Source organism: Ascaphus truei, chromosome 20, assembly GCF_040206685.1.
Source record: "Ascaphus truei isolate aAscTru1 chromosome 20, aAscTru1.hap1, whole genome shotgun sequence".
NCBI classification, from domain to species: domain Eukaryota; kingdom Metazoa; phylum Chordata; class Amphibia; order Anura; family Ascaphidae; genus Ascaphus; species Ascaphus truei.
Genome location: NC_134502.1, coordinates 13,003,336 through 13,146,028, shown reverse-complemented (window position 1 = coordinate 13,146,028; position 142,693 = coordinate 13,003,336). Strand labels below are relative to the sequence as shown.

General features: G+C 45.5%; 2 protein-coding genes and 1 pseudogene across 6 annotated transcripts; 1 reads left to right on the top strand and 2 right to left on the bottom strand.

Annotated features, from left to right (window-relative positions):
- Positions 1-970: 970 nt before the first annotated feature.
- Positions 971-6,259, top strand: LOC142470677 (A-kinase anchor protein 8-like). The gene is made up of 9 exons (XM_075577292.1): positions 971-1,114; positions 1,477-1,526; positions 2,527-2,566; positions 3,051-3,132; positions 3,371-3,569; positions 3,664-3,751; positions 3,853-3,983; positions 4,360-4,455; positions 4,658-6,259. Exons 1-9 carry the CDS (start codon positions 1,081-1,083, stop codon positions 4,961-4,963), a joined length of 1,026 nt encoding a protein of 341 aa, XP_075433407.1. The 5' UTR covers positions 971-1,080; the 3' UTR covers positions 4,964-6,259.
- Positions 6,260-30,952: 24,693 nt separating this feature from the next.
- LOC142471351 (reticulocalbin-2 pseudogene) lies at positions 30,953-32,000 on the bottom strand (annotated as a pseudogene).
- Positions 32,001-47,602: 15,602 nt separating this feature from the next.
- Positions 47,603-118,791, bottom strand: BRD4 (bromodomain containing 4). 5 transcript variants are annotated; one of them, XM_075577285.1, is made up of 21 exons: positions 118,658-118,791; positions 98,227-98,544; positions 95,988-96,125; positions 94,877-95,012; positions 94,493-94,573; positions 89,430-89,650; positions 86,599-87,003; positions 86,128-86,256; positions 64,799-65,023; positions 64,484-64,677; positions 56,053-56,375; positions 55,687-55,797; positions 55,081-55,133; positions 54,442-54,730; positions 53,535-54,200; positions 53,229-53,338; positions 51,869-52,025; positions 51,187-51,314; positions 50,653-50,852; positions 49,966-50,191; positions 47,603-49,732 (listed from the first exon to the last, which is right to left on the bottom strand). In XM_075577285.1, the coding sequence occupies exons 2-21, from the start codon at positions 98,509-98,511 to the stop codon at positions 49,661-49,663; spliced, it is 4,149 nt and encodes a 1,382-aa protein (XP_075433400.1). In that variant the 5' UTR covers positions 98,512-98,544; positions 118,658-118,791; the 3' UTR covers positions 47,603-49,660. The 5 variants fall into 5 exon arrangements, with proteins under 5 accessions (XP_075433400.1, XP_075433399.1, XP_075433402.1 ...); XM_075577284.1 differs by having other exon boundaries at positions 118,529-118,661; XM_075577287.1 differs by having other exon boundaries at positions 64,811-65,023; positions 118,529-118,661.
- Between the last annotated feature and the right edge of the window lie 23,902 nt (positions 118,792-142,693).

Here is a 142,693-nt window from a genome sequence, read left to right as displayed (position 1 = left end):
AGAAATGGATAGAAGGGGCAATTGGAAATGGGAGTGCGATAAGAGGACAATTGAGAGAGAGGATAGAGAAGACAGAGCGTGGAAGGAAAGGTTACAAAGTATGTGTATCTATAGAAGAAACAACAAAATCATGCTTCATGTGATCATATTTCGGCAATTATGCTAACTTTTCTGGACATTTTATTTTTTATAATATACTAATTGTATATAATTTTTATTTGTCTATTGGCTTAACAGTGGATTTATATTGATTCATGTATTGTTTCGTTAATATTAGCTACCCATAGTACTGGTACAAAGCTAAATATACCTCACATAGGGTTATCAGACCTACAATATAGTCATTAGTTACAAATAAAAGATTTAATAACTTAATGTTGGTACTGAGATTGATCTGATCCAAGCGCAGTCCCACTTTTTTTCATATATATATATATATATCTATCTCTATCCATCCAAAAGTGTACGCAGCGCTTCACAAAGAATACAGTACAGGGAATTATAATAATACAATAAGTGCAGCAAAATCAGACAATTGGAAAGGAAATTCCAGCCCCGTAAGTGGTATGATGGGAAACTTAGAGACAGCAGGTGAGGGAATAAGTGCAGTAGATGGCAGTGCTTGGCCACAATGGTTGGTTGGAGCGACTGTGGGAGTGGGCCAGTAGCCATGAGTGCAGGCTATTGGGATGTTTGATTTGTGAGGCGAGTTTTAAGGTTAGTCCGTATTAAATCAGATGGGTTAACACCATTAGCAGGGGAAGAGGTGGCATGGATGTGTGGGTCAGAGCAGGGGTGTACATGGCTGGGTCCAGGATTAGAAGAGGAGAGATCCCCAAATTAAAGTGGGAGAGATGAGACTTTGGTCCTGTCTTTTGGGATAAGAGAGCGTCACACGCAGGATGACTATCAGACAGGAAGAGGAGACACTGCAGACCTTGTTTAGTTTCATGCGTGGGGGGTGACGTTGATTTTGCGCGGTCGTTTCTCTTGCAGGGGGGTAACAACAACCCCTTTGCGGGACAGCAGAAGAGCAAGAAGAAGAAGAAGCTGCCCCCGGCTCCCAAAGCGCCAGAGAAGATGCCCCAGGGGGGAGCCGAAAAGACAGGCAACGGTACAAACAGCCACACGGGGTTATTTAGGCAGAAGGCTATATCTCTCTCCTCTTCCCCCCCCCCCTCCCCTTAATCACACAGATTTCCTCCCCGTGCAATATGTGTAAATGGGAAATTCTGAAGGGCACCTTGGCGGAAGGGGTGGGGTGGAACAGAGGGACCGAATGTGGGGGAGGTAAGGGAGTCCGAGAGGAGCCGACTGGCGCGATATGGAGGACGCAGAAGTTTCTCGTGTCTATATATCTTCTATCTATCATCATTCCTCACCCGTTCCCCTTCCCACCTCTTCCCTCCTTATCCATCTTTAATCCTTCCCTGTTTCTCTCTCTCTCTCTCCACTCTCTCTCTCTCTGTCCTGCAGGTGTTGCACATGTCCCAGTCCAACCCACAGTAGAGGTAAAGAAGGAAGCAGTAAGTGTTATTTAATGGAGAAAGCTCTATCACTAGTGTGTCTGCTCTTCAAACAAATCGCATCTAATAGTGTGTGTGTTATGTCTATATCTAGTAGAGTATTTTATATACAGTTACGCCCCTATGTGCATTTCCTCCTATTTATCTGGCGCAGCTAGCAACCCTCAAGGTTGGGGGGTGCGGCGGTTACAGAGGTCCCGCACTCTTCCCCAAAGCATTTAACTTAAATGGCAGGGGGCCGCAAAAGGCCTCTAACTCGCTTACCTTAATTCAGACGGCTTCCGGAGACGCGTTGCCATGGCAATCCAGCGTCAAATGCCGCTGCGGGAGGGGGCCACGTGAAATGCCCCGCGGCGTCATTTGACACCACATTGCCATGGTGATGTGGTGCCAAATGAAGCCGCAGGTCACGTGACATCACATGACTCCGCTGCGTCATTTGACGCTTTGTACAAGATAAGGGGGTGAGCAGGCAGGGGGGGGGGAACGCATGGCAAAAAGGATGCCCACCCCTGCCTAAGGCTAGGTCCCCGGTCTTGATGGCCGTGTGTGCGCCGCACTCCAATCACTCACCTGAGTAGTGGCAGGCCCCAGTGTCTTCGTGCGTGCTGGCTCACGCAGTGCGGTGGCGCGTCGACTAGCAGGGGATACAACACGATTGGGTTCCTGTGCAGTCACGTGGTGCTCTGGGAGCCAATACGAGGGCAGACACGGGGAGCCAATGGGAGCGCAACTACTGATGACCAATGGCTGAGCCCCCCCAAGCCGTCGCGTCGAGCTTACTATAAGCGCACGCGGCGGCAATGCCTTTGTTTTGATGTCGCTGTCACTATAAGCGCAGCCTAAGGGAAGCTACAGAGGCCTCTCTTTGAGGGAGAGCGTGGCACCTCTGTAACCGCTGCGTTCCTCCCCTGGAAAATATCACCCCCTCTCCAGTTCGTACACCCCTATATTAGAATGCTGACATCCTCTTTTTGTTTTTCCTCTCTTTCCTGTGCAGGAGAAAAAGACAGAAGGGCAAAGTGTAGACGCTAAGAAAGGTCAGTCACTTCTGTTTGTCACTCTGTGGTGGGAGGGACAGACTCCATGTCCCATAGCTCCCTTCTGTCTGTCACTGTGTCACCCTACGGGGGGTGGGACATGGCTCCCTTTTGTCTGTCACTGTATGAAGGGTAGACTCCATGGGTCCTTCCCGTAATAGGGAGAAAGAATGACTCTCTGTGAGTAAAGACACTAACTCTGTAAACCAATACACTTGAGTTTGCATCAGGGGAGCCCAGTTCAAATCCTGGTGTCTGCTCCTTGTGACCTTGGACGAGTCGCTTTATCTCACTGTGCCTTCGGCCCCAAAAACCATAGATTGTAAGCTCCACGGGGCAGAGACTGTGTCTGTAATAAGTCTATCCATCTATGTGCTGCGTACAGCGCATTGTACTGTAATTGTGAAGCGCTTGGAGTCCCATTGGGTGAAAGACGCTATATGAAATTGTTTATTAATGATAAGGATTCTTGTTCCAACTTCAGATGACACCGTTGAAAAGCTGTCAAAGCAGGAGAAGAAGAGACGGAAGAGAAATAGGGCACAGGAGAACACTGCTATGGACCAGTAAGATCCCCTTACACTCCCCTCTAAATCCTATATACTTTAATTTCTTATAAACCACGAAGTTAGATCCCCTCTTACCACATAAGAGATCTGAATCACATTACTTTATAAATCAGTACGTGAGGCACCTCGTATCCCATAAGAGATTAATCCCCTGACCCGATGTTCTTCTGAATCAATGAGGCCCCTCTTCTCCTATAAGAGCTTCTCTCTCCCTAACGCTTTTTCAATTTTACAGAGCTGTGACCAAGCCAGCGCTTGTAAATACAGTGGCTCCCCCCAATGACGCCACTAAGACAATGTTCTCGTGCAACTTGTGCTGCTTCCGCAGTGAAGATGAGCGAGAAATTCAGAAGCATTTTAAGAGCACCCAGCACAGAGAGATCATGAGACATCTGTACGGCTTCCTACCCAAACTCAGCGTGAACTTCCTAGAGGTGAGATGGTGACACAGATGGAAGGGAACTAGGTCCCATTGAGTCTGTCCCCTCCTGCGGGATGACCGTGACCAACTGTCTGTCTCTGTTGTAGGAATACCTGCTCGATACGAACAAGAATGTGTTTCGTGAACGAGAGAAGAGGCTGGAGATCGAGAAACCCAAGAGCGACAATTTCAGAGGTGCAAGGGGGCTTTGTTACAGAGATCTGTCTCCCATTGTCTCTGGCTCAGGCTGTCTCTGTGTCTGTCACTCTGGTTCAGGCTCTTTGTCTGTCTCTCAGGTATAGGACAGGAGCACTTCCTGCATCGTGTTGAAGCTGCACACTGTCTCGCTTGTGACATCCTTATCCCGGATATTCCTAATTTCCTAATGGACCACATTAAATCTGCACTCCACGGACAGAACCGCAGGGTGAGAAATGCCCCTAACTACCCTACCCTGACTGTAACCACTCCCTCTAACTAACCCATCCTGACCTTAACTACCACCTCACATGATATTTATCCCCCTCTCACAGAACTGCAGGATGAAACCTGTCCTTAATTACCCCTAGTCTGCCCCATACTACCTTCTTGTATAGTAAACCCACAGCCACAAAACCTGCAAGTGCCCCCACCACCTTATACAGTTCTGTCCCTAACTACCTTGCACGAAATTAAGACCACCCCATCCATCTGAGCTCAGGGACCCTCATGACACAGACTCTTCCCCATGAGGCTCAGGATGTCCCGGGTAGACTGCTGTCCTATTGGAGATGGTTCTCACTGTCATCAAATGTCACCAACAGGCAGCAAACAAGGAGATAAAGAAGAACGCCTTCAACGCGGCGACGACCATCTTATCCAACAAGGCAGTCGCCAAACTGCTGGAAAGGTACAACAAGGTGAGATTGTCCTCAGAGGGTGACACAGACAGAAGCGACCTTTATTCTATGGAGTATATCCCTCTCAATGGGTGCCACAGTGACACAGACAGTAAGGGACGCATGTGATGGTGACACAGACCAGTGTGACCTAGGGTTCTGCCCTTCCCAACTCAGGGTGACAGACATAAGGAACCTTCATAACGTCCCCTCTTATCCTCAGGGGGACAGTCCCTTCCCAGACTCAAACACAAAGGATGACCGAGCAGAGGCAGCAACTGCAGAGGTGATCACAGGAGCTCTGGAAGACCTGGTGGCCGAGGATGACGACGATGAGGATTCTGAAAACGTCACTTTGGCGTCCTCTGGCGGTGACACAGACGTGCCGAAAGGAATGACATTTTCGGATGACGACAATAAAATCCTATCGCAGCTACAGAGCGTGACAGGCAGATGGGAGCTACGTCCAATGAAGTCTCACGATGGCATTGAGGCGACGTCTGATGAGGAGGCCGCAGAGGCCATTTGAACCACAGACCCTGGGCTGCAACATATGAGCTAACGGGACTCTTTGCCCTGTCGCTGTCCTCGTTAAACATGGGCCTTGTTTAATTAATTAATGGTGGAAAACTTGTAAGTGCTGATATCAAGGATAAAGGAGATGTGAGCAAGAGCGTGGTTGCCATCTTTGAATTGATGATGTCACTGATGGAGACGAAGAGGGCAGCAATATTGAAGCCTCTAATACGGGGGAGGGGAGTTGCAACTAAATTACTAATTGGATCTGTATTAACTAGTGACGAATATTGAGATTGTGTTGGGTCAGCGATCTTGCTGCTGTTGAGGTCATTGTGGCACAGAACGAGGCCGTGAAAAGGTATTTTTGACGCAGCAAGCCGCTTTCAAAATGTTCGTTATCTTTGCAGACATGTCACAGTTAAAATGTCTGAGTACCTCACAGCTACACTCTGCAGAGATGATAGCCTTCAAAATGGGTTCCTACCTCGGCCTTGTCCTGTGTAACAATGCCATCAACCGCTTTAACATGGCTTTTTTTCCCTCCCTTTTTTTTTAGTTTGTGTTTGGCCATCATTGGTGACCATTTTTAAAGCCTCTCTCTCTCACTGTTCTGCAATGATGTCTTCAGTAGCTTCAAAATGGCCCTGCTGTAGTTTCAAGATAGTCCAGACGCCTTATCTTGAAACTCGGGACTACATCCTCTGCAGCAACAATGAATGATTAAAGTCGGACCTCTTGCAACTCCTGCAAAATATCAGCCTTCCTGCTCAGCAGCGACGGTGTCGGCACCTTTAAAAATGGCTCTCCTTCCCTAATCCCCTCCCCCTACTTCCTGCAGCAGGTCCTAGATGACTGCCCTCACTTTTACTTTCTGTTGAGCCACAATAGCATCAAAATAGCTGCCTTCCTCACTGCTCCTTCCTGCTCAGTGGCTTCAAAATGGCTTCCCTCCTGCAAAAACAAAACAAAATCCGGCCAACTATTGACCGACTATTGATTTAGTAGGAGCCAGCGCCCAAATAAAAATGTCAGACCTGCCCCCAAAGGGGAATCAGGAGAGACATTGTGGGCGCGGGCTCCCTTAATGAAAAATACATTGATGATCTTAAGATGAGAGTTCTTCCAGCTCTTCATTAGTCCTACAGTCTATATATCACAGCTTCTGACGCCTGAAGTTCCCCTATTAGTACAGTTTTAGTTTAGTGGGTGACACAATGAAATATATATAATTGTGCCAGTGTTTTTCTGTTCTCCGTTGTCTTTGATTTTAAGTGAAATAAACGTAAATAATGCTGGACTAATTAAAGAGGAGTGTCGCGGGGAGTTTTACCTGGACTGCAACTGTCTGATTTCGTTCCTGCACATGGGGAGTAAGACCATGGGACGCTCTCATTCAGTAGAAAGCAGTCTTATCATTTCAAGGGTATCGTTCACTGGGGAGCAGTTTCATTTAATGGGTGCGCAGTGCTGTCGAGAATCCTCCCACTTTGAAGTTTAAGGGGGGGCCGCGCATGTATGGAAATTGTGTGAACCCGCTCCTAACCCTCGGAGCAGGGGATCCAGTTTCTACAGGGGGCGGGATATGAAGTGGGTGTGACGTCCAGCTGCCCTTTCTCTTCAGTTTGTACCAGGGTGTTTCCCTGTGCATTTGTAAGTACAACCTGTGAAAGTAGTGCTATTGCTCTGCTCCAGTCTCCTGATGCGAAGGGTTGACTCTGGACTTGTGTACAAGCAAAAAATCAGAATAACAGCAGCTCCTTAAAGAGGCGGAACTCACCAGCCAAAAAGTAGGTTTGAAAAAACTTTTTCGTTAAACTACATTAAAAAGATACACCCACGAACAAAAGGAGTTCTTTTGTTCGTGGATGTTGTATCTATTTTTTATGTAGTTTTAAATAAAAGTTTGGGGGTTTTTTTACCTACGTTTTGGCTGGTGAGTTCTGCCTCTTTAAGGAGCTGCTGTTCTGATCTTTTGCTTGAACTGGAATCTGGGTGGATCGCAGAGACGCTGTGGAGGGACGCAGAACTCTTTGAGTGCATCGCGTGGCCATGAGGAAAGGGGAACGGTGAATTCTTGTGAGTATATGTGAATACTCGACACCGGACATATCAATTGGACACGGGTTATCAGTGGGAGCTGCAGCTGACTTGCCATGGAGATTACACCTCCCATCTTCGGCTCTTAGGTCAGATATTTGTGGATCTACACCCGGTCTCTTAACCTCCATATTACCATATATATATATATATATATATATATATATTGCCTTTATACCTATGCTCTGTTTTTGCTGTATTACATTGAAATTGATTATACACCTATATTCGGTTGATTCCTAGAGCTAGTCGGTTTTTCTATTTTTGTTGACTCTGGATTTGCTCTGCAAAAGAGCTTTAATTACTGTGGATTGTATGCCTGGGGCGGGGGGGGGGGGGGGGAGCCCTTGTATGGCCATGTAACAATGTGGTTCCGTTGGGTTTTGTGTACCTGAACACTAATTGTTTTTGGCCCATTGTGGGGAACCTGGGGGAGGTCGGAAGCCTGCTCGGAGCAGCCACAGAGTCAAGCTGGAGCTTTGTTCTGCCCAGGCATCATGTTGACGATCGCAGCTGGGTTCATGGAGCCCTGAACCGGTTAGATTGCCTCCACTGACGTCATTACGCCCACCTTCCTCCCATGATTTTGAATGGGAGTGGGGAGACTACTGCCAAGCCTATCAGGAGTTCTAGAGATTCAGTTGGATTCTTAACTGCGGATTGTGCAGGGATCTGGGGCATCTGGCGGAGTTGTGTGTGTGTGTGTGTGTGTGTGTATATATACAGATAGATAGATATCTCGGCCGAAGCCGTTTTGAATGCTGGATCGTGGGGGAAGGGGGTGTCAGCGGAGAGAGACCCCCAGGGACCATTCCAGCGTGACAGAAAGCATCAGCGACCTCTTCAGGAGGAGAGCTGCCTGGAGAGCCAAGCTTCAGCGACCCTCAGAGATATGTTTTTGGGCATACAGCTGTGGCAGCTTGCGGTCTCCACCACACAGGGTTGGGTAGCTAGGAGGCTACTAGCCACGTCTCCCGTTGTGTTCTTGGGAGAGATCCATGTTTTTGAGGTATCCACAGTCTGTGGATAATGATCTCACTATATCAGGCAAGGATTTGGCTATGTAGCAAGGAGGCTACTTGCCACTTTTCCCTGTCTTGTTTCCTGGACTTCTGGGAAGTAACTGGAGGACTGTTGCCACCTCCTTGACTGTTTTTCTAAGGCTCAACTTAAGCCACTCACCAATACTAATAAGAGCCCAGGATAGCTTAGGGTAGGCGGCATCCTGGATGACTATGATCAAGCTCTTTTTGTGCATATTTTTCCCCTTTCTTGTATTTGTCCTGGGTGTTTGAAGTTAATTATCTCCCAATTCTGGCTAGTTGTGACCTGTGTCTCAGGGATGTTCTACGGGCAGCGGAAACCTTAAAGTGTACATCATGCTGCATGGGGCAATGAGACAGAGCCCTAATGCGCGAGACATATAAATTGCCTAAGTTTTGACTGGGCTTGTATCTCCATTCAATGCCACGGGACTAAGTGGTGTGGCCCATCCATTCTTCCCACTCTTTTGGGTGATGTGTTACTAAAGAACTGCCACTCAAATTGATGCAGCTATAGCCACTTCCCTTTTTCGTTTACTTAGCAGTGGGGCCTCCACCGAAATCGCACCCTTCACTTTGACTCTACCCACTCAGAATGTTATCCTCTTCCCCTACAGAGCTTGATCTGGACTCGGTGCTCCATTTTTGTGAGCGCCAGGAGAGGATGGGGCAGGGTGGTAGAATAGCTAGCTATCCCAGTGTGTGGGGGGTATCAAACGTTATTAACCTCTATAAAAGAGTTGTGATAATACCCGGAGCCAAGTCAGGGGCAATAAGGTCCACAGGAACGTTTGCCAGGTCACTGCCTAAATTTTCGTGTGTGTTCAAATTGAACTCCACCTATAGGTGGGCCACCTGTGATGTCCAATCCTTTATATACGTGCATTGGCCATGCTAAAGGCTTCTGAGTTCTACAGCATTTTCTCAAAAGTTATCATTTGTTACCTCCTCTGCAGTAACAATTCCTTCTGTCTACTATACGTTTCAAACTTGAACAAAACGGTTTTCTCTTTAATGATGTGTTCTACTTGTGGAATGACCATGGGGACCAGGTTCACCCCCAGCTACGCCAACCTCTTCATGGGTCTCTGGGAGGTTACGCATGTATGGAACAATCAGGAGATGGGGGCAGGTCTGGTATACTATGGCTGGTATAGTGACGTTATTGTCTTTATCTGGGATAGCGGAGAGGAGGAACTTGCACATACTCTTATGGGATTTAATAATAACAACTGTGGACTCCAATTGACATACTCCATCAATCTTGTGACAGTATTTCTCAACCTTATATTTTCAGTAGATACAGATTGGGTTATACACTCTGTTCATTTTAAAGAGGTGTCTGTAAATAGTTCCCTTCAGACAGTAGCTATAAAAATATGCCTTAAGAATATTCCCCTGAGTCGATTTCAATAGACTCGGAAGGAAGTGTTCATCATATCAAAGCTTTGAGAGAGAGTCTCAACGATTGATGGATACTTTTAGAAAGATACGATAAAGCTTTGATGAGTTATGGCTACTGATAGCTTACAGCTGCTAACTGTCTAATACTAAAATTAATTTTGTGTAACAAAATAGTTAAGTCCCATGGCACAGCTGATGGTTCTCAACAAGGACCATCCACGTTTGTTACTAAATATAACTGCTTTGCAGATAATACAAACATTCTAAACAAATATTGGGAAATATTATTATGCAAACCACATTTGGGTGATACTCACCAAGGCTGTGCCTATAGTATTTAGGGCCTCTAATATTAAGAATCTACTAGCTCCAAGTAAATTAAAGGATATAAAGGGATCTAATTTGATCCACAATAGGGGTATACCTGGAACCATAAGTGCAGTAGGATTTGTCGTCTTATGTGCAAGCATATTATTTCTCATAATTTGTTTTTCTAGGAGGTAATCAATACCCAGTTAGAAGCTTTGACTGTTTATCTACACATGTAGTGTGTTTGCTTTCTTATTCATGTGGCTTTCAATACCTTGGATGCACGCAATGTCCTCTCTGTGTTAGGTTCCTTGAACACAAACTGAGAATCATTAATGGCAATCTTAAACATTGTGTTAGAATGCATTTCAATTCATGTCATGGTCGTTAGAGTTATGGGAGTTATAGAGCATGTCCTTGCCACAAAACTATGGGAAGACAGGTTCTCTTTGCATTAGACTTGCAGGGGTGCGCAAACTTTTCCCTGTGCGCACCCCTGTCTGCTCTCCTCGACCCCCCCCCCCTCTTGATCACGCCATCAAATGACGCAGCGGGGTCATGTGATGTCACATTGCCATGGTAATGTGACGTCACCCCACTACGTCATTTGACGCCGGCTTACCTTGACAACTCATCACGGGAAGGTGTGTTATAGAGGCCTCGCGCGGTCCCCCGACATTTAATTTAAATGCCTAGGGGGAGAGCGTGTGACCTATAACTGTTGCTCCCCCCCCCCCCCTCCAGAAAATCTAGCGCCCCCCAGTTTGTGCACCCTGGCATTAGAGAATCCTTTTGGATTTATTATGTGGGCACCCTTTCACTGCTTGGGTCTGAATTAATGTATTCTGGTCTAGATTATCTGGGTTTTTTAGTATTCTGTGTCCATCATCCTTATGTTTATGGTTCTGTCTTTTGTATCAAAACTGTTACTATATACATTATTTTTCTATTTTTAACAATGTATGTTTTATACACATATTGTGTCTGTGATATATATGATCGGTATTTAGGATTTGTATTAAGGATTGGTCCAGCAATGTTTAATTACATTAAGTGATTTGATTAATTGCTCTGTTTAATGTTGCTAAGCAACAAGAAGTATTTAAACTCATGCTAGAGTTCTATTGATCAGTCCCTGAAGAAGTCACGTGTTCGTGCGTAGCTCAAGGCATTTAGTCACACTGGCACATGACAGGACTCAACCAGGCTACAAGAACAAGCAGTTGGAACTTCATTGCTGCCTCATCGGTTCCTGCCCGTTCCGTGAGTTGGGCATCCTGTCTCTTCAAGAGTTCTTACTGTGGCGAAAATGGGGGTAATCAGCGCATTAATAAAGGCAGTGTGCTCAGCTGGTTACCCCTATTAAGTATTGGGGATGAAGGGGTTAATTTTATATGCTGTTCCCATGTACCATTCTCCCCTCTCGGCATTGTTGTCCCCTTTTTGCAGGCTTGTCCCTACCTGCAGTGCTGAATGACGGGGCGTTCCATTAAGACTGCTAATTTATGAACGGAGTGAGCCAGCACCCTGATTTTTGGTGTGCAGCCTCAGTGTAACCCCCAAGCACACACATATTAAAAATATAACTTTGTCATAAGGGAAACATATTTTTGATGAAGTGCCTTTCTATTGCAGTTTTAAAATGTACAGGCAGGATGCTATTGTTTCTGCCTGCCTTTGTAATGCATTAAGGAACAAATGTTATGCATACAAGAACCAAATGTTTTGACACCTATGAGCTGGGTCACCCACCTATGCAAGCTTCAAAGCTAGCCTGCTTGGCCCACGCCTGTAAGTCTCTCTGAACGTTGCATATCAAAAGACCCAGAGTAAGGGGGATGTGAATTGGCCAGATGGATGCTAAATAGGAAGTCCTGGTGACCATGTGGGCTAACTCACACCCTGAGTTTCCCCCTTCCAGCCTGAGAGGGGCCAGGTAGAGAGGGGAGTGCACCTATGCTAAGTAGCAAGATGGCGTTGTCGCACATGCTCTGTGTGAACAGGAAATTCCTAGTGCCCACTCCAAACTGTGGGCAAGTAGGTGATTGGGGAATGATTACTTTCCCACGAGGGGGATTGGGTGGGTATGTTGGCGATAGGCTTCCAAATCCTATATGCATCCCACCCAGGCTATTCCCCATTGTCTTTCGTCTTTCATTCTACCATGTGAGCGGAGAAGAGCAATTGCACATTCCTGGAACGCAAAGAGTCTTATTACATTGGAACCAAGGACAAAAATCTGTGTTAGGACACTGTGATTGCTGGGGGTTATTTGATTAACCCCAATGGACCATAAAAGACTGCACATTCACAGAAGGATTGGGGCTGGCAATTTGTGCCCTTGCAAAAGGACTACATTTTAAAAGACAATCTTCTGGTGCTTTGCACCTTTCTGGTCATTATCCACCTGTTCCTATACCCGTAAGTGTAATTATTAAGTGTATTCTGCAGTTGTCGTGTGTTTGCCTATCAAGGGAATAAATCTCAGTTTATTTTGCTCAACTTGTTCTGCTCAATCGGGATCCACGAAATATAAATGTGCTATTAAGTGCGTCTCCCGTGACAGTTACTCTTACATGCTCATTATTTTCCTCCCCTTGTGAGCGGATGTCCTTGCAACTTTATTATTTTATTAATTTGATCCTATACAGTATTATGTTATGGAGCGCACGCTTCTATATCGATCTCGATCCACTTTTAGTTAATTCCTTCTTCTGTTTATGTATCCAGTTGCCTAAAAACTTTCAGAAGTGGAAATGTCTGCAGGTGACATCACGGGTACCCACTTGTATCTTTTCCGACAGCGGGTCTCAGCCTAGTAACCTGTCTGGTGGTTATGTCACAAGCGTACGAGCATCCTGTAATTCCGCCAGGTTTCACACCTTTTTTTGGTACTCCGGTATAGCGGCTCATTTAAACACTGCCTACAGAGCTTGAAATAAGGGCCATGGGCCCCAATATGTTACTCATGTAAAGTTGTACCAGTTTTGCAAGTGGTGTCCAGAGCACTCATTAAGCTGGTTAAAATCTTAATTTTTCTATCATTTGACAATTGTTTCTAGGCCGCGATCGACTGCTCTACACTGGCTGCCTGCCCCAATTGCCAAGAATTTGGCCCTGCTGCCTGAGCCTCAGAGTGCCACAACCCTCTATCCTCCCAGCAACATTGCACTGAGCTAAATAAATAAATAACTACTCAGCTGCTCCAGTCCCCACACCTTCCCCGAAGCAGCCGCAATGCTGCCAAAGAACAAGCGGACCCAAAACATGGTCACTAAGTTCTTTGCACCTGCGCAACGCCAGATGGAGCCGGCCGCAGAGATCCAAGATGGCGTCGCAGACCCCGACCACGCCGGGACAGGTGCGGAGCAGATCCAATTTGAACTGCCTGAACACGGACTGCACAAAGATTTCTTTGAGGCCCTATTTAATAAAATCAGAAGGTGGTTCCAGGAAGATTTGGCTTCAGCCATAGAAGGCTTCAGATCCGACGTAGATAGCCTCACCGCACGCGCTGACACACTAGAAGCAAAGGTAGAGGAGGTCTGCCACACTCAATCGACAACAGAGGACGAGGTGAACAGGCTTGGTAACCTCGTGAACGAGCTAAGGGACGCCCTCGACGACCAGGAAAATAGACAGAGGAGACAAAACATCCGCATCAGAAATGTGCCAGAAACAATCCTGCCGGACACCACACAAGCTTACCTGAACAAGATTTTCCTGAAGCTTGTCCCGGACCTGCAGGAGCATGAGCTACTGATGGACCGTGCCCATCGTGCCCTGGGTCCCAAATCCCCAGACCCCAACCGCCGAAGAGACATCATAGTCAAAATGCATACTTACACCGCAAAGGAGCGAATCATGGCGGCTAGCAGAGGAGTAGGTGACATCCAAATAGGAGAAGACACCCTGCAGATCTTTGCTGACCTGTCCGCCTTCACAATCAACAAACGCAAAGACATGAAACCCTTAACTACTATACTGAGGGCTCAAGCCATCCGCTATAGATGGGGATTCCCCTTCAAACTGGTGGTCCCCAGAAATGGACGCTTTCTAACCATTGTGGACCCAGAGGATATCCAGGACTTCCTTAAGGCTCTCGGAATACCCTCTCCACAAACCCAACAATCTCCCCCCAGAGCGGCCAACAAACCTACCTCCTCTGAGACCCCCGTGCTTCGGAACGGCTGGCGAGCCAGAAGCAACACCAGAGCCAACTATCCTCATCTCCCGCTATGGGCCGGAAGCGCCAGCTCCCCACCGAAACCTGCCTACAGCCCAAACTGCCGCGACAGACCCGACGAGGACTTGAGGGAGGAAGGCTGCCAGAGGACTCCCCCCCCGAAGAGAGGCCAAGTCCACCCACCTACCTGATGTTCCTGCTACCTCCAACCTCGGCAACTGGCGCCGCAGCATCGCATCCCCAGCGGAGAAACACAGAGACAATCAGCGACAGATCCCCCAGCGTACTGGCATCTAGAACTCAGCCAAGACCCCCCTCCACTAACCCTCATTCCCCCCTCACCACAACCCTTTCCTCCCCTCTTTCCCCCCCTCCCTTCTAACACCCCCCTCCCCCCAACTCTTTCCCCCTCCACCCCTCTACCCACCCCCCTCCTTAATCCCCCCGCTCCTCCCCTACCTGCCCCTCCCACCCCCCCCCTTTCCTCCCACCACTTACCAGAGCCGGGGGAGCCGGAGTCGGAGGGTGATGACCCCAACCTGGGGCCTCCAACCCCGGCGATCGTGGTAAAGCCCCCCCGAGAGAAAACCCTGGCTACTAAAGAGGACTATGCAGACTATATCTCTAACCCAAGGGGGTTCAGCAACAATCAGGTTGGATCCATCTTTTTCCCCCTGACCTCGACATGCCACTAATCTACTCCTAATCTACCTGGTTCTCTCTCCCATTCCAGGCTTGGTGTCCTGGAAGGATCTCCAGGGGTGTTTGACCCTGCCACCTTTCTCACTGTCGTGAGAAAGGTTACTCTTGTTGGGCCCGACAAAGGCCCGTATGTTCTTTTCTTCCCCTATGTGTCCACCCTTCCCCCCCCTCCAATCCGATGCCCAGAGATGCCCTATCCCTTCCCATCCACACCGACAAGGGACATTCGTCCTATGCCTGAAGAACGAGCTCTTGTCATGGGAAATCCAAGAGCATCTGGAGTCTGGAACTCTGGGAATACCCCTCATGGGACAATGTCTTCCATTAAATTAATTTCACTTAACGTCAAAGGACAGTAACAAAGAGGAAGCTAGTCCTTCAGGACCTAAAGAAATCAAAGGGAGACATTGTCCTCATCCAAGAGACTCACTTCAATTCCCCAACCCCACCCAACACATTCAAAAATGTATTTCCCCAGGCATATTTCGCATCCTCGCCAAGCAAAAAAAGAGGAGTAGCCATCCTTATACGGAATGGCGTCCCTTTTGTACTATCCAAGTCACTCCCAGACCCCGATGGTCAGTTCCTGATACTACAAGGCGCCCTGTCGGCACCCCAATCACACTTGTAAACGTCTACGCCCCCAATGACAACCAACTCCCTTTCCTAAGAACCCTCCTCCAATTCCCTAGAACAGCAATCTTTCTCATCTCTGATTATCGGAGGTGACTTTAACATGGTGGCCTCTCACGCACTAGACAAATCGAACCCCGCCCCCATCCTCTCTCACTGCATATACCATCCAATCCCAAAAGAAAGCTAAGAAATTTAGTGACATCATTGAGGAATACTCACTAGTGGATATATGGAGAGCTCAGCACCAGGGTCAGAGGGACTATACCTTCTTCTCCACCCCTCATCAGTCCTACTCGAGGATCGATTATTTTCTAGGTACTAGCAACATCCTCCAGGTGTCCTCCCAGTCAAACATAGGCCCAATCACCTGGTCCGACCATGCACCAATTGAACTTACCCTATCCATACCCTTTGTTAAAAACACCCAATACAAATGGAAATTAAATGATTCCATGTTAAACTGCCCTGACACAGAAATGGTACTCCGCCAAAAGCTATCAATGTTCTTTCAAATTAATGCAGGATCAGTCAAAGCCCCAGCCATGCTCTGGAGGCCCATAAAGCCTCCATCAGAAGAGACTGGATTTCAATCGCATCACACAAAAAGAAAATTAAACTAAAGCTCCAAAAAGAGATCTTAGACAGGATCACCAAGCTAGAACAGCAGCATAAAACTACGGCATCTAAAAAAACGCTTAAACAACTAAATCTAGCTAGATCTGCCCTCAAACAGACCCAACTCGAGGAAGTAGAGAAGGCACTAAGGTGGTCGAAGCAAAAATTCTTCGATAAAGGCAATAAAGCTGACAGGCTTCTAGCCACAAAACTCAGGGGCACGAGAGTCAAATCTCAGATAGCCCGCATACAGACACGAAACGGACAGACCACATACATAGAAAAGAGATAGCACAGGAATTTGCAGACTTTTACTCTGACCTTTACAACCTTCACCCACCAACCCAGGACCCGGTTAGCCTTAATACTATCTCACAATATCTAGAGCAATGTAACTGGCCCACCCTATCCCAGGAAGAGGTGGAGAAGTTAAATAAAAATGTCTCCCAAGAGGAACTATCTGAAGCCATTAAATCACTCAAATTAACCAAAACCCCGGGCCCAGACAGTTTCTCAAACTCTTATTATAAAATGTTCATGCCAATCCTCTCCCCATACCTATTAGATATGTACAATTCCTTCCTCCAAGGGGAACCAATGCAAATCTGGCTATAATCCACAAGGAGGGTAGAGACCCGCTCCTCTGCGGTAACTATAGGCCCATCTTCCTGTTAAATACCGATCTCAAAATCTACAGTAAGATCTTGGCAAACAGGCTAAATCCAATTCTACCTAGACTCATACACATAGATCAAGTAGGTTTTGTGTCAGGAAGACAGGCCTCCGACAACACCCGCAAAATTGTGGACATAATAGACCATGTGCATCTCATCGGATCCAAAGCAATGATTCTGAGCCTCGACGCTGAAAAAGCGTTCGACAGAATCAAATGGTCTTTTTTAAACCAAACAATGCTGAGGTTCGGCTTCAGTGGCTCTTTCCTAGAGGGAGTGAGAGCCCTCTATCAAAACCCAACAGCGTATGTCAAACTATCAGGCGGCTTCTCGGATCCAATAAAAATCAGGAACCTGACCAGACAGGGCTGCCCACTTTCCCCCTTGTTATTTGCCCTAACCATTGAACCTTTAGCGGCCAAAATTAGAGCCGAAAAAGTATCAAGGGGATCCAAATTGCGGACCGAGAGTACAAAATTTCCCTATTCGCGGACGATGTGATTCTGACCCTCGATGACCCCCTTTCCTCCCTCCCTAGCCTTCAAAGGCATCTGACTCAATTTGGGCAGGTCTCTGACTATAAGGTCAACATAGACAAATCGGAAGCCCTAAATATCTCCCTCCCACCCCAGACGGGGCAACTTATCCAAGCCCACTACAAATACAAGTGGAGCTCCACCTATATAAAATATCTGGGGGTCAAAATTTCAAACTCATATAACTCCCTTTATCAACACAATTAACCCCCCCTCCCCCCCTATTTGACCAGATTAAAAAAGAAGACTTGGAAACGTGGAAAAAACACCAAATTTCTTGGTTCGGAAGAATAGTGCCCGTAAAAATGAACGTCCTCCCACGGTTACTATATTACTTTCAAACCCTCCCCATCATAGTACCATGCCCAGCTCTAAAGAACATCCAGTCACTAATACTCCAATTCATTTGGAAAGATAAGAGACCTAGGGTCCCAAGGTCAGTGATGCTCTCCTCAAGAGCAAGAGGAGGCATGGGGGTCCCCGACTTAGTCAGATATTACCTCGCAGCACAATTGAAGCAGGCTGTAGTTTGGAATTGCGACCCAGCTTCGGCCTGTTGGCTCGCAATAGAGTCCCATTACACACAGCCCCACTCCATCCAGGTGGCACTCTGGACCACAGGAGGGAGAGGGAGTGGGCCACAGAGGTTTGGCCTCGGAGCAATGAGATGCACGTGGGACGCATGGCTCAAAAGCAAATGGAAGTATGGTCTGCTAGCTTCTCACTCCCAGCTCACCCCACTCTTTGGGAACCCTAACTTCCTGCCAGGGTGTTCCACAAGACAATTTGACCAATTCCAGGGTCACAATATTAGGATGGTTGCCGATCTACTGCAGAAGTGAGAGATCCTAACTTTTCAGGCATTAAAGAACAAATTCCAGACCCAAGACCTTCATCTATTTAAATATCTTCAACTTAGGCACTTCCTACACTCACTGTCTCCAACCTCCAAATTCCCCCCACTGACCCGGTTTGAAATCCTATGTCTCAAAGACATATAGCAGAGAGGCCTGATATCACAGATATACAAAAGCACGGAACCGACATCAGACCCCCCGAAACACCGCTATATGCAAAAATGGTCGGACGAACTAGGTCTCCCAATAGACCTGGAAGACTGGGAGGATATTTGGGAGCAAGCCCCTAAAACCTCAATTTGTTCGACAATAAAAGAAAACATCTATAAAATTATATTCCAGTGGTACCTGACCCCGGCTAGGCTGAGCCTGGTCTACCCCAGCACACTGGACCTGTGCTGGAGGGGATGTGGTCAAAAGGGAGACATGGCCCACATTTGGTGGTCATGTCCGGAGATCCAGAAGTTCTGGACCAAGATCCAGACACTTATCTATGAGATCACTGGAATCCCCCTCCCCCTGGACCCTCTGACCATGGTGCTGAGCAAACCCATTGACGAACTCCCCCCACCAATGTCCCGGCTGATCAGGGCCATGCTGACAGCGGCCAGATGCTCTATAGCGGCAGCCTGGAAACAGATTAAGGCCCCCTCGAGAACCACAGTAGTGAGAAGGGTTAATGAGGTCATGACTATGGAGAAGCTTACGGCCAAGCTCCAAAAGAAAATGCCCCAGTTCTGGAACACATGGGACCCTTGGATCGAGAGATAAACCCCCAAAAATTCAAAGCACCTAAGTCTAGCAGCCACCCCCAAACAATTGGGATCTGCACGGGGACACCTCTGGGCAAGCCCACATACCCCCCTCCCATGTTTGTCTCCTCCCTCCCCCTCCCCCCTCCTCTTCCCCTTACTTTTTTTCCTACTGAAAACGGAAAACTGTTATTAGTCCTTCTCTGAAAGTAATGAGCTGAAATGTTGTGGGCCCATGACACTACTATATGTAAAATTATCTATGACTGTGACCAATAAAAAAATTGTTACAAAAAAAAAAGCAAGGGATGGCAGACTTAGACGAACCTGATATTGAAGCCTTAAGTGATTTGACATCTCTCTTTCAAGAATCTTCTAGGGTACCAGGAGAGGGTCCTTTTACGGACCTTAGACCTCAATCTAAGTTTATGCTACCACAAGACATGCGCGCAAACGTCGAAGTCTTCACAAAACTTATAAACAGAGACCTAGAGAACTTTCATTATTATAAAGACAGTGGGAACCTGAGTACTAAAGAAAGAGAGTCCCTCAGGGACTTGAGAGATAACAATAACATTGTGATAAAGCCTTTATACAAGGGGGTTAATACAGTTATCCTCAACAGATTAGATCAAGGAGAACCTACAGTACATTTACTTTCATAGTTACATAATAGATGAGGTTGGGAAAAAAAAGACATACGTCCATCAAGTTCAAGCTATGTTAAATTTAGACAACAGATACTTTAGGCAAACAAAAAACCCCAGTGAAATATAATCAAATGATATCTCATAAGGGGAAAAATAAATTCCTTCCTGACTCCAAGAAATGGATTTCTCCCTGGATCAACATCCTTCCCATGTTTACTTATTTGGTATATACCTGTATACCTTTACTTTCTAAAAAGACGTACAACCTTTTTTTGAACATATCTATTGTATCTGCCATCACACAGTCTCCATGGGTAATGGTTCCACATTTTAACTGAACTTACTGTAAAGAACCCTTTCCTTTGTTGCTGGTGAAATCTCTTTTCCTCCAACCATAAGGGATAGCCCCGAGTCCTTTGTACTGACCTAGGGATGAATAATTATTTTGAAAGCTCCTTAAAAGCACCTTGTACTGTCCCCGAATATATTTGTATATCGTTATCTTATCCCCTCTTAGACGCCTCTTTTCTAATGTAAATAAATCTAATTTCGCTAGCCTCCTCATAAATCAGATTCCCCATCCCCTTTATTCATTTTGTGGCTCTTCTCTGCACTCTCTAGTTCCATAATGTATTTTCTAAGGAGTGGTGGCCAAAATTGTACTCCATTTTCAAGGTGTGGTCTTACTAATGCTTTATAAAAGGGCATAATTGTGTTTACTTCCCTTCCATCCATTACCCATTTCAGCAGCGCGCAAACTCCCTGCATCGTGCCCCCCCCCCCTAGCTTCTCTCCTCCTCGGTTGTGCCCCCCCTCGCTTCTAATGTTGCGTCAAATGATGCTGCGGGGTCATGCAATTTACAAATATTTCTCTTCTGGATGAGGGGTCGGCCAAGGGGCTACTATTGGGTATTGGGAATCCCTTGTTAAAACGTCAGATGGCTTAAAATTTGAACAGGTACATAGTTACATATAGCAACAATGAGGTTGAAAAAAGACATACGTCCTTCAATTTCAACCTATGCTAAATTTAGAAGACAGATCCTATATCCCTACTTACATTATATTGATCCAGAGTAAGGCAAACAAAAAACCCCAGTGAAATATCATCCAATGATATCTCATAAGGGGAAAAATAAATTTCTTCCTGACTCCAAATATAGGCAATCCGATTTCTCCCTGGATCAACATCCTTCCCATGTTTACTTATTTGGTATATCCCTGTATACCTTTCCTTTCTAAAAAGGTATCCAACCTTTTTTTTTTATTCAAGATTTACTATGGTGTGGTGTGTCGTCGTGTGTTCCAGAGTTAGGCTTTGGGCCATAAACTTCAATTGCAATGAATAGGGCATCCTTCACACCTCTAGCGCAATTTGTGACATGGCAGGTAGATCCAGCTGAAGCTTTAGGCCGAGGCGATTTGTGGCCTAGGGGGAGGTGTGGTGGATGTGTGACGGAGGCGTGCCGTTACGTCACATGAGTGGTTCGTCGTCATTGCCCGGACCTCGCACGTGACCAGGCCGTCGCGCGTCAAAATCAAAAGATTTTGTCTGCTCGGCAATCGCGCGCAGGGTCACGCTCCCGATGGCCGTCCTCAGAGGCATGGCCTTTTGGTCGCGCTAAACGTGGACGCGGCCTTACATTCCAGGCTCATGTCAGTGCTCTCACCTGGGAAGGAGAAACTAATAAACAGGACCAGAGAAGCAGAGGATTTTGGGAGAATAGCAAGCAGTCTCCCTGATACAGTGACCAATCGTTAAAGCAGCAAACCATGAAATCCTATGTTTAAAAATAAATAATAAGTTCTGCAGTATTAAATAATAGTGACTGATTTTTATTTATATTTTTATTCAACTCAATGCCAATTTATGCGTTTTAAAGCATCCTTTGATTTCTATAGCAAGTTTTAAACCACATCCCAAGCAGTGCAAGATATTTGCAACACTTTTCTGTTTGTGATAATGTATTGCCAATGTTCCCAGTAGTTTGAGTTGCAAAGTGTAACAATAGATAATGTTACCATGGTAATATAAGGATACAATAGCTGCTGAGTTACGTTGACTGAACGGTTGATTTAAAATCGGAAAGGCAGACATATATTTTTTAAATTATCCTTAAAAAAAAAAATTATTATTTTTCTTTTACACGGGAACACACACAACACTTTATTTATTTATAAAAAATGTTTTACCAGGAAATAATACATTGAGAGTTTTTAAATGTGTCCTCCGCACAAAGTTATGATGGTAATTTATGATTACATGAAAAGAACAGAGGTTATACGTTATATTTACAGACATTTCATGGACAGTTGTAGATAATATGTTATGTTCCTATGTAAGAGTTACAGACAAGATTAAAATGTGAGAGCTGAAGTCTTGAAAGAACTTAAAGTGGAGGCTGATTTGAGAGTCTCTGGTAGATTGTTCCAGTCGTGTGGTGCACGGTAACAAAAGTAGGCCCGACCGGATTCTTTCTTGCATCTTGAGACAGTGAGCAATCTTTTGGGGTCAGATCTCAGGTGATAAGAGCAAGTGTGGTAGGTGGGAGGAGTTTGTACAGACAGGCGTGTAGCATGCCCAAAAAGTATTTGACGGCAAGACGTGAAAAATGTACTTTGTATCTGAACTCAAGTGATGGCCAATCTAGTTCTTGGAGCATTTCGCAGATACAGTATGTGTTGTAGTTACATTTTAGGACAAAAAGCGGCATATTGATTTGTAGAGGGTGTCTACTGTAGTTTGGAAAGGGGAATTTGGGGTGCTGTACCATATACTATGACCCCAGAGTGTATAATTGGCATTGGCATCTATTGTGCGATGCACTTTTTAACCAGCTTACTTAAAGAGAATTTGTTCCTATAAAGGCATAGGTTTTGGATGTCATAGTATCCAATATGCAACCTAAATGTTACATGGAAGTCAAGCCATATTTAAAACTAGTGATGGGCTAGAATGGTTTTCGAGTTGGCTCTTATCTGTGGCTCTGTCATTGGCAGCTTTAGAAATGTAGCCTGAGTCCCAAATATTATAGTTACAGTTTTGTCAGTGTTTAAAAACAGTTTGGTTTGGGAAATAAGATTGGAGTACGTGTCCAAGGTCAGACAGGCAAGGTGTCACGAGGGAGACTCCAGGAGCAGGTAGGATCTCGGTGGCCGGAACAGCGGGAGCAGGCAAGATCATTGGGTTCACAGGCTGAGGTTGGTGGCAAGCAGCAAGTCGGATCGTCGTGGGCAAGCAGGGGTCGGTGGCAAGCAGCATCGTCGTGGCAACATGCAGAGGTTTAGCAACAGGACGGTAGCTGCAGGACAGGGGAGCAGGAACTGAGACTACGGAGCAGGGACAGGTCTGGGACTTACTAGCAGGAAACAGACTGGGGCAATCTAGTTAAATAGCAAGGGCCTTTAATATGAACAGGACTCCAATACAGAACAAGACTGGTACAGGAACTGATACAGGAACAAGCTGTGGCATAGGCAATGGCATGGAGTCTGACATTAAGCAAAGGCAAGGAACCAAACAGGAAGCAGGCACTATAAGCACAGAGAACATGAGTAACAAGAGGAGACAGACAGACAGACAGACAGACAGACAAACTCCAGAGAAGACAGAAAGCAGCAGCACACCCGCTGGACAAGGAAAGGAACTATGGCTAGCAGCAGGATGTCTAGGAGACCCTGACACAAGGGCTGTGCGATGGTCATCCGCATACATGTGCTTTGAAGGTAGATCATTAATGAAGACTGAACAGAGTAGGGGGCCCATAACAGAGCCTTGCGGACCCCACAGGTGACAGCCAAAGAGATAGACTCACATTGGGATCTACTCGATAAGTAGGAGTGAAAGACAAACATAAAAATTCCTGTGCTCTACTTAAAGTCCTACTAGAAGAATTAATATATGTAATATATCAAGATACTTTGAGAAAAGGTCACAGTGCTTAGTCTCTTAAGGCCAGGTTCCTCGGCTGTTCAAGATCCTGCCAGGGGACCTCCAACAACATGCAACGACAGAAAAAGAGACATGCACAACCTTGTTTCAGATAAAGTGCAATACATTTTGGGCCACAATCACCAGTTCTCACTTACATATAATGTAACGGGAGTGCAGCACCAGATGGTACAAAGGATAGGAGTTCTTGTAGTCACCGCCGTGATGTCAGTGTGTTGGGGTGTCCCGTGGTGTATGGTGCCTATGGAGCGCTGCAGCAGCCGACAACAGTTACCTTCATTATAAACTTTGCCAAACGGGAGGTGATGACTCACTGTGACTCCCCAATCCTGGGTGCTGGTGTACTTCTGGCAGTGGGCGAGGGTAGGCAGTCTGGGAGGATGCTTTCCTCCTGTCGTGGACTTATCGGAGTTGTCATCTCGTCCTCAAGGCATACTGGTACAGACGATCTGCTGATGGATGGGGTGAGTGTGGAGGGCTTGGTGATGGAAGCGTGAAGGTCACATCATGCAGGTCACCCTCCTGCTCCTGCGTCGGACATACAGGGACAGGGACAGGAACTCGCAGGAAAGAATACATCCCCACAATCTTCCTTTCCATCTTCTCCATGTTCCTTTCCATCTTCTCCATGTTACTTTCCATTTTCTCCATGCGCAAATCCATACTCAACATGGTCTCCAAAAGAAGATGTATGCAGGAGAAAAGTAGGAGGTAAGTGCCGTGAGGTTAGGTCTGTGTAGGCCCGGACCCATCCGCATCCCCACTCAGCAGAATATTGTTAGGGTAACATAAAAACAGGTAGAACACAACTATGCTAAATTAGCACCGCATAGTCCCCTATATCAGCGCTGATCATTAGTATATCAGCGCTGATACGCTCGAGTGCATGCCTAACTATATAGTGGGCTAGTGAACAGCCCCTAAGGGCAAAGCGATCCTGTGATAAGGATTATAACTTGCAGGATCAAAGTAACAATCACACTGAGGTCGCTTAATGGTGTAGTATGTATGATTACCCTATTGAAGGTCTACATCACTTATTTACTGTGCATACTACTTATCTACTGTGGCTAAACGGTTCAAGGGGCAGTAGTCTAGTCACTGTTTCCATTCTGGGGTTACCCTTCTACATTGACATTTTTGCCTAGCAGCATGACTGAGGTTTCCTTCCAGCCTAATACTTAACTATACCATACAGGTAGTCACACACTTAAGTTCCACCTCCACATATCATGCCTGGATGTATTAACATACATACCATATAAAGTTTACAATCACAGCGTGTCTAAATACACGCCCTGATACATATATATTGAGACTAAACTTCTTCTATATAGTGGTCCTACTACAGCCCCTTTCCTATATCTATAGGCAGCTATAAGTATAGCATTAGGTCCCGAATATCTATTAGGGATCTCCTTATGTACTATCAACCTAACTACCCATAGTTACGTTACAAATGACACAGTCACGTGCTGTTTGATATATATTTATTTTTAACACCCTATTTTTTATTCATTGTTCATCAATAAAGTATTTTAATTAAATAACTATACATTCAGTTGTGATAGAGTGCTTATAAACTAGGTTTCCTTTTCTCCTGCATACATTCATGTCCTTACCTAGTTAGCACCTCACTGTGGTTTACTATTTAAGCTGTGCGGGTGTTCTCTTTATGTGTACAGTAGCTACTCTCCAAAAGATCAACCTTTTGCTCTGTGCTGTAGACATCTGCATAGGTGGGTGGTGGAGGTGGTAGCCAGGAGAACAGCGTCGAGGATGGTTGGTGGAGCTGGTGACCAGGGGTTGGGAGGAGAACAGCCTCAATGATGGGTTGTGGAGCAGGTTGGCAGGGGGTTGACAGGAGAGCAGCATCAATGATGGGTTGTGGAGCAGGTCAGCAAGGGGTTGACAGGAGAGCAGCAGCGTCGAGGATGGGTTGTGGAGCAGGTCGGCAGGGGGTTGACAGGGGAGCAGCAGCATCGAGGATGGATTGTGGAGTAGGTGAGTGGGGGGGGTGCAAGGAGAGGATCGGGACTCCACTTGACTTGCACTGTCTAAGGGCGCCGAATTTCTTCTTCACAAAATAAGGACCAGGGGTCTTAACCTTTGGAGCCTTCGGAACATTTTCTTTATTCTGCTTTGGTTTCCGCCTTTCACTTGGCCAGCACGGCAGAAGCAAGCTGGTTCCTGCGTCTGTAGAATCGGGGGCGATCCATGGAAACAGAAGGACGAATGCACAATGCAGTATCTGGACAAGAGCAAGTTCAGATAGAGATCAGTATGTGAGAGTCTATGCAATTTGTCACCTTTTATTTGAAATTTTTCGCAGGCATGGACATGAGGTGTTAAAAGTGGGCGTACTGTATACTAATCCTGTCGAGTGACGTTGAGGCACATTAAATTAAAGTATAAATACACCATCCATTTTGTGTATTCAATGCACATTCAATACACATATAATTGCTCTGTGTGCTCGCATTTTTTTTTCTAACAGCAGCGATGATAAAGAAAAGGATTTCAAAAGATCTCAGCTTGAGAATAAAGGATATTGACACAATGGATACCAACTTTATCAACACATTTATATTTCTGGGTACTTCATTGAACAGAACAAGTTGCAAAATAAATTGTGATTTATTTCCTTAATGGACAAACACACGACATCTGCAGAATACACTTAAAACAATACTTACTGGGATAAGGGAACGAAAGAAATTGTCCTTTGCTTGCAAGCACCAGAAATGTAACCTTGGTTTAAAAGTCCTGTGGTTATGTTGTTATTAACCCCTTCACTCCTGGACTGGTTGCTGGTGTGCTGGAACAAAGTCTTGCATCTTTACATCATGGATCAAAATTCAGGAATCACCTGGGGATACCTGGGGAGCCACAGTTATAGACTGGACAAAGCTTTCTTTAACATGTGGATCCAATCCCCTCGTGAGAACAAAAAAAAACACGAATAGCCAAGTTACCCACAGTTCATAAGACCGGTAAAAAGGGCTGTCTGGTGGGCAGGGTGCATGGGTCAGGTTGACGCCCATGCCACTTAGCATACCTGGGCTACACCCATACCTTTGCACCACTGAGTCTGATTTTTGGCCCAGATTTGTGTCACTAGCCTGACATCTGTTGTGCATCAGTATGTCAGTTTTGTATACATTATGGATCTTCTGGGTCTTTTCATAACTGGCACTCTTTTAAACAGGGAGATGCTAATCAGCTACATCCCTTTGAGGCTCCATCATAAAAATACTGCAGCTCATTCACCCATCTCACAGCTGTATGTCCATGGAATTCCTGCTTGGACTTACAAAAAATACCTCCTGCCTTAAATGTAAGATCTGCAGTTTTTACACACTTTATTAAAACAACATGTTACGTTTGTGTTATAACTGTAAAAATTATATGTATGTGCATGTCTTGTCTTACTGTACTTGCACCTCAAAAATCAGGTTTCTGGGTGCTTTCGTTCTAGAATTAGTATTTCTCATTGAAATGCCAGCTACTAGACTGCCATCATGTGTCGGTTAGAGGGTATGGCAAGCAATGCATCTTGTCTTCTAACCTCGCAGGCAGGGAATGGCCTGCAAATGGGGTATAAAAATGGCTGGGACAGGGCAAACACAGTAATGCATAGCAAATAAGTTTAACCCCTTCCTTCCACGTCACAGATATGTACCAGAATGGACACCGCATTTTACAGATCCAACGCTGGATACTTGCTTCGGGCTTCGTTTTAGCAAAAAGAACTGTTAGTTATCATGCGCATGGGAAGGCCAAAAACGTCAAAAGAAATCCGACCGTCACTACTGAGTAAGTACAGTACTACTACAGTACAGTAGTACTTATTGTCCTCCATACTGTAACTCTAACAACGTCTTGTACTGTTCTGTATGCCTGTGTTTAACTGTGGTAATTAATAATCCTGCATTTACTGTATACACACACCCACAAAGTATCAACAGTTCAGTACTGTATGTCACCAGATTTTATGCCAGTGATTGGGTGGTACAGTAGGAGTGACTGAGTGTTTGACAGTGCAGTCTATTGGGATGCTTTATTTGAGGGAGCGGCATATTTTTTAATATACTGTATTCATTTACTGTACAGTAGCGCTATAATCAGACAATAGGAAATCAGTGCGCTATTGGGATGCTTAATTTGCCTACTGTAACAAATTGTTCTGTTTTTCTTTACACTGTAGGGCGACAACACTTCTGGTGGACCAAATAAGTGAACAGAATGATGAGACGTGTGCCACAAGGGTAAAGAATGCACTAGAGGCAATTCACAAAATAAAAACATCTGTGACCAGCATCAGGCAGATGAGACGGAAATTGGGATGGAAATATGGGCGTGTTAAGTAAGTAGTGTACAGTACTGTATACCCCCCACCTCCCTCCCTCTCCAGACTTGTGATTTCTTGTTTAGCCCTCTATTTTCATGTTAGGCTCCCTCCTAGCCTACTGTACAATAGGGTTGGCCAACTGTACTGTATGTAATACTGTCCATACTGTATACTGTATTGTTTCAATACATTAATGTTAGTTTTCTATACAGTAGATGTCTTTGACTTATTTTTTTATTTTTTGCGTGCTGGGAACCATCATACTGTATCTCCAGTATTTAGTACCTCTAACATTATTCCTTGTCATTACAGAGCATATCCTATGATAAGGGAAGCCAACAAAATAAAAAGAGTGGACCAGGCACGGGCATGGATCGAAAGTGGCGAGACTTTCCAGGATGTCATCTTTACTGACGAGACAACTGTAGCGCTTGAGAGATTAGCCCTTTTTGCATTCTACAAAAAAGGACGGTAATCTCTGAAGCCAAGTCCCAAACACCCAGTGAAGATGCATGTGTGGGGTGCCATCTCTAGACAAGGACCAGGATGCATCATTATCTTTGAGGGTAAAATAATGCACAAATACACATGCTGTGCCTGTGGCCTTATGCACTGGACAGCTGTACTGTACAGTATTTTGTACCCTAATGTTACTGTACATTTTTATTTTCTTGTTTCCAGGAATCATGAATAAAGCGTTCTTCCAAGATCACATAATTACACATGTTGTTCAATACATTAGGAATGATTTCCCATCTTGTCACCGGTTCTTCCAGGACAATGATCCGAAACACACCGCGTCAACAGCTCACATTCTTGCCAGCGGTATCAACTGGGTTAAGATGCCAGCGGAGTAAGTTGGGTAACCATTTCTCATTGTTTTACACAGTTTATATCTCCTTACAGTAAGTAATTCACCCTTTTTCTCCCCTCCTACTGTATTCCAGATCACCAGATTTTAATCCCATCGAAATGGTATGGCATGAGTTGAAGGATTATATCAGAAAAGTGTGGAAACCGTCAAAAAAGGATGAATTGGAGAAAGGGATACTGAATTTCTGGAACAACATACTCACCATAGCCAGATGTAATAAATATATCGATCATATTGCGACTGTGTTGCCTATTGTTATACAACGTAATGGCCAGGCCTCGGGAAAGTAAAAAGGCACAGATAAGTATGATACAGGTAAGTATGGCCCTAAAAATAACCATGTCTGCATTTATTGTTTCTTTTAATTTTCAGAACTGCCGCAATGAAAAAAGGAAGTGGGGGGGGGGGGGGGGGGGAATGTGTAAGATAATAGTATGGTGTTCATGTACAAACCAGCCTGTATCTTACACAAACCCCCCTCTCCCACCCTCTCTCAGTAGTTACTGTATAGAAATTCGTTTAAAAAAAAATCTTTTGAAATAGTGTATTTTCAGAGCTGCAGTCCCCGCTCTCCCCCCATCTCGCAATGCCATAACGAAGAGAAAGACAAGAGCTACGGTAATGTATTTTTGTACTGTATTATGCATTAAAAAATAAAATCTATTTTTTAAACCGACCCCCTATTGCAGACCTGAAATTCTTATGAACAGTTCAACAAACAAAGCATTGCACTTCACATTAGTTTGGGAAAAAATATATATAAAAACAAAAAATGTTTTATAAAAATTATTATATTTTTATTGTTTAATCAATCATTTCTGTTAATATTGCAATAAGATTCTATAGAAAAATACTATTTTCGTGCATTAAGGATAATCCAACATGTCTTCTGCCCAGCTCATGATAATCATGCAACAGTACATTTACGTGAATGGCTCTATTGGAGGGCTCTGTTGTTGTGTTGTTGATAAGCTTTGAACTTCAGGTTGACTTGTTTTGTTACAGTACAATAGCAGTTTTAGAAGGGATTGCTTAGCTCAGCCTGTATTTCACACAACATGCTAATCTTATTACTAGTTGGGGGGAGTGTTGTGTTGAAGAAAAGGCAAGTTAGAAGGGCTTAGCTTATCGCACTTGCGCATGCGTGGCATGGTTTGTGAGAGGTGTTGATAAGAAGTTGAAATCCTTGAGCCTTGTGTGTGTGCAGGGTGTGGGGGGAGGGGGAGCGAGCTATATGAAGGATTACCTGTACTGTAGTTCAAAGACATATTCTCAACAGGTCATCATAATGTTTTGATCCCCACACCCCCAAATAAAAATCACTGTACTACAGTATGCCACCCACCTCAAAGAACGTACATGACTGGTGTGGAATTAAAAAGCAACAGTACTGTTTGATTCTCATAATATCCATAATTGCTATGCAAGCCATGGCGATAACCAAAAAAAAATGTTATACAGTACAGTATATATTTTTAAAACTTGAACTAACTTCTAAGTGAATGGGACGTTATACACGCATGCGCATTAATAATCAACAAGGTCCCAGGTCCCAACCAAAGAGAATTACACGCAGGTGCAGAACTGTGATAGCAGGCTCGGGAAGATTAAAGAAAGCCACAAAGCCAACCATTTCAAAATGAATGGTTTGTCAGAGGTGTTGATAAGAAGTTGAAATCCTTGAGCCTTGTGTGTGCGGGGACGGACGGACGAGCTGTATGAAGGATTACCTGTACTGTAGTTCAAAGACATAACAGTATTCTCAATAGGTCATCATAATGTTTTGATCCCCACACCCCCAAATAAAAATTACAGTACTACAGTATGCCACCCACCTCAGAAAGAACGTATATGACTAGTGTGGAATTAAAAAGCAACAGTGCTGTTTGATTCTCACAATATCCATAATTGCTATGGAAGCACATGGCGATAACCCCCCAAAATATATACTGCATTTGTAAAACTTGATTCTCATAATATCCATAATTGCTATGCAAGCCCATGTCGAGAAAAAAAAAATATACTGTAATAAAAAAACAAACTTTTTTTTCAGACTTGAACATCTACTGGGAAGTCATATACGCATGCGTAGGAATGTACTATAAGGCCACGCTCGGGAAGATTCACACGCTGCTCTGTGTATAATACAGATATTGAATTGCTATTGGATTTTTATTACAACTCGCGATCGCCCGTTTGAGTTTCTCGACGGTATTGCAGACAACGCTAAAATGCCCTTTTCTGATCAGAACAAAACGATAAACAAGCCGCGTGTTTAAGTCGACACGATTCAAATAAATTGCCCGCCATCGCATGGGTATTCAGATCTACACACCGCGTTAAATGTTCGAATAACGGCCGCCCCATCAGTATATATTCAACCAAGTTAGTTGAGGTTTGTATCATGTACTATAAATAAAAATTAATCAGTTCAGTTGTAGAATGAAAGGAAAATTCATTCTGGTGGGACTAAAGTTCCTTGTGGTAGAAGTGCTCATCTTGAAGCTGCCTGCCATAGTCAGTGGCTTCACTGGTAAGAAATAAGTCCAGTTTTTCTAGAATTTCAGCTTCACTCAGCCTATTGTCCCCATTCTGGACAATTTCTTCAATTAGATGAATCACCTGCTCCTGTGCTATTCCTTGGATGTTGGGTACAATCCAAGAAAGCAGCTCCTGTGGGCCGAGTTTGTCATCATCGTCCTTGTCATAATCATTCCTAAACCTGTCCTTCACAACAACTAACCATTCTGGATCTTCATTTGCACCTGGATCTTTTGTATATAGTCGCCAACGTATTCTTCTTAACTACCAAATCCATCCTTATCATGCTCTTCTAAAGCTTCCTCAATGACATAATCCGACATATAATCAGCTTCTTCTGGGTGCTCAGAGTTCAGAATTCAGTCAAGTTCAGCCCAAGTACTCCATCTCTGTCAGCACAGTCAAAGCATTTCTTGTCCTTCAAATCAATCAGCCTAAAAGATTCTTGTTCCTCTTCTTCAAGAATAGTATTCTCATTGTACTCAATGACACGGTCATACATATGAATATTATATTCGTCCCAGCTAACACTCCCATTTCCATCTTTGTCATATTCAACAAACTGTTTTGTTTCTTCTAAAGTGTAATGCTTCAATGACTACTGAATCCATGAACTCAGCTCCTCTTCTGTGAGATAGCACTCTGAGTTTGTATCAATTTTATTAATAATAGACTTTAGTCTTTTCATCTGTTCATCTGGACTTAGATTAGTGAAATCCTCCGCTCCTTCCTCTCTTCCAAGAAATGCCTCTCTGTCATAGTCCTCATTCTCATAGTGATCTCCACTGTCAAGTTGGTGAGAATGATGATTGTGGGCAGAACAAAACATCAAGCACTGAGAGAAGAAACTACAACAGTATGCATCTTCATTACTGATGGAATCGCGTATAGCTAGCTGCCTTGCTGCAGAAGGCTGGGCTGAGCTCAGGGACCGAGAGGGACTAGGAGAGGACGTCTCAACCACTCATGTCGATATTGGATCTTCTTTAATAATACTCCAATGTTTATTGAGGGCTTTTTGTATTTTATAATGCATTAGGTTACATTTAGTTATAAGTGGATTTGTATCAGTTTGATAGTTAGTGTTATGTTTTTTCCTATCTTGTTTCTTTAATAGTGTGTCTCAATCTATTTTGCATGTTCTTTTTAATGCCGTTATTTCAGACAATTCAGGAGGAGCATATAAGGGAAACAAAGAAACAAAGAGTGCAAAATTTAAGTGCAGACGTTTTGATAAAGAGATTAATGATGTGATGAAATCTTGGCTCTACTGGTGTATCTACTCACAAGATGTTTGTGGTACAAATGCGATTAGCAGATAGGGCTGCTACCCAATAGGATAAGATGGTGTGTGGGGTTCCCTCCAGGCACGTCTCGTCAATAAGGAGATGGTATATATAGAGGAGAAAAACAGCACTACATAGCGCAATCTGATATAAAATACTTTATGTAAAAGATAAGTATATACAATGTGCTAAATTAAAATACGCATTGGTCACAATAAATGTGAATTAAGTGGGTACTCCGCAGCTCTCACCGCCTCCCCTTGTTGCTCCAGAGCTCCTTCGCCTGCACTTCGGGTTTCCAACTCCTCTCTATGTGTCCTCCGGTGCGTGTGACGTCACGGCTCTGTAGATGGTGAAGCTACGGGTCCCTCACTGATCCAAAACACCACTCAATGCGTTTCGCCCAGCCCTTGAGAGCTGTGTATGGCATCATGTGTGGATTGGGGGGTTAATAAATGTCTATATATACCCTATCCTATCCAATTATACAATTAATTCAAAGAATTATCATAGCGCTATGGTCAGTGATACTATACATCATCAGAGCTACATTACAATTAGATAACAACATGACAGTACATTAACATAGTTAACTTCATATGAAATATCATTCTTGGAGATTTAGTTTCACTATGATTATATGAAAATACCTGAATGGTATATAAGTAAAAATGTATGAGAGAAACATACTTTTAGACAGATTTACCTAAATGGGATTAATTGATTAAGGTTAGTAGAAGGGGGGTAATGCTGCAAGTATCAGTATTACAAATTTAACTTGCAGCTGTCACCAGCAAACATAAATTGAGGAGAAAGGTACTAGTTAATTCGCATAGACTTCTGTGAATGGGATTTACAATATATGCAGCAATTAGTTACAGCTGCAACACGTGTAAACATATAGTAAGGGCAGATACTTCAATAATTTTAACATTAATTAGTATGGTTGAGAGATACTTATAAATGCTGCTGTAAGTTATAGCTGCATCATAAGTTACCTGCCCCTGCAATTCATCGGGCGAGACTTTAAATAAAAATAATTTCGTGTAAAAGATATGTACTCTATAATCTATGTGTGTATTTATAACTATAATTAATAGTGCTAAAAATTAATAGTGCTAAAAATGAATTATTAAATAGAGAATGACATTTCATTTACATCACATATATATACAGTAAATTTATACAATTTATGATTCCACATCTGACAAAGTGTGCAAAGTGCATAAGGATCACAGATGCCGCTAGGCTCCATATTACAAGATGACTACGCAATCAAATACATATTTGTAGGACTACTATAAAGAACTGATACTAAAGTGTGAAAGGGTATATAAGGGTATTCAGGTTACATCCGATGTACATGGCGTGACATTGAAGGCTGAAACGACATAGATAAGGCAGGTAGAGCAAAAAAGAGCATCATTAGATATACATTCATATAAGGAAGGGTGCCAGATCAATTTCGGCGTTTAAACCTTTTGGCGTAAGGGTTTTTAAACGGTGGATCCAGAATGCTTCCCTCCTAAGCAATTCCGATCCCCTATCACCTCCCCTCCAGTGTGGCAATACATGCTCTATTGCTTTGAATTGCAAGCTTGTTGGTTCACCCGCATGGCATTCTAAGAAATGTTTTGGTATGCTATGATTCTGAAGCTTTCTATTTATGCCTAATGCCTAAATGCCTAAAGAGGATCTTTTTAATGTCACCTGCCTACCTATTGTATCCAGTGAGAAATGCAAATTCAAAATCTCTATTCTCTCTACTCCTTCTTTTTTTTCATTTTTAACAAGTCATTTCTGTTCAAAACAGAAAGTGAATCCCTGCGCTTCTCCCATAGGGATAGCAATCAATATGCATTTAGCGTAGGGACCTGCTAAAGAGACTTACCTTGACGTGGTTAGCAGGCTTGGCATTATTTGATCAAAGGATGTATACCAAAAGTCTCCTTTTTTCTTATAGGTATTTACACCATACATATATATATATATTCCCCATTGATTGCTATCCCTATGGGAGAAGCGCAGGGATTCACTTTCTGTTTTGCACATTTGTATGGCCATTTCCTTCACTAGCTGCATGCTCTTTACATGGAGAAGCGCAGTGATTATATTTGTTTTACATCATTTCTGTTCATATTCTCAACTTAAAAAACTTTTGGATGGGGGAAGGGAGACCGGCGTACTAGAGGAGAAAGAGTACAAATTCCTCTATCAGGATAAAGCTAGGATGCCGGTCTTCTACTTCCTCCCTAAGGTCCATAAAAGTGTGGTCAATCCCCTAGGCCGACCAATAGTCTCGGGGATTGACTCACTAACAGCTAACCTCTCTATGTATATTGATACCTTTTTGCAAAAATACATAGTTCAACAAAAATCTTATCTGAGAGATACATTAGACCTGTTAAATTTGTTAAAAGATGTGACATGGGAAGATCATTACATCCTGGCAACATGTGATGTTGCATCACTATATACAGTGATACAGCACACACAGGGATGTGCAGCAACAAAACGATTTTTACAGGAGGACAAGACTTTACTTTCACCACAAATTGATTTTATTATTGATAGTATTAATTTTATTCTACATCACAATTATTTTTGGTTTGGGGACACCTTTTATCTGCAACAGTGTGGGACGGCGATGGGGACGAGATTCGCGCCAAGCTATGCCAATCTGTTTGTAGCAGATTGGGAGAAAGATAACATCTCGAGTGACAGTGAGCTTGGCGCGGACATCGTCCTCTATCGCCGTTACATTGATGATGTGTTTATTATTTGGAGTGGTGGAGAAGAAAATTTAGTCACATTTTTGGATAATATGAACACCAACACTTATAACCTTACCTTCACAAACGAATGGAGCCATTCTGCAGTAAATTATTTAGATTTGAATATTTATGTTGACAACCATGTGCTAAAGACAAGGACTCACTTTAAGGACACAGACAAAAATAATTTTATTAGGAGAGACAGCTGACATCTACCAAGATGGATGGATAATATGCCAGTTAGCCAACTGATTCGCATTAAAAGAAACTGTACAGATGTGGACCAATGCGACACACAGTCAGAAAGGGTTCAGAATAAGTTTCTGGAGAAGAATTATGATAATGCACGGGAAAAAGTTGAAAATATGAACAGAAATGACTTGTTAAAAATGAAAAAAAGAAGGAGTAGAGAGAATAGAGATTTTGAATTTGCCTTTCTCACTGGATACAATAGGGAGGCAGGTGACATTAGAAAGATCCTCTTTAGGCATTGGGACATCCTGAAAAACGATCCCATTTTGGGCCCAGTTATACCAGATAGACCTAACATCATTTTAAAAAAAGCTAACAGCTTAAAAAATAAACTTGCGCCAAGCGCAATAAGAAATAAAAAATGTATGGATAATAGTTGGCTTAACATGAAAGGATTTTTCGGGTGCAAGAAATGCACAGCTTGTCGGTATAAATCATCTGAACAAACCCGCTTCTTCTCAAATATAGCAGGCGAATGTTTTAACATAGAAAGTTTTATGACCTGCAGGATGGACCATGTAGTTTATCTTCTGGAATGTTCCTGCAGGTTACAGTACGTAGGAAAAACTATCAGGCCTGTGCGGACAAGGATAATAGAACATCTGAGCGGAATAAATAGAAAGCTTCAGAATCATAGCATACCAAAACATTTCTTAGAATGCCATGCGGGTGAACCAACAAGCTTGCAATTCAAAGCAATAGAGCATGTATTGCCACACTGGAGGGGAGGTGATAGGGGATCGGAATTGCTTAGGAGGGAAGCATTCTGGATCCACCGTTTAAAAACCTTTTACGCCAAAAGGTTTAAACGCCGAAATTGATCTGGCACCCTTCCTTATATGAATGTATATCTAATGATGCTCTTTTTTGCTCTACCTGCCTTATCTATGTCGTTTCAGCCTTCAATGTCACGCCATGTACATCGGATGTAACCTGAATACCCTTATATACCCTTTCACACTTTAGTATCAGTTCTTTATAATAGTCCTACAAATATGTATTTGATTGCGTAGTCATCTTGTAATATGGAGCCTAACGGCATCTGTGATCCTTATGCACTTTGCACACTTTGTCAGATGTGGAATCATAAATTGTATAAATTTACTGTATATATATGTGATGTAAATGAAATGTCATTCTCTATTTAATAATTAATTTTTAGCACTATTAATTATAGTTATAAATACACACATAGATTATAGAGTACATATCTTTTACACGAAATTATTTTTATTTAAAGTCTCGCCCGATGAATTGCAGGGGCAGGTAACTTATGATGCAGCTATAACTTACAGCAGCATTTATAAGTATCTCTCAACCATACTAATTAATGTGAAAATTATTGAAGTATCTGCCCTTACTATATGTTTACACGTGTTGCAGCTGTAACTAATTGCTGCATATATTGTAAATCCCATTCACAGAAGTCTATGCGAATTAACTAGTACCTTTCTCCTCAATTTATGTTTGCTGGTGACAGCTGCATGTTAAATTTGTAATACTGATACTTGCAGCATTACCCCCCTTCTACTAACCTTAATCAATTAATCCCATTTAGGTAAATCTGTCTAAAAGTATGTTTCTCTCATACATTTTTACTTATATACCATTCAGGTATTTTCATATAATCATAGTGAAACTAAATCTCCAAGAATGATATTTCATATGAAGTTACCTATGTTAATGTACTATCATGTTGTTATCTAATTGTAATGTAGCTCTGATGATGTATAATATCACTGACCATAGCGCTATGATAATTGTTTGAATTAATTGTATAATTGGATAGGATAGGGTATATATAGACATTTATTAACCCCCCAATCCACACACTCCTGCCGAAGCCATACACAGCTCTCAAGGGCTGGGCGAAACGCGTTGAGTGGTGTTTTGGATCAGTGAGGGACCCGTAGCTTCACCATCTACAGAGCTGTGACGTCACACGCACCGGAGGACACACAGAGAGGAGTTGGAATCCCGAAGTGCAGGCGAAGGAGCTCTGGAGCAACGAGGGGAGGCGGTGAGAGCTGCGGAGTACCCACTTAATTCACATTTATTGTGACCAATGTGTGTTTTAATTTTTGTGTTTAATTTTATATACTTTTTTTTGTGTTTAATTTTATATACTTATCTTTTACATAAAGTATTTTATATCAGATTGCGCTATGTAGTGCTATTTTTCTCCTCTATATATACCATCGCCTTATTGACGAGACGTGCCTGGAGGGAACCCCACACACCATCTTATCCTATTGGGTAGCAGCCCTATCTGCTAATCGCATTTGTACCACAAACATCTTGTGAGTAGATACACCAGTAGAGCCAAGATTTCATCACAACATTAATCTCTTTATCAAAATGTCTGCACTTAAATTTTGCACTCTTTGTTTCTTTGTTTCCCTTATATGCTCCTCCTGGATTGTCTGAAATATATCTTTCTTCCTGGAACCCGAGAAACAGGTTCCACCAGAGGGTTTGAGCAGGGTTATGTAATAATTGTTTTCAATTTGGTCGAATATTGAGCACACATTGTTAATTGCACTTGTTATTTGCACTCATTGTCTTATAATTATATTTTAAGGAGTTAGCGCCTTTCTATCACTTTAATTCACTATACACTTTTTAATGCCGTTTCCATCAACCTATGGACATAGCCTCTGTTTGAGAATTTGGTCCTGATATCCTCTGCTTGTTGAACGAAATTATGGTCTTGAGAATCATTCAGTTTTAATCTTAAGAATTGCCCATGTGGGATATTGTTAATCCATCTGACATGATGGCTGTTCTTGGGGCAGATAAGTATGCCATCTACCTCTTTATAAAACGTGCGGGTGTGTAATTACCCATTTTCATTGAAGATTTAGAAATCTAAAAGTTAATAGATTTGTTATTCACCGTGTGAGTAAATTAATATTTAATTCATTGTTGTTTAGACAACTCAAAAAGTGATTGAGTCAATTGACGTCTCCCTCCCAGATTAATATAACGTCAGCTATACAGCTGCGCCATAATTAACATTTATGCGTCGCTATATTGTTGTGTCAAATACTATTGTGCTCCCTCAGGTAGGAGTGAAACCAGTTTAAAGCGTGTTCCCTTATTCCACAGCACTGGAGCTCCGTTAACAAGATAACGTGATCAACAGTAGCAACACATTTTGCAACCTCTAGATATACTGCACCAGTAAATTGTTTTAGTTCCATTCCACACTGGATCTCATTGCAACATTTTAGAAGGGTAGTTACTGTGGAGTGGTTTGGGTGAAAGCCAGATTGGAGTTGGTTAAAAAAAAAATGTATGTTACCAGCTCCGGAGCAGCCCCGCACTGCAAAGGAAGATCGTGTCTTGGAAAAAAATCAATAAAAACCTAAAATATGCCGCGAGTCCCAGCACAGCCCACAGAGTACTATGAGCAGCAAACCGGCCATAGTGGTGAAACAGCAGCAGAGCCGAGAAAGGATAAAAAAATAAATATATATATATATATAATTCAAAATTATAAAGATAATTAACAATATATAATATTTATGGGCCAAATTAATATGACCAAAATTTGGTACAAGCTCTGACCGACACAATACTTACTGGAAAGGATAGCACATTAATAGTATGAGGGGACTTTAATTGGGTAATGGATCCATTTATGGATAAATGACATCAGACTCCGGAGATATCTAGGCGAAAACCGGCTCAAAAAGGTGCACAGGTGTTGAAGGATACTTTGGGACTCGAAGATTGTTGGCAAATGTTGAATGCCTTGGTAAGAGAATACTTTTTTTTCCCCCCACACCCACACAGCTCATTCTCCAGAATAGATTATATTTTTACCAGTAGTCAGATAATGGGGAAGGTCACCACTACCAAAATAGAAGATAGTCATCTCTGATCATGCCCCAGTATGCGTGGAGGTTAATATGGGGCAAAGAGCGCATGGGGATAGAATATGGAGATTACCTGCTTATTTGTACAGTAATGAAGAATTTAAAGCATATCTTCGAATTACTGGCTTTATTTTAAAGGAAACTAAGGTTTGGTCCCCGCAGGCTACTGAGGTGACAAGAGTTGTCCCTCAATGGGGCCGGGCCCGCTGTGGGGAGCGTTTTTCCAGGAAACTGGAAAATTGCGATGAGACCTAGCGACGGAGCGCTAGGCCACACCGCCGGCGGTTCAGCTAATGAGGGTAAACCTGTCGGGTGACGTCACGCCCACGCCCCCGTTACCCCCCCCCCCCCCTGCAGACCGGGGAACCCGGCTGCACGCGCCACCAGCCTGGCAGACAAGCATGCAGCGCAGCCATGGCCTAACGCAGTTCATTGCAATGAGGGAAGGTTATTTTGGGAGACTGGGAAGGCAGTTTTAAGGGGGAAAATAACAGCATGTAGGACTAAGAGAAGGAAGGTGATTGATATGGAATTCTCTAAGGCAAGCAAAGAGTTAAACAATAAATTCTGCGCATGTAAGCTAAATCACACTGCAGAGAGTAGAGAGCCAAGGATATATGTGATGTTTGGATACATACAGTAGAAAAGAACAAAGGAAAATGCAGTTGAGAGATCTTAACTTTTGCAACTTAAGGCCCGGGCCATGGTGCGTTCTCCCATGCGGAGGCGCACAGAGGCTGTGGGAAAGCGAGTGCTTTCCCTGGCCATGGTGGACAGGCTGTGAGGGGGGGAGTTCCTGGGGGCGTTCCAGAGCTGGTTAGCCCTCATTGCGCGAATCACTCATGTGACCTGTCTGTCGAGCTGAGAAATCAGTTGATCTCACACGCAACGCGCAACCCCTCCTGCTTCCGCACGGATGCATCTGCACGCCGCCTGGACGCAAACGCTGCCTTAAGGCAGTATGTTCACTCAGCGTGCAGACGCTTCCGCACGGTCTGCAGTACCATGGCCCCAGCCGTAGAAATAAAGCAGGAAGATTGTTGGGTAATCTGGAGTGGAAACCTATGAACTCCAATCATATTCTGAGAATATTGAAAAGCTTGGGGGATATCACCACTAATCTTGAGGAGATAAATAGGGTTTTTCAAAATTTCTACCAAAATGTATATAGTAAAAGTAATGTAGACGAAAAAGGGTAACAATGTTTTTGGGGGGAAAACGTAAAATCCCAAAGTTAGATAAGGAAGAGCAAGAGCTCCCGAATTCTCATAACGATTGAAGAGATAGACAATTTGATTAAAACTCTTAGAAATGGGAAAGCACCAGGCCCAGATGGATCCACCGGGGTGTTCTATAAAATTCTTATCGCCGAGATTGGGGTCCCTCTAAGAGAAGTGTTCAAAGAAATACATGCAAAGAATATATGGAGACGGGTAAACCTGCCTTTGTGCGAATAATTCCTAAAGAAGGGAGAGACCATTTGATCCCAGAAACTTACAGACCAATTTCCCTATTGAACCAAGACGCAAAAATATTGACCAATAGACTTACTATAGTCCCACCTAAATTAATGCATGCAGATCAGACAGGGTTTGTAAAGAGCAGAGCATCTGTATAAAAAATAAATAATTTATATATATATATATATATATATATATATATATATATATGTATATATTGCTTTTATTATATGTATTTTTATAGCACATATTGACATATTGACTCCTACACATATGGTCAACTATTTAAATTTATTACAATTCATGAGTAACTAGGGGACCGAAAGGCGCCACTATCACTTGTTTTTTTTGTGTATATATATCTATAGATATATATATATATTATTAAGGTCATAACAGCTATGTATACACTGGACAAAAACGAATCTCCATGGTAATAAAAACAATATAATAATATTAGTGGATACCAAAAAGGCTTATGATAATGTAGGGTGGGAATACCTGATGTATGTTCTGGAAAAAATGGGTATTACAGGAAATTTCCTGGGTGCGGTAAGAGCAATGTATAAAGACCCCAGTGCAAAAATAATGGCAGCAGGTTATTTATCGCAGGAGATAGAGCTATTCAGGGGAAGAAGGCAGGGATGCCCTTTATCCCCCTTGTTGTTTAATATTGCAATTGAACCACTGGCTGAATATTTTAGGAATATGACGGACTTTAAGGGGATTAAAATAGGAGAAAAGTAAACTAAAATAGCCTTGTTCGTGGATGATTTATTGATGCTTGTGTCAAATCCGGAGCAGGCTGTTGAAAAAATACACCAGACATTGGAGGAGTTTGGAAAATGTTCGGGTTTTAAGGTTAATGCAGCCAAAATTGGAATACTAATCCTAACTTGCAAAAACAATATGAAATGGGAGGAAAAGTGCCCATTTATGGTAACTAGGAAACCACTTAAATACCCTGGAATTTATATTGATATGAAAGGTAAACACCTGTATAAAAATAATTTTGAGACAATTATTCCTAAAATAATCACAGAATTAGAGGGATGGCAAAATGTTCCGCTTAATTTGTTGGGCAGATGCCAGATGGTTCAAATGATTAGTTTCACAAGATTGATTTACCCTCTACAGATGTTTCCTATATTATTGAAACACTCTGAAATTAAATTACTAAATAAGGCAATCTCTAGATGTATCTGGGTAAAAAGGGAGACATAGAATTGCCATTAACAAATTGTTTAAAAATAAATAAATAAAAAATAAAATGATGGGGAGGGCTTAATCTGCCAAATATTAGAAAATATAATCTGGCCTGTGTAGCAAGACATGTAGGAGATTGGATAACCAGAAATAGTTACTACTCATGTTTAGAATTTGAGCAGGCGGTGTCCCCAGGGAGCCTTTCTGAGATTATGCATGTAAAATGGGGAGAAGTACCAATGGAAGCCAAAGGAAACCCGCTAATAAAGGATACATGGGCTGGATAATATTGAGAAAACAATTCGGGACATCGTATACTTGATCAAACTTCCTAACTATACAAGATAATTTAAAGTTTCCCTTGGGAGTGATGCAGGCCTCTTTTTCTTATAATTTGTGCCACTGTGTAGAATTTTGAGATTAACAGTATGTTGTGTAAAAAGTTTATTCTCTGTATGTCAAAGTCATTCTTTGTATTGTTACTATGTTGTTCAATATAATGTTTGGAAACCCAATAAAAAAAAACAAAAAGGAAAATGTATCTTGGTTTAGTAATTGCTTATTTAGGAGTGGACACATTTTTCCATGACATTGGATATTATTGGGAGAAGAGATTTGTCTGTAGTTGGAGACAATGTTTTTGTCACCACTTTTGAAGACAGACAACGGTCAGTTTTCCTGGATTGTAGGCAAACTAAGAGTTCATTAAGGAGGCAAGCAGTATTGCAATGTTGGGCACACTCAGAAACTTCAATTCCACTAGGTCAGGTCCACATTAGCCATTTAGTTTTAATGTTAAGAGCGCCTGTGTAATTAATCTCTTCAGATACTTGGAGAAATCAACAATTGGAAGCACTGTTAGGAAGGAGTGGAGCTATAGGGGTACTTACAGGTTGGGATCCATGAATGTTGTTAGGGTTGTGCTTTGATAGTAGGGAAGTCGCACACCCCAGAAAGTATTAATTGAATGCGTTTGCTATGTCAGTGGGATCGCTCAAAGTAGTATCATTCTTTTTTTTTATATTAGATGGTTGTTGATGGCTAGGCTGGAATATATTACTGATGAGCTCCCAGACATTTGCTAGATTTGATGCATTTTGGTAAAGATTGTCAGAGAAATATTGGGCCTTTATTAGTCTTGTTTGACTTGTAACATCGCAGGTATCTGTAGTTATTAAGATCCTTGGTAGTGCCAGTTACTTTGTATTTTGTTCCACAAGGCATCTCTGAAATGGCTAAGCGCAATAAGGTCAGTTGCAACCCATGGAAGGTGGGTCCCCCATACTCTTACTCAGCTGAGTGGAGCATGGGTATCACAAAGTTTTAAGAACTCTGGAAATAAAGTGCAAAATTAGGGTCAGGTATCAAGATGATTCTGTACCAAGGGCAGTTGGTAAGCCAGCATTTGTTGTGGGTTAAACGCTCTAAATGTTCTAGTGATTAGAACTTTTGGGCTTGATTGGGGTGGTTTGATTTTCCTTTCACAGTACCCTTTTGCATGGTCAGTGAAAAGGTCAGGTAGCCAGAGTAATGGATTCTGTTGGGACACAGTAAAATATACACATTTTTAGAGTAAAAATTCTATTTATTTCTTAAATTCACAGACAGTCTTTAATAAGAACATGGTAATACAGGCCCGTGATACATTTGTGGTTTGATATAAATTTTTTTTTTTTTTTTTTTTTTACATTTCCTTTAATCAGTTTGTGATGCTCTGCAGGTCGTCTCCGTCTACGAAGGGTTAAAGACAAGTTTGAAATTCCCAGTCCTACTTTTCAAATTGCTCTATATATGATGCAAACACCTTCGCATTTGTAACGCTTGTTTCATAGTTTGAGATACTTTCAAAAGAGTGTAGGCCTAGCAGCCCAACTCCAAAAACCTCAGCGTGAAATCCCTCACGATTATACAAAATATACTGCTTTTGTTAAAGGTCAGTTAAGGGATCAGACCTAAATGAGGTACATACGCTACAGCTTTTGCAAGACCGCTGTGAAATGTAAGGCAGAATTCACCACGGCAGTCATATTTAAGTGGTCAAATTATTTGAACGTTGATAATTCTCCAGGACCAGAAACACGCTTACAGATTTGAAATCAGAGTGCAGAATTAATAAGGGATTTTAGAAAAAAGATATTTTTCCCTCCTGTGGGGGTAAAAAAAAAAACACAACAAAGTTTTAAAATAATTGGGTTTGTTAAAAAAAAAAAAAGAAGTAACTGAAATTAAACTTGACCATATATATATAAATAAAAATGACTTTCCCAACTGTGAATACAGTTAACGAGTTTTATCCGAACGCATATATATATTTTTTGGCTTCTTTAACACGACGGATAATACAGATCGGCAGAAAATCAAGGTCAGTCTCGATGCAGTAGACACGTCCCATTACAGATTTGACTTAAAGGTCCCTCGAATTTTACACAGTGAAAAACTTCCAGCTCCAATCAAGCTATTGTGATCCTGAACAGCCAAATCACGCTCCTGTGATGTCATCAGAAAGGAATAACAAATACAGATTGGACAGTGCAGTTGTGAGCTGGGGGGCAGGGGGGGGGTGGAGGGAGGGGGAGATGGACATCGTTACTTCGAACCTTTCACATTTGGCAGCGACGATTACGCCCTGGTTGTTAAGGGCTGCTTATAATGCCACCAGAAATGATCAAGGTCAGAGACACAGACATACAGTAATACAGATTTGGAGGCGCTGAAATTAACACAGTCCCTCCAATTTTTTATCAGGGGAAAATGGTTTCAGACATGACCCACCTCCCAGAGATTCAAAAGCTCAGTCATGGTCTTGTAATGTCCTCCGAAACAGACACCACCAAGTAAACTCTGGTCCTCCTATTTTTTTTTAAATGTATTATTGCGTAGGTGGCTAAGTGAATATATTTCCAACAGGAAATTGACAAAGGCAGATTATCGTTATCATAATTAACTATAACTATTAACTTTATTATTAAATACTTTGTTCGCCACTACGCCCCGACCCTCACTTTATCTCTTCCTGTGATGCCAAGAAAATATGCATACCCCCTTCTTACTCTGTGCCCCGAATACCTCCACCACTTCCAACTTCTCCTTTACAGACGGCAAGTTCGTGGCAATCATATTAAATGCTCCAACACCAGAAATGAGGCTAGACCCGTTAAGACATATAGGCTTTTAAGAATAAACATTTTAAATGAATTAATTTGCACTGATTCTTTTTCAGCTAAAAATGCAATGTATGCATTTTTTCCCCCTTCAAATCTAACGACACTTTCAGAATCTGTAGTTTTAACAGTTTTATCAATAAATCTGATTTATTAATGCGGGTTATTAATGAATGCCATTAAATAGAATAGATTATTTAAAACCCTGCCTGATGTGCATTTTCACTCAGTTATGAAAATGATAGCGTTCTATTTTTTGTATAAAATCGGTGCATTGATTTATTTAAATTGGAAGCTATTGCATTTTCAAAACAGATTTTTAAAGGAATAATCAGTAATTTGGCTTATAAACAATGCCAAAAATGAAGTGTAATTAATATTTAAACTAGTGTGATTGACATTTAAAATGAACATAGCCAATTCATAAAGAAATGAGTGGAAATATAATAGTGGTTTTAGAATTTGTTTTCATAAATTGGTTTGTAAAGAACTGAACTGCATAAAAATGCAGAAATGGAGTTCATTCTTATGGCTTTTTGGGCAGCATTCTAGAGGTTAAATCTACCGTGTTTTTCAAAAACGAAATTATACGAAAACAGGTTTATTCTTGATGACTTTAAACAATAAACAAAAATGCCTAATTTTACAGCAGTTTGTCAACATTTGAATCATGCAATTTAGACTAATTACAGTGGACAATTTGAAATACAGGACCCTGGAAAAATTCAATATCTTTTTTTTTTTTTTTTAAACTAGAAATCAAAGATGTACATTTTTACGTTAAGGATAATTAAATATTTCTAGTAAGTGAACTACATTGAAAGTTCCTTGAATTTTTTTTAAAAATATTATAAAAATGTTTAACAATTGAGCAAAACATACATTTATTTCCATGCCATAAATGTGGCTTTAATATTGGAAACTTCTGCAATATCACTCAAAATGCTGAACAAAAATATATTTTAAGTAAGGAACGGATGGAAATGTCAATTGTCAGTTTGCACAATTAAAATAAACTTCTACAATTCAACTACAAATTAAATTTTTAGTTACTATTATTAAAGCAGCAAACGTGAGATCTTGTGTTTTTTTGTTAAATAAATCAGTTCTTTAGTATTAGATAGTGACTTATTTTTTTTAATTCAATGCCAGTTTTAATGATTTTTAAATAGGCAATCCAAACATCTTAAAAAAAAAATATATATATATTTTTTTTTGTTTTAATATATGCAGTTTTTGATTACATTGATTGAAAACTAATTACCTAAGCTGCCGATCGATTCGTTCTCCCTTGATTGATCAGCAAAATCCTGCTTCCCAGGGTTAACTAAATGGCTGCCTTTCAGTTTCAAATCAATCCTTGAGTGAGTGTAACTCAGTAGCTATAATGTATTCTTAGATTACTAAGGTAACATTATCTATTGTTACAGTTTGCAGCTCAAACTGCTGGGAACATTGGCAACAAATCATCACAAACAGGAAACTGATCAATAAAAATCTATTATTTAAACGGCCAATTAAAATGTTGCATATTTGTTTTAATACTACTATATAAAAACAAATTCTCAATTTTAATACACACATTTTGCTGACCATAATGAAATGTTATCATTTTAAATGATAATTGTTTTTCAACTTATTTTAGTGTAGGGGGTTTTGAAAAAGCGTTTCCATTTTAATCACTCCTAGTAGTGCGCTAAACGTTATTTATTCCTAGAACTGTTTAATTGGTTATATTGTTTTCCAAAACTCGTTATAGAACGCATTGATTTTTAACGAGCGGTTGTAATATATTGAGTTAATTCTTAATAACCTTTAAGTACTAACAGGTCGAATTGGGAGTAAAGGTTAAAAAATGTTGCCTCTCAAGGAGCCTTGGCTGCAGCTACTGCAGATAAGAGAGCAATAAGGCAATCTGGGATTCTAATGGGGGTAATAACAAGCTCTGGGTACATTGGAAGATGTGCAAAGAGCATTTGGGTTTTCATTGGGTAAATCAGAAGGGAACACTGTTTGAAGGCTGGGGGGGTTCTCCAAGAACCCTAAAGAGCATTTCTTCGCTAACCCCTGCTAGAGTGTCACTTAACCTCGCCTGGGCCCTTCCAGAGTGGCACCACCTCACCAGGGCCTTGCCACAGAGGCACCACCACACCAGGGCCTTGCCAGAGCGGCACTTAATCCCTCCCATGCCTTCCAAATACTGCACAATTGGCTGTCCCAACTACCCAACCTCTCTCTGCACAAACCTTCCCGTAGAGCAGCACTCCTCCGTTGCAAAGTGTCACCCCCACATACCACAGCAATAGAGGTCACCCTCCTCCAGGGGAGGACAAAGGACGGTGTTCAAAAGGGGAAAAGGGGAAGGGCAGAGGGGTGAGGTCGAAACCAACTTAAAAATTAAAATTAAAAAAACGCAACGGAAGGAAAAATAAATGGGACTAAAATGATAATATAATTAAAAAAAAGACTTTTATTGCATAAAATCAGTTACAACACAGACTTCTGCGTCTGTTACTCGAAGGGGAGGGTGCACTAGCTAAAAAGGGGGGCGGGGAGAGGAGGGGGAATCAGGAGAGGAAGTTTATGGCACATAAAGTATTTGTGTATTAGGGTTTTTCTTTGTTTTTTTTGTTTTTGTTTTTTTTTTAAAACAGTTCAAATTATATATATATTTATATTTAAAAAAAAAAAAAATACGAAAAAAAAACAAACGAAACAAAATTAAACGGAAGGGAGGAAGGTCAAAAAATTACAGAGGGAGGGAGGAGAGAGGTTAAGAGGGAAGTGGAGTTTGGATCAAATTAGTGGGGTTTTTGCCCCAGAAATGCTGCAAGGTAAGAAAATCATACTAAGGAGCCATGCTCCTCTTTACTGCTGCGCTGCTGAGAGGGGGGGGGGGGGGGTATAGAAGTCTGCAGAGCATTGTAGATGTGCGTGAATGCAGAGCATTTGTATGGAAGGAGTATGCAATTGCAGAGCATTGTGCGTAGTGTGTATATGGAATTGAAGAGCAACAGAAGTCGTTTGTCGGGTGCGTACACTGAGCAGGATGGGGCGTGTATGTGCATTGTAGTACTGCAGAGCAATGTGTAGGAGTATGCAGAGCAAGCGGTGCCTAGCTGTGAAAAGAAAGGCGCTTCTTGGTATGCAGAACAATGCATGTATGCATGTGTGTGCTGTATGTGTGTCTAAGCAAGCATAGTGTGTGGGTAACAATGCAGAGCGGTGTGCCCATGATTGGCTTTGCAGAGCAGTATGTATAGGTACACAGAGCAGTGTATGTATAACAATGTAGTGAAAATAAATACATGTATGTAGATTAACTTAGATGTGACACGATCTGTGCATGTATATGTCCGTGTATACATGTATACACACAGCAATATATCTGTATACCTGCAGTCTTACAAACTCCATTTTAAGTGTGTATGTAAAGGAATATGCGTCTGCTGAGCAATGTGTGTGTATTAGTGTATATGTACACAGTCTGTAAATGCAGACCGATTTCTGCATCTATTTAGGGATGTATTAGTATCCAAGTGTGTGTGTGTGTGTGTGTGTGTGTGTGTGTGTGTGTGTGTGTGGTGTGTGTGTGTGTGTGTGTGTGTGTGTGTGTGTGTGTGTGTGTGTGTGTGTGTGTGTGTGTGGTGTGTGTATGTATATATATATATATATATATATATATATGTGTGTGTGTGTGTGTGTATAGATAGAGACACACACAAAGGGTACTTGTGCAGAGAAAATGTGTGTGACTATACATAAAAAAAATGAGACATGGGTTGAGTGCAGAGCATAAAATGCATGTGTATGCGCAGAACAACGTGAGTGTAAAATGCATGTGTATGCGCAGAACAACGCGAGTGTAAAATGCATGTGTATGCGCAGAACAACGCGAGTGTAAAATGCATGTGTATGCGCAGAACAACGCGAGTGTAAAATGCATGTGTATGCGCAGAACAATGCATGTATAAAATGAATGTCTGAGTGCAGAGCAATGTTTGTATTATAGGTGCGGAGCAGTTTGAGTACACACATCAGCAGAGCAATCTCTGCACACACAAATCTCAACATATCACCAATGTTTGCGCACATACGCCTAGAGCAATGCTCTGCAGCCAGAGCTGCGTTCAACACCACAACACTCTGCCCCGCCCCCTCACAGGCTTTTCCATCGCCCCTCGCGTCATAGCTGGGGGTAAGAGGGTGTTCCACTGTCCTCCGTTATTGCCCCTTTCAGAGTCTCTTTTACGTGTCGCTCCATGTTGGGGGTGTGGGGGACAGGGGGGTTACTGCACAACGTTCTGGGGGGGGAGGGGGGAGCCTTACCTAATTTTCTTCTCCCCCATCACCACTTTGGGGTCTCCTTGCCCCAATATGTCGGGGGTGGGGTTAAAAATACAGACAGAGCGTGAGAACTCGGCGTCCCAGTCCCCCACGTAAAAAACAAGTGGAAGTTGTGGGGGTTTGTAGGGAGAAGAGTGGTGGTGGGCGAAGTCCGTGAAGTCTTACGAGAACAGGTTCTGTTCAAATATCTCCATCAGGTCACTCTGGAAATTCATGTCTATTGAGGGCGTCATCTGTGGGACAGAGGGCACAGGGTTAGTGACGCAGTAACACTGCCCAAAATGGGACCTTTGTCACACAGAGGGTTGTCCCATCCCCGGTTGCATGTCACCTTGTAGTGGGAAGGACATGTCCCATAGGTCCCTAGGGGAGCCTGTACTTCCCACTACGAGGTGGTAGAGAGACAGGACGTATGTCCCATGGAGTATGTCTGTTGGTCCCTCCAGAAAATGACAGGAACACATACCGCCTGCCGTCGCCTCCTCTCCTGCTCTCGCTTCCTAGCCATCTCCCTCTGATCCATGATAGGCTGGGAGCTCTGCGCAGGGGGCGGAGCAGCAGGGAGAGCGCTCTGCACATGCTGCTGCTGCTGTTGTTGTTGCTGCTGCTGCTGCTGTTGTTGCTCTTGCCGCCTGCGAGCGTCATCGTGAACTTTCCGCGCCTGCTCCTGTGCGTCATCCTCCTCCCGGCTCCTGGGGGAGGGGCATAGCTATGTTACTAAAACGCAGCATCCTCTGTGCTATCGCAACTCACTCCAGTGTCACTACCAAGCAGCATCCTCTGCTACCGCATCTGGCACACTGCAGCATCATTGGATATCACATTACACACACTGTGTGCTATTCTCTGCTGTCGCTTTACACACAGCTGTGCCACTACACAGCGGCATCCTTTGCTATCACATCTCTCACACGCACACAAACACATTACCTCTTCCACTTACACACTTACACACACACGCTCCTACTTTAACACACACGCACCTCATCCTCTCCTGCTCCTCTCTGCTAGGTCGACCTGCTGTTTCCGGACCCTCTCACATTCCTCCTTCTCCCTTTGCTATCACATCTCTCACACACACACAAACACATTAACTCTTCCACTTACACACTTACACACACGCTCCTCCTTTAACACAAACACACACACACACCTCATCCTCTCCTGCTCCCTCCGGCTCCTCTCTGCTAGCTCGACCTGCTGTTTCAGGGCCCTCTCACGTTCCTCCTTCTCCCGCGCAGCGCGCTTGAACAGTTCAAAGCTGTCGCTGGAGGACTTGCCGGCCGCGGTGGGGGTGACTGGTGGCTTCTGCACCAGACTGGCCCATGAGCCCATGTTCTTAATCTTCAGGTCCTGGGGTGGGGGAAAAAAAGGAGAGGTTGGAGGAGGGAGGGCTCAGCAATGCAACTCTGCACTCCCAACCTCAACCAAGCAAATGTAGATCCCCGGGGCTTCGACCTCTATCTCCAAATCTAGATCCTAACTCCGACTTTAGAGTCTCAAAGATGGATCCCGCCCCTCAAGTCCATCCCCTCCCTAATTCTCTTTCCTCATATTCTGGTCTAGGCGCTCATCCTGCCCACTCGCCCTTCATTATGGATTCTGGTCAAATGAGCGTAACCTTTTTCTGGACCCAAGGTCACTCTCAGTCTGGACCCTGTTCCGTCCGGTTCAGTCGAGTCCTCACCTTTTTGGGGGCCACAGGAGTTTTGGGCTCCTGCTTCTGCTTTTCCTTCTCGGGAACCCCCTGTGAGTGGGCACTCTGATCAGGGGGTCTCACAGGGCGACCTCCATCCAATGGCTTTAAGTCCAGTCCTGGGGAGGAGAGTAACAGAGGAGGTTAGTGAGAAGGGCAGACAAAGATGGTTGGGGGGAGGGAATAGAGAGGGGGGAGAAGGAAATGGAGAGGGGGGAGAAGGAAATGGAGAGGGGGGAGAAGGAAATGGAGAGGGGGGGAGAAGGAAATGGAGAGGGGAGGAGAAGGAAATGGAGAGGGGAGAAGGAAATGGAGAGGGGAGGAGAAGGAAATGGAGAGGGGAGGAGAAGGAAATGGAGAGGGGGGAGAAGGAAATGGAGAGGGGAGAAGGAAATGGAGAGGGGAGGAGAAGGAAATGGAGAGGGGGAAAGGGAATGGAGAGGCGGGAAAGGGAATGGAGAGGGGGAAAGGGAATGGAGAGGGGGAAAGGGAATGGAGAGGGGGAAAGGGAATGGAGAAGCGGGAGGAGGGGAATGGAGATTGTGATTTGAGGGGGAGAGGAAAGGAGAGGGGAAGAGGAAAAGAGAGAGGGAGGCTCGCAGCAGGAGAGCAAACAGGGGGTTGCTCACACACAGGCAAGGGAGGGGGGAGAAGGGCACAGTGTTTGACTGACTTGGCTGGACATGGCTGGGACCCTTCATGACCTCCTGAAGTTTGGGGGGCTCGGCTCTCAGTCCGGGTGAAAAGCCATCAGGGCGCACAGAGGGTGATTGTCGCTTCTCCTCCTTCACCAGTGGCTGAGGCTGCAGCACAGAAGCAGCTCTCATCTCCTGGGGGGAGGGGGGAGGGGAGAAAGGTGTTACTATCGGACAGGATGGAGTTGAGCATGGGGGGGGGGGAGAGAGAAAAAGAGTGTGGGGGGGAAGAGGGAGAAGAGTAAGATGGAGGGGGGGGAAGGGTAAGAAGGAGATGGGGGGAGGGTAAGAAGATGGAGGGTAAGAGGGTAAGATTGAGGGTGGGAGGGAGGAAGGGGTAAAAGGGAGAGCTGGTAAGAGATAGGGGGAGGTGGAGGGGAGAGGGAGCGAGGGGGGGGGGGGAGGAGAGGGAGCGAGGGGGGAGGGGAGGAGAGGGAGCGAGGGGGGGGGGGGAGGAGAGGGAGCGAGGGGGGGGAGGAGAGGGAGCGAGGGGGGGGAGGAGAGGGAGCGAGGGGGGGGAGGGAGGAGGGGGAAGAGAGGGAGCGAGGAGGGGGAAGAGAGGGAGCGAGTGGGGGGGGGAGGAGAGGGAGCGAGGGGGGGAAAGAGAGGGAGCGAGGAGAGGGAGCGAGGGGGGGGAGGAGAGGGAGCGAGGAGGGGGAAGAGAGGGAGCGAGTGGGTGGGGAGGAGAGGGAGCGGGAGCGAGGGGGTGGGAGAGGGAGCGAGGGGGGGAGGGAGCGAGGGGGGGAGGGAGCGAGGGAGCGAGGGGGGGGGAGGGAGCAAGGGGGGGGAGAGGGAGCAAGGGGGGGGAGAGGGAGCAAGGGGGGGAGGGGGAGCCAGGGGGGGAGGGGGAGCAAGGGGGGGGAGGGGGAGCAAGGGGGGGGAGAGGGAGCAAGGGGGGGGGGAGAGGGAGCAAGGGGGGGGGGGAGAGGGAGCAAGGGGGGGGAGGAGGAGCAAGGGGGGGGAGGGAGAGGGGGGTGAAAGGGAGCGGGGGGGGGGGGGACAGGGAGCGAGGAGGGGGGAGAGGGAGCGAGGGGGGGGAGAGGGAGCAAGGGGGGGAGAGGGAGCAAGGGGGGGAGTGAGAGGGGGGGGAAAGGGGGTGAGAGGGGGGGGGAAAGGGGGGGAGAGGGAGCGGGGGGGGGGGGGGGACAGGGAGCGGGGGGGGGGACAGGGACGAGGAGGGGGGAGAGGGAGCGAGGGGGGGGAGAGAGGGAGCGAGGGGGGAGGCAGAGGGAGCAGCAGAACACAGCGGGTTTGGGATCTCTGTGAAATAGAGAAAACTGCAACAGACTTCCAGCGAGTAACCGTGACAGACTAGAAGTGAGACGGTGGAGGTCTCACCTGCTTCTTAGACTGCGCGGCCTGCGGTGAAGCGGGGTGAGTCAGGCCTGGGAAGGGAGGAACCTGAGGGGAGTGAAGGAGGAGAGGGGAGGGAGCCTCCCGCAGATGCCCTGGGGATAGATGGACAGACGTGGGTTATTCAGAGCGAGCGCACACACACGCGCGCGCACACACACACGCGCGCACACACACGCGCGCACACACACGCGCACACACACACACGCGCACACACACACGCGCACACACACGCGCGCACACACACGCGCGCACACACACACACGCACAACTTTATCCCGTTACCCTCACCTCCGGGGTACGGCTCCTGCTTTTGCTGCCGCGGTGATGGTTGGTGCTGTATCACCTGCTGCGGTTTGGCCTGCGGATGCTGCGGGTGGGAAGTGTGCTGTTGCAGGTGTGGAGCGGCCAGGGTGCTCTGCAAAGCCGGGTGCTGCTGAGGAGGGGGGTGGGGTGGACCCGCAGGCGACTGCTGCTGAAGCTGCTGAGGGGCAGAAGGGGGTGCCTGCAGCGGATGGACATGGGAAGGGAGCATGGGGGCAGAGGAGGGTGGGGGCGGAGGGTGGTAGGGCAGATTCTGGAGGTGGAGGGGCCGCAGAGGCTGTGGGGGAGCGACCAAGGGAGGTTGGGAATGCACCTTCACAGAGGGGAGGAGTGGTGGCTGAGGAGGGGGAGGAGGCGGCTGGGACTTCTGAAGCTGCTGTAGGTACAGGGCCATTTGGGAGGGGCCCAGCGGAACAGGGGAGGGGGGCAAACTCTCTTCGGGGGAGGGGGGCCCGTCATCCTCCAGGAGGGCGTGGGGAGGCTGCAGGTGGTGGTGGTGGTGCTGATGTGGCGGGTGGTGGTGATGGGAGGAGGGAGGTGGCGAGGCTGAGGGGGGCCGGGCGGGCTTGGGGGGAAGGGCGGCGGCACGGTTAGAGGGGCGGGAAGGCTGCTGGGGCATGGCGTTGTGCAGAGCTGGGGAAGGAGGGAAAGGTTAGTTAGGTTGAGCTCCTCCTGAGCCTCACTCTTGAGCTCTGGCATTCCCTTCCACCCCTCTGGCGAGCGCCAACCCCAGCCATCCCCCCGCCCCTCCATACCCAAGCCATCCCCTGCCCCACCAAAATCCCAGTCCTCCCCCAACAAACCCCAGCCCTCCCCCTGCCCCACCACACTGGATCTTCTCCCGATTCTGCCTCTCAGTGCATCTCGCTCTTACCTGGAGGGCTGACCAGGGCATGCTGGTTGAGGTGAGGGGGGGAGCAGCGCTCCGATTGACCCGAGAGGTGGGGGGGCAGGTCTGCAGGAGGCAGGTGCAGGACAGGCTGCCCGTAGTGGGCGGAGACCGCTTCGAAGACACTCCCAGGGTGGAGAGGGTGATGGAGGGTGGGGTGGGAAGTGTCCAAGCCGGAGGGTGGGGGGTATGGAGGAGCAGTTGGGGAGGGGAGTTTCAGGTCAGGGGGAGGGGGGACAGGAGGCTGCTGTTGAGTGTGTGGGGTATGATGATGCTGTGAATAGAGATGGGAGGAGAAGGGGCAGAGAAAGAGTGGGATGAGGAGAGAGCCAATCAGAATGATATATTTGTTCATGTTCCCTCTTATGCCATCAGAGGGAGGCATCACTAACTTATCTTGCAGAATTTATGTATAACGCCATCTTATCCCAGCAGATGCCACTGACCCTATTAACTTAGAAGATTCCTTTAGAACTACCTCTTAACACCAGAGTGGTACCACTGACCCCAATATCTTATAAGCCTTCTGCAGAACGCTCTCTTATTTCACCAGAGGAAGGTACCACTGACCCTATTGAGGTATAAGATTCCTGTAAGAAGCCACCTGATCTCACAGACAGTTACCTTTCTAGATTCTCTCCCTGAGTGACTCTTTTTCTTCTGTTTCTGAGCAGTTTCTGTGGATGTAAAAAGAAGGGGGAGGGGAAGAGACGTTAGAAGCCACTACTTTGCCCCGCATATTTATGCCCCGGGTGTGTATGTATTCCGTCTCCTGCTCTTATCCCCTACTAGGTCACGTCTGTATCCTGTCCAACAGATTCCTTCTCTCTAGGTTGAAATCTAGTCTAGGATCTACACATCTTGTGTCTAGTCCACTCTCTATGAAACGACGGTCAACCGTACCATCTGTAGTGATATGAGCACCTTCCAGTGTCCTCCTGAAGACGTTATCTCTAGGACTGGGTGATGGATTCCAGATGAGGTCTGGCCTCTGTCCAGTCCTAGAGGTCCAGTCTTATCTGTAGAGAAGATCTGAAGTGGCATCCCCACTTCCAAATATTAATCTGCAGATGTGAACTCTAGGACTGTGTAAGGTCTATGTTGTGTCTAGGTCCTATGTCATCTTTGGGCAAGGTCTGTTCCATTATCTCCAAGTTCCAAGCCCAGAGCTAGAGGCCCCATCCCTCTACTTGAGGTCTGGTTTGTAGGCGACATCAAATGAGGTCTGACCTGGGCTGGAGCCCTCGCTGTCCGTGGTAGTAGACTCGCTGGAGCTCTCAGACTCAGAAGAAGAGAAGCCTTTAACTTTACCAGGCCCGGCGGAGGGAGCGTCCATCTTATCTGAGGGGGGCAGTGACACCGTGAGAGAAAGGTGGCGAATGGATGCAAGCGTAAGAGAAAGAAGAGAACGCGTGAAAGAAAGAAAAAAAGAAGAAAAGAGAGCATGCAAGGAGGGGGAGAGAGCGCTTATCTGAAGGGAGTATAAAGAGAAGTGAGAAGAAAGGAAAGTGTGACCATCTTATTGGCGGAGGGAGAGAATCCTTAGATGGGACATAACTCTACCCCTCATCTCCCCCTCTCAATACCCTCACTTACCCTGCGGCTTGCGCTTCTTCCTCAAACAGGACGTTACGTATCTCTCCAACTCGCGCAGTGTGGACGGCTTGAGCGTCTCGAAGTCGATCTCTATCTCGTCGGGGTTAGAGTTCTTCAGAGAGGGCTCGCGGGACTGGATGATGTGAACCACGCGGCCCAGCTTCTCCCCAGGGAGCTTGTTTATGTCCAGGCTTAGTTGCCTCTTCTCCTCGTACGACATAGGCCGGCAACGCTGGGGCTCCTCCTCGGAAGACTCACAGGGCGCGGGGGGAGGGGCGGGGCGCGGGGGCCTTGCGGTGGGGGGTGGGGCTTCTTTCTTGATGCTAGAGAGAGGAAGAGATGGAGGAGAGAGGAAGAATAAGTCATTAAGAGAGGGAGGGGAGGAAAGGGTAATCGTCGGGAGGAATAGGGAATAGAGGGGGGGAAGAGGCAGGGACAAGAGGAAGAGAGGGAGGGAAGAGGGTGACAAGAGGCGGGGGGGGGGGGGGTGGAAAGAGGGAAGGGGAGCCGGGGCGTTTCTTGTATTGACCCTGGATATATTTTATTAAATCATTACCATGTCACCTCTTAGATGCCTTTTTTTTTAATGGAAACAAATCTACCTTCGCTAGCCTTTCCCAAGTCAGACCTTCCACCCCCTTTATTAAATTTGGTGTCTCTTCTCTTAACTTTTTGAAGTCCTATAATGTCTTTTCTATGGAGTGGTGCCGAAATTGTACTTCATATTCAAGGTGTGGTCTTACTAATGCTTTATGAAGTGGCATATTATGTTTACTTCCCTTCCATCCATTCCTTGGATCTTGTTTGCCTTTGCAGCTACTGCATGACTTTGGGCACTATTGCTAAGCCTGCTGTCTACAAGCACTCCTAAATCCTTCTCCATCAAGGGCATACCTAATGTTTCCCCATTTCATTTGTAAGTCGCATGTTTATTCTCATTTCCTAAATGCATAACCTTACATTTATCTGTATTAAACCTCATCTGCCATTTACCTGCCCACGTTTCCAGTCTCTCCAAGTCCTTTTGGAGAGAAATTACATCATGCTCTGATTCTAATACCTTACACAATTTAGTGTCATCAGCAAAGATGGAGACTTTTCTCTCTATGCCAACCTCAAGGTCATAAATAAACAAGTTAAAAAGCAGAGGTCCCAGTACCGATCCCTGAGGTACTCCACTCAACTTTAGCAAAACCTGAAAAGGTTACATTTATGATAACTCTCATCTATGCTTCAACCATTTTTTCAATCCAGGTGCAAATATTTTTACCCAGAAAAATGTTCCTTATTTTGTATACTAACCTTGTGTGGAACCGTATCAATAGTCCGTGGAAAATATAAGTGATCAACTGCATTATTTATGTCAAAATTCCTACTTACCTCCTCAAAGAAACTAATAAGTTTAGTTTGGCACGACCTATCCTTCATAAATCCATGCCGACTATTACTAATAATTTTGTTATCCCTTAAATAATCCTGAATATTATCCAGTACTAAACCTTCAAGTAGCTTTCCCACTATTGAAGTCAGGCTTACAGGTCTGTAATTCACCGGTTGTGATCAAGCTCCATTTTTAAATATACGCACCACATCTACTTTACGCCAATCTTGTGGTACTGAGCCTGTGGAAATGGAGACCTTGACTATTAAATGTAATTGTTTTCCTATTACTGAACTTTGCTCCTTACGAACCCTTGGGTGCATGCAATCGGGGCAAGATGCTTTATTTACTTAAATTTTTATCAATCTGCCTTTTCAATTCTTCCTAACAAAATGTTAGTTAATATTGTGATTATGGCTTCCTCCCGTTGGAATATTTTTGCAATTCACTCCTTGGTAAATACAGAGGGAAATAATTTATTTAATACCACCGCCTTCTCCTTATCACCAATAATAAGCATACCCATCTCACATCTGAAACGGTCCTATATTCTCTTTTCAAATCTTTTTGTTATTAGTGTAGTTGAAGAACTTTTAGGGTTGATCTTATTTTGTATTGCAAACCTTTTTTCGTTTAACATTTTTGCTAACTTGATTGCCTTTTTGCAACTTTTGTTACATTCCTTATAATTCTGATACGATGCCTCTGTCCCTTCTGACTTTAAGTATCTAACCGCCTACCTCTTCTTTTCCATTTCCTCCCCTACCTGTTTACTTAGCCACACTGACCAGATTACTTATCTAACAATGTTTTATTAAAGAGTGCCCAATTACCTTCCACATTTTTCCTGCAAGAACTTCATCCCAATGTACTCCTTATAGATTCTTCCTTCATTTATTAAAATCTGCCTTTCTAAAATGAAGAGTCTTTGTTGATCCCTTATAATATGTTTTTTGATGGTTTACTTCAAATTAGATCACTGTTTCCCAAATGTTTCCGGACTTTAATATTTGTTATTATTTGTACATTGTTTGACATAACCAAATCCAGCATTGCCCATCTCCTGGTTGGTTCCTCAATAATATGGGAAATGTAAATTGTCTTTTAATACACCCAAAAACCTGTTTCCTTTAACTGTACAGCTAATCTCATTGCCCCAGTCGATGATCGGACAATTAAAATTACCCATTATTAAAACATGACCTAGTTTTGCTGCCTTTGCAAAAGTATTTTGGCTTCCTCAATCTCACAGATATTTGGTGGTTTATAGTATATCCGTAAGCATTTTTTTTTTTTAGCTTTTGTCTACACTGCAAATTACTATGCTACTACTAGGGTAGCATTGGCATCTTAAGAGTGGTGCCTTTAAAGTAAAGTGATCATTTTAAGTGACAATATATAGTTAGACTATAGTTTGCCTAGAGGTGACTGGGGACTTCACCTTTCTGCGAACTCTCTTACTCAAGGCAACAAACAGTGAGCTTATATGACCACACTTTGATCCCATGCTTGTTAACCTGCATATTTTAACCCCCCACCCCTTTAAAACTTATTTCACTGCAGCCTCTCCCAAAACTGACTGCACAAAATACCTCCCACATCCACTCAGCCCACTGAAACCCTGAATTGACTCTAGCATTGCAATGCAGCAAAACATTTGACAAGGAACAGGCACAACCCTGCTGTTTAGTCTGCACACACTCACTTTGCTCACAACAGCTCCACGCAGCACTGCCTACCTCTGGCATAATGAACCTGCTATATATCTTAACTTTTTTCTTTCTCCTGGCCTCATGGAGATGTTACTCCCTCTATACACTACAAACTCCTCCATCCTGGCCCACACCCAACATCACCATACACCCTGGACTACTCAAAAGCCTTGCACTATCTACTGAATGTTGATTGAGAACTCTACAAACCAGCACACCAACCACTGCTCACTCTAATGGCAAACACCACAAATTTACAACTTGCAAACAACTACCCAAATTTCTACTCATACTATTACTCTCTTTAGCAGGTGATATTGAACCAAATCCAGGTCCTCCCATTTCAACTCTGTCCCATGCCCCTGAGAATTCCACCTTTAAATTCCAAAAAGGGCTATCTGTCGCCCATATAAATATCCGGAGCCTGCTGCCCAAACTGGACGAACTAAGGGCATGGTGCCTTATGCCTAAACCCAAAGCCATCGTTCTTACAGAAACATGGCAGACCCCTAAAACCCCTGATGCAAATATCGCCATTCAGGGATACTCCATTTTTAGGAGAGATAGGTCAAAGAGAGGAGGAGGGGTGTTATTTTATATTGCAGACACTTTACAATGTACACTGTTAAATTGTGTTTTTTTTAAATAAATCAGTTCTGTAGTAAGAAAAAATACTTTTAGCATTTTCTGTTTTTAAAAAAACAACTTTGAAAGACCAATTTTCTTGTATTCTATTTTAACAAGCATTTGCTAAGGCACTGCCCCTTCATGTCCTGTCACAAGCCCTGGCACACCCCTCTGTCAGCCCTGCCCTCGCTCTAGCACATGTCAGTGCAGGAGTGCTCATGAATATTCATGAGCTTCCACTGAGACACAGAAGCAGAAGAAAAACAGATCCCTTCACTAATTATGTCACCAAATTTCGCCTATCAATACATGGAGAACGAATTGACCTGCAGCTATACAGTTCTTTAGGTAATTAGAGATTGCACACATGAAACTATTGAAGTAAAAAAATAAATTAAAAAAAAAAAAAAGACTGAACTGCAGCTTTAAGCCTATCACAACTCATTTCCCAACACAAGTCGCATAACCATTCCTTGCTAGACTGGATTCTTTCCTCAAACCCCAGCAGAATCCAATCCTCTGGCATCCTTCCTGATATTTTCAGTGACCATGCAATAGTGTACTGTGTAAGGAAAATTAAACCTCCCCATTCAAGCCCTAAAGTTCTCCTCACTAAAACATTTAAAAACTTTAACCCACAACAGTTCCTGGCTGACCTTACCAACTGCCCATGGCACAGAATCGATTTAATTCCCGACCCTGATTCTGCGCTCGACTATTTCCAATCCGAAGTCTTAAAACTCTGTGATACCAATGCTCCACTACGCAAAATAAGAGTACGGGGGGGCCCACCTTCCATGGGTTACAACTGACCTTATTGCCCTCTACCAGCTCCGGGATACCTTGTGGAAAAGCTACAAAGTAACTGGCACTACCAAGGATCTCAATCACTACAGATGTATGCGGAACAAGTGCATAAGGCAAACAAGGCATGCAAAAGCACAGTATTACTCTGACAATCTCCACCAAAATACAACAAACCCAGCTAACTTCTGGAAGATTATCAACAATATATTCCAGCCTTCTAACCATCAACAACCAAGTAATATCACCAAGGGGGATATTACTCTGACAAACCCCACTGACATTGCAAATGCATTCAATGATTACTTTGTGGGGTGTGCCACTAACTTATTAGCGAAACGCAGCTCAAACCACCAACCTGAATCTCATCCTGGGAGTACCCACATAGCCCCACCCCCTCCCAACACTGCCCACAATTTTCAATTTGGCCCAGTACCTGAAGAGGAGATTACACAAGCGCTCCTCAAACTAAAACTAAGCAGCCAATGCGGACCCGACTTACTACAATCTGGGTTCCTACGACTTGGTGCCCCAGTCATTGCCAAACCAATTGCTTCCATAGTCAACTCTAACCTGTCTGCAGGCCATATCCCTAAGACCTGGAAAACTGCCGGAGTTGTCCCAATCTTCAAAAGTGGGGACAAAAACCAAAAAACACGGTCTCAAACTACAGGCCAATCTCACTTCTCCCAATTCTATCCAAAGTCATGGAAAAATGTGTCCACTCCCAATTAAACAATTACTATACCAAGACAAATTTCCCTAGCCAATTCCAATCTGGCTTTCGTCCCAAACACTCCACCGTAACTACCCTGCTAAAAGTTTGCAATGAGATCCAGCGTGGAATGGAATGAGGACAACTCATTGGTGCAGTATTCCTAGATTTTGCAAAGGCTTTTGATACTGTTGATTATGCTATCCTGCTCAACAAACTCCAGAGCTCTGGAATAGGGAAGCATGCTTTAAACTGGTTTCAGTCCTACCTATCAGGTAGATCCCAACATGTGTCCATCTCAGGCTCTACCTCCAACCCCCTGGATATCACCTGTGGTGTCCAGCAAGGCTCTGTTCTGGGGCCCCTACTCTTCTCAGTGTTCATTAATGATCTTCCCACAGCTTGTAAGGAAGCCTCAATACACATGTATACAGATGACACAATCCTATATGCACACAGCCATAGCCTCTCTGACCTTCAACACATACTTCAGTCTGACTTTTTGAGACTTGAAAACTGGACTTCCCAAAACACTGACAAGACTGTAACAATGGTATTTGGGAGCAAGAATACATTTTTAAAGCTTCCAGCGACTAAGCTCCAGATTAGAACCAATGTTAACACCACCCTAACTCCTGTTACTAGTTTTAAATACCTGGGCTTATGGTTTGACTCCCACTTAACATTTGGGATGCACATTGATACCCTGACAACCAAGGCCTATGCCAAACTAGGAGTACTTTACAGGAACAAATCCTCCCTAAGTCTCCTGGTCAGAAAGCGTATCGCGCAGCAGATGCTAATGTCAATTATTGACTATGGAGACATAGTATATAGCTCGGCACCTCAAACCCACCTTAGCAAACTTGACACCCTCTACAATTCAATTTGTCGTTTTGTTCTCCAATGCAACTACAACACACATCACTGCGAAATGCTCAAAGAACCAGATTGGTCATCACTCGAGTCTAGGCGCAAAGTTCACCTTTCCTGTCTTGCCTTTAAATTCTTTATGGGCAAGCTACCCACCTATCTGAACAAGCTCCTCACCCCTACCACATGCAGCACCTATCATCTGAGATCAGACTCCAAAAGACTGTTCGTGGTCCCATGGCTCAACAAAGTATCCGGACGTTCCTCCTTCTCTTACCGTGCACCCCAAAACTGGAACAACCTACCAGAGACTCTCACATCCACCACCTTTCAAATCTAAGGCTGTCACACATTTTAATCTGGTCTGTAACTATTTCATACGCACATAATGTATATTTTCTTTAACTGTGCATGCAATTTCTTGTATATAACGTATACCCTGTTCATTTATGTAACTGTATTTGTAACCATGTACTGTATTATTTGTCTTAACTCTGTGCCCAGGACATACTTGAAAACGAGAGGTAACTCAATGTATTACTTCCTGGTAAAATATTTTATAAATAAATAATTCACAAAGTCTCTACATTTTCATTAATGCCTTCATAAACATCTTCCCTTATCATAGGGTTTTAATCCAGTTTAATATATAAACATACTCTACCACCTCTACTATTTGCTTGATTACCCTTGAAAAGGGAATACTTGAAATGAACTGCCCAGTCATGAGTTTCACCCCTGCCCCCATGTTTCAGTAATGCCTGTATCATAATGCTGTTTTCTGTCTACTATTTCAAGCTATTGTTGGTTTATCTGCTATTGCCTCCGAATTCTAATTGATTTTAGTCTTTAAACGTTTATTAGTATTATGTGCATTTAATATGGGTGCCTCCTTGCTTGCTAAACTTTCCCTTTCCCACACTCCACCCCATTGACCCATAGCTATCCCCCCAATTCCTATTTATTTTGTCTAGTTCATTGTCTGTTTCTTGTCCCACCCCCCCTGCCTAGTTTAAAAAAAACCCTCCCTCTAGCACAGAAGATCCCTCTTCATTGAGGTGCAATGCATCCCTACCATAAAGATGGCACCTCTCAGAAAAGGAGTCCCAGTGCTCTTACCACCCCAAACCCACCTTCCTACAACACTTTCTTAGCCATGCATTAACCTCCCTTATCTCTTACTGTCCCCCTGGGTTGGCGCTTGGCACTGGTATTTCTGAGAATACTACCTTGGAGGTCCTTGCCTTAAGCTTGCAACCTAGATCCCTCAAATATTTTTTTAGGACCCTCCGGTTTTTAACTTTGTCATTGGTGCCAACATGTACCAAGACCACCGGATCAGTCCAACCCCTGCCAATAATCTGTCTATCCGACCCCCGATATGCCGAACCGTAGTACTCAGGAGACAAACTGTTCGGTTCATGCGATCACAGCAGCAACAGATTGCCCTCTCAACCCTCCTAATAATGGAGTTCCTACCACCACCACCACCATTCTTGCTCTCTGAGTATCCAGAGTCCCCTCTAGCACCCAGGAGAATAGTATCTCCAGCACAGAAGAATCAGTCTCCCCAGCCTTGCCATTTCTGCCCTGACACTCATTATATCTTCACTCAATCTGGCAAATCTATTGGTATGGGTCAGCTCATGACTGGCCTGCCTCTTCCACCCACTTCCCCTTCTCATAGTTATCCAGCTACCTACCTCTTCCTAGTCCTTACTCACCGCTCCATCCTCTGTTTCACTAGTCCCAGTCAGGGCTTCGTCAGTGTGCAATAAACTCCTTTCAAGATTGACAATGCCCCTCAATATTGCAAGTTTGCTCTTCTGATCATCAATTTGAGACTCCAAAGAGACCACCTGCTCACACTTCTCACAGCGGTATGCTCCCTGGAACAGTTGCTCAATGGCAAGATGGCATTGAGTAGCATTCACAACCCTGCTCATTATGGCAAGTATGGAGTATTAAGTGCTAAATAGATTAAATAACTAAATTAACTACCTTGTTTCCAACCTTCCTTGTGTAAACTCCTTCTGGTTATAACTCTACACTTAATCCAACCGCACTTCAGTCACACAGCTCAGTGCTCGCAGGCCAAATGAGAAATATAGAGGGGAGGGGGGGGGGGGGGGAGGGTGGAGGAGGGAAAGGAGAAATATAAGAGGGGAAGAGGCAAGTGAGAGGGGAGTGAGCACCCCACACAGCGCGTATACCAACCCCTTTGTTCCACCAGAACGTACACCTACAACCCTTCCTCCCCAACCCTCCAAATCGTGCACCCACCCCCCCCCCCCGTGCAGAGCATACACCATGTCAGACCTGGGTGTCGCCCCGGGTCCCTGGGTGCTCTTCTTAGGCTTCTTGGCAGGGGGCTCCCTGGCTCTGCTTTTCCGCGGCTCTTCCACCTCCTCCTTCCTCTTGTGCTTTTCCTTCCGCTTCTCTCGCTCCTTTTTCTTTGGTTTGTTCGGTTGCGGCTGCGACAGGGCGGCTAACTGCTCGTGTACGGCCTTGAGCTGCGGGGAGTCAAATAAAAGAGGAGTCAATAAGCTACAACATTGCCCCACCGTGGCTTTCCCGTTCCTGTGCACGCCTCACCCCCTTCGTCTGTTGCTTGGTCCCTGTGCCCATTCGTACCCGGTCTCTCACCTGCTCCTGCAGCTCTGCCAGTCTCTGTGCCCGATCCTCTTCACTGTCTGAGCTGCTCTCGCTGTCTGAGGAGCTATCACTACTGCTGTCGCTGGAAGTGGGCGGGGGAACCTTGATAGAGGGGGCTGGGGGACCCGCGGCAGGGGAGGGGGCTGGAGCAGGCGCTTCCTCAGGCTCATCTGGCATTTTGGCGAAGCGCATCTCAAAGACGTCCTGCGAAGGAGGAGGGGGGGGTTGAGGGAAAGAGCGCAGACACGAACGACTACCTGTAGATTGAGTAATTGGCATGGATAGAACTGGTTAAATTATATATATTTATATTATAGGAATAGAGGCGCACCGCTGTTTGTATCAAGTAAAGATTCCCTCACTGTTGCTCACCCTCCGTCGATCCCAGAGTCTCCAAGTTGGATACAGAATAGTATGAAAGTTTTTGCAATGTAAGGCCTCGGCCAAGCTTCTTGCTTGCTGGCGGAGGCGCACTGAGGCTCAGGGAAAGCGGGTGCTTTCCCTGGCCTTAGACAGCGCGCCGTCCGGGGGCGTGTCGGGGGCAGGCCAGTGACGTCACGGAGCTGGTTCGCCCTCATTGGGCGAACCGCTCACGTGACCGGCCCTGCGCTCCGGCGAGCACTGAAATTTAAAATTCTGCTAAGACCTACGCTTCCATGCGCTTGCGGAAGCGTAGGTGAGCCCCTACTAAAGCCGCTCTAATTGCGGCTGTAGGGGCTCAGTACCGAGCGGAAGCGCGCCTCAGCACGCCTCCGCCAGCAAGCAGTAACCCTGGACGAGGCCTAAGAATCAACTTACTCTGTATTCAAATTATAAGAGCAGGTGTAGATGTAACGTTTCAGGACCAGTTGTCCTTTCCGTAGACCATACACCATATGCCTGCTCTTATGATTTGAATACAGAGTAAGTTTACTTACATTCAAGGCTCCTGTGTGCTTCTTCCGTTGCAAAAACTTTCACATACACAAACAGTTTATGTATGTATGTATATGTGTATCTGTTATGAACCTCAATTGAATCATTGACCCCTCTGGACAAGATTTATCCCCCCTCCTTGAATGGTTTGCTTCAGGTATGGTAGGGGGTAGTCTGTTTGACCATTACAGACTGGACAATTGGCTGATGAGGAATTTATGGTAAATTAGGCTGTTTTATTGTAACGTAATTTGTTAGCAAGTTTATGTTTGAACATAGCTTGGGTGGTGTACTCAATTTGCCTGGAGGCTGCAATAACATTCTACATATGGATATTACTGGACATCTTTCTATGAGCTCCCTCCTCTACCACTTATATTCTACACTTGTTAGCCTGCACCACTACACTTCCCCTCTTTCATCTACCAGTCTCTCTCAATACTTGTTTACTCACCATCACCACACCTTCCTATCTCATCCTTAATATGCTTTCCCCTCTTTTCCATCTGTTTGGCGAGACATCTATTCTCATGAACACTTTCTCTCTTTAATCTGTCTCACAGCTCGCCTTAGTATATACACATCCCCTCTCTTCTTCACTCTCCCCTTTGTTGCACTCATGAACTCTAGTTTTTTTGCATTCACTTCTGCCCCCCAACTATACCTCTCCTCGTAAGAGCATATGCTCCTCAAAGTCTTCCTATTACCTCCTTCTCTTGGCTGCTGGAGACGTTTCTCCAAACCAAAGCCCCTGCCATATCCCCACTTGCTCTGGTTCTCGATTGCCAATCCTCTCATCTGTAATATCTAAAAGCTCCAACCGGAGATCTATTCCACATTCACGCCCTGATTATCTCCCTTTTCATGTGCTCTCTGGAATGCTCGCTCTCCAACACTAGCTGTACACGACCTGTTCTTCTCTCGCTCTCTTCACGCATTTGCACTGACAGAAACCTGTCTCACACACTGAGTCGCTTCATTTCTCCCACTTCCTCTTTTGGTCTCCAAATGGACAGCTTCCAGCACCAACGAGAATGGTCACTTCCTTGACCTAGTCTTCACAAAAAAACTGTTCGTTATCAGATTTCTCAATCTTCGCTTTCCGACTATAACCTCATCTCAGTTTCTCTTTCACACTCCTTGCACTCAACCTTCAGCCTCTCCTTGTTATACTTGCAACCTGCACTCCATTTCAGTCACTGGGATCCAGCCTAAAATCGAAGTTCTTTACTACCGTCCACCACTAACCAAAACAGTTGTCACAACTTGCAACACTGTCCTTGTCTCCTCACATGACCAATATGCTCCTCCAGTATACAGACACTCACTGCACTCCAACCCACATCCCAGGCTAAATAGACACATTTTTTGCGCTCTCGCACTCGTTCGGCTGAACGCCTTTGGGAGCGTGTCACCGTCAGATTTCCTTCACTACAAATTTGTTCTGTACCGCGTTAACGTTGCTATTTTTCTTGCCAAATAGGGTTACTTCACCGCTCTTATAAACAGACATGAACCCCAAGACTTTGCCAATTATTTCAAATGCAAGGTGGAAGCTATGTACAAAAAAAACCCCTGTCCCTTCCTAATCCTCCTCCATCTACCTTTGACTCCCCTCCAGTTAGATGAAGTCTCTCACCAGCTGCTCTCCTATTCCTCCACCAAATGCAGCCTCAATCCCATTCCCTCTCATCTGCCAAAACCTCTCGCGTCTACTATGTTCCTCATCCTCACTAACATCTTTAAGTCATCTGTGTTCTGGTACTTTTCCCATCACTTTTTAAACATGCTATTTGTTCGAACTACTCTTTAGAACAACACCCATGACTCTACCGCCCCATTCAATCGCCCAGTCTCCCTCTTGCCTTTTGCTTCTAAACTTCTAGAACTTATTGCTTCTCTACGTATTCTTCACTTTCGGAACTCCAACAGCCTGCTAAATCCTCTCTAATCAGGCTTCCACACAGCAAACTCTACAGAAACTGCAATCAACAACGTAGCTAGTGACCTCCATATTGGCAAATCTCAAGGCAACTACTCCCTTCTGATTCCTCTTGACATTGCCTCGGCTTTCGATACTGTTGACCACCCTCTTCACTCTCGGCATCCGTGGCATTAACCCCTCCCAGTTCTCCTACCTCTCTCACCATTCCTTCAGTGCCTATTTTGCCATCTCCTCCTTGACCTCTATGGAACTCTCTGTAGGTGTAACTGAAGTCGCGGTTTTAGTCCCCTTACTCTTCTCTCTACACTGTGTTCAGGAAAAAAGGGACCCCTTTCGTTTTTCATCATATCGTATATGTTTCTCACTCAATCACCATGAAAACTTGCACAACTGTAGGTATATGCTGGCGATTAAACACTATATAAGAAGCACAATGTAGACAATCGACAGATTGTAAATAAACTTATGCCACTGTATTATGTCAACAAGTACCAGATACACTGCGGTAGGTTCATGTTCATTAAATGAGAAATAGGAGTGTTTCCTTTATAGCTCATATTTATTCCCGGTGTTAGGCTGTTGTAATCTAATCGGAAACACAAACATTACTATAAAATTAGAGTTTAAAGTATGGTTCAAATTGTGTGTTCAAAATATCCTTCTGTGAAATAATTTTTTTCAGTCCTCCTAGCGACCATCTTTTATCAGGGAACATTTTATGTAAGCAATTCATAACATGCGTATCTTCTTCGCAAAACACCATTTTGTAACTATTCACTTGATGAGGTCATTATGACGTCACCAATTCCAAAGAATATTAATTCGGTTATCAACAAATAAAAATATCACGTGTGAGCACATGTACATGTCTCAGACAGGCCTGTATCCCTGCTTTTCCCCATTATCTCTTAGCATCATGTGCTTCCATTGCAGCAAGGGATTCTGGGAAATTACATACAAATGAGCACACTTTCACCTTTTGCTGATCAAATAATGTAACTGTAAATCTACTGTGATAGGCGTATAATTGCTCACATTTTCAAGAAAATTAAGTGATTTTTCTGCAGGATCTGCCGAAAAATAAAAGGGGGTCCTGTTTTTACTGAACAGTGTATATACACGCTCACTGGGTAACCACATTGACTCCTTTGGATTCACTTATTTCTACGCCGATACACATTTATATTTATCTACACCTGCAGTCCAGTCAAAAATCACATAGTGCCTTCCAGCAATCTCTGCCTGGATCGCCCTGTGTCGCTGAAGCTTAAAGCCGCAACCATAATTTTTAAAATTTTGACGCGTGATGGTCGCGTCACGTGCGCAGTTCAGCCAATGTCACAGGCACACCTCCCCATCGCGTTGCCTCCAGATCCCCAGGCCACGGATCGCCTCTGCGGTAGGCGCGCAAAGCCATGCGCTCTGTCACACGCCTAGTATGTCCCAGGCCTAACATGGCTAATACAGAACTTCTTATGTTCCCTCCTAAACCTGGTCACATTGTTCCCAGCTCCATCAGTCAAAAACACGTACTACGCACCAAGCATGCCGCCATTCCATTAGACTTCTCCATTTCCTTCTTCCCCCATATAAACGCCATTACTAAATCTTGTCGCTTTTCCTTTTGCAACATTGCCAAGATATACCCCTAAAAGACAGGTGTGCCCAATGCTACATCCAATTGACAAAACATATATGGTAATAAGTATAAAGTTTAAATACTTCAACAATAATATTTTCTTAACAACGTGCAGAAATACTAAGTAAAACACCCCGATTCGTCAGCGCTTTACCTATTAATGTGCTGCTAGTGTTAAACTAACAGTGTTAATACAATTCTTATACAAATAGTGATTATACTGTGAAATGTAGCTGCCGAGGTTTCCCACAATACAAGTTATCTCCATAACTTGTGTATGACAAATGGTAATGGAAAAGAAGGATGCCTGGCGCTGAAAAAGACACTTAGTCCATGTGGTATACAGTTCTTATATTGTCCAATTTCCTTAAAGGCCTGACTAGAGGGAAGGTCAGAAAGCTGGTTGAATATCACCGGTCATCTGAGAAACTCTAAGGTGAAGGAGATTGAACTACTGCACGTGGGATTCGTGACAGCTGAGGAGAAGAAGAGGTTAAAGCACAGATTCTCTCAACTACATCTGACAAGAAACATCTTGTAAGTAGACACTTCATATCTAGTTCAGTTTAGACCTTCCGGTCCTGGCATACTGCGCTTTGTTGTGCTTTTTTTCAAACCCAAAATAGGGGGATTACTGAGAAGCAGATTGGACAAGAAAATTGTCATCACCTCACATCAAGAAATTGGACAATATAAGAACTGTATACCACATGGACTAATTGTCTTTTTCAGCACCAGGTATCCTTTTCCATTACCAATAATATTTTCTTGGTTATTTAGTTAAACCCTTTGGCCAAAGCGTCATAAGCCTGCATACCAACGTCAAGGTATAACCAAATTTGCAGGTCCTAACACTAAACTGTGAACCTTTCCTTTTACCTCTGTATGAGAGGAAACAACCACAGTGAGTCCTGTCCATTCAGCAAAATGCTAGAGCCTCCCAAGTTAAAAAGGTGAGTTTGAGCTAACTGGGAATGTGTGTTAATTTAATTCCTAACTGGCAACAGTTGTTAGGAGGTAAGTGGCCCCTCCTCCCAGAGCTCACCCCTCTCCACCTTTTTTTTTAACTTGGGAGTCAGGAAGTAATTTATTTTTCCCCTTAATGGGGTTTTTTGTTTGCCTTCCTCTGGATCAATATGTAAGTATAGATATAGGATAAAGTATCTGTTGTCTAAATTTAGCATAGGTTGAACTTGATGGACCTATGTCTTCTTTCAACCTCATCTACTATGTAACTATGTAATATTGAATACATGTCCCCGCCCCCTCGCTTCTGGCACATCTCCCCGGGCTCCCACCTCTGCTGGATGTAGTGCAGGCGAGATTTGTCTCTGTGTGTGTGTGTGTGTGTCTCCCCCCCACTGCCGGAACATGTTCCCAGCCTCCCCCCCCCCCCCACTGGCAGAACATCTCCCCGCGCTGTTGTGGCATGTCCCCTCGCTGCCGGCACATCTCCTCTCCTCGCCCCCCCCCCCCTCCCGTTGGTACATCTCCCCTCGCTGGTGGCACATTTTCCCGTCACCCCCCTCCCCGTTGGTAAATCTCCCCCTGCTAGCTGGCATGCCCCCTCTGCCACATCTCCCCCCACACATCTCACACAGCCCCGATTCAGGCAAGGACACGCCCCCTCCCTTAGTAGCCACGCCCCCCGCTCCTGCTCTAACAGATTTGTTGGACAGCCGAGGGAAACTTAGAATGTCCATAATTTGGGAGGTGAGTCACATTGGAAGCACAAAATAGTTGCGTTGACCTACAAATCCGCAGCAGAATGAACAGTGAAAGTTTTGTTGTGCTTCGTGGTGCCGTTTCTGAGATTTCCATGCTTCGGACATACAAACAAACAGACAGACAGACGGAATCCAACTTAGAATTATAGTGTATATATATGTGTGGTGGGTGTTGGAGTTTGAGCTATATGTGAATGTTAAAATAAGATACACCCCTTCCAAGGTTCCACTAGCGCAAAAACACAAATGCATGCCCATGTTCGCTCCCGTATGGCTTACTGCAACTTTTTTTCTGGCCTCCCAGCCTCATACCGCTCTCTCCTTTACAGTCCATTCAAAATGCTGCTGCCCGAATCATCTCCTGCTTGTGGAGTCGCATATCTGCCTCCAACTTTATGAACACTCCTATTAAGGCTCAACACTACTCTGCACCTCCATATATCAACTGTGATGTCTCGTTACACCCCCAGTAATCTCTTGCGCTCAAGTAAAGATGGTCTTATCTTGGCATCTTTGACCTCTGCCGTCCTCTACTATCTAAACACTTTTCACGAAAACTCTCCCTACCTATGGAAAGCTCTTCCACTCAATGTTCATCAAGCACCTTCACGTTCCACATTCAAAACTCAGCTTAAAAAACACCTCTTAAAAGAAGCATTGTCTTAAACTTCCTACGCTACGGCCACGGACAACACATGCACTTGACATCCTGACGGCACTCCTAATAACGCACTTTCCACTCCTAATGTGCCTGAAAGCCTCCCAAGATAACATTTAGATTGTAAACTCTTCCGACAGGGTCTTCTTTTGCCTTGTGTTGTAATTTAATTGCTGCACTTATTCAGTTTCTAAATTAATTGACTGTGTATTGTAATGTTGTAGAATGCTGCACAGATTGTTGACGCTATGTAAATACGATAATGGACATACATACACGTCTTTGTGCACGTGTGTGTGTGTGTATACAGTATATTGTTTATTGTTGGGGGAGTGTACACATGTGCGTGCGTGTCAGCACACAAATATAACTATATATACACATAACTATAGTGAATATATCACCATCTTCAGCCTTGATCGATCCACTGCTGGATGAAGGGGGCCTGGTCCCACCAAATGATCTTCCAGGTACATCGGCTGCAAGCCTCTCCTCCACCAATTTTCTGATTTCATCGTCCCGTCTTACTTTTGGTCGTCCTTGGTCTTTTAATCTCTCTTGGAATTCAGTTGCATATCATTTTTGGCCAACAATGCTCATTTCTTCTTGCGATGTGTCTGGCCCACTGCCATTTTAATTTCTTTCCCCTTGTGATGTCACAAATACTTTTTGTGGGTGGGGGTATGGACACAAATACAGTGTCTTCGGGGGAAACAAGCGACCTGTTCATTTTTCATCATATCTTGTATATTTCTCACTCAAGCCCCATCAAAATTTGCAAAATTATAGGTCCAATACGTAGGTTAACACTATATAAAAATGGACACTGTAGACAATAAACTGTTAATTAAATTGATCTCACAGTATTATGTCAACAAGTGCCAGATACACACATGCACTCTACCCGTCAGACACTGCAATCATAAGTCTGTCTTGATGACGGAATTCACAGGTGCTACAGAAATTGCAGTCTGAAGAGCGACTTGCTCGTGTGTGCTGTGTGTCTGCAGCTCATGTTCTTGGCTCAACACAACAACGCCCACAACGCGCAACCGATGGCGACCCTTGAAACTACCCGCAGCATCAATTTTATGCTGAAACCATCCTGTCATAGGAAAGATTTTAGATAAGAGTTTTGGATCATAATTCTTGCTCTGCTTCAAGCCCTTTATAAACGTGCTTATCTTTATCGCTAGACACCATTTTGTAAATACTGTATGCACTTGAAGTCACCAATCCCTAAAGAATATTTATTAGATTATCAAATAATTCCTAAATTAAATATTCTTTGACAGATATATAATTGCTCAAATTTCTCATGAAAATGTAGTGATTTTTTAGCAAGATATGCCAAAAAATAAAAAGGGCACTCTTATTCCTGAATAGTGTACACACACACGTTGGTCAGGAAAGGAGGGCAAAGAGAGCGGGGGGGGGAGAAAGAGAGAGCGGGTTGGGGAAGAAAGAGAGAGCGCGGGGGGAAGAAAGAGAGAGAGCGGGGGAAGAAAGAGAGAGAGAGAGCGGGGGGGGGGGAAGAAAGAGCGCGGGGGGGGAGAAGAAAGAGCGCGGGGGGAGAAGAGCGCGGGGGGACGGGAAGAAAGAGCGCGGGGGTGACGAAGAAGAGAGAGAGGTGGGGGAAAGAGAGAGAGAGAGGTGGGGGAAAGAGAGAGAGAGAGGTGGGGGAAAGAGAGAGAGAGAGGTGGGGGAAAGAGAGAGAGAGAGGTGGGGGAAAGAGAGAGAGAGAGGTGGGGGAAAGAGAGAGAGAGAGGTGGGGGAAAGAGAGAGAGAGAGGTGGGGGAAAGAGAGAGAGAGAGGTGGGGGAAAGAGAGAGAGAGAGGTGGGGGAAAGAGAGAGAGAGAGGTGGGGGAAAGAGAGAGAGAGAGGTGGGGGAAAGAGAGAGAGAGAGGTGGGGGAAAGAGAGAGAGAGAGGTGGGGGAAAGAGAGAGAGAGAGGTGGGGGAAAGAGAGAGAGAGAGGTGGGGGAAAGAGAGAGAGAGAGGTGGGAGAAAGAGAGAGAGAGAGGTGGGGGAAAGAGAGAGAGAGGTGAGGGAGAGAGAGAGGTGGGGGAAAGAGAGAGGTGGGGGAAAGAGAGAGAGAGGTGGGGGAAAGAGAGAGAGAGGTGGGGGAAAGAGAGAGAGAGGTGGGGGAAAGAGAGAGAGAGAGGTGGGGGAAAGAGAGAGAGAGAGGTGGGGGAAAGAGAGAGAGAGGTGGGGGAAAGAGAGAGAGAGGTGGGGGAAAGAGAGAGAAGGGTGGGAGAGAGAGAGAAGGGTGGGAGAAAGAGAGAGAAGGGTGGGAGAAAGAGAGAGAGAAGGGTGGGAGAGAGAGAGAGAGCAGGGTGGGAAGAAAAAGAAGAGAGGTGGGAGAAGGAGAAAGAGGTGGGAGAAGGAGAGAGGTGGGAGAAGGAGAAGAGAGGTGAGAGAAAGAGAGAGGGGTGGGAGAAAGAGAGAGGGGTGGGAGAAGAGAGAGAGAGGGGTGGGAGAAAGAGAGAGAGGGGTGGGAGAAAGAGAGAGAGAGAGAGAGAGAGGGGTGGGAGAAAGAGAGAGAGAGAGGGGTGGGAGAAAGAGAGAGAGAGAGAGAGAGAGGGGTGGGAGAAAGAGAGAGAGAGGGGTGGGAGAAAGAGAGAGAGAGAGAGGGGTGGGAGAAGAGAGAGAGAGAGAGGGGTGGGAGAAGAGAGAGAGAGAGAGGGTGGGAGAAAGAGAGAGAGAGGGGTGGGAGAAGAGAGAGAGAGAGGGGTGGGAGAAAGAGAGAGAGAGAGGGGTGGGAGAAAGAGAGAGAGAGAGGGGTGGGAGAAAGAGAGAGAGGGGTGGGGGGGAGAGAGAAGGGGGTGGGAGAGAGAGAGGGGTGGGGAGAGAGAGATGGGTGGGGGGAGAGAGAAGAGGGGTGGAGGAGAGAGAGGGGTGGGGAGAGAGAGAGAGGGGTGGGGGGAGAGAGGGGTGGGGGAGAGGAGGGGTGGGGAGAAAGAGAGGTGGGGGAGAGAGAGGGGTGGGGAGAGGAGGGGTGGGGAAGAGAGGGTGGGGGAGAGAGAGAGAGGGGTGGGGAGAGGGGTGGGGGAGAGAGAGGGGTGGGGGAGGAGAGGGGATGGGGAGAGAGAGAGGGGTGGGGGAGAGAGAGAGGGGTGGGGGAGAGAGAGAGGGGTGGGGGAGAGAGAGAGAGAGAGAGAGGGGTGGGGGAGAGAGGGGTGGGGGAGCGAGAGAGAGGAGTGGGGGAGAGAGGGGTGGGGGAGCGAGAGAGAGGAGTGGGGGAGAGAGAGAGGGGTGGGGGAGAGAGAGAGGGGTGGGGGAGAGAGAGAGGGGTGGGGGAGAGAGGGGTGGGGGAGCGAGAGAGAGGGGGGTGGGGGAGAAAGAAAGAGAGGGGTGGGAGAAAGAGAGAGAGGGATGGGAGAAAGAGAGGGGGGAGGAAGAAAGAGAGGGGAGAAAGATAGAGGGAGGGGAGAAAGAGATAGAGGGGGAGAGAACGAGAGAGACAGGGGGGGTAAGAGAGAGGGGGTGAAAGAGAGAGAGGGGGTGAAAGAGAGGGGGTGTGAAAAGAGAGAGGGGTAAAAGAGAGAGAGGGGGGAGAAAGCGATAGAGAGAGAGGGGAGAAAGCGATAGAGAGAGAGGGAGAAAGCGATAGAGAGAGGGGGGGAGAAAGCAATAGAGAGGGGGGGAGAAAGCAGGAGGGAGGGAGAAGCTAGAGGGAGGGAGAAAGCTAGAGGGAGGGAGAAAGCTAGAGGGGGAGGAAAAAAAAGGGAGAGAGATAGAATTCTATAAATTTGGGGAGGGAGCAGTAGTTTGTGGACCATGCCTGGTTCCGTGTGTGCGCGTATATATAGATATCCATCTCTGTGTGTCTATGTATATATGTGTGTGTATGTAGTATTCACCCCCTACAAATAACGTCACATTTTGTTGAATTACAAAGAATGTATGGATGGTTTATAAAAAATAAAAAAAACACTTTTAATTCTAAACTACAAAGCTGTAGTGGTTAAACAGAGCACTGTAATATTGGGAAGAGGTTAAATGTCAAATGATATGTTCAAAATTAAACTTATTAGTTGCATTAAGTTTTCAACCCCTTAAATTGCAGTTCAAGCAATATCCTACATGTGTTTTTAATGTATCAGTTCTGTACTATGAGAAAATACTGCATTAAAAAAAAATTGTAAGGACATTTTTTATGTATTTAAAACAGCAACCTGAACTGCAGTTTTAAGTCAGTACTCGGTAGAAGCCTGTTTTGCAGCAATTACTGCTATGAGTCTTTTTGGATCGGTCTCTACTAGCTGTGCACAGTAGGATGGTGACCGTTTTGCCCATTCTCCACGATAAAATTGATCCAGTTCTGATTGTTGTTTGTTGGGGATAGTCGATGGTCAGCAATCTTCAAATCTCACCATAAATGTTCAATTGGGTTAAAGTCAGGACTTTGACTGGGCCACTCAAGAACATTCATTATCTTCATTATCTTCTTGTTCAAGCACTCTGTGGCTTCGGCTTTGTGCTTCGGGTCATTGTCCTGCTGAAATGTGAATTTCCTTCCCAGTTTCAGCCTTAGCTGAACTCAAACAAGTTTCCCTCAAGGATACGACTGTAATTTACACCATCCATTCTCCCCTCTATCCTGACAAGCTTCCCAGTCCTTGCTGAAGAGGAGCATCGCCATAATATGATGTTGCCACCACCATGCCTGATAGTTGGGATGGTGTTGACTGGGTGATGTTCAGGGCTTGCGCCAAAAGTAACCCTTGGAATTTAGACCGAAAAGCTAAATTTTGTCATGTCTGACCACAAACCTTTTCCCACATGTCTGCAGTATCATCTATATGCTTTTTCACAAACTCCATACTGTACATGATTAAAAGAGTCTTTCAGTAATGGCTTCCTTCTTGCCACCCCCGTCCCTACAGGCCAGCTTTGTGTAGGGACCAGCTTATTGTTGTTATGTGAAGACTGACTCCCATCTCAGACAGAACTTCGTAGATCTCTCAAGGTCATTGCTGGCGTCAGACTGATATACCAAACCATGACGTAGTAGGTAAAAATCGGAACACAGCAAAAATGGTAAAGAAAAAATGTGGAAATCCAGCACAACTCAAAAATAAAAATAAAATTATACTTATTGTGCAGCTCAAAAGGGGATAACAGATGGAAGAACGCACCTACAAGTTTCATGCGTGAGCACTTTATCAATCTACCACTTCGTGGATTTTCTCTACAACGGAATGCACGTCCTGGATCAGCTGGATTGTCCTGAGGGAGGCTAACAGGTGGCTTAAGCCCTGATTTAAGTTACCCTGCCCTACAACACCATTTAGTATACTGTATGTTATTCAGAGGATATTATTGTATGCCATGCTGTGTGGTTAGCTGACGGACACTGCTAGGTATATTCCTCTTTAGTACAAATACACACAAACTGGTTTCATTGTGGACAATCAACACAGCATCCTTGACTTATATGGATTTTTATGGATACCTAGAACAAATTCTCTATAGAGTTAACGTGATTTTGAGCACCAGTACACAAACCACTTCTCAATGATATTCCAAACCAGTTTCCTGCTTAACCGGCTGCTCATTTTGGGAGGGAGACCTGATCTGGGTGGTATGATGCATCTTCCACTTCTTAATGATGGACGTCACTTTGCTGAGAGGGATAATCAGCGCCTTTGACAATTTTCTTGTACCCTTCTCCTACTCTCTACCACTTTATCCCCGACTTGTTTTCGAAAGCTAATTGGTCTTCATGGTTGCTTTGTTGGATCAGTATGTGAATTGCAACTTGAAAGTCTTTATATACCCAAGGTTAATGGTCTACAAGTTAAACCACTTTGATTACACAGGCTGAAACTATTTCACTAATTTTGTGACCTTTCAAACAATTAATTTGCACCGGACATGATTTAGGGCTGCAGTAGCAACGGGGTTGAATACTTTTGCAAACCAGTACATTTCATTTTGTACATTTCCTTTGCCGACATTTAACCTCCTACTACTACAACAGTGTTCCTTCCGTTTAACCTCTATAGCTTTGTAGCTTAGAAAAAAAAAAATATATATATATATATATATATATATATATATATTTAAAAACAAAAACAAAAAAAAAAACTGTGCATACATTATTTGTAGTTCAACAAAATGTTACATTATTTGTAGGGGGTCAAAACACGTGTATGTGTACAGTATGTAGGTACATACGTGTACACATACGTGCGAATCCAGTGGAGTATAATTTGTCAAACGATGCTGATTTCTTCCCGCGATATGTCCGACACACGGCAATTTTAATTTCTTCACCCCATCACAGACTTTTGTTTGGTTTCCAACTCATTCACTCGTTTTCCTGTCTCCGGGTAATACCCATCATACATCTCACCATATTTCTTTGCATTGTCTGAAGCTTCTGTATTTCATTGTATTTAGGGTCCAAGGTTCATATACATTCGGGAGTACGGGCACAATACACTGGTCTAAAATGTTCTACTTGAGGCAGAGTGGAAGGTTCTCTTGTTTCTTCAAAATGCTCCATCACATTTTCATGCTCTTATTGATTTCATTCAAAAGGTTCCCATCCAATGTGATTTCCTGGCCAAGGTAGATAATCTTCAACGTCTTCTAGTTCTATTCCATTTATTTCCATCTGTGGGGGCTTGACACATTTGTTGATCACCTTGGTCTTGCCGAGATTCATATGGAGGCCTACATTCTTACTTGCTTTGGAGAGTTCTTCAAATTGCTGCTGGAGGTCTTCTGGACTTGTGGCAAAAATAATGTCATCTGCGTAAGTAAAATCGTAGGTGACTCAAATATAATTTCATGTACATGTCCACAACACTCTTGATAAATGCACGGTCTTGTTGATCCATCGTCGGGTTTGAGTGCGATGATTTGCTTCTTGCAAACCATAAGTCGTTGCTTTGTCTTCTAGTCTGGCTCCTCCAGGCATAGTGAGGATGACTTCACTTTCAGATGTAATTTGCAGCAAGCCAATTGGTGACCACTCCTTGCATCAAACCGGTTATCTAGACCTGGAAACGCCGCCATCAGCTGCCACTGCAACCCTGCTGTGCACTCAATTCATGCCCGTATTGTTCTTGGAAAATGCGAGCGAGATTGCCACATTTTTAATGTTGAATATATTGCACATTACATGCCTATGTACTATGTCTTGACTTTCCTTTCTTTGAGCAAGTCACAAAAGACAACAAGGAGGGATTTCATGCAGAGTTCATTCTGATTCCACTCCCAATTTGGATATTGGTTTGCGCTCTACCAACAATAGAAATCTTATATACCTTAGAACAGGGGTGTGCCAAGTGGGGGCGCACTCCCGAGGGGGAGGGGGGGCACAGCGGCTACAGAGGTCCTGCACTCTCTCTCCCCATCCCCCCAGGCATTTAAATTAAATGCCGGGGAACCGTGCGAGGCCTCTGCAGCTTCTCCTACCTGGTCTTCGGTGACGGTGAGGTGCAGGGGGGGGATGTGTGTGGTGTGCAGGGGGGGTAATGTGTGTTATGTGGAGGATGAGTATTACGTGTGAAGGGGAGAGATGAGGGTGAGAGAGGGGGAGTCTCGCAACGGCCGCAGACACTGAGGGGAGGCAATTGAAACTGTTGCCCTGAGACCCAGGAAAGCAGTCTACGGCCCTATCTGGTATGACCATCCTCATAGCTCCCCCAGCACCTCTCATCACCCTCATATATCTTGGGGGTGGTGATATGATGATGATCTGTAGGGGGGGGGGGGAGAGAGAAGATATGATGATGATGGGTGCTGGGGAAAGATGATGATGATGATGATGATTTTACCCATGCGGTGCGAATCTGTATTCTTTGGAGCAGTTTGGCCCTTCTCACTTTACAAGTTGTGCAGGCCTGGGATAAGACATGTTCAACACTGCAAAAGCTGAAAAACTGAAACAGCAGGCTATAAACTAAATGAGGTCTAGATATATTTTGACCATCAGGGAAATATTGCACTTTCTTGACTAATGAGGAAGAAAGCCTTGTAAAAACAAGACTTTTAGAAAGCCGTTCATCAGGAATACAACAGTTTTGTCCAAAACGACAACACAGAAGCAGTCGACTGCTCACAGGAAACTGGATCTCAATGCTGTGGCTCGTTCAGGCATACCACGAGGTCTACTAGGTCAGTGTGATCAAACAGACGGCAAGCGTCGTTGCTACCAGGGCGCATGCTGTAGTAGAAGCACAAGCCTCTCACACTAGAAAAGAGGCAGTCATGAAGTTAGAAAGAGATTGTATTCAAGAGGAGCAGAAGGCCGCCACTGCAGGTAGGAAAGCCAAGTTAGAAGAGGAGAAACAGAGCTGCTGCTCTTGCATGTACAAGGACAAAGTTAGATGTCCGTTTAGATGCACTAGGCAGGAGAAGGAAGCGGCTACAGCCAAGGCCCTTTAAACAGATTAACAATAAGAAAGCGGGGAGAACCGGAGTAGACGCAGAAGATCATGTCCAGCATACCAGAGACTATATACTAAAACATTCCAGCACCAGAATAACCTGGTAATTCAAGAACAGATGCTGAAACAATAATAATAAAAAAAAAGTATGTGAGTTAAGCAGCACTCCACCACAGTAGGTTATTTAAGTAAATAAATGACTGATCTGGAGCACGGAAACAGAGAGGGACCCCTGGCCCGCTCAAAACAATAACCAATTAATGTAGTGGTTCCCAGCACTCAGTATGAAAAAAATCAGATAGAGGCATCAATAAAGAAATAATGATATATTCAAGAAAATTGCATTACATAAGCCAACCCTATTCGGGGCTAGGAAAGAACTTTACATGGTAACAAGGGTTAAACAATAAGTTACAAGTCTGGAGAGGGAGAAACATGGAGGAAATACAAAGGGAACAAAAACCGTGGTGGGGGGGAGGGGGGAAAGGAAGGATAAAAGGGAGGGGAGGAAAAAGAACAACGTATAACAAACGCTCAGGTCAAGGTGATAAAATATAGGGGGGCAACGAACGTTGCAGGGACCAAAATTCCCCTTCTTCAGACCCGTTCCCACAGACTAAAATAGTCTGTGGTACTTCCCTTTATAATATACCTCCACCCAAACACCTCACACAGTCAACGTTTAACTGAAAATCAAACTACACATAAATGTTTAAATAATCAAGTTAACCATAAAACTCAGGCAATTGCACAGATCGCTAAGTGCAACCAAAAGTAAACTGACAACTAGTCTAATATCAGCTGACAGGACTATTCTCTCTTATTAGAGCACAAAACTGCACATCAGGTTAACCATAAAACTCAGGAGAGTGTACCGATCCACAGGTAAAACCTAAAATAAACTGACACTAATATTCTGTTAGCTGAAAGATTATTCTCTCTCATTAGGGCACAATTCTGCACAAATACTCTTTACAGAAAAGCCTGAACCGGAATGTCACAGGAACCCTCGAGGAAAGAACAGCAATCTATACTGACTAGCAGCACAAATTGGAGGGTTTATATTGTCTTTCCTTCCCTCCTCCTAGACTTTTCTTGAATATATCATTATGTCTTTATTGATGCCTCTATCTGATTTTTTCATACCGAGTGCTGGGAACCACTACATCAAATGTAGTCTCCACTTGAAGTAGATGTTGCATCTCCCAACAGAAACCAGTCCAATGCAAATTCTACCATTCAATACCAGTGATCTACATACCCCCAGGTGGTGAATATAAATAAATAAATATATATAAATATATATTATTATTTTTTACCAGATTGGGCTCCAGCAAAAAAAAAAAAAGACAGCACACTGCATGTAGTCTTCAGACAAAAAACTGTATTATATATGTATATTTATTTCAGAATCTTGTTCTGCATAACTAGAACAAACACTTAAGTATGTCTGTTAGATTTCCTTAACTTTGTTTCACCTCATTAATTCCTTAGACTGCAGTTTCTCTCTCACTAACTCTCTCCCCTCTCTCTTCTTAGTCTGGCCCCCTTATCTGGATTTTTCTCCCTCTTGTGGGGGGGTATAACAGGAAATGTGCAAGCTGTTGGCCTTGGGAGGGGGGGGGGGGAGATGAGTGTCATGTATCATATCTTTTCTTTTTTTGCTTAGACTGCTATAATATATGCCAACTTGTATAACAAGTAACTATTGTGATAGCCGAGACAGCATGTCCCAATGTTGTAAGACATCATGAGATTGTGACGTTATGCATTCCCGCCTCTTGCTTAGGTGATAAAATAGAGACTGTTTAGGACTCGGACCTCGGTGCCCATATTATTCAGACTCGGGTTTAACTTGTATACATTTGTGTCATAGATAAACAATAAAATATCAGCCTCTGACAGATTGCTACCCTAAAGTATGAGGGGGAGCTTTTATTTATATGTATGTACAGTTAGGTCCGGAAATAATTGTACACTGACAATTGTCATCATTTTGGCTCTGTATGCCACCACAATGGATTTGAAATGCAACAACCGAGATGCAATAGAAGTTCAGACTTTCAGCTTTAATTCAAGGGATTGAACAAAAATATCGTATGAAACATTTAGGAATTGCAACCATTTTCATACACAGTCCCCTTATTTCAGTGGCTCAAATGTAATTGGACAAATTAACACAATCATAAATAAAATGTTCATTCTTCATACTTTGTCGAGAATCCTTTGCAGGCAATGACTGCTTGAAGTCTGGAACGCATGGACATCACCAAACGCTGGGTTTCCTCCTTTGTGATGCTTTGCCGGGCCTTTACTGTAGCTGTCTTCAGTTGTTGGTTGTTCGTGGGTCTTTCTGCCTTAAGTTTTGTCTTCAGCAAGTGAAATGCATGCTCGATCGGGTTGAGATCAGGTGATTGACTCGCCCATTGCAGAATATTCCACTTCTTTGCCTTAAAAAACCTCCTAGGTTGCTTTTGCAGTATGTTTTGGGTCATTGTCCATCTGTAAAGTGACACACCGTCCAATCAACTTCGCTGAATTTGACTGAATCCGAGCAGACAATATATCCCTCTTCACTTCAGAATTCACATCCGGCTGCTTCTGTCTTATCAATAAACATTAGTGACCCAGTGCCATTGTAAGCCATGCATGCCCATGCATCACACTGCCTGCACCGTGTTTTACAGATGATGTGGTATGCTTCGGATCAGGAGCCATTCCAAGCCTTCTCCATACTTTTTTCTTCCCATCATTCTGGTACAGGTTGATCTTAGTTTCATCTGTCCAAGGAATGCTGTTCCAGAACTGGGCTGGCTTTTTTTAGATATTGTTTGGCAAAGTCTAATCTGGCCTTTCTATTCTTGAGGTTTATGAATGGTTTGCTCCTTGTGGTGAACCCTCTGTATTTGCTCTCGTGAAGTCTTCTCTTTATGGTAGACTTGGATAATGATATGCCTACCTCCTGGAGAGTGTTCTTCACTTGGCTGGTTGTTGTGAAGGGGTTTTTCTTTACAATGGAAAGGATCCTACAATCATCCACTACTGTTGTCTTCCGTGGACATCCAGGACTTTTTGTGTTGCAGAGCTCACCAGTGCGCTCTCTTTCTCAGAATGTACCAAACTGTTGATTTGGCCACTCCTAATGTTCCTGCTATCTCTCTGATGGATTTTTTAATTTTGTATTTTTTTTTTGCAGCCTAAGGATGCCCTGTTTCACTTGCATTGAGAGCTCCTTTGACTGCATGTTGTGGGTTCACAGCAACAGCTTCCAAATGCAAATGCCACACCTGGAATCAACTCCAGATCGCTTACCTGCTTAATTGATGATGAAATAATGAAGGAATAGCCCACACCTGTCCATGAAACAACTTGAGAGTCAATTGTCCAATTACTTTTGGTCCCTTGAAAAAGAGGGGGCTACATATTCAAGAGATGTAATTCCTAAACCCTTCCTCCAATTTGAATGTGAATACCCTCAAATTAAAGCTGGTGGGCTGCACTTTAAGCCCATACTCATTATTTAACTGTAACATGAATTTATTTTGGTACACAGCCGAAATAATAAAACTTGTATCGGTGTCCAATTATTTCCGGACCTAACTGTATGTCTATTTATATAGCGCCATTAATGTACATAGCGCTGCACAGCAGTAATACACATGACAATCATATTAAACAAATAACACAAAGGGGAGAAGTGCTTCAGACAGAAAAGTAACATTTAGGAAAAGGAGTCCCTTCACCGAAGAGCTTACAATCGAATTATTTCTTCCACACAGGCATACAGATGCACTACATCTTGCAATCCAGGTTTGTGGAGATGACCGCAGTAAAAGATCCTGCCTTAAGATATGCCTGTTTAAAGTATACCCCCACCCCCCAAGGGACAGCCTGAGAGAACAGCAAGGGTCTATGCTATCCTGAATGATTTAAGTAACAGATCATTGGCCAGTTAAGAGTTTTGATTTATTTGACATAAAAGGGAACACTTCTCCCCATACACCAAGAACAAGTGCAGGACCGATCGAGACAGGGAGAAGATAAAAACATTACATGTTAGAGACAGTAGATGGCAGAACCAAGCTACCCCTCCCTTCACTAACTAGATACCAGACAATAGGAGCGAGATTCCTACACCTGATGCAACATGTCATCATCCCCACAGAAAGGCCATAGCTGATCACATCCCACCTTTAGATCAAGACGCTCAGATTTTACTTCAGCTCAGTAAGGACATATTGAGGGAACACAGAGAGTGTCAGTAATGGTAGGTAAAGTCTGCATTGGCAAAGTGCATAAACCTGACACTGTCGGTACCTCACTACAAAACGTGCTAGAGAATGGCACTAAAAGACCTCTTCAAATGCCAAAAGGAGACAGGGGCGAAGCCTCGTCAACATGTTCTGGGACCGTTGGAGGCGTACCTCACAACACTTTAGAGTCGCCACTTACGGACATTCAAGTGGATGATCTCATCCATCTCACTGAAAGACAAGCAAGTCGAACAGGACAAGTAGCCAGTGGGACTGATTGAACCATTCCCAGTGGAGATGGGAAGGTCCGTAAGATCTAGAGGTAAAGGTAGCAAGACAGGACAGAGAAAACCTTCGTGAGACCCATCACCAAGACAGTACTGCTTATGTCTCATGAAGATAAGGACGCATGAATAGACTTTTCCCTGGATTATTATGCAATATGCTATGTAGTCGTTTAACACATTACAGAAAATAGCAGTATCTTACAGATATCCTGTATTGACAGTGATTTATTGTTTTTCTAATGTTTTGTTGCCATTTAGTGAGGTATCCCAAAAGTAGCCTAAAAATCAATTTATATGGTTTTTAAAGAATTTGTGTGTTTTCTGCAGCCTTAGGCTGAGATTATAGCAGGGTCGCGCGTGCCTCTCGCCTGAGCGATGGGTGAACTCTGATCCCAGCGATTGGGGAGGCGTGGCGGACGCATCACCAGGCTGGTTCGCCCTCGTTGGCTAAACTGCTAACGTGACGAGGCCGCCGCGCGAAAGGACAAAATAGTATGTCTTTACAGAAAACTGCCGCGCGGTCGCTCTGCATCGCTGTCGCGTGCACTATGGGCGGCCTCATAGGGTTTCTGCCTGTTCATGTCAAGTCGGCCTTAGTCTACAGCTGAGCAGACAGTTTCCAGGTCAGATGCTGCAGAAGCATTGAGTTATGCTGGTTTACGCTCGGATTCTAATCTGTACTGGTTGCAGCCTAGAAATGCAAGATCTTTAAACCTCTATGCAACTAATATATAGAAGAGACCATTGCTTCAACTAAGGCATGTGAAGGTACCCTGTTCTTACCAACTAGGTTTTAATACATATTTGCAGTTCAGCAGATCATACAAGGAAGGGGGTGAAGTGCTTACCCTACACACTGTGTGTCCGTGCAGTGCGTGCCTATACAAGGTGTATATCAGGCCTGGCAAGGTACACTGTGGGTGTGGTGTGTGCATCTACACTGTGTGCAGAGTATATTAGGCCTGCCAAACACAGCCTGGGAAACTGGTATTTGCCTCTACATTGTGTGTGCGCCACTACACTGTGTGCAGTGCGTGTGCACCACTACACTGTGTGTGGTGCGTGCACAGTGCGTGTGCTCCTCTACACTGTGTGCGCGATGCGTGTGCCCCTCTACACTGTGTGCGCCTCTACACTGGGTCCGCGGTGTGTTTCTACACTGTGTGCGCTGTGCGTCTCTACACTGTGTGCAGTGCATGTGCGCATCTAAACTGCGTGTGCGTCTCTACACTGTGTGCGCGCCTCTACACTGTGTGTGTGGTGCGTCTTTACACTGTGCGCAGTGCGTTTGCACCTACACTGTTTGCGTAGTGTCTCTATACAATGTATTGTGTGTGTATATATACACACACACTCTGTATATTATATATATGCATGTAAACACACACACACTTATATTCACACACATATTGAACCCCCCAAAGCTGAAGGTGAGAAATAGGGGAAGATCCTACCCCTTAGTCCCGCCCCCTGCATGTTACCTGCAGCTTGCGGGCCATGGCCACCACCTCGTGGTCAGGGGGGTTGTACTTGTAGCAGTTGGAGAACATGAGCCGCACGTCCGAGGCAAAGTCCTGAGGATCCCGGTACTCCCGGTTCTCCAGCTTCAACTGCGGGCAGCAGAAAAGATGGCCGCCGCTCACAAAGATGTTCTGTGGTCTAGCAGTGGGATATGTCTGTGGTGTTTGCAGCCCCCCTCTCTGCTCATCTTAATGAGATGTCCTGAGGTCTAGTGGTGTATATTTGTATATATTTCATAATCTGTACACACTGCCCCTGTCCTCCCCTTGATGTTCCTCAGCTCTATATATCCATATGGTCTAACAGTGTATATATACCTGTATATCACCCCCCCCATCTTCTCACCTATATGTTCCTCAGGTCCACGAGATGCTATCTGGTCTTACATTACACACACACACACACCTGTGTATCACACCATATCTTCTCACCTTTATGGTGCTCAGGTCCATCGGATGCTTGATGATCTCGCAGTAGTCATGCAGCCCCAGGGTATCCACGTCCACGGGTTTATAAAACGGCCAGGCGTACGCGGTGTGCTTCTTGGCGAGCATCTCCCGCACAATACCGGCGCAGTGCCTCAGGTGCTCCGTCGTCTTGCTGCTGCCCTTCTCTGGGGTCAATGAAGGCGGCGGTGGAGGGTGCGTCGGGGGAGGGGCAGGCAGCTGGGAGTCGGGCACCTCTGTCTTCTTTGCTGGCCGGGCCTGGCGCCCGCCCTCACGCTGTGTGGTGGCCCTGGGGGGTTTGGGGTCACTCGGGAGGGGGGAGGACTCATGGAGAGGGTCGTGGGCAGTGGGAGTCGTGGTATCTGCTTTCCTCTTCACCCCTTTCTTTGTCTAGTTGGGAAGGGACAAAAAAAAAAAAAAGAGTCAGCAGCAGTCCCAGCCTCCCTCCCACACTCACACGCTGCTATACCAACTATACACAGCAGAGATACAGCGCGGGCAGCAGCAGTCCCAGCCTCCCTCCCACACTCACACGCTGCTATACCAACTATACACAGCAGAGATACAGCGCGGGCAGCAGCAGTCCCAGCCTCCCTCCCACACTCACACGCTGCTATACCAACTATACACAGCAGAGATACAGCGCGGGCAGCAGCAGTCCCAGCCTCCCTCCCACACTCACACGCTGCTATACCAACTATACACAGCAGAGATACAGCGCGGGCAGCAGCAGTCCCAGCCTCCCTCCCACACTCACACGCTGCTATACCAACTATACACAGCAGAGATACAGCGCGGGCAGCAGCAGTCCCAGCCTCCCTCCCACACTCACACGCTGCTATACCAACTATACACAACAGAGATACAGCGCGGGCAGCAGCAGTCCCAGCCTCCCTCCCACACTCACACGCTGCTATACCAACTATACACAGCAGAGATACAGCGCGGGCAGCAGCAGTCCCAGCCTCCCTCCCACACTCACACGCTGCTATACCAACTATACACAGCAGAGATACAGCGCGGGCAGCAGCAGTGCCACCCTCCCTCCCACACTCACACGCTGCTATACCAACTATACACAGCAGAGATACAGCACGGGCAGCAGCAGTGCCACCCTCCCTCCCACACACACGCTGCTATACCAACTATACACAGCAGAGATACAGCGCGGGCAGCAGCAGTCCCAGCCTCCCTCCCACACTCACACGCTGCTATACCAACTATACACAGCAGAGATACAGCGCGGGCAGCAGCAGTGCCACCCTCCCTCCCACACTCACACGCTGCTATACCAACTATACACAGCAGAGATACAGCGCGGGCAGCAGCAGTCCCACCCTCCCTCCCACACTTACACGCTGCTATACCAACTATACACAGCAGAGATACAGCGCGGGCAGCAGCAGTCCCAGCCTCCCTCCCACACTCACACGCTGCTATACCAACTATACACAGCAGAGATACAGCGCGGGCAGCAGCAGTCCCAGCCTCCCTCCCACACTCACACGCTGCTATACCAACTATACACAGCAGAGATACAGCGCGGGCAGCAGCAGTCCCAGCCTCCCTCCCACACTCACACGCTGCTATACCAACTATACACAGCAGAGATACAGCGCGGGCAGCAGCAGTGCCACCCTCCCTCCCACACTCACACGCTGCTATACCAACTATACACAGCAGAGATACAGCGCGGGCAGCAGCAGTCCCACCCTCCCTCCCACACTTACACGCTGCTATACCAACTATACACAGCAGAGATACAGCGCGGGCAGCAGCAGTGCCACCCTCCCTCCCACACTCACACGCTGCTATACCAACTATACACAGCAGAGATACAGCGCGGGCAGCAGCAGTGCCACCCTCCCTCCCACACTCACACGCTGCTATACCAACTATACACAGCAGAGATACAGCGCGGGCAGCAGCAGTCCCAGCCTCCCTCCCACACTCACACGCTGCTATACCAACTATACACAGCAGAGATACAGCGCGGGCAGCAGCAGTGCCAGCCTCCCTCCCACACTCACACGCTGCTATACCAACTATACACAGCAGAGATACAGCGCGGGCAGCAGCAGTCCCAGCCTCCCTCCCACACTCACACGCTGCTATACCAACTATACACAGCAGAGATACAGCGCGGGCAGCAGCAGTCCCAGCCTCCCTCCCACACTCACACGCTGCTATACCAACTATACACAGCAGAGATACAGCGCGGGCAGCAGCAGTGCCACCCTCCCTCCCACACTCACACGCTGCTATACCAACTATACACAGCAGAGATACAGCGCGGGCAGCAGCAGTGCCACCCTCCCTCCCACACTCACACGCTGCTATACCAACTATACACAGCAGAGATACAGCGCGGGCAGCAGCAGTGCCACCCTCCCTCCCACACTCACACGCTGCTATACCAACTATACACAGCAGAGATACAGCGCGGGCAGCAGCAGTGCCACCCTCCCTCCCACACTCACACGCTGCTATACCAACTATACACAGCAGAGATACAGCGCGGGCAGCAGCAGTGCCACCCTCCCTCCCACACTCACACGCTGCTATACCAACTATACACAGCAGAGATACAGCGCGGGCAGCAGCAGTGCCACCCTCCCTCTCCACACACTACTACACCGTGACAGGTATACACAGCACAGGTACAGAGATGGCAGTGGCAGCCTCCTCTTCAAACAAAATGCTACACCCTTTATACACAGCTAATTTACCAATGTAAAATTGTTGGCGAGAGGCGGCCATTCTGAAAAATGATCGCAAAACAAAAAGAAAAAACACACATGGCCACCCCTTCTTACCTTGACAGGTTGGGCAGCAGTGGGGATGACGGGTGGGTGATTCTGCAGAGGCTGAGGGGCCAGAGCGGGTGGCAATGTGGGCACCACCAGGTCCTGTGTGACAGCGGGAGGGTAAGAGAGTGGCGCCTGGGTGATAGCAGGGGGGCGGGGAGGAGGCACCCGTGGAGGGGTGGGAGCTCGCGTCACCACAGGGGGAGCAGGGGTCACTGGCTTGGAGATTGCTGTGGAGAAAGACGGTATGTACTGGTTAAAGGATTGGGGCAGACAAGCCGAGCTAGCATAATTGTACCAAGCCATATAGATCGGTGTGTGCATGGACGTCTAGGTGTGGGCACGAGAGCGTAGGGAGTAGACAGCCAATCTAGCAACATTATACCAAGTGGTATGTGTGTGTGTGTGTGTGTGTGTGTGTGTGTGTGTGTGTGTGTGTGTGTGTGTGTGTATATATATATAAGTGTGTGTGTGTGTGTGTATATATATATAAGTGTGTGTGTGTATGTAAGTGTACGCAAGTATGTATGTCTTTATTTACATAGCGCCATTAATGTACATAGCGCTTCACAGCAGTAATAAAAGTGACAATCATATAAATAATACATAAAGGGAGAAGTGTTTCAGACATAAAAGTAACATTTAGGAAAAGGAATCACTGCTCTGAAGAGCTTACAATCTAATTGGTTGGTAGGAAGAACGTACAGAAACGGTAGGAGGACATTCTGGTAAGTGTGTCTGCAAGGGGCCAAGGTTAATGTGTGAGGTGTTAATTAACAACCACAGTGCTATTCATATGCTTCCTTAATTAAGTGTGTTTTAAGGTGGGTCTTAAAGGTGGATAGAGAGGGTGCTAGTTGGATATTGAGGGGAAGGGCATTCCAGAGGTGTGGGGCAGTCAGTGAGAAAGGTTTAAGGTGGGAGAGGGCTTCAGATACAAGAGGGGTAGAGAGAAGACATCCTTGAGCAGAACGCAAGAGTCGGGATGGTGCATAGCGAGAAATTAAGGCTGAGATATAAGGAGGGGCAGAAGAGAGTAAAGGTTTAAAAGTGAGGAGGAGAATCGAGTGTGATATACAGGATTTGATAGGAAGCCATGAAAGCGATTTCAGCAGGGGAGACGCTGAGACAGATTTCGGAAAGAGTAGAGTGATTCTGGCAGCAGCATTTAGGATATAATGTAGGGGAGACAGGTGAGATGCAGGAAGGCCGGACAGCAGTCAAGACGGGAGAGAATGAGGGCCTGAGTCACAGTTTTAGCAGTCGAGCAACAGAGAAAAGGGCGTATCTTGGTAATATTGCAGAGGAAAAATCGACAGTTTTTTGCTACCTTTTGAATGTGGGAAGAGAATGAGAGAGAGGAGTCGATGTATGTGTGTATGTGCATCTGTATCTGTGTGAATGCATATGCATCTGTATGTGTGTGAATGTATGTGTGTGAATGTGAATGTATGCGAGTGTATGAATGTATCTGTATACACACACACACACACACACACACACACACACACACACACACACACACACACACACACACACACACACACACACCTTTCATCAAGGCAAACGTGAATTTGCTGAATCAACCAAGACCTCTCTCAACAAGTGAAAAAGTACAAGTGACTGCAATATACCCTCCCCATACCCCGGGCTTTAGAAAAAGCCTGCGCAGATTCAGGGAGTGCATAGCACAGAACCGCTCTGCAATCACGGCATTTAAAGATCATCATAGCATATAAACTGTGTTCTCACAGTTCCTTGAACCAGGGCATCAGTTACCCTCACCAAGACATGATCATTGATCATATCCATCTACCGCTGAGAGGGGGCAATAAACCAACATCCTTTTGCGGCTTTTGGCTCATTTCATCTCAGTCTTGGAAACAGTTTTCCCTCAAAAGGGAATCACTTTCATGCTTCTTAACGAATTAATCTCTATTCTGTACATGTAAACTACACTGAAGCATACAGCTAATAGATCATTTACATCTACCTATTGACTAGATGAGAATGTAACTTGTTATATTGCAAGGTCCTTTTGTGCATGTGTGGTTAACACATGTGATCACACCTAATGATTTACAAAGACCTATAGATGAGAGTATAATGTATTTTCCTCTAATGTTTGTGTGGCTATTAATACGGCTTTATATCCACCATGTGTATACACCATCAGCCCTGGTTGATCCACTTCTGGATAAAGACCTCCCAAAGGATCTTCCAGGTACTACGGTTGCAAGCCTTGTGTCTGCCCGTTGCTTCAACACATTTTCTGATTTCATTCTCCCATCTTACTTTTGGTCGTTGTCTTGGTCTTTTAATCTCTTGGAATCCAGTCGAATATCATTTTGGCCAACGATGCTCATTTCTTCTTGCGGTATGTCTGGCCTACTGCCATTTTCATTTCTTCACCCTTGTGATGCCAGACTTGTTTGATTTCCAACCCATTCTTTCTCCCCATCTCTTCGGGTAATACCCAGCATACATCTCTCCATACTTTGCATTGTCTGAAGCTTCTACGTTATCTTCACATTTAGGCTCCACGGCGAGCAACGGCAGAATACACTGATGGAAAAGTTTCCTCTGATGCACAGTGGAAACTCTCCTTGAAATATTGTCCATTCCATCTTCATTCTTCTACCGATTTAATTTAAATGGTTCCCATCCATTGTTATTTGCCGGCCAAGGTAGACCATCTTCGACTTCTTCTAGTTCTATTCCATTCCATTTGTTTACATCTGTGAAGGCTTGACACATTTGTTGGAAATCACTTTGGTCTTGCCGAGATTCATATGGAGGCCTACATTTTTTGCTTTGGCAAGTTCTTCAATTTACTGCTGGAGGTCTTCTGGAATTGTGGTAAAAAAACAAAAACAAACAATATCATCTGCAAATCATAGGCGACTCAAATATAATTTAATGTAGACGATCTCACCTATTTATAAGTGCACCGTCTTATTGTTGATCCATCGTCTTGTTCGAGTGCAATGATTTGCCTATTCCCAACCAAAGCTTTGTCTTCTTTAAGTTTTTATCTTCAATAGCCTTCTTCACCATATCACAGTTACATGTTCTTACATTTTCAGGTTTAAATTTGCAGATTGTCTTGCATAGCTCTGCATATTCAATTTGTGTTTGGGTCTTGGAATTGCTTCATTTCCTGTCGTCTTCTCATTAATTGTTTTGTCTCATCAGAAATGTTCTTATTCTGGTTTATTCCTATCGACTCCTCCAGTTTTTTGGGGGGGGCTCTCTCTACAATCTTCATAATTGTTGTTAAAGTGGTCCCAAGCATTTGGAGCAAGCTGAAGCGATTTTTCAGTTCTAGTTCAACTTTGTTGCGCTTATTCTTGAGGCTAGTGATGTTTATGGTTTCTGTCTTCTTTTGAAATCGGGTTTCTTCTAATGTTGCATTCAGGTATAATTTGCAGCGAACCAATTGGTTATCACTCCTCGTGTCAAAATAGTTAACGACTATGCAGTCTTCAATCACGTGTTTCTTGTTAGTTGGGATATAGTCCATTTCATTCATGATACCACTGGATCCATTCCATGTCCATTTTCTATTTGGATTCTTCATGAAGAATGAATTCATGATGTGGAAGTTTTCCCATTCTGCAAATTCCACCAATCTGTGCCCACATTCATTCCTGTTACCGTAACCATACTTGCCAACTGATGCGTCAGATTTCTGCTGAGCACCAATCTTTGCATTGAAATATCCCATAAGGATCTAGGTGACAGTTTCCTTTGCTGTTAAGTTGGTTGATTTCATGGTAGAAGTCTTTCACCTCATTGTCTGAGTGACTTGATGTTGGAGCATACGCTTGGATTATTTGAAGCCTGTGTCTCTTTGTCAACTACATGATGATTCTGGCTGCTCTTTCTGATGAGCTTTCATACTCTACTATGTTGTTTCTCCATCTCTTGTTACCGATGAAGCCTACTCCACTGATTCTTCCATTATCTGCACCTCTGTAATAGAATAGGTGTCCACTTTTCAGCTTAATGAGGCCTTCATCTTTTCTTCTTACTTCACAAAGGTCAACAATATCCCATTTAATCTTTTCAAGTTTGTCTTCCAATTCTTGCATTGCTGCCGTGTGTGTGTGTGTGTGTGTGTGTGTAATGTATGTGTGTAATATGTATGTGTGTGTGTGTGTAATGTGTGTGTGTGTGTAATGTATGTGTGTGTGTGATGTATGTGTGATGTGATGTATGTGTGATGTGATGTATGTGTGTTGTGATGTGATGTATGTGTGTTGTGAGTCTGATGTATGTGTGTGTGTGTGTGATGTGATGGGTGTGTGATGTGATGTATGTGTGAGTGTGGTATGTGGGATGTATGGTAAATGTATATGTATATGCATATATGTATATATGTATATATATGTATATATATATATATATATATGTGTGTGTAAATACAACTGTAAGCTCATCTGCATGTCTTAGGCAGGTCTGCAACCCCGCCTTTCCCCATTATCACCCAGCACACAGCACTTCCACTGCAGCAAGGAATTCTGGGAAATGACATGCAAATGAGCACACAGTGCCACTTTTTGCTTCAAAAACCATTTTATATCTATATATATCTATATATATATAGATATATATATATAGATATATATATATATATCTCAGAGGTTTCCAACCTTTTTTTTGGTTAAGAAACCCTATGTGAAATTCTGAGGAACCCCAACCATCTCTAATAGCGCGTCTGAGATCAGATGCATTGTAAATTCTTCTCTATTTGGTACAATTTTGAAATTACCAGAAAATTGCAGGAAACCCTTTAGGAATGCCCCGGGAACTCAACACTGCTCTATACATATAAAAATACCTCCCCCTACAAAAACACACACACACACACACACACACACACACAAACACCAGTAACTATATACAGTATAAACAGAATTGGGCCACAGCTCCATAGCTCCCTGCATCTATATACACATTTCTGCCTTCACTCTGGAAAAAAGTCAGGCGGTTTGATCAGGTACGTGCAAACCAAGTATACCTACAAAAGCCAGCTGGCAGCCATATTAAAAAAACCATGGGTGACTTACGTGGGATTGGGGTCTTTGGGGAGTTCTTGTCCCCCTGCGTTCCAGATAGGACCCTGGTTCTCATCGGGGTGATAGCGGCATCTGCAGGAGAAACACAAGTTAACTGCAACTATTAAACACTACACCGCCTCCTTCAAACGTGTCCTCCCTCGCCTGCTCTCTCTCCCACCCCTGTCCTCACCTGGTTCCTTCTTGCCCCCACCCCATCTCTGCGCTCTTCACCTGCCTCCTTCCTTCACTCTTTTCCTCACACTTACGCTCTCCTCCCCTGGCTCTCCTCTTCCGTTTCTACCCGCTCTAACCTGGCGCCTTCTTTGTTAATCCCCCTTCCTCTGGCTCCCTCCCCCTTCCACTGGCTCACACCACTGGTTCCCACTCTCTTACCTGGCTCCTTCCTGCCCCGGCCACGCCCCTTGCTCTGCACAATCAACAGCTCCGACTCTTCCTGGGGCATCTCTGAGATCTTCTGCAGGAAAAGCTTTTCCAGGGCCTCCGCCATCAACACTATATCATCCCCAGGCTGGCGAGAGGGAAATGTGTGAGTTTAGACAAATGTATTGCGCCAAAGGTAAACATCGCCGTTTCATAACTCAACCAGTCAAACCAATCAAGATGGCGTTGCATACAAAACACACACACACACACACACACACACACACACACAGTTTTTGTATGCATCACCTCCTCCAGGAAGCAATGCAGGTGAATCTCAGCAGGTGCATATGAAACACCTATTAGGCCTAGATAAATGGCTAGTGAGTGCTCCAAAGTGCGCCGCTCGTGTTGTCAACAACACATCACATTAATCAGCGCCCCATGTGATGACATCAATGATACTCAGCACAAGTCGTGACAATATACTACATTATGTTCATTATAATTGTTGCACAACCCCATTGCCAAAAGCAAGAGTTATAAATATGTAATAATACCTATGCAATCACTTTCCTATATACACGTGCACATCAAAGAGAGCTGGTGTTTTGTTAGGCGCGCACGGGGGGGGGGGGGGGGCGCTTTGCCGGCTACCCCTCCCCCCCAGTCGTCTGCTCTGTCACTATGTGTAGCGACACACACAGACACACATCCCTGCTATTAGCTCCAATGCATCCGACAAGCCACGCCCCCGTCCGCCTCCGTCTCTCCTTACTGAGCAGCACAAACACACAGTGATTTTTTTATTATATCATTATACAGCAACACTAACAAAAGGTCCTCAAGAGGACCTGGAACTTTGATGTGGCAATAATATAATAAACATCCCTTGATTTTGCAATGGAAAAGATGTGCTTACAGTTTTTGTTCTGTGAACATACACAACTCAAAAAAAAAAAAAAGTTATGTTCCGTGATACCACCCCAATGTTATTGATTTTCACACGTTGAGTACCCCAACCTTCACTTTTGGACAGAGATGTGGCTGGGCCTGAAAGGCTAGATCTGTCTATTACACAGCACCACCTCCATTGTGTATAAGCCTCACGCACGCATCTCACCTTGTTGTAAATGTAGCAATTTGTAAACATGGTGTTGAAGTCCTGGATACATTCCTGCGCGTTCAAGTAATAATGTGTCTCCAAGCGCTTCTTGATGGTGCCCATGTCCATCGGGATCTTAATGATCTTGTAATAGTCCTATAAAATGGGAGGGAACATACAGACTGATAGGACGCATGGGGGACACAGGTCCCATTAGTGTCACGCAGCAAGGGGAGGGACAGATTCCATGGGGTATACATATTTTTGTGTCACCGAATCACCCTGCAGGGAAAGGGATAGACTCCATGTGACATGGATCCTTTCCGTATGTCACGGCATTACTAGATGTTAATCAGGTCAGTGGAACTTTGCATATAGGATAATGAGGACCGAGCTTACTAGAAATAAATAGGATCAAAAGCAACAGTTTTGCATTGCATGGGATTTCCATTATTTAGTAGGGTCAGTGGGATAAAAGGGCGACTCCGGACAGACACCCAATAACGCTAAAAAAAACAAAAAAAAGCACAAATAGATCACCCCACTACTAGCAGAAAGTAAGGCTATATTTGATGATCATAGACAGCCCCTTATCACACACAATGCATCTTCCACTAAATCCATTTAATTCTAGGATCCTGAATATCTCCTCTTATCGCACACAAGTTAGCCTTCACTAACCCTATTAACATATAGGACTCCTGTGCACAAGACGCATACTTCAGCACAAAAGGAGAAGGGCCGCTGACACCATTACCTTACAGGATAACAATGAGGCCCAAGCAGGATTTCTTTAAGACAGACGTTCCCAGTGACCCTATCCATTTATGAGAATCCCGTGCCAATGGTGACCTCTTATCATGCCAGTGTAAGATTTCTTCAAACGTAATGAGGGCTTTCCTGATCATATATACAAGAAAATCCACGGATCCCATTCGCTTCCAGTAATCAAGTGCATGAGGCAACCCATAAAAAACGTTCTCTACTGACCCTAATAATGTCAAGGAATTCAATGTCAGAGTTTGAGAGAGAAAAAAAGGTCTCTGAACCCCATCAACTTCTTGTAATCCACCAAGACAAACTTTGTCCATAAGACAAAACGCCTTTGACCCATTTAAAGTCTAGGAACGCCGTGGGTGAGATCTTACCCTATTTCCCCTCCTATAAAACTCATAAAAGACACCATCGTCTACCATACAAGAGGTTCCACTGACTCTCTGACTCTTAAAATGCCTGAGAATCTCATCCCAGACACGCTGTCTTATCATACTATCCCTCCTAAATTAATGATGTCTCCAGGCATGGGAAACACTTTTTAATGATTCAATACAAGTTGGAAACAACTGATACTATTACCTCCCAGAAATCCTTTAAAAAAATGAAGAAATTCATGGCTATTAAGTTGCTGAAAATCCATGCCTGAGACACCCTCTCATCCCACTGACCCTATTAGTTTCTAGTAATGAGATGCACTCATCTCACAGCAGGTTCTAATGAACCTTTTAACCACCAATAACCTAATGCCATAGACACAGTCTTGTCTCCATGCAAGAGACAGACAATCAACTGACCATCCTAACTTCTAGTAATCCCATGCATGAGACGCCCTCTTCTTCTACTCTTCTTGCTGAATTAAAGGAGTCTTAAACCGGAGACACAGTCTCATCCTATATATGAGACTTTACTGACCCCAAAAACCTACATTAAGACAACATAATGTGACACTGAAAGGTTTCCCCAAGGAAGGTTACCTGCAATAACCCAACACCAGAGACACAGACTCATGCCAAACAAGTACTAGTACACCCACTTACTCCATACATAACAGGTGACTTGATCATCTACTACCATATAATTCCCGTCATGAGACACCATTTTACCCCAAACAAGATACCTAATTAACCTACAATAATCTAATACCATAGACAGTCTTAACCATATTATCACTGACCCTAGTAACCCCTGTACATGAGACACCCTCTTTCCCCATAAAAGAAACCCTATTCAAATGTCAATCGTCCATGTCATAGACTGCCTTTATACCATACAAGACACCCCATTGACCTCAAATCAATCAATGCCACAGGCACCCTCGTGTCCCATACAAGATACACTTCCCTCCAAACCATATTCAACTTCCCCCATTAACTCTTGGTAACCCCCTTAACTCACATGGAAGTTTCCTCCTCCCTTTACCACCTCATACACCCCATGGACCATTCCTAACCCTGTAGAGGAACAGGGGAGAGCTACTCACAGGCAGATTGAGTTTAATTGCGTCCACTGGCTGCTGGAAGGGCCACGCAAATTGGTGTTTCCATAGTGTCTTGAGTACCACCTTGAGCAGGTACTGTAGTTGGTTGGTCTGGCGCTTGGGTCGGGTGGCATTGACAGTCTCGGGCGGAGGAGGGTTGGAGCTCTGGGGGATCTGCGGCTGGGGAAGGGCTGGCTGCTGAGGGCCCGACATTTGCACCCCTTCCAGTCCGTCACCCATTCCAGATGTGGCCCTCAGACGCGTGCCAGGCCCGATCTCGGCTGACATGGCGGAGCTCCCATCGCACGCGGGCCAGGTGACCTATGGAGGGAGAGATGAGGAAGGTTTAGGTGCCTTTAAACTCACTAAGCCATAAAGAGGAAGGGGAGTGTTTGTAACCTCCCTAACCCAGAGAGAGGAGTGTGCGCATAATCCCAATGTATGCACGCTTAACCCCTCTACATCAGAGATCACATGCTTAACTTCTCTAACCCAAAAAGGGAGAGAAATGCGCTTAACCCCTCAGAGATGAAATCTGAGCGCACTTAACGTCACTAGCCCAAATAGAGGGGTGTGTGAGGACGCTTAATCTCTATCTTATAAAGATCAGTCCCTCACCCCTCTCTGGTTTATGGGCAATGGATGGAAGGGAAGTAAACATAATTATGCCCCTTTATTTGTAAGACCACACCTTGAATATGGAGTACCATTTTGGGCACCACTCCTTAGAAAAGATATTCTGGAACTAGAGAGAGTGCAGAGAAGAGCCACCAAATTAAATTTGTTCACATTTGTAAAGAGACGTCTAAGAGGGGATATGATAACTACATACAAATATATTCGGGGACATTACAAGGAGCTTTCAACATAACAATTAACCCCGAGGGCAGTACAAAGGACACAGGGTCATCCCTCAATGTTGGAGAAAAGGAGATTTAACCAGAAACAAAGGGAAGGGTTCTTTACAGTAAGGGCAATTACAATGTGGAATTCATTGCCCATGGAGACTGTAATAGCAGATACAAGATATGTTCCAAAAAAATGTTGGACATTTTTTAGAAAGGAAAGGTATACAGGAATATACCAAATAAGTAAACACAGGAAGGATGTTGATCCAGGGAGTCATCTAATTGCCAATATTTGGAGTCAGGAAGGAATTTATTTTCCCAAGAAAGAAAGCACAGATGAGATATCATTGGATATGACAATGGGGTTTTTTGTTTGTCTTCCTCTGGATCAATATACGGTAAGTACGGATATAGGATAAAGTATCGGTCGTCTAAATGTAGCATTGGTTGAACTTGATGTACGCATGTCTTTTTTCAACTTCATCTACTATGTAACTATGTTGGGAGGTTAAGCGTGTGATTTCAACTTCTAACAAAGATGTGTGAGTATACTTAATCTCTCCAACCCAGAGGAGAGTGCGCCTAACCTTTCTAAGGCCACATCCAGGGTTCCGGCGTGCGCGCTGACGCTCAGGGAAAGCGGGTGCTTTCCCTGGCCTTAGACAGCGCGCCGTCAGGGGGCATGTCGGGGGCGGGCCGGTGACGTCACGGAACTGGTTCGCCCTCATTCGGTGAACCGCTCACGTGACCGGCCCTGCACTCCGGCAAGCGCGTGATTTTAAAAATTACCTAAGACCTACGCTTCCGCGCGCTTGCGGAAGCGTAGACGAGCACCTACTAAAGCCGCTCTCATTGCGGCTGTAGGGGCTCACAGGTAAGTGCAAGCGCGCCTCAGCACGGCTCAGCACGTAAGCGCTGACCATGGCCGAGGCCTAAGGCCTGGGACATGGTCAGCGCTGCTCGGCACTGAGCCCCTGCAGCCGCAATGAGAGCGGCTTTAGCAGGGGCTCGCGCACGCGTCAGCACGCTTGGGGAAGCGTGTGTCTGACGGAGTTTTGACATTTCCCCGCTTGCCGGAGCGCAGGGCCGGTCACGTGAGCGGTTCGCCCAATGAGGGCGAACCAGCTCCGTGACGTCACTAGCCCCCGTCCCCTGATGGCGCGCTGTGTAAGGCCAGGGAAAGCACCGCGTTCCCTGAGCCTCAGCCAGCGCACCTCAGCACTGGTTAAATGCACTATGTCCCAGGCCTAAGGCTGCGGCCACGAGCGCTTATGCTTGAGAGCGGTGACAACACCAACTCTAAGCATGAGTACTAGGCGGTCCTGCTGAATTTTGCAAGCGCGAGTGGGGGGCGTGCCGCATAAGGGAGGGGGCGTGGCATTGGCTCGATCGGGGCTGTGTCTGTGTGCTGTGTGCAGTGTGCATTGACTGGTGCCGATTCGTGGCTGAAGGGTCATGTGACCCTCCTGAGCACTTGGAAATCACTTCATGTCGACCCAAGCGCTGAGCATTGGCAAGCGTACGTGCACGAGCACACGCTGATAACATTACAGTGATAACGTAAGACTGCATCATATGATCACATACAGCATAACATGGTATTACATAATATAGAATAATGTAATAAATCATTCTTTAATATCCAGCAATCCAAAAGGTATGGCCAGTACTCACAATATAAATTATAGGGTTCCCCAACCAAATTTTGTTTGAAAACCACTGCTATATTATCCATCTAGTTGATGGTAAATTACGGAGAGAAAAAAAACCATTCTCTGACCCTTAATATGCATTATAAATATTTCAGACTCCCAAATATTAAAGAACATGTGGCTCCTTTTAATGTTTACTTCTGACCCCAACATGGGAGTACAACCTTAGCTAAACAAGATGGCAGAGAAAAGAACTATAAAACAGCGAATAAATAAGGATGTGTGAGGTTGCGTCACTTTGGTTTCCGTGGTAACCCAATGCCAGGAAGAAATACATACAATTGAATACATATGTACATACTCAGCATAACATCCACCTGTCTAGCATATCTTAAGGGTTAAACATTACGCCTTGTTTCTCCCCCTTCCTGTAATGCCTTGCTGTCTCGTCCCCTCTTCCCCATCATGCCCACCCTCTCCGCCTTACTGTGTTTGCTTCTCCCTCTCTGCACACTACACTCCCTCTCCTACTCATCTGCCTCTCCTCCCCTCCTTTTGCCGTTGTTGCTGCACTCCCTCCTGCCCCATGTGCACACTGCCCTCCATTCCCTCCTACATCATCCAGTCTCTTCAGCTCCTTGCTGTCTCTGTCTCCTCTCTCTGATGTCGTTGCTTAGCAACGCTGTAACAGCTGAACCTTTGTAGGGAATCATACCCCAGATATATAGATATATCTGTCTCTCCCTCACTGAAAACATAAAATAACTATCGCCATACCGCAAAAGAATTGTTTGCCAATTGGGAACTGCATTTTGTCATGAGATATAGGGAAACTCTATATATTAGTGATGTACAGGGTACAAAAAAAAAAATACTGCGTACTCGGAGAAAAAATAAAAATTATCCGGCTGGGTAGGTTTGGGGGGACAGCGAAAGAGGGCGGTAAGCGCAGGGCGGCGGCAGAGGACGGCAGCTGAGGGAGGGGACGATAGCAGGGGCAGTGGAGGGAGACGACGACGACAGTCGGCGGTGGAGAGAGGACGCCAGGAGAAAGGAACAGAGGATCGCGGGAGCGTATGAGGACGGCTGGGGAGGAGCGGGACCCAGCAGCCCAACCTCCGTGTATGCCACTGCTACAGTGTGCTCCTTCTCTGGCCGTCCTGCTCTGCGATCCTGTCCTATTCTCCCGCCGCCTGCCCAGCTCCGAACCAGGGAGCAGAGCAGGACAGAAGTACCCAGTACTACAAATACGGACGTGTAATTTCCAGGGGACATCACAGACGCACACAAATAATTACAACGTTACAGCTATGCTAAGCAACCTTCGTCAGGAGTATATATGTGTCGTGTGAAGTTAAGACCGCGGCTGCTGCAAATCCAAATGGGAAGCAGAGCTGTCAATCACCACTCTGCTTGCCAAAAACGCACCCCACAATGCCTTGCATAGCGCTACAATACATCATACAGCTCTGCTTCCCAAGACATGTGTGTATATATGTTCAGGCATACCCCGGTTTAAGGACACTCACTTTAAGTACACTCGCGAGTAAGGACATATCGCCCAATAGGAAACGGCAGCTCGTGCATGCGCCTGTCAGCACGTCCTAAACAGCAATACCGGCTCCCTTCCTGTTCCAATGCTGTACGCAAGCGGGGAGACTTTAGAGCCCGTTATACGTGCATAACTGATCTAAATAACACATTTATATGACGATTCAAGTACAGTACATGCATCAATAAGTGGAAAAAAGGTAGTGCTTCACTTTAAGTACATTTTCACTTTACATACATGCTCTGGACCCATTGCGTACGTTAATGTGGGGTATGCCTGCATAAATGTCAATACAGTATAATGTTATTAGAACAAGGAAATGAAGCAGAAATCCTGAATGTAAATATAAATTCAGAGAGACACAAACACACACACAGAAATCAGGCAAACACAGGAACTTAGAAATAGTGCAAAAGAGTTTTATCAGTATCAACATTTCAGTCCCTCTTTGGACCTTTCCCCTCTCTTTGGCCTGGCGTTTATTTGCCAACACCAGTGTGACAACAGCTTTGTGAGTGTCGCTGTACTGCCATCTTTTTAAGTAAACACATCTTTACAGTGATATAAACAGTATATGTATGGGAATTATCTATTTACCCAGCAGTCTGATATATAACCTCCTCCCTCTCTCTCATTTAGCCGTCAACGATTTTCTCCCAGATTTTTAGGATTTAGCGAGTGCTGGTTAGGGTTATGGCTGGCATTGTCAAAGTAAGGGTCAGACATATTAGGATTAAGGTAAGGTATATTCAGGTCCAACAAGTAGCAGCAAAAAAAGAGAAAAGGAGAGCATCACAAAAAAGTAGAAGGGCTGGAGGCAAGTGGATGTAAACATTATTTATTGAGTGTGAAGCAAACAGACGAAGGTTAAAAGAAAAAATCCTCCAACGCGTTTCCCGCCGTGACTCGTGCGCAATAAAGCGCCAGTCACGGCGGGAAACGCATCAGAGGATTTTTTCTTTTAACCTTCATCTGTTTGCTTTATGCTCGTGTTTAGATCCACTTGCCTCCAGCCCCTCCACTTTTTTTGCGGTGCTTTCCTTCTCTCTCTCTTTTTTCTTCTTCTACTGCTACTTGTTGGACCAATCAAGGCAGAAGCACGCCTCTGATGAACGGTCAGCGATTTACAGAGGAACGGGACCGTGAGTACACCAACTGATCCGGATATCGAGTTGGTGTATCCAAACTATTTGTTATAATCTTCTCGGTACCCAAGCCAGTGTGGGATTTGAGTCTTCTTGACCTGATCCGGTGTGGAATGTGAGCAAGGGCCTGAGCTCCCCAGCGACGCCGCCTCATACAGGGCTGCTGGTCCCGAGTCTCCCCCTCCCCAGATTTCAGGTCGAACTCCGTGTATATATTTCTACTCCACATGTATATGGGTATCTGTATCATTCATATTTACCTCCACTGCTAACAGTTTCAACCAACCAATGTAAGGGTTATACCACAGTTTATTGCCGTATACCAATATACTAGTGTCCTGCTGTTTTTGAGGCACCATTCCAGGTGTTAATTTCCCAACCTACTTTTTACATTCAGGTTAAGCCTGGCAAACTAATATCAGGCTGAACAATATAATAATAATACAAAAATAAAAAAACAAGTCTTATTTAACCTGCAGCTGGTTAAAGAAGGTTGCTTAAGTCCATATTTTCACTCCCCCCCCTCTCTCTCTACAGTGTATATTAGCAGTGTGTGTGTGTGTGTGTGTGTGTGATAGATATAGATACACACACACACACGTGCATGTATATAACTGTGTTTATACTGTACCATTAAAATACATAAACACGCCGTGTATATATACACAGTTTACACACACGGATATGTACACACTCCCCCGGGCCTCCTCTCCCAGAAAATGGCGCCGGCTCTTAGCTGCTCTCTAGGCCGCGGCCTCGGGACCCTCCCACCCGGGGGGGGGGGTAACACCTTCCGGTACCCGGTGTGTACAATCTCCCCCTACACCCGGGGGTTATGCATATAACATACATATATACACACACACCCCCACCAACCCGGAGACGCGTCACGGAAAGCGGCGCGGGACTTACTATCCGACGGGCCCGCCAAGGAGACACAGAACCGGCGCTACGGAAATAGCGCACCGCCCGCGCCGACACTCGGGCCGCCCGGCGTAAAGGCCCTATTCACAGCGAGGCGCGCGGCCGTAGGGCCCTCGCTACGCAAGTTGCGTATTCGCAGTGTTACGCTGCGCACTGTGCGTAGAGCAGGGGGGAACAGGCGACGTAAGGCACCCTATTCACAGCCGCGCTGCGCAGATACAGGACGTCACGAGGCGGAAGTGACAGAAGGCAAAAGCGGGGACCGTGGTGACGTCAGGTAGTAGGAAGCAAGGGGCCGGGCAATGAGGCTACGCCTGCAGCGTACACAGTTACGTACATTGCGTACACATGCAATACCAATTCTGAAAATGTCTTGTAGATGAAGACACAATATTCCAGTGTTTAGCTTTATATCTTTCAATCTATATTCATAAATACACTATAGTATACAGTACATTATAGTTACCATTTATTATTCATAATACTATATATAAATATTTTTTTTATAACATCCTAACAAATATGAATACAGTCATAAATACATGTACAGGTTTACAAAATATATCAAATTGTAGTGATAATTAGGACCTTAAATAGGAGAGCAGCAAATATAAATTGTCAATAAATAGGTTATGACTGATCATTTCTATAATTAAATATCATAACAAACTAGTGATAGATAGATAGGATAGATAGATAGGATAGACTTGCACACACAAATCTTAAAATATAATCAACATCATAAACTAGACTTTGAATTAGTAAAATCCAATTATAAATCCCTGTTACACCGACAAAGGCTTTGTCACAATAAATATAGCATTGAGAATTAAACAGAAGTGACACTGTTGAACATATGTAAGAAAAGAAGGAGTAGTAGCAGGTGTTTGAAAACACCCACAGAAAGTAGAACTGAATATCACCGATCTCCAATATATGCAAGTCATAGAAAGTACAATCATCAATGTATTCAGAAAATGATGACACTGACACTGACACACACACACGGGTCAAAAAGGTCGAAAATTAGGAACCAGTCAGAATTGTTAAGAGTGAAAGTTTTGTTGAGTGGCAGGTCGGCTGTCTTGGACATTGGCTCCACTATGGCGGCGAAACAGCTGTGATCAAATGTCCCAGTACGCCGGTAGGCATCTTTACTGGCGCTACGCCCCCCCTTGGCAAGAATGTCAGTGTGCAAATGTGACACTGACACACACACCTCCCTCCTCTCCTTGCCACAATGGAGAACAGAGGTGGACAGAGACTTTGACTAATCCGTCATGCTCCCTCACCCCCCCTGTTGCGCCTCGAACCCATCCGCTCTCTATCCCCCCCATTCCCCCTCTATCCCCCCCACCCCCTCCACACTAAGTAGTGCCACAGATAGTAACAGCGCACCTTGTCCTGCTTTGCGGTGCAGGTAGCAAAGCAGAATAGGAAGCAATGTTACCCATCGAAGCATGTCACAGCAGAAGTGCCGGAGGCAACATCTTAGGCACCCATGATTTTTCCATCCCTTTATATAAAATGAATATGTACATACTCATTTACTTATATATTTTTACATCTATAGTTGTGTTAGAAAGGTGGGGGAGGGGAGAGACACAGAAAAGTTGAGAACGGGTAAAGAAAAAGGGAAGAGAGATTCCACTCAGGCCTTGGAAAACGAGTGGCAAGTGGAAAATTGGGGGTGACGTGTGAAGTTAAGCATGCTGCAAATCCTATTGGGAAGCAGAGCTGTCAATCACCAGTGCTTGCCGAAGTCGCACCCCACAATGCCTTGCATAGCGCTAGACAATACATCATACAGCTCTGCTTCCCAAGACACATGTACTGTGTAGGTGTATAGATCTATAATTTCAAGATGTTAGTAGAACAAGGGACTGAAGCAGAAATACTGATTGTAAATATATATTCAAAATATATCCAGGTAACATAAAGATAGTCACATGCAAACAGCAGCTATATTCTAGGACAATACAAATATTCGGTGTAAATGCCACCCATAATAATTAGATTTCGAAAAAATAAAAAACTATTATACGTCCCAGAATGTTACATTTAAAACCCGGACACGCACATGATTTAAATAGGATAATAAAGTATTTCTATCATACGAACAAATGCTCTGTATAACAAAATATTTGAATACTGTTTTAGTGATACAGACCTTAATATTCTACATATTTAAAAAATAGAATTCTATATGATCGTCCGTTGTTAATAATAAAGAATTACACAGCCAAACAACGCAGTATAATTATTTCTACACATGCAGCTGTATGCAGATACCAGAACGCAGTCATGCAGATACCGCCACACAGTCAGACTTCCATAGCCGCAAATACAGATACACACAGTCGTGCGCAGATAGAAGGTAGAGGTATTAAACAAATTATTTGCCGCTGTACATACCAAGGACGAGCCAATTGCAAAAAATATTACAGAAAAAGGAAGTCACAACCACAGCATTAACAAACATTTGGCTAACATAGGAAGAGGTGCAAAGGCTGCTTGGTAAATTGAGGGTAAATAAAACACAAGGCCCCCGATGGCAGGCACATTTAAGAAGCACAGTTCAGTCATAGCCAGACCGTTGCATTTCAAATTCAAAAACTGCACTTCCACAGGCTCTGTGCCGCAAGATTGGCGTAAAAGCAGACATGATGCCTGTATTTCAAAATGAAGCCAGATCAAAACCAGGGAATTACAGAACCGTAAGGCGGATATCAATAGTGGGGAAGCTACTTGAATGTTTACCAAGGGATAATATTTAGGAATACCTTTTGGAAAACAAGATTTGTAATAGTCAGCATGGATTTATGATACTGTAGGTCATGCCAAACTAACTTTAGTTTGTTTGAAGAAGTACAGCAATCAAAATTACAACGTGTGGTGCATTTGCATCTCAGACAGGTCTTTTCCCGTTATCCAACAGTGCTTCCACTGCAGCCAGGAATTCTGGGTAATGACAAGTAGAAGTAGGAATGTATGTCAGGGTAATGCAGTTGATGTGGTATACATAGATTTTGCAAAGGCTTTTGATACAGTTCCACACAAGAGGTTGGTGTACAAAATAAAGCAGATTGGTCTGGATGAAAATATTTGCACCTGGATTGAAAACTGGTCGAAGGATAGACAACAGACTCTCGCCATAAACGGAACCTTTTCAGGTTGCAGAACCAGACTTGTGAGCACGGCCGTCTCGCCGTGACAAAGTCCCCGCTGGTGTTTGGCCGCCTGGGGACCTTGCGCCGGAGCCTCTCTGCCGCTGGACACTCAGTCGTGTCTCCAAGGTAAGTTAATTGATGGGGTTCTATCGGTTAGGGTAGGGGGCTTATCTTGACAGCGAAGCGATGTCCAGGCAGCGAGGTATTTGGCAGCCAAACACCGGCGGTCATTTGGTCGCGACCAAAATGTCCTAGAGTTGAGGTTGGGCTTAAGTTGGAAGTAGAGTACCTCAACGATCGCTACTGGGACCCATGCATTTTCTTTGGTTTATTAATGACCATAGAGAGCAAAGTCTCCATCTTTGCTGATATTATATCCTGCTCTGACTATCTTTCATAATGTCACGTCTCTGCAGAAGGATTTGGGTAGAGTAGAAGCTTGGGCAGGTAAATGGAAGATGACGTTTGATACAGATACATGCAAGGTTCTGCATTTGGGAAGCAAGATTTATACTACATACACATTAAATGGAGGTCAATCCTTAACGGAGAAAGATATAGGTGTGCTTGCAGACAGCAGGCCTAGAAATAGTGCTCAATGTCAAGTCGTACCTGCAAAGGCCAATAGGAGATTATCTAGAACATTACCCCTCAATAAAAAGCACCCCCACAAATTCTCTATTCACACCCTCTCTCTATCTACTCCCTCCTGCTGCTGGGGATCTCTCCCCTAATCCTGGACCCAGCCATCCCACATTCACTCTTACCACCCATTGTGACCAAGCACTGCCATCTACTGCACTTACTCCCTCACCTGCTGTCTCTGTAAGTCTCCCGACATACCACTTAGATTGTAAGCTCTCCGGGGCAGGGATTTCCTTTCCTATTGTCCGATTTTGCTGCGCTTATTGTATCATTATTATAATTCCCTGTACTGTATACTTTTGGAGCTATATAAATAAAGATATACATACACACCGGGATATAGATAGAAGGGAAAAGAACATACATTTCCCACTTTATAGTGAAATAAGAGAAGCGCAAAAGAAATAACAATAACAATAATATGGCTCCTCGGTGCTTCTCAAAAGAACACAGTCTCTAGAAACTGTGTACAAGAATTGGTGGTGAAAAATTAAAGCGCAATAGAGTGCAACCAACACAACAAATAAACCAGTAATACCCAATATAACTGGCGATTGTGCTCAAGTGGTAAGTGAACAAATCACGCACATACCGTATTTCCTCGATTCTAAGACGCACTTTTTTTCCCAATTTCACATCTCTGAAATAGGGGTGCGTTTTAGAATCGATGTACTAAAAAAAAAAAAAAACCTGCTTGGGGGCGCTGCAGACGGAGGGCGTGCAGCTTTCAGCGTTTTACCAAAAAGCGCGGTAGCTTGAGCCACGGCCCCCCACCCGCTCTCCCCCTTGTCTCATGTTGGTTGCTTGAAGTGCTGGCCCCCCCTCTGCGACCCACAGCAGTGCGGCTGTAGCGGCACCACGAGCTGACCGCCCCTGACTGCTACTCACAGCTTCCAGTCCCACGAGCCCTCTGCTACTCACAGCTTCCAGCCCCATCAACCCCCCCCCCCGCTACTCACAGCTTCCTGCCCCATCAACCCCCCCCCCCCGCTACTCACAGCTTCCAGCCCCATGAACCCTCCGCCCCTCCTCTGCTACTCACAGCTTCCTGCCCCATCAACCCCCCCCCCCCCCCGCTACTCACAGCTTCCTGCCCCATGAACCCCCCCCCCCCCCGCTACTCACAGCTTCCAGCCCCATGAACCCCCCCCCCCCGCTACTCACAGCTTCCAGCCCCATGAACCCCCCCCCTGCTACTCACAGCTTCCAGCCCCATGAACCCTCCGCCCCTCCTCTGCTACTCACAGCTTCCAGCCCCATGAACCCTCCGCCCCTCCTCTGCTACTCACAGCTTCCAGCCCCATGAACCCTCCGCCCCTCCTCTGCTACTCACAGCTTCCAGCCCCATGAACCCTCCCCCTGCTACTCACAGCTTCCAGCCCCATGAACCCCCCCCTGCTACTCACAGCTTCCTGCCCCATGAACCCCCATACCCCGCTACTCACAGCTTCCTGCCCCATGAACCCCCCCCCCCGCTACTCACAGCTTCCAGCCCCATGAACCCCCCCCCTGCTACTCACAGCTTCCAGCCCCATGAACCCTCCGCCCCTCCTCTGCTACTCACAGCTTCCAGCCCCATGAACCCTCCGCCCCTCCTCTGCTACTCACAGCTTCCAGCCCCATGAACCCCCCCCCTGCTACTCACAGCTTCCAGCCCCATGAACCCCCCCTGCTACTCACAGCTTCCAGCCCCATGAACCCTCCGCCCCCCCTCTGCTACTCACAGCTTCCTGCCCCATGAACCCCCCCCCCCCCCCCTGCTACTCACAGCTTCGGCTGCCAGCCCCACGAGTCCTCCCTTGTCTCTGTCACTCTGTGTGTGTGTGTGTGTGTGTGTGTGTGTGTGTGTGTGTCTCTTTGTGTGTCTCTGTCACTGTGTGTGTGTGTATGTGTCTCTCTGTGTGATTCTCTGTCACTGTGTGTGTGTGTGTGTGTGTATGTGTCTCTCTGTGTGATTCTCTGTCACTCTGTGTGTGTATGTGTCTCTCTGTGTGATTCTCTGTTACTCTGTGTGTGTATGTGTCTCTCTGTGTGATTCTCTGTCACTGTGTGTGTATGTGTCTCTCTCTGTGTGATTCTTTGTGTGTGTTTGTGTCTGTTTGTGTGTGTCTTTGTCACTCTGTGTGTGTGTGTGTGTCTCTGTGTGTGTGTGTGTGTGTCTCTGTCACTCTGTGTGTGTGTGTGTGTGTATGTGTCTCTCTCTGTGTGTCTCTGTCAATCTTTATGTGTTTGTGTATGTGTGTGTTTCTCTGTCACTGTGTGTGTGTGTGTGTGTGTGTATGTGTCTCTGTGTGTGTCTCCCTCCCCCCACTGTCTCCCTCCCCCTCCCCTCCACTGTCTCCCTCCCCCCCTCCCCTCCACTGTCTCCCTCCCCCCCTCCCCTCCACTGTCTCCCTCCCCCCCTCCCCTCCACTGTCTCCCTCCCCCCCACTGTCTCCCTCCCCCCCACTGTCTCCCTCCCCCCCACTGTCTCCCTCCCCCCCACTGTCTCCCTCCCCCCCTCCCCTCCACTGTCTCCCCCCCTCCCCTCCACTGTCTCCCCCCTCCCCTCCCCTCCACTGTCTCCCTCCCCCCTTCCCCTCCACTGTCTCCCTCCCCCCCTCCCCTCCACTGTCTCCCTCCCCCCCTCCCCTCCACTGTCTCCCTCCCCCCCTCCACTGTCTCCCTCCCCTCCACTGTCTCCCTCCCCCCCTCCCCTCCACTGTCTCCCTCCCCCCCTCCCCTCCACTGTCTCCCTCCCCCCCTCCCCTCCACTGTCTCCCTCCCCCCCTCCCCTCCACTGTCTCCCTCCCCCCCTCCCCTCCACTGTCTCCCTCCCCCCCACTGTCTCCCTCCCCCCTCCCCTCCACTGTCTCCCTCCCCCCCTCCCCTCCACTGTATCCCTCCCCCCTCCCCTCCACTGTCTCCCTCCCCCCCCTCCCCTCCACTGTCTCCCTCCCCCCCTCCCCTCCACTGTCTCCCTCCCCCCCTCCCCTCCACTGTCTCCCTCCCCCCTCCCCTCCACTGTCTCCCTCCCCCCTCCCCTCCACTGTCTCCCTCCACTGTCTCCCTCCCCTGTCTCCCCTCCACTGTCTCCCCCCCCGTCTCCCTCCCCTCCACTGTCTCTCTCCCCCCATCCCCTTCTCCCCCATCCCTCCATTCCCTCCTTCCCCCCCCCCATTCTCTCCTTCTCCCCCCCCCATTCTCTCCTTCCCCCCCCCCCCATTCTCTCCTTCCCCCCCATCCATTCTCTCTCTGCTCATCCGATACTGTCTCTCTCCCCATTCTGTGTCTGCCTCTCTCTAGTGCAGATAAATGTATGCTACTGTTTGCTAGTTTAAAAAAAAAAAAAATCTGCACATTTAATATACTGGGTTTTTTTCCCACATTTTTTTTTATTAAATCAAGGGTGCGTCTTAGAATCGAGGAAATAGGGTAAATTTCAGCAGGAGAGTGTCTGGTCACGTTTAACTTCTCTTAAAGAATACATAGAGAGAACATAGTGTGATACAGTTTAATGAACATGCATACAAATAAGATGGGAAAAGGGCACACTCACATTCTCCCAATCTTTAAAACGCATTGAGTGCTATAAGGGCACACTTACACCTCTGGGTACTCCCGAAATCTACCGGAATGGAGAGTCCTTCTTGACAAAACGCCCGCGCCTCTGCCTTGGATCCTCGTGGTCAATGGCGCCGTCGTCCGCACTTACACGTCTGCGCGCGCTGCAGGTATGGTGGCTCGCAAGAGACAGGACTCTTCTTCTCCGGCTACGGTGTCCTCAGAGGGTCAAAAAAAACCGACGCGTTTCGCCTTCTGTTCTTTGCGGCTTCCTCAGGGATTGTGAAGATTCAGAACCCCTAAGGAAGCTGCTATGATCAGAAGACGAAGCGCGCAGCTTCCTTAGGGGTTCTGAATCTTCACACTCCCTGAGGAAGCCGCAAAGAACAGAAGGCGAAACGCGTAGGTTTTTTTTGACCCTCTGAGGACACCGTAGCCGGAGAAGGAGCCCTGTCTCTTGCGAGCCACCATGCCTGCAGCGCGCGCAGATGCGTAAGTGCGGACGACGGCGCCATTGACCACGAGGATCGGAGGATCCAAGGCAGAGGCGCGGGGCGTTTTGTCAAGAAGGACTCTCCATTCCGGTAAATTTCGGGAGTACCAGAGGTGTAAGTGTGCCCTTATAGCACTCAATGCGTTTTAAAGATTGGGAGAATGTGAGTGTGCCCTTTTCCCATCTTATTTGTATGCATGTTCATTAAACTGTATCACGCTATGTTCTCTCTATGTATTCTTTAAGAGAAGTTAAGTGTGACCAGACACTCTCCTGCTGAAATTTATGTGCGTGATTTGTTCACTTACCACTTGGACACAATCACCAGTTATATTGGGTATTACTGGTTTATTTGTTATGTTGGTTGCACTCTATTGTGCTTTAATTTTTCACCACCATTTCCCACTTTATACATCCTTAGTAAGACGACACCTTTTACATAAAATACAGTTTCGGGCACAAACTCCATAAAAAAAAAGGACATTATCAAACTCGAAGAAGAGAAGTGACGCCAAATTAATGGAAATGGAAGGTCTGACTTGAGTAAAGTCTAAATTAGGTGTGTTTACATTAGGGGGGAAAATAGGCGTCTATGAGATGATATAACTATTAACAAATATATTCCGTCAATAATAATAATAGCTTGTTCTTGTATAGCGCTGCTAGTTTTACGTAGCGCTTTAAAGAGACATTTTGAAGGACACAGGTCCCTGCCCCGTGGGGCTTACAATCTATGTTTTTGGTGCCTGAGGCAACTAAAGGGAGATAAAGTGACTCGCTCAAGGATCCGACACCGGGAATTGAACCAGCTCCCCCTGCTTCAGTACCAGAGTCAGTGTCTTTACTCACTGAGCCGCTCCTTCTCTCTCAATACAAATGGATTTCAAGGAAACTTTTAATTCATGCTGTACAAATAACGCTTTGAAATTGGGGGGGGAGGAGATTTCGCCAGCAAAAAGGTCATTGAAGTAAGGAGGTCAAAAATGTGGAATCTACTATCCATGGAGACTGTGATGGCAGAGACATATATTTAAGAAAAGGTTACATATATTTTAAGAAAGGAAAAGGTATACAGGCATACCCCACATTAACGTACGCAATGGGTCAAGAGCATGTATGTAAAGCGAAAATGTACTTTAAGTGGAAAAAAGGTAGTGCTTCACTTAGATACTTCGGTAACAGGTAGGGAACCGATGTTGCTGTTCAGGACGTGCTGGCAGGTGCATGCGCGAGCTGCCGTTTGCCTATTGGGCAAGGGGAATCCGCGCGTCACTACTATGGCGGTCCGAAGGGCAGAATAAGTGTCCGTACTCGAAAAGCGAGCATTCGGACTCAGGGGTATGGTGCTATTGAAAACATGTCCTTACACGCCAGTGTACTTTAAGTGAGTGTCCTTAAACCAGGGTAGGCCTGTACAGGGATATTCCAAACGAATTAAACATAGAAAAGATGTTGATCCAGGAAGGCATCTATTTTTCCCCCTTAGGAGACCTAATTGGCTAATGTTTCACCGGATCAATATAAATATAGGAGCATCTTAGTCAACTAAATTTAACATTGGTTTTAACACGATAGACTGTGTATTTTTCTATGTAACTATACCAAGACGTACACAGTAATACACAGTAATAGACGCACAAGCTCACAGGGAGCCCGCCACGCACGCACAGAGCCCACCACCCATGGTTGCACAGGGAGCCAGGCGCACACGCACAAGCTCACAGGGAGCCCGCCGCACAGGCACACAAGGATCTCACCACACAGACACTCGAGGAGCCAGCCGCACAGACGCACAATGAACCCGTCACACATGCGGTGGCGCCTCTGACTTTATAAGAGAACTTATAAAGATAAGGAGTGAGAAGAGGTTTTTTTTGCCCTGTGCAGACTCCTGATCAGCACATCATACAAAAGGGAGCAGCCAGAGGAAAGCAAACCTAAAAATACTTGTAGGTGTTGGCATTGGGTAATTTCTCAATTACACAGATTTAACAGCTAAATATTTGACGTCCTTTACTTATTCTATAAATCTGACACCTTCACATTCAGCATCTACAGTAAGAAAGCAAATTAAAATGACAATATGAGCTGTTGCATGCAGAAGGTGCACTTAACAAGTAGAACATTATAAAACAAAATAGCCGTAAAAAAATATTTTTTTCTTGTAAAAATTCCATTTTCCCACTTAATTACAAAGTTCACTGTTAAATATAAAACTTAGGCTAACTCTTTTTTGCAGGGCCTCTTAGAGTCCCTGCTCCGAAGAGCTTATAATCTAATTGGTTGGAAGGAAGGACGTACAGACAGTAGGAGGGTGTTCTGGTAAGTCGTCTGCATGGGGCTAAGGTTTATGTATGCAGTGTAAAACTATCACTCAGAGTTACTCATATACTTCCATAAGCAGGTGTGTTTTGAGTTGGGCCTTAAAGTTGGATAGAGAGGGTGCTAGTCGGATATTGAGGGGGAAAGGCATTCCAGAGTTGCGGGGCAGTCGTGAGAAAGGTTTAAGGTGGGAGAGGGCTTCAGATACAAAAGGGGTAGAGAGAAGGCATCCTTGAGCAGAACGCAAGAGTCAGGATGGTGCATAGCGAGAAATTAGGGCTGAGATGTGGGGAGCAGAACAGTGTAAAGCTTTAAAAGTGAAAAGGAGAATTGAGTTTGTGATACAGAATTTGATAGGAAGCCAGGAGAGGGATTTCAGCAGGGGAGACAGATCGATTTCAGAAAGAGTAGAGTGATTCTGGGAGCAGTATTTAGGACATATTATGGGGAGACAGGTGAGATGCAGGAAGGCCGAACAGCAGGAGGTTACAGTAGTCGAGACGGGAGAGAATTAGGATCTGTGTTAGAGTTTTTGTAGTCGAGCAACAGAGTAGGGCCCCGTTTCTCTGCGTTTCGCTTCTCGGCGATCCGGCACTACCGAGAAGGGGTCCGCCATGTCTGCGCATGCGCAGAAGGGGTTGGAAAGACGTTAAATCGCCGGTAGACATAGCAACTGCTATGATACGCTTTTCGGCAGCAGCCTAGAACAGAACCCGCCATATGAGTGGGGGCCTACTGTACTGCGGAGGAAAAAGCGACAGGTTTTAGATACCTTTTGAATGTGAGAGGAGTCGAGTGTGACCCCTAGGCAGCGTGCTTGTGGCTAATGAGTGAATGAAAGTACTTCCAACAGTAATGTGGAAGGAGGAAATAGGGCCAGGTTTGGGAGGAAGTATGAGGAGCTCTGTTTTTGCCATGTTAAGTGTAAGAACAGTATTGTAATTATTACTGTTCTTAGAAAGGATGTTGACATTAAGTGCTTTCACGTTATTGTAAATCTTACATATTTTTGGACTTTGGGGTACAATTCTCACCTTTAAAAGTATATTGCAAATATACGTCAGACTTTTCTTCGATATGTTTCTCAGTTTAAAGGGTGGAGCCTCCATGGTATATTTCATTTATACAACAGGACTTTTATAGGGTAGTTCTCATTTATAGGACATACTTTCCATTGTATATTTCATCTATACACCAACTTTATATTATGTATTTTTTTCTAGCTGGAAACATGTTTAATAAGATTTTAAGTTAGAGTCCAAAAGCAATATCCAATCCAATAATACACAACAACAAATCTCAATATGTACACAACACTTGCTGAATGTTTAGGGGTGAGTAAACGGATCAGATGTAAAGACGGTCAGTCTGCTGCAACGATCCCAAAAATGAGGTGATTTGAGACATAGGTCCTTAGCAAATTCACAAGATCTGCCATATTTGAGATTCCCGGTAGAGATGTACCGGGTGCCTGGATGTCGCGGTCGTTCTCCTCACCCTCCACCGGCGGCAAGTCTCCTCCTGCCCTGCTCCTGTCGTTCTCCAAGAGGAGGACCAAGGGAGCAGAGCAGGACATTATTACCGGGTTCCAGCACCTGGGGCCGGTCCGGAAAATTTGGCCGGGTATCGGGTACATCACTAATTCCCGGGCAAAAAATATATTAACTATGGCTACATTTCTAGGACTGGAAAGGGCCGAAGGATTTGGACAGAGAAATTGGGGATTAGGGTGAAAGACTGAATTTCTATAAGAAATGTTTCAACAAGGAGTTTGCGATAAAAACAACTACTGTTCAGAGTAAACACACGCAGCATGTATACTCAGTGATGCATTTAAAATGTTAGTATAATTAATTTACATTTAGACATTCGATACACACGTACACGATAGCATATCTGTATATACAGATTTGGATGTAGACATCTTTGACAGGAGATACAAGTACATACACAGCCCCTGTAAACTCAGAACCCAAATCATGTATATTGTGTCAAAAAGAGCGCTACTAGGATTGTGACCTCGCGTATAGAACAAAAGACCAAAAATCCTAGTGCTATATCGAACTTGACATATTTTAAGTCAAAGTATTTTTAATTGCAGTTCTTGCCAAGCACCTGTGAAGGACCAGTCTATAAAAGACAGCGCTCCCTCCATTAGAGAGGTTATGAGAGCTCTTTGCAGGTGCAGCAATGGTAGGACCTACAGAGGGATAGTGGATAGTGAGTTGGTTGTAGGCTTAAAATACTTTGGCCAAAAAATTGCACTAGATGACCCTTGATTATGAGAAGGTATACAGCCAAGTATTTAACTATATATGTCAAGTAAATAAGGCACTAGGCCTTTTTTGTCACATATGCACACACACGTTTTGATCTAGGTGGTGTATTTATGCATATAATGAATTATATGAATAAAGGAAATGGTAGGTCTGATTTGAGGACAGGCTAAATTTGGCTTGTTTATATTAGAAATTACATTAGACGTCCAAATATTTATAAATATATTCAAAGTCAATACAAAGAACTTTAAAGGGAACGCAATTAACGCATAGTTACAAATATATTCCAAGTATGAGTGGGAGATAAAACATTTTGAGCTAGGTTTTAATAATATTATATATATATATATATATATATATATATATTAATATATATAGTCATTGGTATGGAGATTTGCACTCACGTATGTCAGAAGGCAGATGCTTGTCCCATAATGAAGGTATAGATATGTATTGACCAGAGAAATCCTGATAACAGAAGACAGCACATCGCAGTAACAATAAAAAAAAATGTGTATTGTGAACACAGGGCCGCCAACGTTTCGGTCCTCGTAGAGGAACCTTCCTCAGGGCAGTGAGGAATGTCCCTCTACGAGGACCAAAACGTTGGGGGCCCTGTGTTCACAATACACATTTTTTTGGATTATTACTGCTGTGTGCTGTCTTCTGTTATCAGGATTTCCCTGGTCACTACACACACACACACACACACACACACACACGGTCGACAAATCACCAAAAAATCTACTCGCCAAACAAAAAAATCTACTCGCCACCTAGTTCCACACGTGTGCTGCTTGGGCCAATAGGAGCTCGCCACGATGTTAAATCCACTCGCCCGGAGCGTGCAAATGTATAGGTTTGTCGAACACTGTTTATATATATATATATATATATACATACATACATACATACATACAACCACAGATACACGATGTGGTACTACACTTACTGTATCTGTACATATATAGTCCACAATAGTTTATATGTAGGTGTATAACACGCACATGTCTAAAATAAGACGTATATTTTAGCATATTATATACACATACACACACTAGATAGATCTGTCACCCTAGACCTATTTATGTAAATTGGGCATCTTCCCCCCGCCCCCTCCCCCCCATTACGGAGTTAGCGTAAACATGCCGATGACCAGGGATGTTACGCCAACAGTTACTCTAAAACCAACCCCCATCCGCACCAATTTTACGCCAACGGCGTAGAAACCCTCCCCGGCCATTTCCCCGATCCTGCGTCAGGAGCCCCTCCCACTCCCCCACGCAACTCGGAGTAACAACCACTTCCAGGGACATCTCTTAACCTAGCTGCACGTCAACGGCGTCGCTTTCGCCAGCACCATTTCCCCAGTCCCCCCCTACGCCAACGGCGTAAATCTTCCACAGATTAGCCCCCCACGGCTTTTACGTAAATTGCGTAGAGAATCGGGCCCCTCAGGAATTTCAGCTTGACGTAAATAACACAACCGTGTCCTCCCCTCCCCCTCCTCCTCCCCGGGCATTCCGACAGCGCCGACAACAAAACAGCACAACCCGTTAAGCAAATGACGTAACACGGCCAAGGCCTAGCCCCGATTTTACGTAAAGTGCGTAAACTAACCTCTCCCAGACAGCCTATACAGCCTCCAACAGCCTTACGCAAACTGCGTAACAACCCCCCTCCCCCAGGTTACGCAATGCGGGCCCACCCCACCCCCAGTGATTGCGCTCACCTGCGGGCTCCCCTTCGTGGGGGCGTGTCCCCTCCCCCGGTCGCGGAGAGATAGGGAGGCGCGGGGGGAGGGATCCGGTCGTTAGACAACGAGTGGGGGGGGGGAGGGGGCAGCCTACCGGTTACCGACCTCGAATTAATCCCGACGCAACGAGCGCGCGCTCCCTGGGCTCCTTCCTCACACAGCGCCGCCGCCTCCGTGACGTCATACGCACGGGTCGACGTTCTCGCGTTGGCCACGCCCCCTGCTTTTTCTATGGCTCATCGCTCTCTCTCTCCCCCCCCCCCCAGCCACAGAGCTTCGTTGAGGGGAGACACGCCCATTTAGAGGGGAAGGGGGAAAGCCACGCCCCCATAAAGACAGCTGGTTAGTGAGGCGCCGCGGTAATCACGCCCCTTACAGATAAGTCACGCCTCTTGTCCATAAATCCACGCCCCCTGCATTGTCCCTTTAACTCCTCTGGTGTTGGGGCAGGAAAAATCATCTCCTTTTAAATTGCATTGCATTCCTAAATCATATCATGTGATACGATACCGTGTTATATAATAATATATCATTTTATTGTATTAAATCATAGTGTAATATTATATAATACAATACCATAGTATATTATAATATATATACTGTTGTATTATTATTATTATTTAGAATGGGACGGAGTGTGCCTGTAAAAATCTTCTGTACATGTATATTGTAATTGTGAAGCGCTTTCAGTCACTTTGGGAGCAAAGCGCTATATAAAATAAAGTTATTACCGTATTTCCTCGATTCTAAGACGCACCACTGATTTAATAAAACATTTTGGGAAAAAAGAAACACCATTAATTGTGCAGAAAAATATATATACAGGCGGTCCTCGGTTATCCGACGCAATGCGTTACTCAAAATGGCGTCGGATAGCGAAGCGTCGTAAAGCGAAACCTGTTTTCCCATAGGAACACTGTTTAAATCAAACGTTCCATTCCTGAAGGCATTTTTAATGCTAAAATACACAGAAAATGTTACTCAAGCAATAAGATATGCAGCACACACATAGATTATGATGGAAACATTATATTTATTGATTCCAGAACTGTAAAATAAAACTATAAAAATAAAACTATGCTGTATTCTGTACAGAAATGTACACGAGCAAAAAAAAAACACATCAATTATTGGAGGAAGATGATGGGGGGGGGGATCTTCAACAGACAACGGACTTTTTGGAGGTGATGTAGGTGGAGTTGAAGGTTTCGGCCTCTTGAAGAACCTCTTCATTGAAGTCTGGACAGATCCTTTCCTTTTCTGCGTGTAGATCTCTCTATAGCAGCTGATTTGGTTAGACACCCCACGACTGACTGTTGAACTCCGTTCAATGTTAGGGTCATTGTCCTCAAATATGGCCAGTGCGCTATCAATGTGCTTGAATGCCGCAGCCAACATTTTGCTTGACAATGATTTACGTGGCTGTGCCACATCAGCAGATTGGTGGGCCTCCTCTTCAGCAATTTTTTGCTCTTCTAATTGCATGAGGTGCTCAACTCGTTAGAATGTGAGGCGAGCAACTCCTCAATATCCTCGGTTTCCACCTCCAAGTTGAGATCTCTGGCCATTTGCACAACAGTTTCTGTAACTTCTGCAACAGTCTCTGTAAGGCCTTGGACATCAGACACAAAATCAAGGCACAAATTACGCCAAACTCCATTTAAATTGGATTGTTTCACCTCATTCCATGCCTCTCCGATGTTTCTCATTGCATGGAGAATGTTGTAACCCTTCCAAAATTCTTTTAAGGTTGGACCACCTTCCACATCGGTTGCTCTGATGGCCTGTGCAAATGTTCGCCTAAGATAGTAGGCCTTGAAGGAAGCGATAACCCCCTGGTCCATCGGCTGTATCAATGAGGTGGTGTTGGGGGGCATGAACACCACCATGACGTTTGGATGATGGTCATCCAGGTACACGGGATGACCAGGAGCATTGTCCAGGAGCAGCAATGCTTTGAAATCGAGGTTCTGGTTCATGCAATATAATTGCACATCTGGAATAAATTGATGCTGGAACCAGTCCTCAAAAAGGCTCCCTGTTACCCATGCCTTACGGTTGGACTTCCAAATCACTGGAAGTGTGCTCTTTGCATAACCCTTGAATGCCCTAGGGTTTTCTGCATGATAAACAAGCAAAGGTTTTAGCTTGAAATCACCTGCAGCATTTGATCCAAGCAGAAGAGTCAGCCTGTCCTTTGCAACTTTAAACCCGGGCATAGATTTTTCCTCTTTTGCAATGTAGCTTCTACTGGGCATTTTCTTCCAGTAGAGCCCAGTCTCATCAACATTGAACACTTGACGTGCGCAATAGCCACCGTCCTCTATAATTTTGGCCAATGTAACAGGGAAGGTTTTAGCTGCCTCCTCATCCGCACTAGCAGCTTCCCCGGTCACTTTAATGTTATGCAAGTTTGCCCTCTCTTTAAACCGCATAAACCAGCCCTTACTTGCAGTGAACGTTTCCTCAGTGGTCCCTTCTCCATGCTGTTGCTTAATGTCCTCATACAGACTCAAAGCCTTGGCTTGAATTAAGGCTAAACTAATGGGCACATGACGCTGGGATTGATCTTCCAGCCATATGATGAGGAGTTTTTCTACCTCAGCAATATGCCCAGCACGTTGCCTTATTGTTGTACCTTGCATAGGTGCTGAGCCCTTGATCTGTTCCAAGATTCTTGCCTTGTCTTTGATTATTGTCACAATAGTTGTGCGAGGTATATCCAAGGCACGTCCAATTTCTGTGTTCGTCGCTCCTTTCTCAGAGCGCTTTATTATATTTTGCTTGGTCTCCAAAGTTATATATTTTCTATTCCTTTTTGGAGTAACAGTACTTTGCTTTTTGCTTTGATCAGCCATGGTTTAGGGCCTAAAATACACCACCAAACCTTCACACAGACTGTTCAGAATGATTTCCCTAGCCTGCAGCCGTCTGGTTGTTCATTTGTAGCAATTTTTTCAAGCGTCGTAAGAGCGTCGGATAAGCCGTTCGGGCGTCGTAAAACGGGCCATAGGGATGCATTGACAAGCGTCGGATAAGCCGTTCGTCGTAAAACGAAACGTCGTAAAACGAGGACCGCCTGTATATACACACACCTTCTGTATTCTATATAGTGTTGTGAATATAAAAATACAGATATATTTGTGTGTTACATATCTGTGACTCTCCCTCACTCTTTCGCACCCCATGATTCCTGCTCTTACCCGCACAGTCTGGTAGGGGCCCAGCCGGTCTCATAGTGTAGGCCCCTGGTGGTTGTGCTAGGTGCTGTGTGTTGTCTCTATGAGACCGGGCCGCCGGCCTCCTCCACCATGCTGAGCCCTGTGTGTACGCACAGACTGTCCACTGGGGGGTTGGGAGGAGAACGCGACACAGCACGTGCCCGACCTGCTGGCCACCGCAAAGAAAGCTGCCAGGGAATTGGACAGGACGGTGGGGTGAGAGGTGAGAGCTTGGCGATTAAGCCAATGAGGATGCAGAAGACATAGAGACAGGGAAGCGTGTCCAACCAAAGCAAAGGGAACAGAATGCAACAGCAGCACTGCCAACCAGGATCCGGGAGACAAATAGTAGAAGGCGTGGCAGCATCACATTAGCGGCCATGTTGGTACAGGAACCAGTTACAAATACCAGTATCCGTTTTTTAAAGTCATCGATTCTAGGACGCATCCCGATTTCAGACATGTCAAAATGTGAAAAATGGTGCGTCTTAGAATCGAGGAAACACAGTATTAATATTATACGTATTAATATCTCTGTGGAAGGGAGGACAATACCATTGTATGACAAAGATCACATCATGTTAAGACAAACTGAGAAAGTAGAAAGGAGGTCCCAGCCCCAATAATATACACACGATAACACCTATTCCGTTGTGTTAACCATACAGCAACCAATGGGTTAACTGTCTTTGAAAAGAACCCGATTTTTCTATGTCTCCTGTGAGGGTAACCTGGGTCATCATGGTGTCTGCATTAACAGGCCAGTAAAACAATGAACAGTAACATGTTCATAAGTAAAATGACTGATGACAGTGTACAGATGTACCAGATATTTGATCTGATCTGGCCATGGTATCTTCAAAGGGTGCATCATAAACATTTCTGGGTCCTCTCTGAGGAGAAGAGGTTCGCTATATTACTTATTAAAGATTCCCCATAATGTAAGATAATTAAAATCTGGTGCAATTCACAGTGATATAATATACAGACTTGTGACAAGCTAAAATACATATGCAAGAGGGTTGACGTTGCATATCTCAAATATTTGTTTCCTCCGTCAGAATTATACGTTGCGTTAGCACAAATTGTACTTATGCCTTCGGCAAAATCATACGAATGCAATGATGAGGGTATCATTATTCTATGGTTTAGACGGAGAGAGTTATAGGGTAGCCGGAGGGGACAGGAGATAGGTGGGCGCATGAAGGAAACTTTGCGCACCCCTGCCTTAAGGTTAGATGAAAGGAGATTTCACCAGCAACAAAGGAAAGGGTTTTTTTTTACAGTGAGGGCAGTTACAATGTGAAATTCATTACCCATGGAGACTGTGATGGCAGATACAATAGATATGTTAAAAAAAAAGGTTGGACACCTTTTTAGAAAGATACAGTATACAGGGATACATGTGGGAAGGATGTTGATCCAGGGAATAATCTGATTGCCAATATTTGGAGTCAGGAAGGAATTTATTTTCCCTTTATGAGATATCATTGGATGATATGTCATTGGGGTTTTTTGTTTGCCTTCCTCTGGATCAATATTCTGTTAGTACGGATATAGGATAAAGAATCTGTCATCTAAATCAGGGATGGGCAAACTTCCTGCGCTGCGCCCCCCTGCCTGCTCTCCCCTTGTGTTACGCCCTGCCTTACCTTTATTGCAGCGGAAAATGACGCCGCGGGGTCATGTCACATGAATAACGCCGCATTGGCATGGCGATGGGCGTCAAATGACGCTGCGGAGTCATGTGACGTCCTGTCACATGACCCCGTGGCGTAATTTGCCGGCGCGTTCCCATGGCAACGCGTGGCCCGAACCCGGCTCAATTGAGGTAAGTGAGTTACAGAGGCCTCGCACTGAAGAGCGCCGGGCATCTGTAACCACGGCGCCCCCCCCTCCCCAAAAAAATCTTGCGACTCTCAGTAAGCGCTCCCCTGATCTAAATGTAGCATACTGCTGCGGCCGAGTTTATTCGAGCATTTGCCCGGTCTCGGCCGCAGCAGTAACCAGGCGCGCGCCGGGATGTGCCGGGCGCGCGCCGAAGGCGCGGAGGAACGCCCTCCGATCGGGGCTTTCTCCCTCCCGCTGCCGGGTCCGCCGGGTCCCCCGGAACCTCCTGCTGCCGTCCCCCACATCGCGGGACACCAGGGCTCCCTTGGGGAGCCCTGGACGCGCGTGCAGGGGGCGCAGGCTCCCGATGACGCGTGACCGCGCGTCGGTGACGCGCGGCACGCTGAGGGCATGCGGCTAGCAAGCCGGGGCATCCCCCGGCTTGCGGAGCTAGCCGTGTGCAAATAAATCTGGTCGCCTCTGTAGGTTGATCTTGATGGACGTATGTCTTTTTTCAACTTCATCTTTTAAGTCACTATTGTGACGGTAGGGGTAAATATGGCTGCTGTTAATAAAGGTTAAGTCTGCCATTACCCCTACCTGTCGGTAATACATTAGTATTGTATTATATTTTATGTATATGTAGCCATGTATAAAAATGGTGTACAGCTCTTTCTCATGCTGGCAATAAAGCCTGGTAAGTATGTAGGATTGCCAGCATCAATCATGGAGGTTTGCCCTCACAACCTGGTGAGGTGTCATACAGTATGTACACAAGGGGAGTGGTAACATGCTCTGTCTCCACTGTTAGTGACACCAGAGGTGTGGCTGTTTTAATCAAGGGGTTCAGTTATGACTAAGTTCCGGAGGTCTGCAGCAGTTAAGGCTGTCAGATATAATTAATAAGCTGATCTACACTGTGTTCAGGGACCTGACACAGGTGGTGATCTCCCCTAGGGGAGAGGTGATCCAACACTATTAGGAGAGGAGGAACCTTCCTAAGGGAGTGCAGCAAAGAAATGAGCGGCTAAGCACGACCGCTGTGAGGGGCAGTCTGCCTGGAAAGATGACAATAAAGATGCCCAGTTTCACAAGACCCTTGCTGTGTGTGAGTGAAGTTCTTACACAGAAGGAGACACCCAGAAGGAGGCCCCCATCAGACACTTCTCCCTGCAGCCGCAGAGATCCTGATGGGGTGGAGGCGCTGCATCGTATGTGAGTAAGACTCTGATCACACTACCTCAGATGCCTGTCATGCTGATATCCCCACCAACCCAGCGAGAGACTCAGGAGTCCTGTAAGGCAGCAGGTGCACCACACACTATACATACATGTAATGGGGCGAGTAGACCACAGGGGCCAATGTGAGATTGGATGGGGGCCCGTAAAAACCGTTACATATATATATGTATGTCTTTACTTGGTTCCAGCACCTCAGGAATCAAGGGTTAATATGTTTGCAGGTGAACCATTGCAACTTGCTCTGTGACCTTTCCCTGTATCCTTGTTATGTTGCAGTTCCACCCACCAATCAGGGCCTGGGCATGTAGTCAGCACCTGGCCCTGAGTGTTGCAATATTATGGTTTAAGTGTATAAAAAGGTGGGGAGGGAGAGCCTTAGCAGACAGAGACTGCAGAGAGTAAGGCTACGTCCATAGAGGGGGGGAGCAGTGCTGAACATCGCTGACGCTGAAGCTGTGCGATTTCATGCACATGCAGGCGAGCCAGCGGGCGCGATTGGGAGGTTGGGGGAGGCGGGGCAGTGACGTCGCTGGGCCAATCGCCCGCAACGCACTGACCTCAACGTCACGGCGCCGACGTCACTGCGTCGTGACGTTGACGCTGCTTCGCGCTGATTGGATGTTTTCAGCCGACAGCGCGCTGAAAAACTGCTTGGCTGTCGGCTGAAAAATCCAACTCCTCAGCACGCCTGCGGACGCTCGCGTGAGCCCCATCTAAAGACATCCTAATTGAGGATGCAGGGGCTCAGTGCGGAGCGTTCGCACGGCTCAGCGCTGCTTGTCCTTCTATGGACGCAACCTTACAGAGGTGCTGCTGTGACAGGGAGAAACTGCAGTGTCCACTTCAGTGCTGGTCTCAGGCCTGTAAACCAGTCCTGTAGGCACTGGGCAAGAAGAGAGAACAGGGGAAATCTCTGCAACGGGGTCCCTGCAACTAGGTATGCAGGGTATCCCCCAGTTTAAAAAAACACAGAACCCCAGCAAGCTCTTTTTGGGAACCCCTGAGCCCCCACAAAATATATGTAGCCCTGTGTAATTTTGGGGTTACATGCCTCTCTCCTCCTGTGCAATAATCCCTGTTAAAAGGGCAGGTTTGCCAGGAGTAATCATGAGGTTTGCCCTCATCCCCTGTGATGTGTATTGTGTAGCGAAGGAAGTGACATCATGCTGTGTCCAATTACAGTAACACAGGGGTGGTGCCTACTGGAGCTATATAGTATGCATCACTTCCTGAATTTAGTGTTGAAGTGGTGTGTGTGAGTGTCTCATCCCACTTGAATGAGACTGTCTGACCCAACACAGTGCCAGGGCTCTGGCAAGGACTGTGGCCCTCCCTTCGGGGAGAGGTGGGCAGACTATTCCACTTACTCTATTAGAGAGTAAGGGAAGAGCAAGGACAGCTTCTAGGGCCCTGACTAGGAGTGGTGTCCAGGGACTTCCTTGAGGTGGGCAACCTTTATGATGTGCAGCTAGAGACCGGCCGCAATGATGGGCAGTCTGCCAGTAAAGATGACAATAAAGGATGTCCAATTTGAAAGAACCTTCTTGCCTGAGAGTGGAGTCATTCAGGGAGAAGCTGCACCCAGAGGTTCTCTTTCAGAGACTCCTCCCTGCTGTCGTGGGGACCTGGAAGAGATGGAGGCGCTGTGCCAGAAGTGAGTAGTTCTCAGCATTACCTCACGAGCCAGTCCTGATGTACTTCCCCATATCACCGCGGAAGACTCAGGAGTCCTGTAAGCCAGCAGGTGCACCACACTATAGTACATGTAACATGGGGCAGTTTCCTCACGTAAGGGGCCAATATGAGATTGGGGGGGAGGGGGAACACCGTTACATTTTTGGAGGCGCTGCTGAGATGCATCAGGACAGGCTTTAGCTAGGCGAACTGTAGGAAAGGTACATGTTTGCTACCAGGAATGTGCTGCGGAATGAAAGGGAGCCTAGGGGTAGTCAGGGGTGGGATGTCTACTTGCAAAGCACACCCTAGGGCCCTGTATGGTGTAAAGTAGATCTGGAGACAGGGCTATTGCTGTTCTAGTCACCTTGAGGCAGCTAGTCGTAGGATGCCTTAGGCCTCGGCTAGGCTCCCTGCTTGCTCGCTGAGGCGCGCTGAGGCTCAGGGAAAAGCGGGTGCTTTCCCTGGCCTTGCGGTTGCTTACCGCACGCGCTGTCAGGGGTCCGTCAGGGGGCGGGCCGGGGGCGGGCCAGTGACGTCACGGAGCTGGTTCGCCCTCATTGGGCGAACCGCTCACGTGACCGGCCTGTCGCGCCGGCAAGCGGGGGAATTTTAAATTCCCCTAAGACCTACGCTTCCGCGCGCTTGCGGAAGCATAGGTGAGCCCATACTAAAGCCGCTCTAATTGCGGCTTTAGGGGCTCAGTGCCGAGCGGGAGCGTGCGTTAGCGCGCTTCCGCCAGCAAGCAGGGAACATGGCAGAGGCCTTAGGGGGTAGCCTGGTTAACGCGGGTCAGGAACTCCTGGGAGGGTCTGCGCTAGGTGTAGCCAACAGTAGGTGACGCCCTAAACATTGCATGGAGAAGCCCAGAGTACTTCTAGCCAGTAACCAGACTACTAACCACAGAGCACACATACTGGACTGATACCGTGTACAGCATACACAGAAAGAGTTTAGCCTAGCATGAGGTAGTGCAACACAACTGAGTAAGACACACTGAGATACATGTAGAGGTGCACTGGCATACTTTATTGCATCGGAATGGCGACTGCCCAGGAGAGGAGCTGTTCCAGCTGGTGGAGGTTGGTGGCTCCTCCTTCCCAGGTTTTAAGCCCGCCCCTCCCCACTTCCTAGTTTGTAAGAACCTCATTCTGCTGGATATAGACCCACTGTGGTCTTTCTCCCTCCTAATAGAGGTAAATGAGAATTTTAATCCTAATAGAGGTATATTAGTATTTTATCTGGTAGTGTTAGGTCTTGCGAACAGGGTCTGCCTTGTCGTGGCTCGCAAGCTTACAACGCTTTGGCCAAAGGGTTAAACGAAATGACCCTATTTCAAGAGAATATATCAGTATTTTACTGTGTGTTTCTGTCATGTTGGATGTAGCATTGGGCTTCTCTGTCGTCTGTTGTATCCCCCAGTTTACCCAATTGGGTAAGTGTGATGTTTGTGTGTTTTGTATAGTTCTGGATATACGTTTTCAATAAATTAATTTTATAAACGCTCGTGCTGTGTGGCGATATTGATCTCTAGTATTAGTCCTGTTCTCCCGTGACAACTATATCCTATTATATTTTATTAGATCATATCATGTACGCTATTCTATACTTAAGTAATTAATCCCCGAAGAACAGGGCATTACTGGCCAATAATGCCCTGGCTGGAAGAGTTGAAGGCCCGAGGCGAAGCCGAGGGACTTTAACCCAGCCAGGGCATTATTGGCCAGTAATGCCCTGTTCTGAGGGGATTATTACTATTATGGGCTAAATGTAGACTTTTTTCATAAATAATAAACACTTTTTGTATAGTTAAATAGATTTTTTTATTAAAATAAAATGGTAAATACATGAAACCACCTCTATATACGCTTACACTGCAGCGATCTATATCCACAGACTGCCGCCCCCTCTGTGTACACACACGCAGCAGCTCAACACACACAAACACACACAACACAGCACATCTACACACACAAGCACAACACAGCACCTCCTCTACACTCACAACACAGCACCTCCACACACACACACACACACACACACACACACACACACACACACACACACACACACACACACACACACACACACACACACACACACACACACACACACACACACACACACACACACACTGTAGCTCTATACACACACAAACTGCTTCTACACATACAACAGCACAACACACACACACACACACACTGCAGCCACAATAAAAAATGCAGCCACTTACTAAACTTTGCACTCTCCCCCCCCCCACCTCTACGCACAACACAGCACCTCTACACACACCACACACACCACTGCACCTCTATACACAACACCTCTATACACAACACAGCACCTCTACACACAACACACAACACACACACACACAAACTGCTGCTACACACACATGCTACACCCATAAACACTGCTACTGACACTGACACTGACACACACACAGCACTTCTACACAGATATACAACACAACAGCACACACAAACTGCAGCCACAAAGAAACTGCAGACAGCCACTTACTTCTTTGCAGACACCATCTCTCCTCCCCCCCAAATCAACTGAATCTGCTCAGAACATCTGTCAGCTCGGGAGCGGGAGGAGTCAACCCGTGGCTGATACGTCCTGACCAATCCCCTGCCCTGTCTCAGAGCTTTTTCTTCATGCAAACCAATCCCCTGCCCTGTCTCAGCTGTTCTGAAACCTGATTGGCTGGAAATAAACCCATTGAAAACTGCACTTTGCAAGCTGCTAAATTCCGGGCATTACTGATTGGATAATGCCCGGAATTTATATATTATATTGTGCCATATATTATATATAGTTGTACGCGGCATAACATACGCTGATATAGCAGATCTTAAAGGTTATTAATTAAACATTCCTCACCCATGTGCCCTCTACACCTGTCCCTCATCACCCATGTGCCCCCTACACCTGTCCCCATCACCCATGTGCCCCCTACACCTGTCCCCCATCAACGTGTGCCCCCTACACCTGTCCCCCATCACCTTTGTGCCCCATGCACCTATCCCCCATCACCTGTCCCCATCACCCTTGTGCCCCCTACACCTGTTCCCCATCACCCATGTGCCCCTACACCTGTCCCCCATTGTCATTGTAGAGGGGGTCTGGCCCGGGATTAAAGGGGTTACACCCCATTTGGCCACCCCCTACTCTCACCTGGGAAGCAAGGGGTTAACTGGACTGTGGTCCAGTAATGTGTTTTTACCTTGCTTCAGCATCCTAATGTATATTCCCCTGTAAAAAAATATTGTTTCTGTTCCAGTGTTGCACCAACACATACACTGGGATTGATGCGAAAGGCTTGAGGGGTTAATGAGCTACAGTTTAGGAAAATACAAATATGTGTGGTGTCTTTTCAGAAATATCTGGGCTTCAACAGGCTTGATTGAAGTTGGGTGTGAAAAGTACAGAGGAGGTTTAGTGTACAGTATGATAATACCTAATTGGCAGGCCAAGGGTATATTGCTGGTAGAGACAGCTAGGACTCAGGCCTGGGGCATTGGGTGTGAAATATAGCACCTGTGACAAATGTTCGCTACACACAGGCCCAGCTTCAAAGGATTTCTTGACAAGGGGATATGGGGGCCAGGGGTGCGGTTACGCAAGGAGATATCAGAATGAGTGACCTTATTAAATATAAGAATATTATGAGATGTCCTCGGCTGAACATGCTAAAAATTACATATGTGTAACCGGGGGACCGAGCCGCAGATAACGATTACAGACACATGATGTCTAGCAGGTCCTAAGAGACAGATATTAATATCTCTCTTAATTTTAGTATTATACGGTAATATTTAGTCTCATTGGGAGCATCATGCGTGCCGGAATGTATTAATATATCTCGCGTGCCAATAAGTATTACTGAACTGAAGTTATGAAGTTATTTAGATAGGAAAAGCAGTTTTTAAATGTCCTTGGGTGGGAGGAGTTTTACTCTGGGGAAAATTGTCAACCTCACCACTGATTTATGAGAGGGGCTGGGTTTAGGTTGTGTTCAATGGGAAATAATTGTATAAGAACCAGGCTCAGCCTATGGCTATTGACTTTCGTGTCTTCTGTGATATTCAAGATTGCTGTATGAACTGCCAGTCAAGATTTGACTGTTTCATCATTCCATCTTAAGTAAGCGTCTATATTTTGTTTGTTATTTGTACTATCTTGTTATGTTCACCTTTTTCAAGGAATAAATGATATTTAATCATATCTAAGCCTCGTACAGTTCAACCCAGGTATATTTTTGGTGTGTATTATCAATAGCCTGTCACAAAGTTACCGTCACACCCATCACCCAAGAGCCCCCTAACCTGTCCCTCATCACCCATCTGCCCCCTACACCTGTAACCCATCACCCAAGTGCCCCCTATACCTGTCCACCATCGCCCGTGTGCCCCCAACACCTGTCCCCCATCACCCAAGTGCCCCATACACCTGTCCCCATCACCCATTTGCCCCCTACACCACTCCTCCCCATCGTCCGTGTGCAGGGTTGCCACCTTCTGTTCATTAATAATCCGGAGACTTTTTTTTAAAAGTTTTTTATTTATATATTTAACTCTTAACTTCTTTAGCGGCATCATCCGACAGCTTCTCCCCTTGCATGGTTCCATCAAGATGGCGTCATGTTGCCATGACAATGGGGGACGTCGCTGCGCCATGGGATCCCTCATTGCTATGGCAACGGGAGGCCCTGTGGCCAGGGATGCCACCACTCCTGGTTTGACCCAGAGACTATGGGTTTAGGATACTTATCCCAGGGCTATGGGTTCTGATGTAAAATACCGGGCAAAGTGCGGCAGATGAGTTGAACCGGTCCGTCGGCGAAACATCCCAGCCGGCCCTGCAGTAACCCAGAGATTTCAAATCTCAATCCATAGCCCAGAGATACATAGCCGCAAGCCGTAGTCTCTGGGTCAAACCCGGAGTGGTGGCAACCCTACACCTTTCCTGCCACCTCTCCTGCCAATTTGACGCCTACACCTCTCCTCCCCATTGCCCACTACACCTCTCTGTCACCCCTTACACCTCTCTCCCATCACGCACTACACCTCTCTCCCATCGCCCCCTACATCCCCCCCATCACCCATGTGCCCCCTACATCCTGCCATTACCTGTGTAACCCCTACATTTCCCCCATCAACTGTGTGACCCCTACATACCCTCAATACCTGTCTTGGCCTCCCTCACCCCCACCCTCCTTATAACAACCAACCTCTCCTTCCTCGCTGTCCTGGGATGCCCATCTCCTCAGCTGCCTCCAATCCGCCATACACAATTTCCCTAAGCAAGTCAGCCACTCGGTGTTGGACCCAGGGGTGCCCCCCCTTCGGGTTTGACCCGGAGACTACGGGTTTGGGATACTTATCCCAGGCTATGGGTTTTGATGTAAAATCTCGTGGCGAAGGGCAGCAGACGAGTTGGACCATTGGCGGGAGCGAACTTGAAGCAGGGCATCTTCACTGACTTCTCGGGCAGCATCTCCCATCAAAATGGCACTGCGATGTCAAATGGTGTTGCCATGACAACGGGACGGCACAAGACGTCACGGCACAATGCAGTGTCACGTTGCCATAAAAATTTCATGTGCCGTTTTCATGACAACGCAATGCCATTTGACTTTGCGGAACCATTTTGCCAGGAGCATGCAGGGGGAGATGCCGCTGAATTATGCCGCCGCTGGAGAAGGTAAAACAGTTAAATATATAAATACATTTTTTTTTACCCACCATAACCTTATGTGTGCTCATTTGCATGTCATTTCCCAGAATCCCTTGCTCCAGTGGCAGTGCTGGGTGATAATGGTGAAAGACAGGGTTGCAGACCTGTCTAAGACATGCAAATGAGCATACAGCCTCCATTTGATATATATATATATGGCACTTTTTGGGAGGTGATGGGAAATTACAGGATACATACTGTGTGAATTTATCCTCCCCCTTTTTGGCTTCATACTCAATCATAATTATTTTCTGTTCAGCGAGAGCTTCCATCTCCAGACCTGTGGTACAGCCATGGGAACCAGGTTCGCCCCCAGCTATGCAAACCTCTTTATGGAGTTTTGGGAGACCAAATTCATTTAGTCTAATGCACGGCTGGTGGCGGGCCTGGTGTTCTATGGACGATACATTGATGACATCTTGATCATATGTGATGAAGATGGGGGTGATCTAGAGCAGATTCTGGTTGAATTCAATCAATCAGATTCACCCATCAGATCAGCCCCTATAATGCGGTCTTTCTAGATCTTGAGTTATCAGGTGACGCTGATTTTAATATTAACACCAAATTACATTTCAAGGATGTGGCGGTCAACAGTTATCTTCATGTTATCTTCATGCGATGAGTAGTCACCATCCTAAATGGATTCGTAACATCCCCCGGAGTCAATTCAATAGACTCAGGAGAAACTGCTCATCTGACCACACCTTTGAAATGCAGTCATGTCGTCTAATTTATCATTTTGAACAGAAGGGTTATGAAAAGGAAATAGTGCAAGGGGCATTTAGTAGAGTTAGAGCGACCGAAAGGAAAGCTTTGTTGGCGAAATCAAAATCTAAACAGTCAGTGCAGACTATGTTTCCATTAAATAGATCCAAACAAGCCAATATTTCCAATGTAGGTAATACTAAATTCATTACCAAATACAGTGGTTATTCCAACAAAATTAAATCTATTGTAACTCACCATTGGAAAATACAGCTCTCTGATCCACATCTCAAAGGTCAACTTTTCCAAACAGCGCCTATAGTGTTTCGTAAAGCTATGAGTATTAAGAACTGGTTAGTACCTAGTAAACTTAGCGAAAACACTCATATCCCTTGTGTTTGTTTCAACACTTGTTATTCTCTCTATTGCTATATCATATTCTAATATTCATTACTTAGAGGTTTTTCATGTGCTTATTTTGCTAGGGTTGCTGTCCTATGTTGTTGGGGTATTGGGGTAAGGGAAGTACCTCTGTGTCCTTTTTGGGGACTTGAGGGAACGGGCCTGAGGAAGGGGTTTGTCCCCGAAACGTTGCCCCCCTGTTTATCCCCATTTTTGCCCCCTCCCGGTTTGTTACATCATGTTTTTTCATTTTTTTCTTGTACTACCTGTGTTTGCATTGTGTATTTTAGACGATTTTGTGTTGATCACATCGCTCTGTGTATTTAACTTGTGTTGATATTAAATATTTTTTGATTTGGCAATATCCTACGCCTTAGATTTACTCTATAAGTCAGTGAGTGCTGGAACTATTATTACTGCTTTGTAATAATTTAGGAGGAATTTGGTCCTTATTTTTGTTCCTTTAGTTTGCACCCTGCAATCTGCATTAGATCATCTGTTTATTTGAGTGCTGTCTATCGCTATTTTCTCTCTGTGAATATTACTAGTTCATCACATTCCTTTTATATCTAATTTTTAGAGATTCCCATTAAGGGATTGCAATATAATATTTAATAGTGTTTTAATTATGGAACACATGTAATTTTGTTCTTTACCATTTTAGGTTTATTGTAATTGTTCACACTATGTAGGATAATACACTGTTGTAGTCTCTAAATTGTATTTCTATATTTTTTCATTTTTATATTTGTAATTTCATTTTTACAATTAAATATTTTTTATCATTTAATATATATAACATATCATCCATATCAAATGTTTTTTTAGGTTGGTTCAATATCTGCTAGTTATATATTATTTTCACAATTTATAGTTTAATTTATCATACCTCAATATATACTATTACCTTTTGTAGTTATAATTACAAGCAGTGGTTGACAAATCACCAAAAAATCTACTCGCCACACAAAAAAATCTACTCGCCACCTAGTACCAAACGTGTGCTGCTTGGGCCAATATTTACTCGCCCGGGGGTTAAATCCACTCGCCCGGGGCGAGCAAATGTATAGGTTTGTCGAACACTGATTACAAGCATATATTTAATTAATATTTATAGTCTACTTACTTTACTTATAGTCTGTTGTTGGTACAATTTAATACTCTTTAAGTCTATTGTCCATATAATCCATAGTGAATAACTATTTGCGTTGTTTTTATATTCATACATTGTACAATCCAGCAAGTATTTAGTTTGTCAGTTCAGTCTTTGTTGAATCAGCTCTGGCTTATTCTAGCATTCCTAGATACATTTACTTGGACTACAGACTATTTAACTGGCTGTTTGTATCAGCCTATCTTGCCCTGATGCAGTCACGTGCTGTGACAAAACGCGTAGGGACGTGGTGACATCATCATGTGTGGAGGTTTGCGAGGAAGTCCTGTGTCTCCAGCAGTCTCAGCCAGCTGTGTTACGCCGGTGCTGCCCGCAGACCAGACCCGTCCCCTGAGCTGAAGGGGGAAGTGGTAATACACGCACCCGCAGCAAAGGGAGCGTGTCCGGAGTGTGGTATAAAGTGTTGCCAGGCCAGGTGTAGTAAGGTAGACAATACTTGCCGGTACCGGTTGTAGAGATAGAGTGATAAATGCCTTGCCGAGGTCAGGGAGTGGAGAGCGGAGATAGGTCGTAGTCCAAGCCGTGTTCAAGGGTTACCAGAGTGAGCGTTGTCCAAGGAGTGCCGAGATCGAGAGCCAGAGGGGGTAGTTGTACAAGCCGCGTCAGAACCTGTGAAAACACTGAGAGAATCCAGAAGTACTTCCATACAGGGACTATGTCTAGCAAAGACTGAGAGCAGAGAGGAGCTAGATAAAGCAGGAAGGTCCAATTAGGAACGGAAGTGGGACAGGAAGAGCTACAGGGAGACACTGCAGATTGGTGCAGGCATAACAGGCCAGGTGTGTCTTGTTGGTAACCTGAGTATGCCCGTGCGGTGTGCGGGGGCGGAGCCTGAGGTCCGGGGGACGGGAAGAAGAGTGTGCAGACTGAGCGTGCTCCGTAACGTGTGTACGCGTGTGGACAGAGCCAGTGGATGGTGCAGGTGTGCGCGCAGGAGGGCGTGGGCGCGCCCGGCGCTGAGCAGAGGAATCGCTGAGGGGAGTGATCCCGTGACGGCGGCAGGGGCGGGGAGCCGTGGAGGCCGTTAAGGCAGGATTGTTTTGTGTGTCCAGGGACTCCCTGTGGGGAGAGAGTGCTCTGTGTGGGGAGCGTGGAGAACGCCGATTCCTGACAGTACCCCCCTCTTCAGGAACGGCCTCAGGACGGTCCATGAACGGTTTCTCTGGAAACTTTTTCCTGAAGGACTTAAGAAGGGCCAGGGCATGAATGTCCTTTAAAGGTACCCAGGATCTCTCTTCAGGGCCAAAGCCCTTCCACTGCACCAAGAACTGGAGCTGGCCCCTGGATAGGCGAGAATCCAAAAGAGAGTGAACTTTGTATTTCTCGTTATTTTGGACAGTAATGGGGTCCGGTTTACGAGTCTGATCCGGAAAGAAGTGACTGGAGATAAATGGTTTTAAGAGAGATACATGAAAGACATTGGGAATCTTCATACTGGGTGGTAGTTGGAGCCGGAATGCCACGGGATTGATTTGTTCACAAATAGGGAAGGGACCCAGGAACTTAGGTGCCAGTTTAGGAGATGGTACCTTGAGGTGGATATTCTTAGAGGAGAGCCATACCAAATCCCCTGGTTTGTAATTGGGCGCCGAACGACGACGACGATCGGCCTATAGTTTCGTTCTGCGGGAGGAGTCGAGAAGGGTAGACTGAATCCTGGACCATGCGGTTTGGAGGGAAGAAATGCGTTCATCTACAGCTGGTACTCCAGAAGGAATGTTGGGGATGGGAAGACAGGGAGGGTGGAACCCATAATTTCTAAAGAAGGGCGACTCCCGGGTGGCCTCGTTTTTGGTAGAATTGACGGCATACTCTGCCCAAGAAAGGAGTTGAGCCCAATCATCCTGGAAATCGGATATTATTTATTTATAAAATATTTTACCAGGAAGTAATACATTGAGAGTTACCTCTCGTTTTCAAGTATGTCCTGGGCACAGAGTAAAACAAATAATACATGGTTACAAATACAGTTACATAAATGAACAAGGTATACATTTATATACAAGACATTGCATGCACAGTTAAAGAAAATATATATTATGAGCTTATGAAACAGTTACAGACCAGATTAAAGTGTGAGACAGCCTTAGATTTGAAAGAACTTAAGCTGGTGGTGGATGTGAGAGTCTCTGGTAGGTTGTTCCAGTTTTGGGGTGCACGGAAGGAGAAGGAGGAACGTCCGGATACTTTGTTGAGTCTTGGGACCATGAATAGTCTTTTGGAGTCTGATCTCAGGTGATAGGTACTGCATGTGGTAGGGGTGAGGAGCTTGTTCAGGTAGCTGGGTAGCTTGCCCAGAAAGTATTTGAGGGTGAGACAGGAAAGGTGAACTTTGCGCCTAGACTCTAGTGATGACCAATCTAGTTCTTTGAGCATTTCGCAGTGATGTGTGTTGTAGTTGCATTGGAGAACAAAACGACAAATTGAATTGTAGAGGGTGTCAAGTTTGCTAAGGTGGGTTTGAGGAGCCGAGCCATATACTATGTCTCCATAGTCAATAATTGGCATTAGCATCTGCTGTGCAATACGCTTTCTGACCAGGAGACTTAGGGAGGATTTGTTCCTGTAAAGTACCCCTAGTTTGGCATAGGTCTTGGTTGTCAGGGTATCAATGTGCATCCCGAATGTTAAGTGGGAGTCAAACCATAAGCCCAGGTATTTAAAACTAGTGACAGGTGTTAGGGTGGTTTTAGCGTTGGTTCTAATCAGGAGCTCAGTCACTGGAAGCTTTACAAATTTAGTCTTGGTCCCAAATACCATTGTTACAGTCTTGTCAGTGTTTAAAAACAGTTTGTTTTGGGAAATCCAGTTTTCGAGTCTCAAAAAGTCAGACTGAAGTATGTGAAACATCTCAGGTACTTCTCCAGGGATTGATTGATTCTCTCCGTTTGTCCATTGGACTGAGGATGATAGGCGGAAGAGAAAGAAGAAGAGATGCCCAATCTCTTCGTGAAAGCTCTCCAAAATTTGGATACGAACTGAGAACCTCTGTCAGAAACAATGGATGAAGGGATCCCATGAATCCGGAAAATCTGCTGCGTAAAGATATCAGCAAGGGCGGGGGAGGTGAGTAATCCTTTAAGTGGAATGAAATGGGACATCTTCGAGAACCTGTCCACGACCACCAAGATAGTGTTCATTCCTCTGGACCTGGGCAACTCCACGATGAAGTCCATCGAAATGTGGGACCAGGGTCGGTCGGGAACTGGAAGAGGTAACAGAAAACCCTGAGGCTTTTGACGGAGAGTCTTGCTTTGAGTGCACGTGGGGCAGGCGCGGGTAAACTCCAAAATATCTTGAGACATCCTTGGCCACCAGAAATTCCGACGAATGAAATCAGTAGTCTTCTTAAAACCTGGATGACCTGCAGATTTAGAGGAGTGACCCCAAGACAGGACCTCTGGAACAAATTTGGAAGGTACGAAGCGTTTGTTGTCGGGAACGAGCAAATCCTTGGGAATGCGTCTCTGGGCGTGCAAAATCTTATCAAGATTCTTGAAAGAAGACGTGGCGAGAATCCTTTCTTGTGGAAGGATAGTCTCCAAAGGTTCATCTGGTCTCTCTTCAGCAGAATGTATACGGGAGAGTGCGTCTGCCTTTACGTTCTTGGTCCCGGGGATATAGGAAAGGTGAAAATCGAATCGAGAAAAAAAAAGAGCCCAACGAGCCTGTCGTGGACCAAGGCGTCGAGCGTTTTCTATGTAAAGAAGATTCTTGTGGTCCGTGAGAATAGTAAACGGCTCTTTTGACCCCTCCAGCAGGTGTCTCCACTCTTGAAGAGCCATCTTCACGGCCACGTCATAATTCCTCTCGGCAGACGAGAATTTCTTGGAAAAATATGCACAGGGATGTAACTTATCTTGAGGCGTGGGTCTCTGAGAAAGAACGGCACCAGCGCCGCAATCAGAAGCGTCGACCTCCAGGACGAAGGGAAGTTCAATGTTGGGATGACGGAGAATAGGTGCGGATATAAAAGCTTCCTTGAGTGTCTCAAAGGCGGAGATGGCCTCGGATGACCAAGCACAAGGATCAGCTCCTTTTTTGGTGAGCGCAGTGAGGGGTGCCACAATGGTAGAAAAATTACGTATAAACTTACGATAGTAATTGGCGAACCCTAAAAAACGTTGTATGGCCTTGAGAGAATTGGGTCTTGGCCATTCAGTGACTGCTTGAAGTTTACCAGAGTCCATCATAAACCCCTCATCGGAAATGATGTACCCCAGGAACGGAGTAGAGGTCGGATGAATGGTGCACTTCTCCAGTTTGGCGTACAAATGGTGTTCACGGAGACGGGAAAGGACGTAGGAGGTGTGGCGTATATGGTCCTGGAGATCTTTGGAAAAAATCAGGATATCATCCAAGTATACAATAACAAAAATATTGAGTACCTTACGAAAGACGTCGTTGATGAAATCCTGGAAGACAGCGGGAGCATTACACAAGCCGAAAGGCATTACAAGATACTCGTAGTGTCCACTACAAGTGTTGAAGGCCGTTTTCCATTCATCCCCCTTCTTGATGCGCACCAGGTTATAGGCACCACGTAGATCCAACTTGGAAAAAATCTTGGCCCCCTGTAATTTATCGAACAGTTCGGTAATAAGGGGAAGGGGGTAACGATTTTTGATAGTTATGTTGTTCAAACCCCTGTAGTCGATGCAAGGCCTCAACGACCCGTCCTTTTTCTTGACGAAGAAAAACCCAGCCCCTGCTGGGAAATTGGAGTGACGAATAAAGCCTTTCTTGAGATTCTCCTGGATATATTCATCCATAGCGTGAGATTCTGGTAACGACAAGGGGTAGGTCTTGGACTTGGGTAGGGAGTAACCTGGAACCAGATCGATCGGACAATCATAAGTCCTGTGTGGCGGTAGAAGGTCTGACTGTACCTTATTGAAAACGTCCTGGAATTGGTGGTAAACAGAAGGTAGAATAACTTCGGGAACAGAGGTTGATGAGTCTTGTCTGACCTCGGCCTCCAGGAGATGGGAGCAGAGGAAGTCCAGTCAATGAGAGGATTGTTAAGCTGTAGCCAAGGAAGACCAAGGGTGATGGGTATCCCAGGAGCGTGAATGGCATCGAGAACTAAGATCTCCTTGTGCAGATGTGAGGACAGAAGCAAGGGGGCCGTCTCTAAGGAGATGTGGGCCGGGGTAAGAGGACGTCCATCGATACCAACGAGTGCGATGGGAACCTTCTTCCTCACGAGCGGTATGCGGTTTAACCTGGCGAATTCAAGGTCCACGAAGTTTCCTCCAGCTCCTGAGTCAATGAAAGCGGCGGTAGAAGTCTTGAACTTATCGCCTGAAAGGGAGACTGGAAATGTAAGTTTCTTAGGGAGTTCATCTTTATGAAGGGGACGTGGAGACATTACACCCGGGGAGAGCCCCTCTGTACTCACTGGGTGTTCCCGTTTCCCGGACGCAGTGGACACTCCCGAACCAGATGTTCCATGGATCCGCAGTAGAAACACAATCCCCCGGCGTGGCGGAACTGCCATATCGGTGTGCAGATGCGTTGTACCCCCAATTGCATTGGCTCTGGCAACTCCAGTGCAGGACGAAGAGGTGTGGTAGCACTTGGGGGAGCAGGAGTGCTGCTGAGAGTACTGGAGAACGTAACTTGAAAGTTATGGAAGCGAGTGCGCTGATGCTCTGAGCGGCGTACCTGGATGCGTTGGTCCACTCGGACGGCCAAATCAATCAGGACCTCCAATTGATCCGGCCTGGATTGGCGAGAGAGTTCGTCCTTGATGGGATCTGCCAGGCCTTGTCAGAATACGGAGACGAGAGCCTCTTGTCCCCAGTTAGTCTCGGCTGCTAGAGTCCGGAATTCCACAGCATACTGTGTCACCATCCGCCGTCCCTGAGTGATCTGGAGGAGAGAAACAGATGCCATCTCCCGACGAGCGGAGGAATCGAATACTCGTTGGAACTTGGCTTTAAATGCCGGGTAATCTTGGGAAAGGTCAGAACGTCGCTCCCAAACCGGGGAAGCCCAAGCCAGGGCGCTGCCAGTGAGAAGGTTATAAATGTAGGCTACCTTCTTGCGATCAGTATTGTAGAGATGGGGGGCAATTTCAAACTGGACCTCACACTGGTTTAGGAAACCCCTACAATCTTGCGGTTCACCTGCATAAGGCTTGGGGGGAGGAATCCTTACATCCGAGCTGCTAACTACGTTTGCGGAGTGGGGGCTTACATCTGGCAGGGTCGAGATCGGTACCCTGTCTGAGAGTACTGCGACCTGGCGTGTAAGTGCCACAATTTGATCTGCCATGGCCTGGTTTTGCTGAAGCAGATTGGAGAGAAACTGTTCAAGTTCGGTCTGGCCTGCGTCTTGTGGTCTCGACATAATGTTACGCCGGTGCTGCCCGCAGACCAGACCCGTCCCCTGAGCTGAAGGGGGAAGTGGTAATACACGCACCCGCAGCAAAGGGAGCGTGTCCGGAGTGTGGTATAAAGTGTTGCCAGGCCAGGTGTAGTAAGGTAGACAATACTTGCCGGTACCGGTTGTAGAGATAGAGTGATGAATGCCTTGCCGAGGTCAGGGAGTGGAGAACGGAGAAAGGTCGTAGTTCAAGCCGTGTTCAAGGGTTACCTGAGTGAGCGTTGTCCAAGGAGTGCCGTGATCGAGAGCCAGAGGGGGTAGTCTTACAAGCTGCGTCAGAACCTGTGAAAACACTGAGAGAATCCAGAAGTACTTCCATACAGGGACTATGTGGAGCAAAGACTGAGAGCAGAGAGGAGCTAGATAAAGCAGGAAGGTCCAATTAGGAACGGAGGCGGGACAGGAAGAGCTACAGGGAGACACTGCAGATTGGTGCAGGCATAACAGGCCAGGTGAATCTTGTTGGTAACCTGAGTATGCCCGTGCGGTGTGCGGGGGAGGAGCCTGAGGTCCGGGGGACGGGAAGAAGAGTGTGCAGACTGAGCGTGCTCCGTAACGTGTGTACGCATGTGGACAGAGCCAGTGGATGGTGCAGGTGTGCGCGCAGGAGGGCGTGGGCGCGCCCGGCGCTGAGCAGAGGAATCGCTGAGGGGAGTGATCCCGTGACGGCGGCAGGGGCGGGGAGCCATGGAGGCCGGTAAGGCAGGATTGTTTTGTGTGTCCAGGGACTCCCTGTTTTGGAGAGAGTGCTCTGTGTGGGGAGCGTGGAGAACGCCGATTCCTGACAAGCTGATTCTCCAATTGCCGATACCCCCACTCTAATCGAAGAAGACCAACTTAGGTATCTGTGACACTCTGTGGGGTGACGCTAGCTCGTGGCAGGAGCTATATGCGGCCATTAAATGGCAATCAGGTGCAATTAATCCATCTTGGACTCCTCCACCCCTGTTGATGACTCCCTAACAGAGATTTCTCTCCAATGTATTTGTTCTTTTAATATGCTTTAAGTGCAATTCCTTGGGACTGCTTGTTATAAATAAATGTATCCCTTTTATACACAGTTATACGCTATGGAGCCTGCTTATCTTTGTTTTTTGTATATATATATATATATCATGTGAATGTGCTCACAAGTGATATTCTTTATTGGCTATATGCTAACGGTGGAGGTTTTTTGTCGCCTTCTTCACCCACCATAACTTTAAAAAAATAAATATATATATCATATATATATATATATATATATATATATATATAAAACAGGTGTTCCCCCACCCTATGGGAGATTTCACTGTTGCCTGGAGTTGTTGTGCAACTCACCTGCTAGGCTTACAGGATAATGAGTGTCCGCCGGTGTTAGTTGGGGACTAACAGGATAGGCTTTAGGGTTCTTCTCAGTTCATCACTTGGTGCAGCGCCTCCATCTCCAGCAGGCCCCAACAGAGCTGTGTGCAGTCCCTGCAGGAAAACCCTCTTGTACTCCTCCTGATAAACTGCAGTTAAAGGCAAGCGTATATAAAAACAGCAACCGGTCTTTAATACTTTTCAACAGGATACAGCATACAACAGGTACACTCCTTCAAAGGGGACGCTGGCTCAACCCCCAGGGCTTGAGGCCCTAAAGGTTTATCCTTAGCTCCCCTATTCCCTGGTGGAATAAGTGGTAGTATCCACTCCCCTGCGGGAGGGGAAGAAACGTGGCCAGTAGATAATTTTATTACAATGTAGCAGTGTTTCCCCCACCCTCTGAGAGATTTC

Excerpts from the sequence above, each read along its gene's own strand:
- LOC142470677 (XM_075577292.1), top strand. The coding sequence starts at position 1,081 with ATGCCCCAGGGGGGAGCCGAAAAGACAGGCAACG. Across the intron at positions 3,752-3,852 it reads CAAGAGCGACAATTTCAGAG|GTATAGGACAGGAGCACTTC; the intron begins GTGCAAGGGGGC and ends TCTGTCTCTCAG. Across the intron at positions 3,984-4,359 it reads TCCACGGACAGAACCGCAGG|GCAGCAAACAAGGAGATAAA; the intron begins GTGAGAAATGCC and ends TGTCACCAACAG.
- BRD4 (XM_075577285.1), bottom strand. The coding sequence starts at position 98,511 with ATGTCAGCCGAGATCGGGCCTGGCACGCGTCTGAGGGCCACATCTGGA. Across the intron at positions 51,315-51,868 it reads TCCCAGCCATGTCCAGCCAA|GACTGGACTTAAAGCCATTG; the intron begins GTCAGTCAAACA and ends TCTCCTCCCCAG. Across the intron at positions 49,733-49,965 it reads AGAGGAGGCGACGGCAGGCG|ATGACGCCCTCAATAGACAT; the intron begins GTATGTGTTCCT and ends TCTGTCCCACAG.